The sequence below is a fragment of the Excalfactoria chinensis genome, chromosome 1 (assembly GCF_039878825.1).
Source record: "Excalfactoria chinensis isolate bCotChi1 chromosome 1, bCotChi1.hap2, whole genome shotgun sequence".
Taxonomy (NCBI): domain Eukaryota; kingdom Metazoa; phylum Chordata; class Aves; order Galliformes; family Phasianidae; genus Excalfactoria; species Excalfactoria chinensis.
Genome location: NC_092825.1, coordinates 126,626,552 through 126,746,453, shown reverse-complemented (window position 1 = coordinate 126,746,453; position 119,902 = coordinate 126,626,552). Strand labels below are relative to the sequence as shown.

The window sequence follows — 119,902 nt, the reverse complement described above, 5'->3', positions numbered from 1 at the left end:
TTAATCCTGCTTTAGCTATGTGGTAGGGAAAAAAAACAAAACTGTCTTTACTGTGATCATCAAAACTGCTTTCATCATGACAAAAAAACAATGATTTGACAAAATGAGAATTATCACTGCATCAGAAATTAACTCCATTTTTAGGGATGTAGTCTGAATCACAGAAGAGTTTGAGTTGGAAGGGATGCTTAAAGGCCATCTAGTCCAGTCCCCTGCAATGAACAGGGATACCTGCAGATTGATCATGTTGCTTAGAATCCCATCCAGCCTGACCTTCGATGTCTCCAGGGACTCCATCCACCACCTCCGTGGGCAACCTATGCCCGTGCCTTACCACCCTTATAGGAAAAAGACTTATTCCTTATGTCCAATCTAAATCTCTTTTAACTGAACACTGTTTCCCCATGTCCTGTCACAGCAGACCCTACTAGAGTCTGTCCCCTTCCTTCTTACAGTCCCCCTTTAGACACTGACAGACCACTGTCAGGGTTCCCCAGTGCCTTCTCTGCTCCAGACTGAACAGCCCCAGCTCTCTCAAGATTTTGTTCTTTATTTTCTGACCTTTCTTTGGTATCAAGAAAAGGTTTCTAGAAAAAGCTACTCTGACTATCTCAAAAAGTGGATCTCCTGGGTGCTCTCTAGTAAGTATGATAACAAAATAAATAAAAATGAGTGGGGTGAAGTCATAAACTTATTAATAAATGCTTGTCCATCATTTTAATTCTTGCTTTATACAGACGTATTCAGCAGATTGAAATAACAAACAAACAAAAAAACACCAAAAAGAAGACAATGTTTTGCTGGCCCTCTCTAGAAACATTAAAATGAATTCTGTTTAGAGGATCTTTGAGATCACTTACTGCTAAGACTTCTCTGTCCATCCACATAACAGGACTGCAGATCTTATAGAATCATAGCATTGAGTTGGAAGGGACCTTTAAAGGCCATCTAGACCAACTCCCTTGCAGCGAACAGGGACACCTATAGCTCTAAGAGGGTGCTCAGAGCCTTGTCCAGCTTGACCTTGAATATCTGTTTTCCTGGTTCAGAAGAAATGAATGAATTTCATCCTTTTTAGCCACTTCTCTAAAACAGACAGAAAAAAATCTGTTTTCTCCTGAAGTACAGCACAAGAGACTTAAACACAGGACATCTTGCTACAGTGCCTTAGTGCATTACTAAACCAAATTTGTTTAAAATTATGGTATCTCTATGTGAACAAAGAAGGGGCTTTTCATGTTAGGTAAAAGGGGGTCTTTTCGACATCTTCAGCTGCATGGGAAGGGCAGTACTGCACAGAAGAGATATAGCTGTGACATATGTAACCAAGATGCTCCAAGTTATGGGAAAACAAACACCAAAGGGGTGAGAGAGACTTCTTTACTTATATAGAAATAGCTTCAGGGGAAATCTGAGAATTATAAAACACAAATCTTGAAATCTCTCTCCCAGTAGAGGCGAGGTTCTTTTTCCTAGTGCTGTGCCATCACGGCCTTGACCACGTAACTCTGTCTCTAAATGCATTAATTAGCAGATGTGTATCTCCGCTATTAAGTGATTTATTTTATGAAATCAATAGATCATTGAGGTTGTGTTTTTTTTCCACAGCCCTTTCCAGATCTGCTTTACAACTGTCCCCATAAATCAGTTCTACCAAGGTGCTGTGCCTTCCAGAGATAGTCACTTTAATGGCAGCAATTTAGTAGTGCAGGCCTGAACTTTGGTAAGCCGATTTAATGCCTTTATGACATTAATGGTAGTGTCTCCACAACCTTGAATTTAGATTGAAAGAGACTGAGAAAGGGCATGGATACCTCATTTGCTAGAGGTTGGGGAGTGCACGCAGGAGCAGCCTGTAGAGCTGCTCCGTTTGTGGGTTCAGGGCAGAGCTAAGCTAGTGTCAGGGCAATTGCATTGCATGTGAGTGCTCTCCTAAATAGTCCTTCCCAGGCCTTCCCCAGCCAGGATCTTCATGCTTGTGGTTTCTGGTCCCTGTGAGTAAGCACCTCTGGCAGGTTCAGCCCTGGGAGGGCACTTCTTGCTTTGTGACAAATAATGGAGAGGGTTTTGTGGTGCTGCAAGGCATCAGAGTTAAACCTCATATGAAAGAACAACACATGTCACCATCCATCAGCTACTGCAGGACAGATTAGTGGTATTTCTAGAGGGGTGTTATAAACCAAGAGGGATAGTAATCTGTGAAGTTAGTTTTTTGCTGGTTCCTTGTAAGAAAAGTGTACTCATTCTGCTCATAACAGAGGCAAAAGTGAGGGGATTTTTATGCAGTTTTTCCTTTCTTTCATTACTTATGCTGTAGGTGACCTTGATATTGCTGGAAAACTACATTGTTGGGTATTATTTGCTGGAAACCCAGAACCAGAGATGACAGGCTGGTCTCCATCCCTTAGGGATTAGAACAACCTCATTGTTTAATAGCTAAGCGACAGGTTTAATGTTTAAATGGTAAAGTCCCTCTTTAGCTCATTCTGCACTGGGACACTTGGTTGTTAAATGATTTCTGAGGCTGTGTCCCCACATCAGGTGTCAGAAATAGTCACTGCTCTCTAGCCTGGAATTGTCACTGCCATGAATACAGAAATACCAGTTTAAATGTTTAACTTCTTGGGAAACATAATTCTAAATGCTTCCCTGTGAGTTCAAGCATTGGATTTGGTGACTTGGCAAAGCAAAGGGCTGCCCCTACTCTGGAGTCTGAGGAGGCTTTCTGCTAAGCTACATTTCATGCTTGCTTATTGTTAGTAGATGGATGGTGCAAGCATGTAGTGCAAATGCTTCCTTCCAGAATGCTGTGGGTTTTAGATATTTTGTTGGGTTTTTTTACCTGAAAAATAATAATAATGATTATAAATGTTGCCTTGTTTATTAAGCAGTTATGGAGTAAGTAAAACTATGTCCAAGGTGTGGTCTGTCTTGAATGAAACCAACTGCGCCTTATTCCCAGGCTCACCCATAATGACCAGTTCCCCTGCCCCAGGAGCTTTCTTTTGTGTGCTTGTGCACAACTCATCAGCACAGCCTGAGATTGGCCTCCACCCCTACTGACATGAGCTCTTCCATATGGGCATGGTGGGTTAGATGTAGGCCCTTGATAAGTGCTTTTATTAAAGGACTGAGATCTTCAGGAAGAGTTTAGAAACTACCAAAACACCACCCTGTAGTCAGTGTTGCAGGTTACTCTATAACCAAGCTAATTTCTTACCTGCCCCTTGTTTCTCCCACCCCCTTGTCTCACCCCTTTTTGCCAAAAGCCTACATATGAAACACGCATACGCTCACCCTGTGCTGGCTCAGGGTGAGTCATCACTGGGAACTGGGGGAATCACGCTTTAGCAAGAATACATACACACACATGCACAAAATTGCTTAGATCCTCCACAGCCCTCATAGAATTAACTGTCTGTATACAATACTGTATTTACAGAGGTAAGAAGTGAGTGTACGTTATCCAGGACAAGCAGAAAGAGGCGATATTTTGCTTATATAATCTACAATTTTCTGGGTTCAGAAATACACATTTCAAGAGTTGATGAAACTTACTTCTTTTTTGCAATTTAAGTTTATGCCCCTTGATTTTCTGTCACTGAAGTTCGTTGGTCATTGCTGGCAACTCTTATGTCACTGTTTTCATTGTAGAGAGTTAATAAATCCTTGCAGGATATTTCCCTGTTGATCTCAGCTGATTGGTTTTATGAGCAGCAGACAGCTGTTGTTAACATAGATTTTCCACATGACTAGGTGGAAGTCTGGCTTTAAATTTTACACAGAATGTTATAGATGCCTTGTTTTCAAAAGAAATTAGTGTAGCTTAGCGTTGTTCTTAGGTCATGTGTAAAACTAAAACCTTCTTCACCTCCTCACACAGCCTTGTCCTTGGGGAAGTTAGCACAGAACACTTGGGTCAGAAATGAATGAAAAAGCATTTCTTTGCATTAGAATGTTGGCTTAATGTTGACGATCACCCAAAGAAGAAGAGGAGTTTTGAGTTTCACTGTAGTTACCATAAACATATGTTAAATGACGTTAAGCAGAGCCTCTATCTAAAATACTCAATTGCAGTTGCTATCAAGCAGCAAAATCTTTTTTAATAGAAAGACCTTTTGCTTGAACTCAGAGATGATAAGGCTGGACACAATGCCTTGTAGCTTTTCAAAAGAGTGCAGAGAAGATGTAAAATATTGCCTTTATCAGCGTTCTCTAAATAAAAAAAAAAAAAAAAAAATCAATAGTAATAGGAAAATTTAGCAATATTAAGAAGCTTTTCAAATAAATTGGATGATGTTTTAGGGGGGAAGAGGCACACTAAAACCAACAGGAATATAAAACATGGGAACTTGATTGGAAATCTTTCAGATGAGTGAAAATTTAGTTAACTAATGGCTGCTGGATATTGTGGAAAGGAACAGTGCATACTCACACCATGAGGAAGATGGCAAATTTTCTTTATATCAGTGAAATGACTTCAGTTAATCTCAATGGCACTTGATAAGCCTGTGAAATGCAATTTTTGTAGCATATCACTGGAAAGATAGATCAGCCTTTTCTTAGAACAAGTTTTCATTGTGCCTTCAGAGGTTTATCATCAGTATCACTCAGCTCTCATACCCCCTGTACCTACCTACACTATGCATTTGTATATAGTGGTGTGTTGGCTATAATCGGGTAGAGAACAAGTTCATTGTTTCTGCATGGCCTAACACTCAGCCTCTTTTCTTTTTATATGTAGGTATTTTATATAAATACTATAAATTTCCATGCACATATGTGCATGGAAAATTTTATTTATGTCTTACATAATATCCATGTAATTAGCTTTGATTGACACACCTACAATTTAAAGGATTCCTCCCTTTCTTCATGAACGCTGATACAGCAATTGGAACCTGCTCCTGTACTTTTAAACCATTCAGCTCAGCGTTGAAACTGAAATGTCAAAGTTCCTCTTAATCTTGTGCATTTGCAAGATGTATTAAAAAATTTTAAAAGAGCAGAATTTGATCCCACAATTATATATGGAGATCAAAATGCCAGTATACCTTTTAATCAGAGAAAAAACTGTACAGCAAAAGAAAAACAAATTCTAACCACAGGCAAGAGTGGCCCCATTCTGATAGGTTGTACTTGACCAAAAAAGGAGAAGCACTTTGCCACCTACGTACTTGATAATATTAGACTTCAACATGAATGATTGTACTTTGGAATAATTATTTGTTTTATATATAGCTCTTAAAATATGTTTGTATAGGTAATTAGGTAAAGAAAAATATTGATTTCTGTCAGGTTTCCTGGCTGTCCTAAAGGTAATGGCAAGGGTGTGGTGGAATCTCTTGTGTTTTCATAGAAATCTCAGTTCTAGTCGTTGTTACAGAAAGTAAAAGAGAAGAGCTGGGAGGAATGGTAGAGTGCATCTCAACGTTTAGAACAAAAGATTGTACTCAGTGTCAAGACATGTTGCTTTATTGAGGAGATTGTATCCATTTCCTTGTATTTGTCCCTGGTTCTTTGCTTTCTTGTGCAACAGTCTTCCTTGGAAAAGCTGCACCCAGTACTGACTCTTACAGCTGATCATGAAAGGAGCTCGGGGCTGGCGTTTGAAGCTAGATGGATTTTAAACCCTTATTTTCTCCTGCTGCTGTTATTACAGTCACAGCCCTAGATGAATAAGGTGCCTCATGCCTCATCATTCACTGCACATACCACTTTATAACCATTCATAACTTTTTCTTACAGTGCTGGGAAGAAATTTGAGTTTTGACTGTTGCTAAGAAGAGATCTGGCAGTGTACATTGCCCAGGTCCTCTCCAAGTGACAACTCACAGGAAGAGGAAAAAAGACATCATTTAAGAGCTGGACTAGATGACATCCAGAGGTCTGTTCCAACCTCAACCATTCCACATTTCTGTGATTAGAAGAGATTTTATCTATCTCCTTTGCTGTGGTTCTTACTCTGGTGGCTTTTGAGGAAGCCTTCTCTCCAGGTTTGTCCCACCTGGAACATGTTGAAACAGCACAAGAAGAGAGATGCAAGTTGCCAGAATCCCAATGGTCAAAAAAAATGGCAGGTTCAGCTGCAGTTTATGGAAACAGGCATAATTGTTAGGGTTCAGAGCTGGCACTGAACAGAGGAGCTGGCTTCCAACTCAGGAGGTCACTCAAACTCTGGGTTTGGACTGTCCAGTTTTCTCTGAGAAATCATGCCCAAATGTTTCTGTGCGGTGCCAAAACCAGAAAGTATGTAAGTCTCCTCACTGTAAAAAATCAAGCAATTATTACAGGATCTTCATAATCTCCACATGCACACAATGGGAGAAGCTTTGTTGAAAAGAGGGAATTTTGTCTCATTAAATTTGGTAGTAAAAAATTCCAAATTCAAGCATGATTTCACCCTATATTACACTCTTGCCATTGTGGAGATTTTTGGTTATAGATAAGGATCAGCCAGGGTTTATAACAAAGTTTATTTTGTAGTAAGTCTGTAGCAGCAATTAAAGTTCCAAAACAGTTTTCACATACTAGTAATTTAAAGAAAAGTACATCTCTGAAGATGTAATTTTCCATTTTAATCTCCATCCAAATATATTCTTTAACTTTGGGCAAATTCCTGTCAAACAGTTTGAGTTATAATTGTATGAAAAAAGATACTTGCCAGATGTAAGAAAAAGATGACTGCTGACTTTTTTATTTCTTTTCTACAAGATAAGCCATGAGAACTGAACTCTGAAGAACAGTATATAAGTAACCACTCAGAAACTTGTTCATAAATGGACTGGAAAAGTAAAATGGAAAAAAAAAAAAAAGGCTTAAATTATTAAGCCTGAATGTTGGGCAATAAGAATGAACAGTAAAAAAATGGCAATGAGATATTTAAATTCTTTTTGATTCTCAACCTTCTGCCTAAACCATACTTGCAACTGTAAAGATAGTACATATGGAACTGAGGCACAGGTATCAGAGCATAGGTTATTTCCACTTCCAGTGCAAAAATTGTGGCTATATTCAATATCACAAATGTTCTTCTTGGAATTGCATCGATCATCTTAAAAATATATATTTGAATTATCCTTGGAAGAAAGTAATTATTCTTTATATAGAATTGTTCTAAATAAAGAATTAATTTACTCATTTACTATTAAAAAATTGGTTTACTTAATATTTGGAATACTTAATTCTCCCACGAATAGAGTCCTGAGGCATCCTGAGAAGAGTGACTGAGTAACTGGAGACCTTAACATGCAGAGGTCTTCATAGGATGCTCAGTGTATTGAGTGAAAGAAATCACTGATCCAAGGTCCATCCAGCTGTATCTTTCAGCCTGACTACTGACCACAAAATTTTGTCAGACTTACACAGAGCAAAAAGTACAGACCTAATTCCCCATGAGTCCCCAGAGAACACCTGTTTCAGTAGGGTTAGTTATATATGGAAGATACATCAACACATGCTTGATGCCCGACAGCACAAAATCCTCAAATAAGTAGCAACAATATTTAGTCTTATTGGGAAATTTTCATAATATGCTATAAAATTTTCAATATCTACAACATATGCAAACTAGGATCAATTTTCTCACACTAGCACAGCAAGTATGCCCCTAAGATCCAGTTAATGATATCAAGGCGCACTGATATATTATTTCATTTTCTGATTTTATCTATAATAAAAACAAAATAAACTGAGATTTTTATTCCTCCTTACATTTGTAGAACTAATTCTTTATGAAGCCTGAATGAAGATATGATAATGGATCATCTTACCAGTAATGTGTCATTATCAATACACATTTGTTTTGCACGAGAAGGAAATTTCAGGATTGGGGGATAGCACTAGTTCTGAAAAGTAGACTAAAATTAAAGCTTCTGAAGCCCAGGTGGAGGCATTAAGAAACTAAATACCTGAATTCAGGAAAACCCCAGCTTTATGATCATGGTTAGACCTTCCATCCCTAACACTAGATATAGAAGGAAAAATACAACAGTCTGTATTGCTGTGGCTCCTTGAAAAGCCAAAAGCGTGGGTACCAGTTATTTACTGGACAGCATAAAACCACAAAATAAATTTAACAGTTTGGAGCCCTGATACTTCTCATTTATGTTTCTGTTTTGCTCTGCTCTCAGAAAAAGCACAAGTCTGAAAAAAGCCAAGGATACAGTACCCTGATTTCCACTATATATGTAACCTTTGATTGAAGTTTTCTTATTGATTGCAATAACCTGAGCTGTATAGAATCAATCCTTATATGCTTTGCTTTATTGAGACTACTCCCAACCTTGAAGTTAAGCATTAAGGCTGAGATTCTTGTGGGTATCTATGTGTTTAATTATTTTCCCACATCAAAACTAGCAGATAAAGACGTGTTCCAAATTCTTGGCCATAAGGGCATGACAGTTCCTAGACACTTGTCTCTGAACCAGGCAGCCTGCCAAGTGGAAGGCTTAGTTGCCTCAAAACTTCAAGAATCCAGTGTGTCAGGCTGGCACAATGAACCGGTCACTAAATTCAGATCACGTAATACATACAAACACGTTGTTTTCCTTTTGGCTATGAAAACTACTTTAATGTAATACAACACTTGAAGAAACATCTCTGCTAGTGTGCTACATCCTCTCTTTATGCCAATAGTGAGAATTCCACACCAAAGTGAATTAATTCTCTAAAACAAACAGCAAAAAAAAAGAAGCATCCATCCTCTTGAAGAGTCTGTCTTCAGAGAATGGTGGGAAATACTCTTTTTCATGTGCGACCTGAAAGCCACTTCTCTTTGCACAGTTTGCTTTTGGCCTTCTTCAGTCCTAGTAAAGGATTTAAATGTGTCGCCTTCCCTTTTCGGCTCTTTACATTCGTTGCTTAATTCCATCAACAGAGGTCACTGCCGCTCTTTTCCTCTTTGGTGAAAGCACGCCTTTTCCAGAGATAAAGCAGAACAACTAATGCCCTCTTCTAGCAGAGTTTTGGTTTACCCTTTTGAGACTGGTTTGAGAAAATTCATGCATAATTTTCTAATGTTGAAGACCAAATAAAAGAAACGATAATAAGAACTGATAGGAAAATCTTGAAAAGAGTCTCTTTTGATCCTCGGAACTTAACATGATTTATGCAGTTTTTATTACAGTGATATTTTGAGCTTTGTCACTACATTTCTTTTTCTTTTTGTTTCCTACAAGCAAGATCTGCAAATCTGGTCTTGGCACCAGCAGTCATATCTGCTTTGCAGCTCTTGGTAATTCAGGATCGAACATTTTTGCACCAGGTAAAAATAAGAGAAAAATTTATGAAAGAGTACCTTCAAATTGCAAAGGTTGGGTTAACAAATTTGTCAGCAGTCATCACTTTCATCTAAATCCACTTTTGCATAATTAAGAAAATGATGAAGAAATATTTGGCAATATCTATCATTAAGAGGAATTCAAGCCAAAGGGTCCATTTGAGCTAGCAGTAATGTGAGCCTTGCAGTTTTCTATTGCAAAATCCACCGCAGTAGATTAAGCCAAAAATGCCTGCAGACAAAGCTCCTTCAAAACTAAAGAGAATATAAGAATTGTGCACAGCGAGACACTGTTAAAAATATACATTACCTTTTTATGCCTACAAGGAGAAATACCTCTGTTTATTGAACAGGAAAATAAAACTCATCTCAGAACCAAAGCAGTCATTATGTCTACTTTTGAAAAGCTGATTTTCATTCATGGTTGTCAGAATTGCTTAAAGGATCAGAACAGTGGATTTCCACTTCGAAAGGATGTAGTTAGATGTTTACCATGAAGATGTCTACCAGTGGGGTAGATGTCTGATCTCCAATCAGAGTTGATCAAGTCTAAATTGCTTGCCAGACCATTGCAAAGCAGCCATCCACATTTGTTCAAGGGATGTGAGCCACTGGCTGCCTCAACCTGATGCCCATGGACTCCAGCCCCAGGGGGGCATTCCAACTGCCATAAGGCTGCCCCAAGTCCATCTCTGTCCTCCAGCTGCTAATCCAATGAGCAGAAGGCTCCTGGAGTTCCCATTCCAAATCTAGCATCTCTCATAGCTTGCGTCACATCTATACGACATAGCCCTGAGTGCCTTTATCTCCATTTTACATGTGATAAAACTGAATCATAGAAAGCTGGAGAGATTTGTCCCAGTTCTAACACAAACCAAATACCTACAGCTTCAGTTCCTTACTCAACAAAAGTACAGAAGATGAAACAAATTCCCAGAGTTTCTGATTCAGCTTCAAAGGAAAAAGAGTATTTCCCATAATATAATTACCTCTTACAAGTCCCATCAGTGTTTGGCTTTTTTTTTGTTGCTCTGGAAAACATGCTTAGTTTTTGAAAAAGATCAACCGTGGAAAAAAAATGTGAAGAATTTTATTTTCTTTACATTACATGTATTTTAAATATAACAAAGTTTTATGGGTTTTTTTGTTTGTTTTTTGTTTTTTAGGACAGGTGTTTTTAAACAGTAGATCTTGACGCCTGTCTTCAGGCAGTGCACAAAGTCACTTTCTGTGCAGATTGTTTCTCTTTTGTGTGTGTGTGTGGAAAGAGCTGAAGGAACAGTTCCAGCTTGTTCTTTTGTTCTGTTCCTTTCTGCCAATTTCAGTCACCTGAAGCCTAAGGGAAGTAAAGGCAGACATAGGGTCAAGGGAGCAGAGTCTCATGTTTGGTTCCTGGCACTGTTCCTGTATGAGATACACCCACAGCTCATTTGTTTTGTGTAAGTTTCTCTTTCTCCACCTTTTGCATGGGCTTTTAACACTGGCACAATTCTCAGGATGCCGTCCCTCTGAGCTATCTGTGGTTTCTGTGCACACCGACCTGGAAGACACTGTGCAAGTATTCTCAGTATTCAGTGTATAAAATTGAGGCTGAATATATTTGGGCAGCTGGTTTCTGTTTGTACTTTTTTCCTCACTCAGTGCAAGTTTCTGTTATGAAAAAAATATCCTTAAGAAAGGCATGAATAAAGTTAGCTAGAGGACTAGAAGTTCTATTCTAAGTCTAAGACCCTAAGGAAAAAGAAAAAAAGAAAAAAAAAAAAAAAAAAGAGCTCTTTTATTTAATATTTGCGTATAACTTGCTATTTTCACTCCTTATCTCTGCTGATAATACAGTAAAGTAAGGAACAAACGGTGTTCAACCCAGTATCTACTAGTAAGTCGAAAATAGTACTTAAGGTACATGCTAGCAAAAAAAACCAACAAGTTTGATTTCAGGCTTCTTGAGGCACTGGCACAGCTGCCCAGAGAAGCTGTGGTGCCCCATCCCTGAAGGCGTTCAAGGCCAGGTTGGATAGGGCCCTGGGCAGCCTGAGATGGTAGGGGGCACCCCTGCCTATGACAGGGGTTGGGGCTAGGTGGGCTGTGAGATCCCTTCCAACCTAAACCATTCTGTGATTCTACAATTCTTGACAATTTTGTAGTTAACAGAATAAGTTTTTGATGGGAAAGCCTTGCGCAGATGTCTAGTAACCCAACCATGTTTGCAGATGTGGATGACTGATACCTAGCGCCATCAACTCAGTGTGGCTCACTTCTTTTCAGCTCTCTTGCTCCCACAAAGACAGTGTGAAAGAAGTCATGGCTGACATTCAGTTTGAATATCTACTACTGACCAGTTGTCCTCTAGTGGCACAATTGCTGTTTGACAAAGAAAGGGTAGCCTGAAAATCTGAGCTTGGCACTGTTGTATTCAGACTGTCTCATTTCTTATGATTGAAGGGTAGCAGAAAATCCCATTGTTCCAGGAGGAAGGATGGGCTAGAAATAGACAAGAACTATTGTTAATCATGCAAGTTCACTCATGAAACCAAAGCAGGAAAGAAAAAAAAAAAAGAGTTTCACTTGTGGGTAACATTAGGAGAGATTATCAAAAGGAAATAAATTAGGTAACTTAGTCCAGTATATTTCCAGTTGTCCTAACTGATTCAGAGTATTACTCATGTTACTGTGACACCTTAAATTTTAAGGTGAGTTTGATAAAACAATAAACGTAATTGTCCTACCTAAAAAGCAAACAAAACATAAAGATAGGGTAATCTGTTTTTCCACTCTTAATGTTTGAGTTTGATTCATATACGTAGACAGAAAATTAGAAAAGGAGACTATGAAGAAAGGAAGCTTAGAAACATTTAACTGACTTTCCAGAGTCTCACACAGGCATTTAAATAGCAGTTTCTATTCAGATATGACAATTAAAGGGTTTTAAAGGTTACAGGAAAACCCCTGATAATGTTGACATTCAAAACTCACATAGCAGCAAGAAAATAAATATCACAATTATTTTCATCATCTGTTTCTTCTGTTACTTAAAAGTCATTATCAATAGCAATATTATGATTTAAAATAAGATTTCACTTGTCCTCCAAACTCTAACTGCCTCACTTATAAATATGGATTAAGCTATCGTTTGCATGTGGAAAATGATCACAGCTACTTCTTCTCTACAAGTATCCAGCCTGAAACCTTGGCGAATTTTTCTGAATCCCATCAAATCTTGATTGCTCTGAGTACATCCTAACTTAGTTTGTCTTTCAGTTTGCTTCATTAGGTTGATATGCACAGCACTTTTCTGCTCTGCCTGTCCCACAAATCGCTGAATGCAAAGCTCTTGCTCTTGTCTAGGCCCTTGTTATTTTCCATCTATTACTGTTTTCCTTCTCTGTCCTTGATGGAAACATTCCTACTTTACATACTTCTACTTCAGCTTCAAGCCATGCTGTGAGGTGAACTGTTACACCTCCTTCTGTGTTCTTCCACTGATGTCTACCCCTAGTGTGAAGCCTGAATCTTGTGTGAGTCCTTCCATAGTATCCTTCTCACTCCTGCTGGTTGGCATTACTTTTCAGACAGCACTTTGCTTCCATGGTTGCTGTACAGACAATGGCAGCCTGGATTTCACAAGTGCAGAAATTTCCAGTGGGCACTGCTTTCCATGGAAGAGAGACCATAGTGATGTCTTCTTGTAGTGCACGCTGTCAAACAGTAGCTCTGAAAATTGAGAGGTCCTTACATTACCTGCTGTCATACCTTGATTACCCATGCTCCCCTTGCAGTTGTTTCTTTAGTTGTAGGCTCTCTAAGGGAGATTTTCTCCTTTTACTGCAAATTCCTATTTGCCTAGGATATTAATTGAGGAGTGAGAGCTACGGGAGAAATAAGAGCATCCAACAGTAATCATGCCATGTAGTAAATACGAAAGTATTGCCAGTTCCTGGAGTTTGTGGATGCTGCATCCCTGGAGGCATTCAAGGCCTGGCTGGATGTGGATCTGGGCAGCCTGGTCTGGTGGCTGGCAATCCGGTTCATAGCAAGGGGGTTGAAACCAGATGATGACTGTGGTTCTTTTTCAACCCAGGCCATTCTATGATTCTATGATTCTTCGTAACATAGTAGTGACCTTGGAAACTCACTCTCTCACTCACTCACTCCTTCTCTAGTATTCTGTTGGACTGTTGTTGCTTTCACGATTAAAACATTTTCCCACTATCTTTTTGTTGTTGGTGGTGGTGGTGATTAGCAACTTCTATTCCAGTGCATCTTATGTTTTCCATCTTATGTTAAAGGCGTGAGGCTCACTCTTATTAGTATTATCCTTCTGCCCCAAGGAAACAGTCTTAACTCCTGAGTTTGTTTCTTCTGTGGATTTTTAATACCAATTCTTCACCTTCTGGGCATGAGTTTCCTGTGCCAATTCACCTTAAATCACAGTGCAATTTAAATTCCTGGGTAAACAGTAGCTCTGTACCTGTCTGAAATGGAGACCTTGAAGTGCCTTACACATTTCCAGGATGTGGCTCAGGCTGGTGTTTAGGAATGTCCCCATACATGAGGACTTACAAACCAGCTGAGGGTCTAAACTCCTGCCCTTAAGCACTTCTGTTTTCTCTACAGACCAGGCCTGAGAGTCTACAGATACAGTATAAGTTACCTGTAATGAAATATTACTGCAGCTATTTCCATTTAAAACATAAGCAATATGACTCTTCAAGGAGAATTCCTTTTCCACAAATATGAAATAACCGTGAAAACAAATAAACAGTGCAACTTTATACATTGGAACATATTTTGTATAGGTATCTGCAGCATGGTTTCTTGGCTAATGACCAGAAGGCCCATTATCTGCAACTAATGGCGCATAAAGAATTTTCTTCCAGAACTACTTTCTCATTGCTAGGAAAGCAAATTAAAAATAGACTTTACATGTCTGGGGACCAGACAGCAAAAGCTGGGAGAGCTCTGTTAACTGCTGGGCGCTCTAAGGCTTTACACTCTCTGAAGATCTGGCTCACTGATTTCCTATGAGGAAAGATTAGGAAATGAACCAGAAGTGGGAGATATGGCTCCTGCTATGTGCTTTATTTATATTTTAGAAAGACTTGATTATTTTTCTCCAGTTCTGGTATAAATGGTCACTGGAAATTGAATGCTTTGCTCCCTACTTATAATGGGTAACTATAAAAATGCTCCAAAACTTTTATTACATTCAATAAAAAATCTGGGAGTCAGTTTTAAGCATGTCTTCCAAAAATACCCTGACAAAATTGCACATATTTTCTCATGATCCATGTCCAGTTCTATTCCATGCTACGGTCCCATTCACCTTCCTCATTTCACATAGACTTTGTACCTCTCCAGTTTCCCCAGACAAACTATTCATTATATCTTCTTAAGAGGAAATGCTGAATTTGCAGAACACAGTAATTCCTATTTAATCTCTCTCCTAAGCCTTGAACTCTCCTGATCCTTTGAAGACAGGATAAAATCCTCTCTTCACTGTTCTCTCAGAGTGCCACTTTCTGTCCATCACTATCCTCAGTGTTTGCCTCTGATCCACATCACTCACTGCTGGTTTTGGAGATTCGACCTCCTTCAGACCTCATGATGCAGAAGCAGATCCCACCTTTCCATTCCCCCTTCCATACACCTACATCAGCTGTGCAACCACTCAACTGATTTTGCCCTCAGTTAAATTTCATATTGCAACTGGGTATCCCACAGAAAATCAAGTCTTAAATTGCACTACGATTACAGTTTTTCTTCCTTAAAATAATGTTTCCATTGAGATTCATTATATGCCGGTATAATTTGCAGTAGTATTGACATCTGGCATAAAGTTTTTGTTAAGGACCTCATGGAACACATATTTAGTGAGCAGGGTTTATTTGTTGATTTTCAGATACAGAATGGTGTTTGTTTGCTCATTGTCAGAACAAAAGACAAAGCTTACCCTTTCATAAAAGGAAGTTAGATAATCTATCTATCTGGCACAATGAAGAAATGCAAACAGAACTTAAGATTCAGAAAACTGAGTGAAGTTTCAGTACAGATGATTCATTATGGTCTATAAATATTAAAAAAACAAAAAACAAAAAACCTTCAAATATGAGGAAAAAGAGAAAGCTTTTGTGTTTTCTTTCTCTATTAATGCCTTCCAGTTTGTTAGTTTAGATGCTACCTCTGCTGAATCAGAAATCCATTGTAAGAAATGTGACGAAGTCATAACTTGCTCTTCAAAGATCATTTGGGCAAGTGCTTAACAGTAAAATCTTCCCCCAGAATCAGAAAGGCGTCACTGTCATCACTGTCTCTTATCTTTCTGCTTCCTGCAGTACATTTACAGATCTCATGTTGGATAGCTAAGCAAGCTTTGAGTAGAAGAGAAAAACCTGAAGAAAGTGACCAAACTTGGTGTATTTCTCAGCTGCAAATTTCAGTACAGCTGTAAGGGCAAGTTTATGGACTTCTGGACTCAAATTATTCCTTTGTTTTAAAATCTGCTCACCTACAGTTTAACAACACTGGTGATGCCTCTTCCATTTTGCAGAAAGAAGCTCAGTCAGAGTCACTAGGTGACCAGTGTTTCTGATTTGGCAGTTTAGACTTCAACTAATATGTCCCAGGCCCACAGCTTCTCGCTTCCTTTGTCCTTACCATTAGGGAGATTTGCTGTTGAAATTAGTGCATGAGTGCATGAAGTCAGTTGAAAAGGATGCTCAGCAGCAGAGCTGAGAGGCCAGGGGCTCAAGTGAAGGTCGCTGGTCATTTCTGCCTTTTTAGCAAACACTTCTCTGTGCAACATACACGCAATCATCCTTTCTATTGAGAATTAGAAAAAATTCTACCCTTTCCTAAAGGGGAGCTACAGGAAAGAAGGGGACAGATGCTTTAGCAGGGTCTGTTGTGACAGGAAAAGGGGGAATGGTTTCAAACTTAAAGAGGGGAGATTTAGGTTGATATAAGGAAAAAGTCTCTTACAGTGACAGTGGTAAGGCACTGGAACAGGTTGCCCAGAGAGGTGGTGGATGCCCCATCCATTGAGGCATCAAGGCCAGAACAGACCAGGCTTTGAGCAGCGTTATCTACTTGTAGATATATCCCTGTTCATTGCAGGAGAGTTGGACTAGATGACTTTTACAGTCATCTTTCAATTCTGAGGATTCTGTGTGTCTACAGTCCTAAAACCCTGGTAGCACAATACAGAGCCTTTATTTCCTGCTAGCCAGAAGGATACAAAGTCAGACTAGACTCTCTTTTCCTTTTTGTCAAACTCTTATTTCCCACCTAAGCTGCAGATCCAGTTTCAGTGAGAAGAATAACCTAGTGATTTGGGCACCCTCAGCAAAGTGGGAGTAAGAGATGGAGGTTAGCATCTCCATGACAAAAACGTCTGCCTCACTAAACTAGTGCTATAATCACATGTCTATCTTGCACATCCTTGCTGTCTCATATTTGAAAAATATGAGCTTCATGTTAGTCTCCAAACAGCACCCCTTCCAGAAGAGTTCCTCTGGATTTTTTAGTACTAGAATATCTCCTTTCTTCATCTAAAAATAATTGTAGGTGGGTTATGCCTCCGCGCTGAAGTTGCAGGAATCCTAGACCATCCTATAACTCACTTCAGGCACTTTTCCAAAGCCAAAACCTGAGATGCTTGTGGATATACAAGAGCTTAGAATGACCACTAAATAATTATTTTCATTTATGTACCCTTCCAGGCATCTTCAGTGGTATTTAGGTGTCCTAAAAATGCCTTTTCCCCCAGTCTTACTTGGAACATCTCAGCTACTCTAAGGTTCAACTTGCTTAGACCTTTAAAGTTACCAATCTGGGCACCTGTGTCTTAACCACATCCTTATCACCTATGATTCGTTCTCCTGGATTTAATCCATAGTTTAGAAGAGAAGATGGCAATATTAGTTCCCAACTAGAATGCCCAACTGTTGTTATCTAAACCCGTGCCCAAATCCCTACAAAGATCATGTTCCTCTCTTTCCTGCACTGTTTTGCCAAAAAGCCAGCTTAATATAAACATATAAGAATTTGAGTCTAAGTACCGCTAAGTACCTTGATACAGTACTTAAAAGTGATATGAGAACGACTGCACTGGTCCCAAAGGAAAAATTGTGGTTTGGTTCATATAAGAGCTTTGTTATTTTCTCTGTAACAGTGCACAAAGGACCCTAGAGATGCAAACATTGCTCTTCTCTGCTCCTCATATATCTAATGGCCTAGCTGGTGCCATCATTTCTGTCTCTTCTTCTGACTCATACCCCTGTAGTTTTCTCACAGTGCCTCGAGGCTTTGGCATTGCAGCTCGACTGTGTGCTCTGGTGAAATGACGACGATTGATCGTATTTCCTCTTCGACCTGAGAAATGGGGTGAACGGTCGCACCTATCCAAGTGTGCCATTGGAACCAGCTCCTCCTGGTAGTGCTTTGCTTCTAGTGGGCGTAGTCGGGGCTGGGGTTTGAACTTTACTGGGATTCCAGACTCAGAACTACTTCTGGGGTGATCTGAAAGAAGATACAGAATTCTTATGATGAAGGGAAAAAAAAGAGAGAGAAACATCATGGTGTTGACAAAGGCGGTTAAATGGTATTCAGTATTGTACAACATTACGGTTTTAAATCTTGAAATGGAAAGATTTTGAGTAATTGCTACAGAATAAGAGAACAGTCAAGATCTAAAAATAACCCTAAATCTTTATTTTCATCCCAATGCTGACATTTAAAAGATCTTATTGATCTTACTGCTACTCTGAAACCCTACTGAGAAAACACATTCAGATATCTTTCCATATTCACTGAAGCAACTCGTACTTTCTCAGACAAGAGTATTCCTTCATGTATCTTTCAACTTTCTACTGATTTAATGAACATATCTAGTGCAGTGGTTGAAAAATGTTGCAAAAATCACAGCAGAAGTCAAACAGTGACTACAAAGACCCTAGCACCACTGAAAATCAAGATAACCAGTCACCTGTTATTAACAACTGGGAAGAAAACAGTTTCACTTGAAACTAGGAGTTTGACTTTATGGTGCTCTGATTACTTTGGGTGTGTCAGACCTACTCCTACCAGCTTGCCGTGCTGTAAGTACACAATAAAAATGTGACTGCAATAGGCCCCAACTGTCTCTTTTATCCTGAAGAGTTTACAAAATGTATTTTTTTTACCCTTTTTAAGACCTTGTGTAGTCTAACAACACACTAGCAAATTAGTTAATTTAAGAAACACTCCTAAAAATCTAGGAAGTTTTGGGAGATAAAGATATAGCTACATGAAGGATAAAACTGGACCATATCCTGTAAAGCTTGCAGGCATTAGATATAGTCACACAGTCAGAACCTACAAAACATATTACAATTTAACAACTATTAAGTTATTTACATTTAATACTGACTAGATTGTTGTCATAAAATAAGAGGACATGCACCTGCACTTAATTCCACTGAGTAAGAGCACAAATCTTTAACAGAAGAGCCTTCTTCTGTTAACCATGTGGGCATACCACAAACACCCATAAGAAATAAGACAGGATAGATATTTTCAGATTTGAAGGGTTTCTGTTTTGTTCTTTGAGGACATCAGTGGCATAAGCTATGATTGATATATACCGCCAAATAAATTATTTCTTTAATGAATGACAGGAAGAGCTGCTAGTCTAAGGATCTATATATTTGCAGTCAATTCAGTCCTCCCATTTACTAAAATTTTTGCTCGTGCTATGTATGAGTTAAACTAAGCTTGCTGGAAGGTGCTTACAGCAGAAAGACCTCTAGAATGTCCCGTTGTAGACATTTCAAGTTGTATGAATACTAAAGTCTCTTGCAAGCCAAGCAGTTCTATACTAGATCAGAGAATGATAGAATGCTAACTGAACATTCATTTCAAAGTAAATATGACTCTAAACTATTTGAACTATTTGATTTCTATACCTTTACTACTCCCCACCCTGTTTTCCCTTCCATCTGATAATTCTAAAAAAGCCCCCTTTAACTGCAAGAAAACCTTTATGCTCTAGTAGAAACAAGAAGTAATAAGACTATATTGAAATGAGTTCATTTTGAATTATTTGTTGGACAGAGACTATAGCATAATGTGTTCAGCCTTGAATTTCATACGTAACTGATTTTCATAAGAGCATTACAGAATACTTTGTGGAGTTTTATGAAGTCAGAAACCATATCAAGAAATCTAACCATTGAGATACATCACAAGACAGGTCTCAAATGCAGGCCTATCTACTACTAAAAACATATCTATGTTAAATGCTTCAGGATTTACTCATCACTCTACTAATATAATGTACCTATCTGTGCTAGCAAGACTTGGACCTTTGAAAGTCTGAAAGGCTTCTAGGTCTGAGACTCATGTATAGAATAATTGAGTCTTTTAGACTCAATTTAGGGCATCACCATGATGTCCTGACAAGCCAAACGGGAAAGAATTTGTTCTTCAAGAAAAATTAAAATTAAAATTAAACACCCGCCCTAGAATAACTTTGATCATTGCTTCTAAACAGATGGGTTTCTGTTCTGCTTCCACCACACATGTATGTGCCTAGCACCAGGGGGATGGTTTACCTACGGGAATATCTTCTGATTTAATTTATTTCAGAGCAAAACAGAAAGAAAAGGAAGAAAATAATTTTGCATCTGCATGGAATATCTTTGTCATCCAATTTTTGATATAAAGATGGTGATTAAAAATATGGTTTTAATAACTTCCAGTTAATTTGTCCAGAAACAAAGAGTCATTTTCAGAGGTAGTTGATTAAATTTCAGAATCACAATGAAAGCTCAGAAAGGAGTCAGAGACATTAGGAGATACTGATGACTATTCAAGTGTCCTAAATTCCATGTTTTCTCTGACACTACTGTTGTATTTCATTGGGCAATTCAATGTTGCTCCACCCCTGAGCACCTCAAAAAATAATATGACTAGCTGGTTAGTTTGTCCAATAATTACTACAGAAATGTTCACAGAGAGCAAGCTGGGAAAAAGGGAAGAAGATACCAGGTAATTGCTGGAACACCACAGGAGAGTATTTCAGGATCATACACTACTTAGAACAGGATGTTTAAGGAAGGAACCATAAGTGGGTGACAGAAGGGATCAGGGTGGTTTGAGGAGGAACAAGTGCAGAAAACAAATGGAGGAAAAATGGGATACAGAGGAGGCTGTTGCATGTAAACATAGGCTGATCAGTATGTGTGTGCAGCTATGCCATATGCCTGAATAAGATTGTCTGGCCAGTATTCTTGTTAAATTCTGTTTCTGTATGAAAGTCTGAGTAGAGCAGTCAGAAAAACTGGGGTTCATACATAATGTGTAGATGCATGTCAATGCAAAATTGCTAGATATCATCAAGGCAGTAAGATAAGAGGCTTGGGAAGTAAGTGTTGGAGCAACCATAGCAGACACTGAAGAGATCAGGACTGTGAGTTAGCTACTGGGTGGACCAGGAGGTCCAGATCAGTGATTAGAGAGAGCATGGAGTCTGGCTGGCTGCTGGTAGAGCCATAGCCTGGACAAGGTATCAGCAAGACTGGTTTGTACACATGTATCCCTGAATGCAAAGCAAGGGGATACTAGGGGAACCAGGAGCCAGCTAGGGGCAAGACTGAGTGTCCAGTTCCAGTTATAGAGGGATCTACTGTGCATGTCTGTGTTGGGGAGTTTGTGTGCACATGTGTGCACGTGTATGCAGTTTTCCACTACCAAGCTCTCATCATGTTCAAACAGTGAAGGAAATAGGAAGAGGCTGTTGGTGCTGTGTGATTGTGTGAGTGCTGTGCTACTTGGGGTGGCTGGCCGTGTGTGTGTGTATGCTGAATTATAGCATGTGGGTGTGCTACTGGGAACTCCTTCTCAGCCTCAGTGTCCTGGGACATAGAGATGTGGGTATGAAAGTGTGTCATCCTCAACCCTATGAGGCTAGTGACATAAGCATTTCCTAACAATTCTGCTTACAGTTTTGTCTATGGGGCCATAGGAAACAGTTTCCTTTCTTGGGCTTACACGGAAGTCATCATGCACATGTTAAACTGCAGGGATCAAAGAAGTATTTGTGCAAGAGGAAATTAGAGAAAAGTAGGCGGCGCTGGATCAAGACAGAAACTGCAACAGTCATAACCATATAAACAGTGGAGATAAAAAGATAGGAGAGAAGGGTGTAGCTTATTTAAAGAGACCAGTGACTTCCTTGCGAGTATTCACCATCAAACAACTGGCCACTTATCTCACTGCCAGATCAGAATACAGCATGAAACATTTCCATTACCTGTAAAAGTAACATGCCTGGCTTTCCGCCTAGTGGGCTGGCCACTATGGTCCTGTGGCAAGGAGAGGTAGCGCACACTTGTGGTATTAACCTGTGTACAGAGAAAAATGAGTTTAACTCAGCTTTACCTCCAGCGAAAGTCAGTGTTTAGCCAAAGGATAGGCACATGCTCTTCTGAGATTTACCTGTCCTATTTCAGGTAACAACTAAGAATTAAACAGGACTTTGTCCAGCAAGAACTTACTTTTCTTCTTTAACTAACTGTGATTATCTCAGCTGTAAATGTCTATACTATCCAGTGTCCACATTTGGTCAGAAAAATCTTACTTTTATTTTGTACATGTGAAAACAATGCAAGTTATATTACTTCTTACAGCCACAGTAGGTGATTTCTGACCAAGGTATAGAGACGTAGGGCATAAGAAATGCTGCTGTCCGCATGCTAAGCAAAGGCCTTTCTTCTAAGGTGCTGCATGACCACGTTGAAGAAAGTATCCATTTTAACTGTTGCAAGAAGCATATACAGTTGGGCATCTCCTTCCCTGTTTACAGAGAAGCAGAGGCATTTTTCTGTGTTTTGATTACAGGAATAGCAGTTTGCATAACAGGTACCGATCTTCCCCAAGGTAAACTATTCCCCTTCCTGCAACTCTGCCTCAGGCTGTGTTGCCGACGGATGAGGATTTCCTGGGCCTGTTTCTCACTGGTGTTGGAAGGCAGGTTGTGGCGGTTGTATGACAGTGCCTGTAACAGAAAGCACACTCTGTTAGTTCCCTTTGCAATTGTGATGTTAATAAGGCAAAGCTGCAAAGACCAATAGATAGCATGGCCAAGGGCACACTACCAACTTCTGTACCTTGTGCAAAAAAGCAGCCTCACACTAACCTTGCTCCTGCTCAGCAAGGCTGCATTTCAGGTTGGATATCAGGAAAATTTCCTTCTCAGAAAGAGCAGTGACACAAGCTTCCCAGGGAGCTGGTAGAGTCACTATCACTGGGAGTCTTTAGAAACATGTGGATGTAGCACTGTGGAACATAGTTAAGTGGGCATGGTGGGAGTAGATTGGTGGTTGGATGAGGTGATCTTAGTGGTTTGTTTTTTTTTCCAACCTTAATGATTCTGTGGTATCAATGCCCTTTTTGGTAGACTCACATCAGATCAAAGTGCACCATAAAACATATCTACCTGCACAAGCCTCTCAACACCTCTGTCCATGCCTCCTTTTCTCAGTCCTCTTCTGGTCATGGAATCAGGAGTTACAAATCGGAGGCAGATCCCAGGAGACAGAAAGTTCACTAACCCATCTCTGAACTTTGGTACTAATATTACCGAGCCAGAGCAAGTTGCAGATATGTTGAGAGGCAAAGATAATGCTAAGAGTGTATCTCCTGAAGGCAATGCACAGCTCAGTTTGCTTTCCGTATTTGGAACTTAATCCCTTAGTATTATACCTCAATATCACCCTAACACTGAACTTGTTTTCTATTTTTTTTTTTTTAGGATAAGCTTCTTAATTTATTGCTAACATCTTGGGAAACAGAGGAGAAGAGAATAATTCTCTGCCTTTAAAAAATAAAAATAAAAAAAGTTTGACAGAAGGAGTTCAAGTTAAGAGAAACTTAAGTGCAGAATCTAGTCTAAATCTCACTTGAGTGGTTGAGTGGTTCCTTCTAAAATTGGTCTGGTAGGGCAAAGTGTGCCCATGCCTTCAAAGTTTTATTAGAAGCAGTATTACTTTACTTCCAATCTTTCATTTCCAAAGCAGAGTTTTCAGTGCCACATAGGAAGTGACTGGCACTAATGGTCATTATTGTAATTGATTTTGAAGAGAGAGTTCATTTCTGCTATCTAAATGGAGGCAGCCATATATGCAAATTGTTACTGGCAAGATAAGAAATTAATATTATAAGGATAATTGACCATGGCAAATCAAACAAAATTGAGAATGAATATAATACTAATAGTGATATATTTAAATGAGTAGGGCCTAGCATTTTCTAGCTAATGTGTGTTATGTGAGTTAGCTTAGTTTATCTGCATAATTTCAAGGTTACTGTAATATATCCTCTCCAACTCATTGCTGTGTGAGATCACTCAGTTGTTCAGTTGTATATTCTGGGCTCAAGATTGAATTAAGTAGATAGGATGTCTTGAGCTGCATCAGAATCTGTACAAATTTCTGTGAAACAAATCCCCACTAAGGTATTATTCTTGGGGGGAACAACAAAAGCCTGTGAGACAAAGCTCCAGAGGATGTGGAATTTTTCTTTTTTCCTCCTTTGGAGAGGGGAAATTGTATCTCCCACGCAGAGGGAGGATGCAGCAGCCTGCCTCCCAAGTGACTTTGAGTTACGCGATGTTTACCACCTCCGCACTGCAGTTTCATGGCTGCTGGCGACCCGCCATCCTGTTGTCCTCAAAAAGGAGCAGGGTTCCTCAGCAGCTGCCAGCCCCACCTGCCACCATCCACTGTCCTGACATGCAAGGCACCTGCCCAACTTCCCAGACCTGGGCAGCATGCTGGGTCCCTGAGGGGCTGTGCTATGCCTTTCTGGTGTGACACATAAAACACACCTGTGCCTGTTGCTGCAAATACACAGGCTGAACTACAGGGTGAGGTAGGTGGCCCATGTGGCTGTAGGGGCTGGTGGACTTCAGCAGGAGCAGGCTACAGGCCATGGGTGCCTGTAAGGACAGGGTTGGAAGGTCAGCCTGAAAGGCTGTTTCTGAGCTGCAGGTAGAGTGAGGGAAGTCTGACCTCTACAGCTCACTCCTGGATGTTCTTGGATTTTCCCACTGCTGTCAGAGTGAAAAGCTGGTGGAAAACCCTGCTTTCCATTTTTCCACCCAGGCAGGACTCCTTGCCTTTCCCAACACATCCGTTGCTGGTACCACCACTACCAACACCCTTGCCACGAGGTGGGGAGGGCAAACAAAAGCCTTCAGTCAGTAAATACTGCATGAAAGCAGGTTGCTCACGCACCCTTTGTCTCACTTGGTACAGGTTATGGGTCAGGACATCCCTCATGGACTCCACCTCTGCAGGGGAGAGCCTGTGATCACGCCGCTTTCTACAGCGCCTGTAAATAAAAAAGTTTAAATTCAATATTAAGGTGATTAAATACTCTTTTCATCAAATGGAGCATGATCTGCTTTCAGCATTAAGGAAGAAGACTGTGAAGAGCCTTTCAGTGAGCAGTGTTGCCACAAAATCATTTGAAGATGAATGAATTACAACAGGCTTGACTCCCTTCTTGAGCTTTATCAATACACAAGGGTGGTCAGAGATGGCCCAAAACCCTGACAGCAGAAACTTTGCATATCTTGGATTGATCAAGCAACAGGAAGACACTCCAGTTTCCTCCTCTGTTTGAATCTGTTCTTCATTAATATCTCACAGTCTGGGCCTTGCTATCCTGCTGGCCTTAACTCCTCTTCAGCATATCCTTAAGAAATAAAGCACATCTCAACTAAAAAGTCCGAGAGATCTGCTCTGTGACTACGATAACATGTAGGGTTTCCTTGGTGTTGTGCCCATTCCTCTATTTAAAATGAAAAAACTATCTAAAAGATAGTAATCTTTGCACTTTTAGCAAACTGGGACAAGAAGTGCATAGTCATTTGTAACTGCCTGGCTTTTTCACTAGCAAAACAATAGATGAGGGCTCATGTGAAAGGTTAACTAGATTTGCTAAATCAGTCAATCTATGTGATAGATAGTGTTTGGTTCAATTCCCAAGAAAAGAAAGGAGAGAGAAGAAAGTCATTATCCAGGATGAATCAGTCAAGTTCATCTTTTTGTTTCTGTGTTTTTGTTTTGTTTTGTTTTGTTGTTTTTTTTTTCCGTTCTCCATTTTCCTTCTTTTTTCTTATTAAAACTTTTATCATTAGTCTTTGCTCTCAACTAAGTGATGAGATAAAGCTCTGCCTGCAAATTGTGCAAGTAAAGAATGAGTTATTATCAATGTACACTATTACCAGAGTTTTGTGTACCTGATTTTTACTCATTCTATAATAAATTTTAACAGCAAAGAAAGGTATATTGAAACTTAATTAAGAATATGCTGTAATTGTCTGAAAAAAATTATATATGTTTTAATTCTGCAATGACACCTAGTTTAACAATATTACCACATTTTGAACTATAATCTAAAAAGACAGAGGGAGAGAAAAGTACTCTTTTTCTGAATTTGACCATAAATCTTATCTCAGCTTCAAGAAATCCCTACAAACAAATGTATGATTGACACTGATCAATTCCCAGCACTAGCAACAACAAACCTAGATATTTACCAGCAGGGAAAACAGACCAACATCAACAACTAATTCCAACACCTAATTCCAATCCAGTTAGTGTTTTTGTTTTGATTGGTTGGTTGGTTGATTGCTTGGATAGGTTTTACTTGCTTCTGGCTCTCAAGGATAACACTGAGAAGATCCAGTTATGCTTCCAAATTCCCAGGCTTAGGTGAGCTTTTTCAATGCACCTTTCTCCCATATTGAGTCTGGTATATTCCAGGCTGTAGTACAGCCCATGTCTGCTACTTTACACTGCAAGGAAACCAGTCTCTCAACGGCCCCTATTTGTAGTCTCTTTGGACAAGACAGGGACTGAGAAGCTAGGGCACAACTGTGAAAGCAAACATTAGCACAGCCCCAGGGGACTAATGGCAATCAGCCTGTTAACTCATACGGCGCTCTAAAACACAGCCTTGGGTCGTTTTTTGTACATCAAATTGAATAATCATAGCTGATACAAACGATGTTGATGTCACACGGAATAACCTTTCTGATCCTCATTTCACTGGTTGCCTTCACTAGGCCTTTGCACCTCGAAGGTGAGAACAAACAGGAGGAAATAATGAGCAGAACTCCAGCAGAAGACATCAGATTACCTCTTTACATTTCTAGTTGCATACCTGCCCACGTGCCAGTACAGAAAAAGTGACCAGTCCTACGTCATTTGAAGGCTTATAGCCTGTCCCTTGAAGTGAGTTAAATAAGTAAAATGTCAGAGGTGAAACATCTCTTTAATGGGTATTTACAAGAAGTATTTCCCCAAAATGCAACCATACAAAAACAGTTTTAATTGTATTTGCTTGGCTATGTTTTTCTCTTTAAAATCCTTACTTCTAAGACTGACATTCTCCAAGCCATTACAACATAATGTTCTATTTTCATTTCTCCAGTTCACACTGAAAATGCTTAGTGCATACAGAATGCTAACTCTACCTACAGGACCCCCATCCACATGAATTCAATATCTGAGCACAGAGCTAATCCACAGCATTGGACAGCCACCTTGATTGTTATAGAGTATTTCCAATTGTGTCTCTAACATGATGAAAGTGACCAGAAGTACTGATCATTTTTCTCACTACCGTCAGCTTTATATGTTATAGAGTGCAATTTGGATTCAAATTGCTACTGGCTCATGGACAGATTTTTGTATCCCAACTAAGGACAGACACAGTATTTAATCAAACAATTTACACACGCTTTCATTCAGAAACATTTCAGTCTTAGGCAAGTTTACTTAATTACTCAGGAGAATGGAGGTATAAGAACTGCTGCATTGGCTCAGACCATAGATCCAATTAGCTCAGTATCCTGTCTTCTCTAGGGCTCAACACCAGACACCTTGTGAAGAACAGAGTTGGGAAAACTTGTATTTTCCTGAAACACTCTCATAGCACCCAACGACCAGAAAGTTTCCAAGTTACAGGAAACCTGCACCTTTTTAAAAGGTAACATTTTATTTTTAAAAAGGCTATCTCAGTAGGAAAAACTGTATATCATGAATTGACGCACAGTAAAATTCAATTGCAGCTAAAATCTTAGTAAATCTTAGTCTATCATATCAGCTGTTTATTGTAGAATATTTTTCAATCTAGATGCCTATCCCAGGAGAGAATTTCTGAATTAATCTGAAGCAATTTGTCTTATTTTCTCTTTCTGTCAAGAAAAGAGAGGAAAATGGTTTGTTTGCCATAGACAGCCTACCAACCTTGCACATTTACTCTAGACTCAGAGCAGTTAAGGGAATACAGCAGACAGAAAGGAGCCTGACAGACACACAATCTCTTTTAATATGATACATTTGGCAAAGAATGACTTAGAAAGAAAAGGGCTAGGTCTTACACTGCAGGCTGACTTCGGTTTCAAGAAAGTAGATGAACCTTGGCACGATTATGTCAGTTTCAAGAGAGATTTTAGTTTGAACTCCAGTTGTTACTTGAACTTTTTGAGGGTGATGTGAGAAGAGCATAAAGTAAAGTAGATACACTGGGCCATGCCAGAGGCTGCTGCAAAGTTAGAGGACATATGCCTTGGGAGAACTAGCATTCATGTAGTAAATTTCTTATTTTCCCCATTGAAAATCCAGAGTAAGATTCAGAAAGTGTTCTCTGTATCCTCTCCCGCCTTTTTTTTTTTTTCCATTTTCTTGTCTTTGCTGCAACCATGTTCTGGCTAAAGCTGGGTACAGAAGTACCAAAATATAAGAAAATCTGATAGATTGAAATCTGAAGTTAAAAAGACCCTGCAAATGCTAGAAGGAAATTTGTTCTCTTCTGCTTGAGATACTGGAATCAAGACCTTTCCTCTATAATTCACTTCTCTCAGCAGCTGGCAGTGATGAGCAAAACCCTTCCACACCTGACTCATGATGTTTCTTCCAAATTACCCATCGCTAAAAACAAGTGTACGAAAAAAAATAAAATAATAATAATAATAATAATAATAATAATAATAATAATAATAATAATAATAAAGGTCATTATTATTAATTTTCACTCTATGAACAAAGAATCAATGTGCAAATGAGTGCCAAAGTTCTGGCCCAAAACTCCTCACTACTGTCTTTATCTTACTTCTCTGTTAAAGTCATATTATTGCTTGGGTGGTTCCTCATTTTTCTCTCCTTCCCTCCTGCCCTTACTCTGTAAAGGATGAAGAATCCGATACTCACTGTAAAGAAGCTGTGGATGATTCTGAAATTTTCATGGCATTTTCAGCCATCTCGATGGCCAGTTTTATCTCCATCTTTTTATACAATGTGACAATACTGGATTTGGGTTGGTGTTCCCGAATTAAGATTTTCTTCAAATACTTATTATCAAACTTCTTAAATCTGTAAAAGAGATGCTAAAATAAAATGTAGGAAAATGATTTTGTTGTTGTTGTTGTTATTTCTGTGGAAATAAGCTGATGTTCATTCAAATGTGCACATACACAAATCAGCAGTAGAAACTGAATCCAAATTGGAGGCACCTGTGGACTCCTGAAAGACAAGTGAACAGAGACCTTTAGGGGGATGTTTGATGTGGTTTGCTGGTCCACAGAGATTGTGAAACCCGCTGGACAAATGGAAGAATAAAGCTGCAATCAAAGCAAAAAAAAAAAAAGGGGGGGGTGAGGGGCGGGAAGGGGAAAGGGGGCATGTGGTTGCATATAACCCTGCCACATTTGTGAGAAAAGAATGTGGCCAGTTTCCATGCTTTCATATAAACGTTGTACTCTAATAGTGTATAGCAGCAGCAGCTGGTCTTACAGTAATCCTGGCCTATTCAGCCAGCCACCAATAATGCTCCAAATGCCCCTGTAGTTACAGTATTTTGGGCCCATTATGTTGCTGACAATTTTGAAACCTGACAATTAGAGTGGAGAAAATATATTTCTTTGTATTTTGAAGGTCAGAGGAACTGAATGGACCACAAAGTGTTATGTGCACTCATGCTGCGGACTGTAAAATATCTCTAATGTATGGCAGAATTTAAATGTGAATGCATGTCTGTGGTTTGAAACAGGTATGTCCTTTCAGGCAGATGCTTATCAGCACAGTAGCGGATTCTCTTACAGCTCTCTCTCAAAGGAACAGATTACCACAGCAAAGTAAAGCATTCAACAATGCTAAGAAAAAGCAATAGAGTTTGCACGCTTTCTTTTCTTAAAATCTGGTCTTTATACTTTAATAGAAAAGAGAGGTATATAAAGGTTTCCACTGGAAATGGAGCTCTTTATGTTTTTGTGTGTACCAGATTGCTACTTGGAGTGTCATCTCTTAGGTAATTAATTCTGATATGCATATGCTAGGCATCTTTAAAGCTATAGATAGAAATATAGTGAATGCAAGTATCTTACATTAAATGTCTTCACATGCAATGTGCCATTTGAATCTGCTTCGAAACTGAAACATTACATTTATGAAAAAAAAAAAAAGACAAAATTATCATAGTTGTATAGATGTGGATTCTAGAGGAAATAATATTTTTTTTCTCACTGAAATGTGGAAATGCAGTTATTTCAATGGAATTACTGTTTCAAGAGTGATTTGTTCAGCCTGTTGGCTGCACAGGCATTGATGTGGCCTAGCCTAAGGCTATCTCTACTTTGAGAACCAAAAAGACATTTTAGCATCCAGATCCAGGTATGTGCCCTATCTGCTTCCTCATACCCTGATGAGACAAGAACTGTATGTAAACCAGCCTTCTCCTTCACACTCCCATAGGGAAAGATACAATTATAATGGGAGCTGCCACTTGTCCCAGCAGACACCAACTTGGATTACCAGATTCCAGTACTGAAAGGTAAGCCAAAGGACTCAGGCACAGAAATCTAAGCACAGCCTAAAAGATAACATTTAGCCCATGCCTTCTGAGAAAAAGGAAGATGAGTATGTCTCTACACCTCTACTCACATGCTGAGGTGTTGGCCAGCACGACCACTACACTCACTTGGGAAGAAGGCAGCTCAGAATGTTGGGCTGGTCTCTTCTGAGCAGTGCCTGGAAGCACAGAGCTTCAAAAAATCACCTTATATTGCTCATAGAAGACCTAACACAGGTTCTGTGGTTTCTGAGTAAAGAATAGCTTGAAACAATCTACTTGTGCTAATAGATACTTATATTCCACTATTTCCCTCAGTGTTGTGTATGTTATATGTTATGTGTGTAAACATGACTGAGTACAAAGACCTGTAAGACCAAATGGGTACTTATTATTGAATCTGTACTCACCTACAAGGGATAATATTTGCCAAAGGGGCTTAAAGAGAGAGGCAGTGAAACACCACTCCCTATTCTAAATCCAGTCTAAATCCTAAAGAAGCACTGCCGCCACATACACAGGCTGATGCCTTCAGCATAAGTTTATCTACTGTTTTTCTTTAAGAAGGGTGTGGTTTCTCCCTGTTTGTGCAGAAGCAATTTAGCAGACAGCATATAGGCACTGCATTCCCAAGAGACAGTGGTTACTCAGGAGCTCACCTTTAAAAAGAGATATTGCATGTCTCAAATATTTTCATGCTATTTTAGCCTCATGGGCAATAATATGGATTTCCTATTCTATTTACTGTTTTTATTTTACATCACAGATGATAAGCTATTTTACTGTAACAGTCTAAGACATGCTTACTTATCTCTCAGCTGGTAATGACTCCAATGTCCACATATGTCTTCAATACCAGCCTTCAAGTGATCCATCAACTAGAGAAAAAATAATAATAATAAAATAAAAAAGTGGCCATTATGAGAAAATAATGACACCACAAATATGCAACTGTTGACAAGATTTTGAGATTTTTAAATGGGGGGGCGAGGGGGAATGAGTTAATTCTGAAAACATCTAAAAATCAAGGCCAATATCCCATTGTGCCACTGTGACAGGTGCTGTGCTTGGTTGCTGAGTCAATATTTTGATTGAAATGGCAATTTTGTAAGTATACCATCATCTCACCATAACCTAGCAAAACACAGACCCATGTAAAGGACTGTTCCCGGTAGAAAGCAATATTGAGCATCCAAGCAGCATTCTCTTTTTTGTCTACTATGACCAAAGCCTAAATTATTAGGTTTGTCACTCAAGTCTCTCAGCATATGTGACATCCTTCCACATGCAGGGGGAAAGATACTCCACACCATAATTTTTACCCTGCGACTGCAAATCCTCTGATGATTTTGCATTTTGTCACGAGAACGGCATCACTACAGTCAGAATTTTCAACAATCTTATCTTTTGTGTTTCCAGAATTACAGAAATAGACAGAAAATGACCAATTCTTGCATACAAATAGCCAAACATTTTGCTTTTAAACATTAGTTTTGTTAAATGTTAAGTGTAAAGGCTGAAGTAGCAAGAATTAAGTTCATCTCCAGCTCAAGTCAGTTGAGATTTTGATTTTGCCTGCGTCTTTCAATGCATTAAGGCACAAATTTGTTAATTTTTTTATATACTCCCTACTGTGAAAAGGAAAACATGTACTTATATTTTGTTTAGTGCTAGTGTCAGTTTGAGTAGCTTTTTGTTATTTTGTATATTGGTAAACTGAGAGTTAAAGCAAATGTTTGAAAGGGAAAATGACTGTTATTCATAATAACTCGGTGAAATTTGCAGACCAATGGTTCAACACATTTCAGTTCAGTAAAACTTTATTAAAGACGTTTAAGGTGTCAACGTGTTTATAATCAATCAATAGATGACAACAAAGATATGTGATAAATCTCACTGAAAAGGGTAAGGGCATTTTATAAACTCTACTTTCATTTTGTCTTTCCTACTACAGTTGCAATTATCCAGGTGTGAGAGACCTGTTATGCTGTGACTGTTATGGTACAAACCTGGCAGTTACTATGGGTTCAAATGAACAATTATATTTTAGATATTATGCCTAGGATTTCCTCCAAATGTTCCAAAATTCATCCAATATTAAAACACCCCTTTTTCTTCTTCTTTTTAGGGTACCAGCTATTGATATCAAAAACTTACTCGCATGTGAATTTCTTCATTGATGGACTCCTTTTTGTTGGTCTTTTTAACATCCAAATATCTAACCAATGGTCCGATTGTGATTCCCTGCATTTGGGTAAAATGAGTTGAAATGTTAATGTTAAAATGTTAATAAACTTAAAAAAAAGAGAGAAAGAGAGAGAGAGAGAGAGAGAGAGAGAGAAAACAAGCATATGGATTTCATTTTAATCAGTCAGAAAATTTGTCTCTTAGAGTCATTAGGGGTTAAGCCAGGAGAGGATTAAAACTTATAAACTTTATATATGCATATATGGCTATTTTTTAAAATCAAGTTCATATTTATCAAGGCATTTTAACTACGTAAGGTTCTTAAATATTTGACCCTTTGTCAATTTTCACAAAAAAACATTTCACATGAACAAAAACCTTGTAAGGCCCCTACAATCCTGAAACTTTTTACTTCAGTATTTTCAAAACTATATATATTTTTTAATGCTGAAACCATTTTCTGCTGCTCCCAGTTCCCTATTGCACTACTAGAGAATCTGGCATTTCAAAAAGGGGATACAGAAGCAAAACTGGTTTACTGAAACATTCTGATGGGATCTAATTGCCTAACCACAAGTATGCAGAGTCTCATGAACACCCTAATCTATCTGATATCTTTGTAGGGGGAAATAAAGAGCATGAGACATCCAGAAGTTCCAGTTTCTTCTTGCTGGGCACTGTAAACCAAGTGGAATAACCTAGTCAACTCGGTTGTGTGAAAGAAAATTATTAAGAATTATAGTTACCTGGATGAACACAGTAAAATATATAACTACAAGTGTAGCAGTAATGAACAATTTTTTTCTTGGGAAGAGTTTCACTGGAAGCAAGAACGCAAGAGAAAAGCTGCTGGCTCCTCGAAGACCACTGTAGGAAATAATGAGTTGGTCTTTGAAGGTGAAGGGATATGTTCGCAACTTGTTACTAACATAGAAGAGGGCAAATACACCTAAAAAAGCCAAAAAACAAACAAAAAGCATTATTCTTAGGTAAGCAGGAAAAGACAATATTTAAAGCAAAACAGCATCTTGCTCCAGGCAGCCATTGACAGATATTTCTTTTGATTTTTGGTTTTTGTAAGTTCTCTTTGACCAACTGCTGAATCTGCCTTATGTGAAAAAACTAATTTAGAAAAGGAGTATATTTGCTACCTGCTTCAAGTTTTAAATATATGTATGGGTTTTGACGTGAGATTAGAGGAAAAGATTTATGATGCATAGTTCTCTGAAATGTTCTGAAATAGAGGTAAACCACTAGAAAACATTTTTTCCTGTGCTTTCCTTTGCAATGTTTCCTGCTTTCTGCACATGATCTGCCCAAACTGTTTAAACAGTTATTTATTAACGTGTTCTGTGGACAGGTTTACTGAAAGGCAGAAAGTAATATCATTTTAATTTTGAATCCTCCAGTTTACTGCCTCTGTAATTCCATTTATTTCTTAGCTTTCATTTCCCTGCTAATAGAAAGTTAAACTTAATCAGACAGTCTGTGGCTGTGTAAGAACTGCAGTTTTTTCTTTATAGAGTACATTTAGTCAATTGCTTGAATTTCTCTTAATCTTCTTTATCATAAGGCACATGTATCTTACAATTCTGTGTAAACTGTTACACTGCAGAAATAAATGCTGGGCAGATAAACACTATGCTAGACATCAACTACTCAGACTGAAACTGTGTTAGGAGATGTCACCTTTGGACCAATTCTTTTTACTTTATTCAAGGTACAGAGAAAATGATGCAATCATTTAGCAGGCAAGTTCAAGATAAATGTTTTGGACTTTCTCAGGAAAACTTTAGCACTCACATAGGTGTCTGAGAGATAAACAAACGTGGCAGAAAAGTGACTTTTGTGTTACAAAAGCAACTTTTCTGTCTTTATCTGAAGGCTATTCCTAGACTGACTCCAAAATTAAGCCTTTAAAAACTTACAGACTATGCTTTGTCCAAAATTAACAAGAAAATACTTAATAGTTACTGCCTTCTTGCTGTTAACCCACAAGAGTCATATTACCTCTGTTGCTGAATACTTATGTCATCACTATATAACAGAGCAGTTCTCATGCATATTTTTGAATCTCCATAGGTCTTTCTTTTTTTTTCCTCTAGTTAAATGCCTTCCTCCAGGTCTTGAATTTCAAAGATCTTGAATTCTATCAACTTCGAGGGTCACACCAATATTTTTTCCTGCTTTGCTATTCTGTTTGACTTAGGAATGAACCACTTCAGAGTTATACAGAATGTCTTCTGAACATCAGTTCCACAATGCCAACATTTAGTTGGTCCCAGACTCAATGTAATGTAGGCTGGAAAGGAACTTTGAAAGTCATCTAGTTCAAACTCCTGCTCAAAGCAGATCTAATCAGATCAAGCTGTTCAGAGTTCCAGTCAAGTCTTGAATGCACTCAAGAACTGAGAGCTGTGCTGCATTTATAACAGAGCACTCTTACTTTAAGAAATTAGTTCCTACTCTCTTTAGAGTTTTCTGTGTTCCAGCTCTTGTCTGCGGCCTCTTATCCTATTGGGGTGCACCTCTATGAAGTCTGTCTTCATTGTCTCTCTATCCTCTGACCAAATACTTGTAGATATCAATAGGGTCTATCCCAAGCTACCTCTTTTTCAGGCTGAGCAGAACCAACTCTCTCAGATTCGTCTTGTATGTTCATTGCTCATGACTTTGGCAACCTCCACTGCACTTGCTCCATGACCTCTTTACCAGGAAGTCCAAAACTGAGCACAGCCCTCCAGACACAGCAGATACTCTTAAATTGCTGAATAGAGACCTAGAAAATCTTCCTTGAACCTACTGGCTACACACTTTCTAGTAAAGTGCAGGATGCAGTTGTCCCTCTTTAACAAAAAGGCACACTTCTAGATTTTGTTCAGCCTCCCATCTACCTAGTGAGGTCCTTCTCTGCAAAGCTGTTTCCAGTCAGCGTTAGTACATAGATAGAGGGACTGCAACCAAGATGCCAACCCCTACATTTGCTTTTTCTGAGCTTTGTGAACTCTCTTTCAGCCCCTTTTCCCAGTCTGTTCTGTTCTCACTGAATACTAGCCTTGCCATCCATTATATTTACTTCTCCCCTCAGCTTGATGTCAGCTGCAAAATTGCTGAGTGTGCTGAGAGGGGCAGAATCATCTTACTTGACCTACTTTGTCCATCTCCTTTTCTAGGTCAGAAGATCTGCAGTAGACAGCTGTTAAAACTTCAGTTGTACTGATCTTCTGAACTGCTGGTCCTCCAATCATTATGCACATACACGCTGTTGGCTCCTCACCTTTGCTAAGGGAATACTCCATACATTCAACCTGTACTTATATAAAGAGCACAGTTGATCCTCCTTGTCTTTCTATTCTGTCTTTCTCAACTTTTCAGTTTCTGCTGGCCCATCCTGGTCATCAGGAGAAGATGAGAAATGCTGTCCCACAGCTACTGTGACATCCTCTAGGAAATCCTCTGACCATGCTCAAGGAATCAGGCACATAGATGAGGAAGTAGGAGATGTCTGTAGGAACTCGAAAAGACTATGTGTAGAAATTGAATAATCTCATAGGCACTATTTTCTAGCGGTTTAAAACCTCAGTGTCCAAACTGACTTGTGAGGATCATTATTATACAGTGGATCACAAGGTTGTGCAGTGGTATTGGTTTGAGGAAGTGTGGCTGGAAATCAGCCTGGCAGAAAAGGACCTGGGGGTGATGGTTGGTAGCTGGCTGAACGCAAGCCAGCTGTGTGCTCAGGTGGCCTCTTATCTAGCGTAAGAAAGAAATTAGAGATAGTCCAGTCATTTATCAGTGCTTGCTTTCAACTTTTGTCTTTTTAAATTCCTCAGGCATTCTTGGCTCTGGTCCTTTAGTGTTATGGACGCAGGACCAGAATTATGCTGATGTACATTGTATTAATTCTGTATTAGTAAGTTGATTACAGAATGTGGTGAAAATATTATGAAGCCCACTTACCCATGAGAATATAGTTAACTAAGCTGTCTGCTTCTATATAGATGGAATCATGGCAATGTTTCAGTTTTGCTTAACATTTTCTGCTCTTACCTAACCATATAGTTTGTGCTTGAAAACTGTCAGTAGAATCTGTTTGATGTTTTTCCTTCTTTTTCTGCATGTGTGGATTTGTGAAAGGAAGTTGTCTGTAATGCATGCCTAGTGAATTCATTATTAAACTGGTTATACCAGTCTGCACGGGTTTTTCTAACATACCTTTGAACCAAAAGTTTTCTCTCAGAGATGCAGACCAGATTGTCTGCAAAAGCTGACTTACTCAGTGTCCGCCAAATGAGGCAGAAAAGCAGAGTGAAGCAAATGAAGGCCCAGTTCCACTCATGATTTTTCCCCACTGTAGAAACTCCCATGAAAACGAAGATCAAGGTCTCGCTGACACTGCTCAACATCTTCATGAAGTATTTTATTGTTGTGTAGGAATTCTGGGAAACATTCTCTTCCACATATTTTTTCATAGTCACTGCACATGCTGTCATCCTGTGGGAGGTAGAACATCAGAGATCAGCCACAGACTGATTTTGTTGTTGTTTGTTTGTTTGTTTTTAATAACTGAGACTTCATTTATACTCTTCAGCATCAAACTTTAACCTTCCTAGTATAATGTAGCATACTTACTTACTTCTTCACTAAAGCTAGCTATTTCAGTTAAGTAGAATAACTTAATTCAGCTTTATGAATCCATTTTGTATACAGGAAAAAAGGAAGCAAATCAGTCAGTCTCCCTTGAGGGGAAATGAGGATATCACATTCCCGTTCAAAGTCCTTTTTATTCTGAATGCGTAACACACAACCACCAAGCATCAAATATTTGAGTCTCAAACAAAGGGCAGTCAATTTTGTACCAGGCTGTGGATGTATTAATTAGAGGGACATAACCTGCTTCGGGGTGATCTTTGCCTTGAGGTGCTGGTGGGAGAACATGGTTGTACTTCTACGCAGGGATCAAAGACTCCAGTGGGTCCTTGCCAGCTGCTTGGCAGATCAGCAGGACCAGGACAAGCTTCAGAAATTCTCCTCCCATAAAAGTCCACTGCTGCACAGCAGGGGAAAATTTAATTACCCTTCAGATATGTCCTTCACTCTTTCTAGTTAACCAGGGTGTGGGTAATGCTCTTAAGGAAGGAAAGGAATTTTTTTCCACTACTTTAGTCCTTGTTAATCAAGCTAGAGCCAGCTTCAGAGGAATTAGCCATGACCCAACACAGATATATTGTCATATTCATTTTGAGCAGTAGTCTTCAAGCAGGACTATTGAACACTTTACTCCTATCCACTGAACAGTTTATCTATCTCCTTCATGTTTCACAGCTGTAGATAATTAGATAGATTCAGTGCTAGGCTAATAATATATTTCATCATCTACTGAGTTTCTGTTGATGTTACTAAGAATTTGTATGCTTGTGATAATATTTTTCCAGACTTGTAAATTCGGAGAACATTGACTGCTCATTAAATAAGCCTTCATCCAGTTTCTGTTCTTTTAATTTTTGTTGAAGAAATCTCAAGGGTATTCTGGTAGAACTGAACAGGTCCAAGGACATTCTAAGACAATGCCATTAGGCATTAAATTTTAATACTGTTGACTTTCAGAGACACATGCATAATCGACTTTTGTGATACAAGTAAAAAATGAATGAATTTCTCAATAATTTAGGAGGGTGACAATAAGTTCCCATCTCTAAAACAAGCAGTAATTTCCTTAATGAAGCAGTAAGAATAATAAATCCCAATTATATTAACTTTTTTTTATTACTAATAATTTCAGTGTCTTAATGAAAATAAGAAATAGGAGAATATAGAGCAGTGTAGAGTAGTGCAATGAATAGGCAAGGAAACAGTATTCTGGGCAGTGCAGACAGGAAAGAGCCCACGTTGGTATTAATGCTCACTACGGGTAGGTCTAATCCCTCTCATCTGAAGTCACCAGATACTTAAGAGCAAAGATGTTGGAGACACAAAACAGAGCCCAAGACTTAATTCCTTTGCCTAATAACTCAGAGAAACTCATTTGCTATCTAAAAACTTGTTTAATATGGACAATATTCTAATCTGGTTTCCCAGAGTTAGAACAAAGCCAGTCATTCTCTGAAGCTAACCAAACCTGAGTTTGACAGGTAGAAATGAATAGATGTAACTGTCTCAACATCCACTTACTTTTATTTATTGTCTTTGTCAACTGGTTTATTCCCAACAAAGGGAGCATCTTTCTGGAGATACCTCTCCTCCAGAAGCACCAAAATCCACAGACTCTACTGGCACATGAGCTCAAAGCCACCCACTAGCCAATCACTGAGCTCCATAGCATCTCACAGCACTAGCTACAGGTTTTGCCACCTTGCCAAGTGACCTTTTCTTTACTTGTCCCTCTTCTGAAGAGTTGTTAGGTTCAGAATCTTTCAAACCTCTATATCAGAAGTTTTACCCTAACGTCTCTCACTTTTCCCTCTATTCCTTACTCTTCTTCCAGTAGTGCTACTCAAACCTAGTGTAATTCCAATAAATCACAACAGAAGTGATTTTCACAACTGTACACAAGAGCCGTAACCCTGGCCTTCCTAAGTTTTAAATTTCCACATTTACTTCTCATCTCTCTTGTTATCCAGTGTTGAATGCTTAGCAGTAAAGGCACATACACAAGTCTATTACCAAACCATTCTCTCACTAAACTGATTCTACCAGAGGTAGACTGTTTCCTCATGCTATGTGTAACAGAAAACTGTCAAATGGTGGCAACACCAGATATTATACTCAGTTTGCAAGGCTTTTTATTCCAGTGGGAGAAAATAATAATAATAACAAATGTCAGCACAGATATCTACTCCCCAGTAGTACATCTCTGCTTAAACTGAGTGTAGGCTTGCTTCTCCTAATTATCACTGTACTTATAGACCGCTTAGCAGCTGTTTACTGACAATTTGTAGGCCACAGGCTGAAAATACTGATATTGCTATCACCTCAATCTCAAGTAAACCATCTCCTTGAAACATTGCCCCTTTCCCCGAGAGAGTACCTGAAAAGGCATAGGGGATACTCACGCCAAGATGCCTGAGATGTAAAGGATTTCAGCACACAAGTATGACAGGTAACTGAACATGAAGACCAACAGGGGTTCAATAGCAGAGATGTTGTGGGTGAATCGAGTCATGAGGGCTGAAACAAATCCAAAGACAATGCCGAACAGCATGCCACCCAGCCCCACAACGAAGAAGCGAGCAAAGCCAGCAAGGATATCAATGGATTCAATCTCTTCATACTTGTGCATCTGGGTGAAGGCAATGAAGATGTTGTATAACACCTGTGTGCAAAATGAGGAGATAGCAGTCAGGCATCTTTTTGAAGCTTGTAGACTTACTCATTTGATACATGAATATATGTACATATGTGTGCCAGATACTGCTTTAGGCAGATCACCACAGCAATATTTGAAATCTCAGATGGCTCATAACAGATCCCAAATTAAGTGTTTTCCAAGTGTTCTGAAAATGGCATAATAATAATAATAGTAATAATAATAAAGTGGAGAGTAGGTCAATGGTTATATAAAAAAAGTAAAACTCAGGGATCAAATGTAATTAATGTAGCTGAAAAATACTCCTGCTATTTTGGCTTTTGTAGCAGGTGTTCAAAGCCCAGCTGGGTACCTTAACAAGCCCACATGCACTCTCAGATTCTCTTTCTGACTCATGGTGGGGCAGGGCAGAAACTGCAAAATGTACTTACATAAATCCTGTTCAGCTGGTCTGTATGATCTGTAAATTGAACACAGTTCATTGGGTGGACTCTGAAATATCAAATGTCCTTCAGTAGTGCTTGATGCATAAAAATAATTTAACATCACATCTCCAATGGGAAAGGACACAGGAGGAAGGGGAAGGGGAAGCGGAAGGAATGGAAATGGCAACCTCAGATTCAGATTGCCTCTAGCTAGACAGGTACAATTATTACAGTTCTGATATTGGTGTTAAAGTAGAACACTTAGTTAATCAAAGTTTTAATGAATTGCCTTCTTAAAACAATAATTATAGCCCACGCTGTTTGACCATGAATTATCCAGAGTAAATGGCTGTCACAAGTACACCTACACAAAGAAATATCCAAAAGACACTTTCCCAGCCTGACTGAAACAGGCACTGGTCAGACCCCAAACCTCTTAACATTTAATATTCTTTTTCAGAGCTACACTCAGTTGTCCCACCCACACCGATCCCTACCTACACATTTTGTGTTCAGGTAGCTTTGGTCTGGGGAGAGGAAGTTCACAGTCTCTCTCCGGTCTTTTGTATTTAATGCCACTTAACCTCCTTCACAACCTCAAAGTAGGAAGTAAAAGATAATTCCATTTACGTAGTTTAGATCAGATAAGTTTACCATGCTCATATTATTAATAATTCTCTCCTACAAGAATTCATGGTGAAAAATCTCAATTATCTGCTTTCATCCATCTTTTAAAAACTAATTGAAAGAATGGGGTGGTAATAAAAAGTTCTTAGAAGCTGCTGACAGTTGGCTACCATTAAGTCTTGTCAGATCTGTTTACAGGGAATGTCTAGTATATGGGAGTCATCTTTCAGTTTTCAAGAGAATTTTGGGAACATCTAAAGACACCAATTCTCTGTTGTACCAGAGCATTAGTTCCATAACCCAAAACAGAGGAAAATCATTGATCTTATCTGTTCTTCTTTCTCCTTTCTTCTTCATACAGTTAATTTCAGGAGACTATTAAGAAGATTAAAGCAGATATTTTCAGATAGAAGAATCAAGCTCATTAGGATAATAATTATTCCCCAGCTACTATCCAATCTTAAATTGCTGCTGGGAATGTATGACCTTGAGATGTCAAACAGGCTGTTCTCCAGGAGTCTCACCAATAATATTTCTGGGGGACAGACAAAGCTCAAAAAATATTTCATGAGAGCAGCTCAAATGAAGTACTGAGAGCCTCACTTTTCCTAGTGACTCTGTATGAAAGTAGGCTCTTCAGTGATATGCAAAGAAAAGGGGGTTGTGCCCCACAACAAGTAAAATGTCCTGTACTTATTGTGCAGTGTCTAATTACAAAGTCTATTCTCTTTCTATTCCCTCTTTCTTCCTGACTTCAATCTCTTCCTAAGACTTGAAATTCTTTACAAGTGATACCAAGGTAGTGACACGTGTAGTCTTTTGAATAACATAAATTATCAACAAATGACTTTGTAAGTTTGTCTCTCCCTTCGTGCTTCCTAATGGATCTGTATAAGTGAATTGGCATAAAAATGAAAATTATTGAAATATGACATAATTTCCTTTTAATTTTTTTTATTATTATTACTGTTTTGTGTGTGTGTGTGTGTGTGTGTGTGTGTTTTGTTTATTTGTTTGTTTTTGGTAGTGTGTTTTATGAGAATAAACTGTTCTGCACAACAGTTTACTTTGGGCATCACAAAAGTAAGCCTCCATATAAAAGTTGCTTGACGAAGTTAACTTGGGATGTTTCTACTAGCAGAAGAAATACCGTATTTCTTTTTATGGCAGGAAAGCCTGGAACAGCTCAGGATGCCTTGGTTCACTCATAAAAAAGAAGGCATGGATTGATAGCTGTCCTCACTTAACAACTTTGTGAATGTCATGCTTTGAGTTTTTGCAAGGGACACTACCACGCAGCATTGTTCCACTGGATGACTTAAAGAGCCAGGGAGAAGAAGAGCAAGCATTATCTTTTCACGCATGTCTCCTGATGCTGGGCGCTCTGCTCCAGCTGCTGCTTCAGTGGTGGACATGACTTAAACACTACACACAGTGCTCACATCAGGAGCTCTGGAAGCACAGATTTCCGGGTGACTGCCTTAACTACTAACATAGGCAGCCTTGAAAACACTTTATTCCCTCTTTAAGATCACATGAATTTTATTTTATTCTAAGCACAATGTGTCAGCTTCAGTGAGGTAGAGTATCTCCATTCTCCTCCCTAACATCCACACATCTAATGGTCATAGCTTTCCTAGAGACATCAGAGAGATAAACTCAAATTCATTCAAAAAGAGAAATTACTTTTATTGGATCTCCATCGTTCTTGAGAATGTTTTTTAACAGCTCTGTGACTGTACACAAAAAGAGGACACTTAGAGATAATAGTCTCTGCAGCCTCATTTTCAGTATGTCATGGTAGAATCATAGAATCATAGAAGGTTGGAAAGGACCTATAAGATCATCTAGTCCAACTGTCCTCCCTTTACCATACCTACAGAAAACCCCTAAACCATATCTCCTATCTCCCTATCCAGACGCTTCTTGAACAGTGCCAGGGATGGCAACTCCACCACTTCCCTGGGCAGGCTATTCCAGTGCCTGACCACTCTCTGAGAAAAAAGTTCCTTTGTAAAGGTACATAGGGGTTCTCAGGGCTTTTGAAATCAAGCCTCAGAAATGAAGTGGACAGGAGAAATATCAAGTTTTCTGATGCACACATGCTTAGCTCCTGTCAAAACAAAATAGACTGGGCACATACAGGAGTAGAGTTACAGAAACTTGGAACTCTTTGCAGCAAAATCAGGGTCCTTCATTTCAAGCTTGGATGACATTTGAGATGTATTTACCAATATTACTGTTTCATTTGGGGCTTTGAAACTCCCACACTGGGACGAATTCAGTTGCTGCTTACACTATTCTGAGGCTACAAGTCTGCCGAGAAGATACTGGGAAAAGAAATTATTAGCAGGACCTGGTGCCTTCTTGTTCCACTGGCATACAGCTCTAGTGAAGAGAAGGAAAAAGGGTACAAATAAGTTCAAAGGGTACGATTATTGCAGCCTTTTGTTCCAGTCTCTTCAATCAGTGTTCTAATTCTGCAGTTTAGGAATTTTGTGCACTAAGGTATTAAACTCAATACGGGAAAGGGAGAGCCATTGTTGCCTCAGATTATAATAGTTCAGCAAAAATCATACCTGCTTATCTTGCCAGTGAGAAAATAGCTGATAAGCAGGCTAGACAGAACCAAGGGATATTTGTATTTAGATAATTGAAAAGAAAGAAAGAAAAGAAAAAAAAAAAAAAAAAAAAAAGAATATTTAGTGTATCTAGGTGCTACTGCCTTTTAGACACACTGAGATAACTCAAAGGAAGCTGGTAAGAGAGAAACAAGGAGGAAATGGCCAGGCAAGAACAGTTTTAAAGTATCAAAGAGGAAGAAGCAATCTACTTGGGCTCCATCAACATGATAAATAGTCTAGTAAATAGACTAGTAGAGATTTTGGAAATGTGAATGCCCAGAAAATGTCATGAGAGGTGACTGATACAGAGATGTAACAGAGAAGTCAACAACTGGCTTGCACTGTAGGTGTCTGAGAAGATATCCAGTGAGGAGGTGCATGGGGCAAAGGGATCTCACAGCCATGTAGAGAGACCTTCCTTTTGTTTTTTTCTGTCAACACACTTTGTACTGTGTAAGAATACCTAAACACCTCTCTTTTTTAAGACTTTCTGACGGTATAGATTTACACCGTAACAGGATCCTGACTGAAAGCTCACATAAATGCTCACATCATGAGTTGGACCCACATCATAAACACAGATGGGAACAAGGGAAGACAGTGTAGAAAGCCAGGCAGACAACAGACCAAACAAGTTATTCCAGAATGAAGAACAGATACTACTTTCTGAAGTCTACACTGGCAGGAACCAAAAGACAGGTGGCAGTGATAGATGAATTGTGCATTGTATGTTACAGCTATAACATCTAAGTAGTATGTCTGTAAGGTTAAGTAACATTTGTCCCTTAATTCTACTTTTGCCCTATATCTCTGATTTACCAAGATGAAGGATTTATGATCGCTGGGCTTTGGCTGCAATAAATTATTTCATTCCTTTTCCATTAAACATTACTCATGAACTGTATTTCTCCCATGAAGTATTTGAGCAGTGACCTCCGTACAGCTTTTACAAGTCCACATCCTGCTGTACCTAATGTATAACAGTATCTCAATAGTTTTTATGTGTTTTAGATTCCTGTGATTTAAATTCTGTAAAGATCATATCTAGCAAATCTCCTTAACCTACGCTTAACTTTCAGCACATGAACACTCCTGTTGGTTTCTGTCTAATGAATTTCCTGCTTGAAATGTCTTGTTTGAAAAACATGCAGGCTCTACTAGTCTGCAGCTAGAATTTCAAGTTGCTCCACTTTTCCGTAAAAGCACAGGGGAAATGGGGAAAGTAATAGAGAAAGGAACTCTGTCAAAAAAACAAACAAACCACAAAGAAAAACCTTCTTCTTTAAAAATGAAAAGCAAAGCCTTGTTTTAGGTACTTGGGACAAGATTTTCAAAAAAGGTGAATGCTTACTTGATGCCAATTATTTTATCAATAAAAACAGAGTTATGCAAAGTCATTCATTGTTCCCGAAATTCCTTTTTAAGGTCTCTGGAGAATATCCTGGGAGGGATCAAGGCTACCAGAGACTGTCCATTATTTTGCTGAGTGCTCTCTAAGGCATAAGATGCAGGAGGGTCCCCTGCATTGCTACCCCTGCTGCTCTCAGTCCATAAGGAGTACAGTATTCTGTTTCTTTCCTTGCACAACACTGAGTGTGTTCCTATCAGCAAAATCTGCTTTCGTTTATCCATTCACTTTAGTGAACACAAGAGTAGGGCGTGTTGTCTTAATGTCTAACTAGAAGCAAAATCACTTCCAGCAGCTTGAAATCAAGGTATGTTTGAAAGAATTAATACAAGATGTAGTTTTTATATACATCAAAATTAATTGTGAGTTGCCAGTAGGATATGCATAAAATATTGTATCAAAGATCTCCACAAAGTTGCCCATGCCCTGCATCCAATAACCCTACAAGCAGTAAGAGCCCAAAGAGAAGAAGATGAAGAATGGAAAGAAACTCACCACAGTTATGCCATCATTTAGCAATGATTCTCCAAAAATCATCATGTGAAGCTGCTCATTAACAGAAGCTTCTTCAAAAACTGCCAGAGCTGCCACAGGATCCACAGCTGAGATCATGCTGCCAAAGAGCAGGTTCTGCAGCAAGTTCAGGTCAGTCAGACCAAAGGCTTCAATCTGGCAGATGCCATAGAGGGAGAGGCCAATCCCAAATGAGTTCAGCAGAGATCCTAGTACAGACCACCACAAGATGGACCCAAGGTTTTCAAAGAATGGACGAGTTGGCATGAAATAACCCTCTTCCAGCACAATGGGTGGAAGGAGATACAAGAAGTAAATACTTGTGTTCATCACTGGTGGGGATTTGTGGTCAGTACCAAAGATGATCACTCCAACTAGTGCTCCAATGGCAATCAGGATGCAGCTTTCAGGCATGAGTCTTGGTAATCGGTGATAGAGATGGAAACCTTTAATAAAACATTTAAATTAGCCTGAAGTCAGACTTGTTTAGCCTGGCTTTAAAACTTTGTCTTCAGATTGTCAGGTTCTGGTCTTAGGATTACAAAAGCATATGCACAACTAGCACCATTCCCTTCAAACTGAAACAGTCCTGGATTTGGACTGACCAGGAACCTAGAGAAGCCCAAGGGAGCAGGGAGCAAGCAGCTCAGATGCTAAGGTCAGCTCATCTCCTTCCACTTCCAGAAATCCCCTGAAAAATTTTCCCAACTACAAATGACCCACAGGCTGAGAAGGTGTATACCCATAAACACCACAAAATACAAAGCAGCTTGGTTATCACCAGGAATCAAAGCATGGCCACATGATGCTTTCTACAAGCTGACTAACTTTGCTTTTCTGGGAGTTCTAGTTTCTACAAAAGGTAAACAGTGCTCTGTAAAGAACTTCGAGTGAGTTTAGCGGGGAAAAAACAAACAAACAAACAAACAAAACCTAACAGCAGTTTCAACAGAGTTGAAAGAACTACTGACATCAAATAACAGAAAACAATGGATCCTGAGAAGGATTTTTCCTTGCAAAAAATAAAGGTTCAGTCTACTCTACCAAATGAAGCAGTGCAAAGAGTTTTCCGGTCAGAAAGGTTCAGCTTACATCCAGACAGCCAGATGCTATACTCTGCCCTAGAAAACATGCATATCCAATCTGCCCACAAGAACAGACCCAGACCCATAGGTTGCATGGACACTCTGTGGGAGAAATCTGTTGGACATGGGCAGAGGTTCAGAAAGAGCTCACCCACATTGACACAGTATGCATAGTTGGATACAGCTTGTTGCCATAGTGTGCCTTTACTTTAAAATATAGATGCAGCCAGGACATTTTAGAGAGAAAGGGCTACATTTAACCTATAAGTGTTATCATTATGAATCTCTTCCAACCTACTCTGATGCCCTGCTACTGTGTGTTTATGTAATTCTTCACATTTGACATGAATATTGATACCAGCACTGAGACAGCTTCTAATAATGGCTCATCCAGTTGCTGTATCAGGGATTGTATAATGAGTCATATTGTAAATGGGAGATGCCTTATCTTAAAATTGAGGAGTTGTTCAGAGTTTACAAGAATGAGAATGAGACAAAGACAGTCATAAATGGTCATCAAACTCTAGGTATCCCTGCTGAATGGGGATTGGACCAGATAGCCTTCAGAGGCACCTTCCAACCTCAGCTTCTGTGCTTCTGTGTGCAATCCAACGGGTCTGTATTCATACCTAAAGCAAGATCAAATTTCATCCTATAACATTAGCAGCCAGTGACACGGTTGCGTTTTTGTGATGTGTGAATGATTCATGTTCAAAAGTAAAGGATAACTAACATTATTTTCTGAAATTTCCTATTTTTTATTTAGGAAACGTACCTATTTTTACCAAAAAGTATGCTATGATCATAACACTACGTTGTCATTTTAATTATTTTAATTAAAAATGAATTCAATTCATTTTAATTTCATTTTTAAATCACGTTCAAGACTTTAATCAGTTTTATCAAACAAAGGGATTCTTTTGCCTTCCAATGTCCAAAAAAAGTTTCCTACTCTGAAACTGGGAAATCCAAAAGAAATATTAGAATTGAAGGTAATAGTAAGTAAATGTAACAGCTTGGAACTCTTCTTCACTGGAAGGCCAGATTATTCAAACTAATCATTTCTTCCAACTAGATTTGAAGTCAATAGCTCTGCACTTTTCAACTTATATACTTTCGCTGGAAAATTCCCAGCAGAGAAATATGTTTATCTGGGAGTCATCACACAGTTAATCTGAAGTGTGTTATTTCTTGCTCAAGAACAAAATACAGAGTAGGTATGCGTTATGGCACTTCGGTGTTTTTATGGAGGATAAATGAAGAAATTATTCAGCACACTCGCTGCTAACACACTCTGCTGGTGTGATAACAACAAATTTGATTTGTGAAAAAAGAATTATTACTGTTTTAACAGTGAAGGAATCCATTTGTAGGAGTTGCACTGAGATCAGTAGCAACTATGAAACTAGAAAATCAGTCAGTGGCTTCATCTTCCTCCTCTGATGTTTGTTACTTTCTGAGCAACTTGAAAGAATAAACATTTAAAACATAAGTTTATTGAAAATAGTTTCCTATTATTCATGTGACAGAAGAGTTCTTATTTTCTTCCTTCCCTAAGTAAGTACAGCTGAAGTTTCAGTCAGCTGTTCTGATTTCTACGGCTGTGTCAGATTGTATAGTCTTGCGATATTCAATATTCATCACAAGATATTCAAATATTAGAACAAAGGATGGACAGCACTGTGAGGAGGACATTCATTGCTAATTATTAGCATAGACAGCCCAAGAGAAATCAGAGTTAGAAGTCATATACTTATTTCAATACTTCGTAAGCATTGCAAGGTGAAAGTTTGTCATTGTCATAATAATGACCTGTTCATTCCAGGATAGGACAGAAAAACAGTCCCTGGCACAAAAGCATATGCAAGATACTTGGTTACATGATGTTTTTAAATTCTTACCAATAAAGGAGGATCCAAAAAACCATTTCCACTTACCTATTTTTGCAAGAGAGGCAAGGAGTATCCAAAGAGTGACTTCATATGGAATTTGCACATTGTTGTAGTCCACCGTGAATATTTGCAGCCTCTTATCTTGTGAAGAACCAACAGCATCAGCATGGTCATGTCCATAGTGAGGCAACAAACTACTACCCAGGCTAGGCTCATCCAAATAAGCAGCAGCAGAAGGGCATACCAGAGTCAACAGTGACAGCAAGCAACTCAACATCTTCATATGTTCAAAGGCAGGAGAGCCCATGTCTAGGGCTGTATCTGTTATTACAGATAGAGCGCACAGTGCAAGAAAGCACACAGCATTCACACCTGTTGATTCCTACTGCCCATAGCTACAGTCACTTTTTCCTCACCGTTCCTTCAGTTGCCTATTAGAGGTCGTTATAAAAGCCCTAACATACCTGCACTGCTCCTTTTGCTACAGATGGACCTGGAGTTTATATGAAGATACCAGTTCTGAAGGCTCCTTAGACCCAGATAAATTGCAGACCCAGCATCACTCTGTTGAAGACTAACAATCTTTCCAGACACATTATTTTTCCAACCACTCTGATATTTTTCCCAATAATAATTACAAAAATCACCAATGTGTACCACTCAGGCAGTAAGAGCAGCATAAGTAAATATTATCAGATGGGCAGGACAAGATCCATGCCTTCTTCTCCTTCCTTCAGTCCCTGTCTGCCTCCCCAGAGCAGCTGCACCGCAGGTACCACATTTGGCACTGCTCCCTGCTTCTGTCTCACCTTGTAACAAAACCAATCCGTGTGCAAATAAATGTGATCTGCAGGGTTTGCAGTTGGGACATCTGGTGGAGGGTCACGCAAATTACATTCTCCTTCAGAAACGTTATCTCTTTTAAAGGCATGTAATTAACTTGGCACATTACAAACTTTAAAATAAATAAATAAATAAATAAATGTGTTTATCTGAGTCAGTTACTTGCTTAAAACTGGATACTGAGTACTCTTGCATTTAACATTATTATTTTTTTTAACCACCTTAGCAATATGTTTAGTTGGCAACCATGTTATCCTCCCCCAGCAAGACATTCATAGAATCATAGGATCATTAGGGCTGGAAAGACCTATCAGATCATCTAGTCCTACTGCTGGCCCACTGGCCATGTCCCTCAGTGCCGCATCCACACGGCTCTTGAAAACATCCAGGTACGGTGACTGCACAACCTCAGTGGGCAGCCTGTGCCACTGCAGCACTGCTCTTTGTGAGAAGTAATTACAATCAGTGTAGTAAGCACAGTCAGTGAGAAGGACCCTTCATCCACACCATATGCACCACCATCTTCTGCTTCTGCCCCAAAGTAGCACCAGGAGCCATCCCACAGAAGGCTTTGAACCCAACACAGAATTTGGCAGCTAACACTAAATTATTCTTTTATTTTAATGACATAGTGGTTCTGTTAACATCAGTATTTCCAGGAAGGAAACATGTGGACCAACTACTCAGCATTATAAAAGAAGGATTTGATCACTTGGAGTCCAAAAGAAGCCAGCAAAACAAGATCAGTGACTCTCCTGTTCACATTTTCTTCTTAACATGAACCACATTTTGCTTCGTTATCGCCATACACACAGACTGGGAGCTACCTTAAGAGTAAGTGTTATGAATCCTGGCAGAGGTCTGCAAGAAAAAAGGAAATGTTTCAGAGCCCTCAGAAGCCCACTAGCTGTAGTAACCGGGGGATTTACAGCCATGATGTTCAACAGTTTCAGTGGGACCTACGAGTGACCCTTGCCATGTGGGATCAGCAGTGCGCAGAATGTTTCTGAGTGTGAAAATATTTCAGGGCTGGTAGAAATGCCTTCTTCCACTGCAGGAAGGATGGTGGTTCATGGGATCAGCCCTGACACAGCATTCCTCCTTATTTTGACCCCTTCAGCATTCCTAGATGTGGGAGCCTCCCAGAGCTTTCATTGAGGCCCCGAAACATGTTCAAAGGAGGGCAACAAAGTTGGTGAGGGGTTTGGAGCACAAACCATATGAGGAGAGGCTGAAGGAGCTGGGAATGTTCAGCCTGGAGAAGAGGAGGCTCAGGTGAGACCTTATTGTTCTCTATAACTTCCTGAAAGGAGGTTGTAGTGAGCTGGGGGTTGGCCTCTTCTCTCATGTCATTAGTGATAGGACCAGAGGGAATGGTTTCAAGCTATGGCAGGGGAGATTCAGGATGGACATTAGGAAATATTGCTTCTCAGAAAGGGTTGTCAGGCACACTGGAATGGACTGCCCAGGGACGTGGTGGAGTCACCGACCATGGGGGTATTCAATGAATGGATGTTGTGTTGAGGGACATGGTTTAGTGGGAGCTATTGGTAATAGGTGAACGGTTGGACTGGATGATCTTTAGGTCTTTTCCAACCTCGGTGATTCTATGATTCTATGATACTTGGTATTCTCCAAGGAACAGGTAACTCATATATAGGTCTTGGATTTGTCCCGCTGTTTGAACTGCACAAAAAGTTAAACTACAAGATTTCTCAGGAGTTCCTTTTTTTAATCTTTTTTTTTTTTTTTTTTTTTTTTTTTTTCCCTAGGAAAAAAGTATAAAATTGCATCAACAGAAAAGCAGCGCAAAGAGAAAAACATTCACATCTCAACATCATCGCAAAACAACGTAATAAATATCCTAATAATAATTTACTAAAGATAGTTTACATGTACACTTGTGTGAAGTGCCACATAGTTTTGCTGTGTGCACGTTTGCTCTGCAGCCCTTCTCACTGTTCTAGAGTGAGCCATTGCTGGCTCAAGTGACAGTCCAGAGTACTCTGATGATGTAATACATGGTGCTTAACTTCATTAACTCTTGAGATAGCAGTCATTCCTCTGTGAAATTTATGCTATCGATGTACCAGGCTGAATAACCTTTGGAAAAAGCCTTTTAGGTTGCAATTTCCCAACACCTTTGTGGTATTCACAGGCATGTGGTAGTGCATGTATTTCCAGAACTTCTTGTTTGGAGCAGTAGAAAAAGAAGGCTTCCAGGTAATGACTGGTAAAATCCGAAGAGCCTTCTTAACTACTGGAGGCAAAGTCTCTGGCTCCTGGAAAGCCTGAAACTTTATTAAAACCAACTTGATCTTTTTGTCTTCCAATGCGCAGTTCACCGCTGCTTGCAGTTCAAAGATGTTTGGTCCACTGACATAGGCTGGGCTCAGAATAATTATTGTTCTTCTACTTTGTCTAATAGCTGTAACGACTTCATCTGTGTATGCTGGAGAAGAAATTACAATTGTTATTGCAAAGTGCATTCGACTTTTTATCATAATTAGTTCATTTAATGATGGATAATCACCAGAAATACAGAAAGCCGGAAATAAAAGTGCTAAGCAGCCACATCAATCTTAAAATCATTCATGATCAGAGGGTATCTCTGCCATTCTTACACAGCCTTCAGTACACAGCTGGATGCTCAAAAGGTGGAGGGCACAGCTGAGGTCATAATCACAGTACATTCAAGCAAGTTATCTAAGGACACTTGGATTTGTCTCTGTCTCTCCCAGAGAGAGGTACTGAGGACTTCCAATTACTGCCAGTGGCACTGACCAAGTTGAGTCAGAAAGTAACTACTGAAAATTCCAGGGTCTTCTTTTCATGGAATGGACCCTGCCTCTGAAGGATGAGAGGGATGAGAAGTTTTGTCTCAGCCATTTTCCTGGTTGCAAGGACCAGGTAAAAAGATCAAACATGGCAAGATATGAGCAGAAACTTTGATGCCAAAACATATCATTTGTTGAATTAATGCATAAGGGTTTTAGGAAAGAAGAAAAATTAATAAGGAACTGAAGACTTTCTACCAACCACAGGAATCTTACCTCCTCCTGGAAGAATATCTCTTTCAAGAATGCATAACTTGTATCCATATTTGTTTTCAAGCATGTCTGGAAGGATCTCCAGGGCAAATTTTTCCTCACTAATAAAAGCAGAGTCACTTTCAGGAGAGTCTGTTTTTGCATAGGACACAAATGCATCGAACTCTTTGCCATCTAAAAGAAATAAATACATACATAAGTAACGCAGCATACATTAACAGATGTCCGAAGTATTCATCTTGTATGCCTCTTAATGCAGCATTTCCATTTGTGTTCTATACACTTGCTTCCTATTCAAGCAAACCCAACACAACTTGAAACTTATAAAGCAATCACGAGGCACAGCAATTCAGTTATGCAAAGCCAAGCCTGTCTCTCAATTGTCCTCTCTGTAGACATATGCTACCAAAGTAAGTGAGGATACTGCAGATGACCAATGCAGGAAGGTTTAAAATAGGCACCTTATTTTTTTGTATTTTTACACATATGTGCTGGTTTTAACCAGTGGGAAATCTGGCACCTCCCAGGCAAATTCCATGTTCCAGGGAATGATTTCCTACCTTTTCTGTTGTTCATCCAAATGCTGAGTCCAAAGATAGTCACAAATGCACAACCTACTGTATAAATATAGTGAATTTTATTTTAAAAAGCTGGGAGGAGCAATGTTCATGGACATTAGCTGTTGTGAAAGATACACTGTTTTCATACACTGCTATGATTCTAATCACAGAGAAAGGTGGAAGTGGCAAAGACTCAAAGACTAAATCTGATTCAAATACAAGCTCAGAAACAGTGTACCATCCAGCTTCTGAACTTTGCTCCAGTCTCGTTAAAAGAATGTTTGCAAAGTGCAGCTGTTGAATATATAACAAACTCTCAGCTCCGAAACATGCCGGTACCAATGACCCAAATTTTACCCATTCCTAACAACAAAACAAAAGAAATCTGTTTGCTAAACGAAATTTGTACTGCACTTGAAGGAAGGTGAAAGAGAACTTAAGAAGTTGCTTGTGATGCAAAAGGCACACTGATCTCAGTACAATATGAATAAGGATGCTCCTAATGCCATTCGAGATGCCCTAACATTGGTTGATGAGTAACAAATTTTACATGGGTGCTACTGGGGGCCCAAATATTTTGGAATAGTATATCCTCAGGTGAGTCAAATGACAGCAGATATCTTTTTATTTAATTAGTTGACTCATATTACATGTCAGTATAGTCAAGAGAAACCAGAAAGTAATTCAGCTGTTCAGCATAGGGTGTTTCTGCAGAGTGAGCCGAAAAGTTCTCTAGATTTCACCATATTAATCACATTCCACAGAATGGGAACTGAGACATCTAACTCCTGCACAGTCACCTAGGTAACAGTACTGAATCTTACCCTTCCATGCTAACATTCTGAATTCTACTCCTAGATGTTAGATTAGGATCATAAGGATTAGAAGAAATCATACGGAACCCAGGGAGCAAATGAATTGCATGTGGAAAATTAATGACCTGCATGAGCTGGGGTTGAATAACTACATTCATAACTAGCAGATAGCAGAAAGTATATTATCAAAAGAAAACGTGGGTGTGAAAATTCGGCTTAGAGGCTGAGACTATCCCCACTGCTCCTGGACTTAGACTTCTGCTATTTCCTTGTAGGAGTGTTGAAACTCTTGTAACAGAAGAAGTTGTTACCACGGAAGTAGCTCTCTAGTTACCCATTACCTTCTGCCAGGCTATTTTACTGCTATGCTGAGCCAATGCAGGCCCAAAAGAGCAAATCAACAACAGCAAACACTCATGGCTTGGAGGTGAGGCAGTGGGTCACTAGACTGGTTTAGCTGAAATGTCCAGCTACATCCTGATCTGAAGATCCTCTGAACACTACTTTTAAATGACGATGAATTCTTCACAAAACCAGCCAGATATTCCTCATTTCACCCATAGAGGGCACTGCAATCTTACTAGACAACCACCATTGATAAATGCATCACGGTTGGTTTTTGCTTTTTTTTCTTTTTAGCATCACTGCTGTAATAACAAGTTAAAAATGCATACATAGTAAGCACAATTGGAATTTCTTCCCCCCAGAACAGTAAAGGAGAATAGCTGCACCCTGAGAAACTTCTGAGACATATGTTTCAGATGCTCACAATGTTGGAAATGATGTTAGTTAAGCAAAATTACTGTAAAACTTGTCTATAAATGTTAATTCCCCACCTTCTTCACTGCTTCTTTCTCCCTGTGGGAGAGGCAAGATTTTTAAGAAGTTTATCTTAATTATCTATGGAGGAAGCCCAAGGGTTAGAAAGGTGTGAGATAAAGGATGAGCTCACTCCTGTTTTTAGCTAACTAATGAAAGGGTACAGAGATGATAGAGAGATTTCTCTGAGGAGCACAGTGATAGCAGAGAAGGCTACAGACACAAGCTACAATAAAGAAAATCCTCATTAGAAATTGGTAAAAAAAAAACCTTTTCACTGAAAAAATGGTCAAGAACTGAAGCAGGTTGTTCTGAGAGGCTGTGAATTCTCTACCCTTGGAGGTATGTAAAACTTGGTTGAATGAGGTCTTGAGCCATTCAGCCTACAGCCTAGGCTGCTTCTGCTTCTGGCATTATCTTGAATCAAATGACTTCCAGGGTCCCTACCAGCTTATGCGGTTCTGCAATTTCCTGATGCTATGCTAAGAGGAGTGGTAGAGAAGGTATGATGGAAAGGAAGAAATGGCAAAATGTCATCAAATTTTTGCTTTGTTGCTTTATGAGCAAGCCATTTCAAATCTCAAGTAAATCGGTACGCATCCACACAAAGTGAGAAGGACATAATCCTACATCTGGGAACACCTTTGAGGAGAGTCATCTTCGGGTGTAAAACTTGCTGGATAGGCATAGCTAGTCTGCACACTTCATGCCCCCCATGCTGTAAATGGGGCTGTGTGCATGTATGCAGTACACAGGAGTTAAGAAGTAAGAAAAACAAGGCACAAGAGATCCAAAGGTGTCTTAAACTTCAATGTACAAATCTTGACAGGTCTGCCTTTGTCCTACTGACAAATGTTATCAGGTCTACGGGGACTTTCCAGAGGTTCTTAAATCAATCAACTACCAAGCAGAGGGGAAATTTTAAGTGATTTCCCAAATCACTTTTGATGGTTGTCCTAGAGCTTACAACAATACTTTCCGAAAAGGCAGTCAATTGTTTCACCGTGTATGTATTTATAGATACATAGATAAATATTTCATACATAATTGAAATACATCTATGGAAACACAAAAGAAAACTCGCATAGTGTATGTCTCAACATGCATCAAGACTCAAGGATTTCTAGAAAAATTTCCTTGGGTAATTTCTATCAGATTTATTTAAATCCACTTAAGAAAATCAAATGCTGAATTCATTGAAGTAGGCACTGTGATTTCTGATACATTTTCCACTGCTTAATATGTTGGAGGCTCATTTTAGCTGAGATGACGTGGCAATGCTACTACAGACACTTGAAATTTGAAAAAGATGATCACTGATGTAAAATCATGATAGACAACCTATCTTTCAGAAAGGAAAAACTGCCCCAAAGTGCACTAAGTTTGTGTTCCTCATTATCTTATTTCACAGAACCATAGAATGGCTGAGACTGGCAGGGCCCTCTGTGTCCGTCTGGCCCAACCCCTCTCCAGCAGGGCAACCCAGAGCTGAGTCCCCAGGGCCATGGGCAGGCAACTTCTGGCTCCATCTGCAAGAAGCAGATCCCCTGGGCAGCCTGTGCCAGTGCTCTGTTATCTGCACGGCACAGAAGTGCTGCCCTGTATTCATAGGGAATTTCCTGTGCTTCAGTTTGTGGCTATGGCCTCTTGTCCTGGCACTGATCACCACTGAAAAGAGACTACCTTCAACCTCCCTGCACCCCACTCTCAAGTATTTGTACACATTGATGAGATCTCCCTGAGTTGCCTCTTCTCCAGACTGAACAGGTCCAGATCTCCCAGCCTCTCCTCAGAGGATAATCTACTCCTTTGATCATCTTTGTGACACTCCATTGGACTCTCTCCAGTACTTCCATGTCTCTCTCATACTGTGCCAGAACTGGACACGGTGCTCCAGGTAAGGCTTCACCAAAGCTGAGTGAAGCAGAAAGATCAACTCTTGACAAGCTGGAATGATTTGCTGACTGCAGCCAAGAATACTGTTAGAATTCTTAACATCTACAGCACGTAGCTGACTTGTGTTCAACCTGGTGTCCACCAGGACCCTCAGGTCCTTTTCCGCAGAGCTGCAGAAAAGGGTCAATAAGAGAACTGAATTAAGGAATTAGTCCACACCAGATTAACTCAAAGAACAAAAGGCAATAGAAAAGGAGATGTTATACTGTTTCTTACCTCCTGTAGTTTCATTGTGGACCATATAGCTTCGGTAAATTAGCACTATTTCGATCCAGTGCTGGTAAATAAAGGCAGTGCTCAAAAGGAATGCAAAGAGAATAGAAATGGCGCTGCACAGTACATACAAGAAAAACACTGTAGAAAGAAAAGGGTTTATCATAAGTCAGACTTTCCAACTTAGATAAAAAGCTCAGTTCACAAAAGGAGACAAACTAGCTCACCATCTTCATTCCTTCCCTTTTAGCAAAGTTTACAGAAGTCAAGAATGCATTTAGCTGCAAATTTCAGTACAGTGTTTTAATCTACTACCAGGGATCATGCTTGAACTGTATCTCCCTGTTTGTATGAGCTGTACAGAGAAAAATGTACAGAGAAAATGGTCTACTATACTCTCAGTAGGGCTGAAAATAATAATTACTTAAGATGGAAACTATACACATAGCTGCATGCAGAATCCTGCTGGAGACTTCCCGTGCCACCCTGGTGATGAATGTCCACTGTGAGCTATGGTTCAAATGAGAGAGTGGCTTAATTTCCACACTGGTTCGCTTTTTGGCCTTTTCTTGAAAAGCTGCCACATTCGTATCAGGTACAGCATAAAAATGCATGCTAAGGATTGGGAAAACAGAAACAGGGCAAGCAGTCCTCCATCTTCTCTCACCTCTCTGCTTTTTTTTCAGTTGGATCACAGCAGTAGCATTCCCCACAGAATTTTGAGCAAAGCAGATGAAGTTGCTTCTTAGGTCCCGCTCAGTAACTTCTTCCAGTTTAACAACATGATGAAGTACATGTCCTTTTAAACATCTTGGACAAACATCAAAGAGAAAAAGTATATATTTGCATGACACCTTTGCAGTTCATTCATACAATCACCAAACATCTCAAATACAGAGAAAGAAGATCTTAGAAACATCTGAACATTTTATTTGAAGTTTTAACAGAGATGCAAATCTCTGGTTTGTAGACCCCATTTGTGTTTTACTTGCATCATAAGAAGATAATGACATCAAAGGTCTGCAGACTGAAAAGTTTATTCTTATTTCATCAGCTCAGCAAAATAATTAATATCTTGCTTAGTTTTAAATATGTAGGTCTTTTTGACTTCCATAAGAATTTGAAATTTCCTAAGATTTTGAATACTCCCCCAGGATAAATGTAGAGAAATTAAGCTTCAAAAAAGAGCCCTAAGAGACTACAAGCTGAGCAAAAAGATGGAAAAGCACCATCTCTTTACAAGGGATAAAAGTCACAAGGACAGGACAGACAAATAGAATAAAACAAAAATGAGGAATTGGAGAACAGAAAATGAAATAGGAACAGAAGAGTGCCTTTGGGGCACTCTTAGAACACCCAGTGTTTCTGAGTCTCGGTGTTTCTCTTTGGAAACCACAGTACATGTGTCTATGGGTCATCTCGTATAGGCTTCATGTTATACCACTGCTAGCCAGTGTGCCAGTATGACAATATGAACTACCTCCACTAACCCAAGAGTCATGGGCATGATTATGGACACTTAATTTGAGGATTCAACATGTACTAAAGATCTGTCGAGAATGGTTTATAGCAGGATGGTTGGAAATAGATGATCTTAAAGGTCTTTTCTAACCCAAACCATTCTGTGATTCTATTATTCTATGACTCAGAACTGACTAGTAAAAGATATGCTTGTATTGCCTCCACTAGATTTCTTGCCCAAGTTGGACACTGTATAACTGAATGAAACAGGAAAATACAGGAGGGAAAGGGAGGCACGGAGACAATTTGAGTTGTCCCAGTTGACAGTAGGCTCAATGTGAGTCAGCAACCTTCACTGGTAGCCAAGAAGGTAACAGTATTTTAGCATATATTAGGTGCAGTATAGCCAGCCAGTCATAAGAAGTGACTCTCCTGTTACATATTAGGGTTGGTGCAGACTCATCTTGTGTATTGTATGCCATTCTAGTTAACATCTTTGAAAGTGCCCAGAGGAGGACACTAAAGCTGGTAGCAGGGCTGAAGGTATGTCCTGTGAGGAGAGGCTGAGGGCACTGGGCTGTCCAGTTTGGAGAGAAGGATGCCAAGTAGTGGCCTCACTGCTCCCTGCAGCACCCTGAGGAGAGGAAGGAGACAGAGACGCTGGGCTCTGCTCCTGACAACTGACAGAATAAGGGAAATGGCACAAAGCTGCACCAGGGGTTGTCAGGCTAGGCATTAGGAACAATTTCTTTACTGTAAGAGAGCTCAAACACTGGAACAGACTTCCTAGAGAGGTAGTTCATGCCTCTTGGCTGTTAGTGTTCAAGAGGCATTTGGATAATGCTCTCAATAACATCCTTTCATTTTCAGTTAATCCTGATGTGGTCAGGCAGTTGGATTCACTGGTCTTCGAAAGTTCCTTCTAATTATTCTATTCTATTCTATTCTATTCTATTCTATTCTATTCTATTCTATTCTATTCTATTCTATTCTATTCTATTCTATTCTATTCTATTCTATTCTATTCCATTCCATTCCATTCCATTCCATTCCATTCCATTCCATTCCATTCCATTCCATTCCATTCCTTAAGGTCACAGGAAACCTTTCCCCTGGATGTCACCTCTCTGTGGAGTCTGGTTAATTCTTGCAAAGCAAGATTTGCAGAGCTCTGAAATTCATTTCTGCACACCCTCAGGCTGACCTAATGCACATAGCTCAATAAAAACAGCCCAACTTTTGAGGCACACAAACTTATTTCTATGTCATAGAGGACTAGTCTACAGTACTATTTCACTGGATCTGGTTTATTCCCTGCTTGGAGACAGCTTTCAGAGAGACGGAATGAATTGTCAACAAGGCCCAACAGAGGGAGCACACAGCTGATGCAGGCACAGGGGGACAAGCACAATTCATGCTGAAATTCCCTGTGAGATAAAGCCTTAGGAAAAAGAGTTAATACTACACAGAAAACACTGAGTTCTTGAATTTGTTGCCATATCATATTTTGAATGTGTGCTTCTGTATGTAAACGTGGTCATGGACAGACATAGTAACATGTTAAAGGATAGTTCTGAGCACCCTTCAGTAAAATTATATATTCAGTAAAGCTCTTGTGGAAGGATTTTTACAGTTGCCAACAGCATAACACTACTATTGTATTTCTTTCTTACCCTGTTTCCTGGTTCAGTTTCTCATTCATATTTTCTTTGTTGTCTCTTTTCCATATTACTTTCTGATGAGGATCTCTTTCGAACCCAAACTGTACACGGCATTCCAGTTCAAGGGGCTTTCCTGAGACAAATTAATATAGGAAAAGCATGCATGCAGGTCACTGGAATATTTTTCTCTTTAATAATCTGGGATATGTATAATATATAAAAATTATAGAAAACTCTCATACTCCAAGAGAGCAAAGCTATTTTGTTTTATCAAGGTCTATCACCATCTACAATTAGCTCATCTGAACATTTTCTTTCACTGTCTGAGAAAGAATAAACTTACCAAGCTCTGCTTCAAGGATCGCCACACCACTGGGATACAAGATGTTTGGCGGATGGACAGTGTTTTTTGCTGCAATTAACAGGACTGCTATTAATAACTAGTGCTATAGTCAATGGCAAAGATCAGAGAAAACATTTCAAAGGTTTATCTTTTTCTGATGTTAGGTGGAATTCTGACATCACAGTCCAAGAGTATGATTTATGGTTGTTAAGCTGTCTGAGAGCTCACAGTATGAAAGCTTTGTCTACAAAACTTATATAGCTACTTAAACTGCTATGTCATTAGTTGAACATGGGAGCTCAGCATTGCACTGCACCTGAGGTTATTTAGGATTCAGAAACAAGGACCCCTTTTACAAACCCCCCCCTGTGGGACCCAATCCCCACATGAGTTCCCTGTCAAGTTCCATTCCACATCCACTAAGCATGCATACAGCACACTAACTCCTTATTTACACTTTACATAGCACAGGTACTTGCATTAAAATACCATGTTGTCAGGTCTTTTTTCTAAGAGTTGATGAAGAGCATGGATAACGACACCCAGTTTGTGCAATGCGATAAACAACTACCCAGGCTGTGAGAAAGTGGCACGAAGGGCCTAAAACTCACAGCTCTGATATTCTAGGGAAGTCCCATACTACAGGAAATGTTGAAATGTTGCCACATAAACAATTTCTTTTTTCTTTTTTTTTTTAAACTCGTAACTACACTGAAGCACAGAAAGCTACAACCCATCTACTTCTGGATACAAAATAGATGCAGCTATGCCACATCGTTGGACAGTAGTGCTCCAGACTAAAACACAAGGACTGAAAGAACAGCTCATAGTGACAGAGATGCTGTCCCCAGAGAGCATGCAAAAACAAGGAGCATTGTTGTCTTTGTTGTTAGTTAGATTGCTCTCAGGTCCCATATTTCCTCAGACACTAAATGCCACATCACCATTTTTAAGTGAAAAAAATGAAGATCTCATGCACTGCAGAAGAAAACACCATGTCATCCCAATAGAGGATTCTCTAATTCGTACTTTAACTCAAGCCAGCACTTCAGGAACATGTGTAGGACTGAGATACAGTGTTATACTCCACAGCTGACAAGCAAAATTAGCACTTTTCCCTCTTGGTATTCAAATATCTTTCTAACATTGCACATACAGTGCATGGAGAACATTGGTACTGGTAGTGTTTTCATGAATTCTACTCTCTGATTAAGTGATTTAAATCCTTGGGTAGATTCAAATACCACTGTTAGGAATCAAGGCAGAATAAGATCTTGACATCTATGGTATTACTAAATTTATTACTAAACGGTCAAGGTCCTAGTCTCTGTCCAGAGATGTCCTCAGAATACTTGGAAGTGATTTTTAAAAAAAGGGTAGCTAGTCTAGCTTGTAATTTGTCAGAACAAGATCCTGAACAAAATATGAAGGAAAGAGAAAACATACTTTTGAAGTATTTTATACATAGTTACAATTACTCACCAATGACTTCTACTGTAACTGCTGTTCTCATTATCCACTGAGTAGTGTTGTCAAACATGGTATAATCACATACGTATATTCCAGCGTCTTGAACATAAGTTGTTTTCAAGTAGATTTCATTATCCACAAGCTTTAGGCTTTTCCTGGTTTTCTTGTATTCAACCTGACGGCCACCCTAACAATAAAATAATATCAAAGAAATATATGTCTTCTTATTGTTGTTGTCACTGTTGCTGTCCAACTATATTATAAGGTATTTGGATGGAATTGCCACGACAGTAGGGTTAAGCCATACTCTTTTCATCGAAAACAAAAACATTTTGCTATTTACATTTTAAAAAAAAATTGTGGGCTGTAATATGTGAATATCAGTACCTGTAAAACAAACCAACCAACAAACAAAGAAAACCCTAACATTTGTGGCTGCTGAGAGAGATGCAAAACAGTGAACTTAAGTATAAATTAAATTCACATTATCAAAGGTCAAAGAAAAGGATCACTGTTTTGTACATTTATGGAATAGGTGTTTTTATTTCTGTAAATAAATGGCTTTGAAACCAGTTCCATGACCTTTTATAGGTAAAAAAAAAAATATGGTTTTGGATTATATGGGATTGATAGCATTGTCACTATTTCCAAAAGGATGAATGCTGTTTTTTGGAAAGTGCCCCTGGTTATCACAGTTTAGTTTAGGTAAGATCTCTAGGGTTACAAGGAAATTTCCTTAGGACAAATGCAAAATGAGGTAAAGACATACCTCATATAAAGCTTGGAAGTAAATGAAGAGTAGCTTTGACTGGACAATCATTTTGTTTGATGAATAAATACTGTAAATAGTACCAGGTAGTAAAATGAACAACTGAATTTTCAGTCTTTTTTTTTTTTTTTTTTTTTTTTTTTTTTTTTTTTTTTTTTTTTTTTGCTTATATAGTTCGAGTTTAGATAGAACTATTTACAAATATAGTATATAATTATTAGTGACTATAATATTATCTCACTTTAGTGAGAGCTATTGGTGACAGGTGGATGGTTGGACTGGATGATCTTGTAGGTCTTTTCCAACCTTGGTGATTTATGACTCTATGATTCTATAGTATATTACAATTATTACAGACAAAGTAGGAGTAAATTTTAGCTTGCAGGTAATTTAGAAGTCATTTGAAAAAGACTAAGTCAGTAATTTCTCTGTGGGATGGTGTTTTATTAGAAATAGGTGTCTGAAAGAACAATTTGCAATATTAATATTAAAATAAATTTGTTTCTAACAAAGCCAATTATTTTTCTTTCATACATTTAATATTTTTAGAATTTAAAATCAAAACAAAACTTTAACATTTTATATTTCAGCAGTCAATTTTGTAAATAACCAATTTTGATTCTCAGTTACTACAATTAGTTGAAAGGAAACTATGCCAAATTCTGTACCTCCACTGCACTTCTGAATACTTAAAAGACTGACTCTTACCTTGTACCATCTTACATCTGCTTTCTTTATATGGTTGTAGCAGTTTGTCCCAGGACAAGCTATCGTATTTCCATTGTCAGCAAGAAGATATAGTGTGTTTGTACCATAGCCTGAACATTTTGCCTCTGCCTTTGTTTGAACCTCCAGAACAATTTTGAGACACGGAATTTTTTTTCTGAGTGATACAGAAAAAAGTTAAACTTTTAATATAAAAGCAAAAATAAAAAATAAAATAAAATAAAATAAAATAAAATAAAATAAAATAAAATAAAATAAAAATCTTACCTAGAAATATTATGCCTTTGCCCCATTACATACCGTATCATACAGATGTAGATTCCAGAAGCATTCTCCCTCACTGGTTTAAACCAAAGTGCATCCCCTTGCAGAGTAACATTAGGGCTTTCCTTGACAGCTTTAAGATATCCTTTGTCTTTCTGATGCCAGAACCATTTCACCTCATGTTGCTTTAAAACTGAGTTGTTATAAATGGTGGTAGTATAATTATCTGGCAAAGCACATTGTAAAACAAACTCTTCATCACTAATTGCACGATAACGTACTTGAGGCTCAACATGGAAACAACCTGAAAAGTAGGAAAATATAATATTAGTACCACCTGAAAAGAGCACATATCAGTCAGGTCTAAAAAAACCACCAACAACAACAACAACAAAAACAACAAGAAAAAAGAAAAATAAGAATATTAAAAAAAAAATAAAACACAGTTTTCTCTTTCTTCATGCTAATAATTTTTTTCATGTGGCCAATTGTCCAAATAATGGAATTGGTCAAAGTTCTCAAAGCTTGTCCAAAAGCTGCCAAATGTTTGTAAGACCTTTTTCAAAAGCTTAATAGGAAAATAGCTTATAATTTTTAGTGAACCAAAGATTTTCATGTGGATGCCAATCTGTAAAACCTCCACTCTGTTTGAAAAAACAAAAAACAAAAAACAGTGTAGATCTCTCAGCTTCCCCCAGATTAGTGGAGAAGGGAGTGAGATAAACCTGATTAAGTAGAGCCTGCCTGCTTCACTCCCTAGTCAAGGTAAGACTGACAAACATTTCATTGTCATCTCATTGCTTTCAAATCTTTTCCCTCATACATTTCAGTTACTATGTCTAAATCAGATGAATTTTCAGATTCTGAATGCTGTGGTCACACATCCTAACCCCAAATTCTCAGAAGGCTGACCGACCTCCTAGCAGAGAGGATGTAGTAGCCCCTGAAAGATGGGTGGCAGTATTTCATATCAGTAGAAGGGAACACATGAACTCTTTGGTTCGTCCCATGCCCCCATGGGAAATCCTTTGCAGTTTTTATTTCTCTCTGCATGTGGAACTGACTAAGCTCTTCCAGACAGATAGATGGTATGGGTGGTAGGCTCTGATATATTGATCTCACCCTGTCTTTGTTTTCCACCTCCCCCATGACTGTACCTGCTGCTGAAGATTTCAAGGAGTAACAAATAAATAAATGAATAAATAAATAATGTGTTCCATTAGGTTACCAGAAATTCTCCTTTATTTTTGTTCTTTCCTTTTCATTGGGGAACTGAATTTAGAACCCAAACACAGAGCCAACTATACTACCAATAACTAAAAAGCCTTCAGAAAGGTTAGAAACATCCATATGCCTGATACAGGCACAAACTCAGGAAGAAGATTTTCTTCTTTAAGTTCTCAGCAAGCACTATGACCACCAAAAATCACCAAAGCAGATTTCTTACCTGGAAAATTAATCCCTCTAGCTTCCGTTCCAATGATAAACAATGCTAGAATCCAGTAAAAAGTAAGCAACACTTTCTTTATTAATTTTGGTTGGTATTCTGAGATGTCTGGAGATTCTTTAAGAATCATATTGCTCTCTGTAAAAGAGAAAAACATACTTTTTTTGTTAATAATAAAATAATAAGTCAGGAAGTTAAATATGTGTCTCATTGTGTAGCTCTATGAACATTAGCAGACAATACAGCATAGATACAGATTGTTTTAAAAATGAGGTTTGCAGTGCTCTTCCTGCTCATATCATTTCACACAAATGTAAGATAAATAGTATGCAAGAATACACAAAACCTCTTTAAAATATCATGCAATGATATATTTATCATATATCTTACATATAATACAGATATGCATACATATATCTTCTACATCACAGTTCTTGAATGACCTTAGAGAGCTGCAGAACAGGGCAACATCCACACCATCATTAGGTACCATCTCTGTTCTGTTCCGTTTGCAAGCAGAGAGTGGGGAGCTTCTAAAATCCAGAGGATCTGGGAGCAGGCCCACAAAGCACTCCGAGTCTTACGTTACAACCTCCAAATCAAAGTGAAACCCCAAATCCTGTTGTAGAAATTATTCTGCCTCTACTACACAGAGGCTTGAGCTGTGTCCCACAGCCTTACCAGCTGTGGAGCTAGAGAGAAAGCACGCAGTCCATCGTTTGTCTTTAACAGCCCTGGCTGAATCTGGGTATTTAGTTAGAACATCTCCAACACCTGTGACTGATGTGCCTCATTCAGGATCTCAGCAAGTAAAGATGCACCCTTTGCTGATTCTCATGTTGTGCAATTGAGACCTCAAGGATTTTTCTTTGATCTCTGGGCTGTAAAGTTACTCTGCATTTGCACAGTAGCTAGAAAGACACTGAGTCATCCTGAGGGAAAAAAATGTCAGGCAAGGGCTAGTCCCTAATCTGTGAGCATCTCATGCAAATCAGACACAACTCAAACACATCAAGGGATTATCCAGGGCACCTTGAGTTGGCAGCCTTGATGAGGAGAACTCACACTGCATTTTTTCAGGAAGCTACCCCATAGAGGAACACTTTAGTCACTATTCTGTTCAACACATATCTATTCCTTACAAGTGAGTGGAACAATCTATTTTTACACTCAGTGGTCATAAAGGATAGGTTCACTTGTTTGCCTTAACCCATCCTGGTTCTTTCTTATAGACTGTCAACCATCAAATGTCATTACCCAGTATACATCTTAAAAACATAATGAAATTCCAAGTCAGTAAGTGAATCTGAATAAAGAGATAGAGTTTCACTGGGTGAAAGCTCTCCTAAACTTTAGAAAGACTGTCTTATCAACTGCATAAGGGTGAATGGATCCCAACTCTCTTGGATCTGGTTTCAAGGCAGTCATAAGAGGCTCTCTCAAAGCATCCATTACTGCTGCATCTCTGTATAAAGCAAGGGTGATGTTCCGAGTTATATCACTCACCAGTGGTGGCAAAACCATGAAATGACTGTTCACTAAGCATTTAATGATGCTAATGACATATAATGTCTGTGCTCTCCAGTTTGATTCCATGCTACAAACCCTCTTGTCATGTTCAAAAGGTTATCATGACTGCTGATCGCATGATTCCATGATCCCGTGATCCCATGACTGGGAAAGGGAGGGTTAACAAATGAATTTAATAGCTTTGGTCAGCAATTTGCATAGCTCCCCGTTCTATTCTGCTAGACCCACTAAGGCACATCACTAACAAGCATATGAGCTAACTTAGCACTTATTAGAGAATTGCAGAGCCATATGACAGCATGTGAGGTTAAGAAGTGTGATCTTGTATATGTGCTGGATAGGAAGGGGGAAATTCATAGATGAAGCAAATAACAGTTACCTAAAGAAGAGGGTCTTTGAAAAAGAATAATCTTAAATGACCATCTACATTTGTTTACATTTTGGGTGGACCAAGGGTGATTTAGGGACTTAAAATATTCAGTGACTTGCTTTTATCTTGTCAGTATTTGCTAGGAAAATCAAAGCAGTCTTTCCCTGGATAACATTATCTGGCTCCCTGTCTTCTCCAGCCATGTGTTTGTCCCTATTATCTTATACTTCGTTCAGCAATTTAGGATGCCATTTCACTGGAAATCAACATATATCAGGAGGCTAATGTGGTTTTAAAGTAATTTCCTGTGGTGAAACAATGTGAAAGAGAAGAATAAGAGCTGTATGCTTTTTCCTATGTTTTAACTCCTATAAGACTCTCAGAAAAAAATAAAACTGATGAAAGACACTTCAGCCTTAGAGTTATCAATTTCTATTTCAGATTTACATGAGAAAGGCAAAGATAATTTGATTCTAAATGTAAGATTACAAATAGTCACACGGGAGAAGGAAAAACTTCACCAAGCTTATAAAGTAAAATATAGTCTAGTAAAGCTGCTTACTAATGCTTCTTATTTTAAGTTTTGTTTTATTTATGTATCTATTTATTTATTTTGCTCAAGTAATTAAAAACGCTTTACTTTAAAATGTCTATCAAAAGACAATAAAACAAACTCAGCTGTAAGTGGGGACAGGGGCAGAAGAGGGGAATGGACTAAAATCTAGAATTAAAAAAGAGATTATCTTACCTGCACATCTTACTCTACGTGGTACGAATTGTGGTAAGGTTTAGCTGAACGCTGTTGAGTCTCTGTTTCCTTTACAGGAATTTCCTCTACTTCAGTGTCATCATCCCTTCCTTTTTCGGTTTAATTGCTTTAGGTTCAAAGTTTCCGGGTAATTTTCTTGTAAAAAGACAGGGGAAAAAAGAGTTGCCTCTACTAAAAAAAAAAATCAAAGCTTTCTGAGCTTTAAATCATTTATTTGCACTGTGTTCAAAAACGCATTGGACTTTTTAGTTTGTTTCATTTAAGAGGAGAAATGGTGGAATATTCTTTTTTTCTTTGTCTTTTTTCTTTTTCTTCTTTCTTTTTCTTTTCTCTTTTTCTTCTTTCTTTTTTCTTTTTTCTTTTTTTTTTTAATTTTTTTTTTTAACCTAAATGCTGCTACTGGATGGGTGAAAATAGTACATAATTTCCAAAATCTACAAGCCAGCCATATATCTGCGTAGTACAGAATAATATTCAATATACCAGGCAAAATCCTACAGTCCTTAGAATCACAGAATCATAGAATTGCTCTGGCTGGAAAAGACCTTCAAGATTACCAAGCCCTTAGTCACTTTCTGCATGATGCAAAGAGGCACTGTATGAGGGCTGTGACATATTATCACTATCTTTCTGTGCCCTCACATTTCTCCCTTGTTGGCAACCCTAGCAGGGCTTTGCAGAATGAGAAAAATGTAGCCCTGATGAATACAAGCTGTTTGTAACATCCCCACTGGACCTTCCAGGCAGGCAGAGCATTTCAGCATATACAGCCCCACATGGTCCAGCTCCTCTTCCAAGGTTCCTTTTAGGATGTGAAATCCTTAAAAGACAAGCTGCGTACTGACTTGAGCTACATAAAAGCATTTCAATAGATGTCATTGGGATATAAAGGTCTCTGTGCTTTCACCAGACATTTCAAGAGCAGCAGGACTTGTTTGCTTTTCCCCTGTGTGAGACTCAGTCTTTACTGCAGTTAAGGATATTTACTCTATTGCATTTGTGTTCCACAAGAAACTTCAAAGGCAGTCTAGTCCAGCTCCCCTGCAATGAACATATACAGCTCAGTTCAGGCTGTTCAGAGCCCCATCCAGCCTAAAAATAGGCACATTCTTTTAGGCAATAGCCAGTACTAATGTTTGGTTATGTTAGGTCCTGAGCATTTGGAAATATAAGACAGGTATTCTCAGATTCCACAGCTGGTGATTAAGCTTGGTGGTTTTGTTCTTTGTTATCTTCGGTGTTCTGCCCCAGTACAAAATATATGTCAGATTTGTAAGTTACAAGAGGCTCCAATGATTATAGGTTTCAGTCTAAAGAGAAGAGCCTTTTGATGGTGTCCTTTCTGACAACGTGGGGGGGAAAGCAGTTTACTTTCCCCTTTAAGGAATGGAGTACAATACAGATGAAGTAAAGCCCATGCAACCTTTGCAGAATCACAGAATCATAGAATCATTAAGACTGGACATCTAAGATCTTCTAGTGCAATTGTAGATCCATCACCACCATGCTCACTATGTCCCTAAAGCCATTGCTCGGATAATCAGGAAGAGGGCTGTTTTCCAAATACAAATCTTCCAGACATAAAATACACATCAAACTTTTCAAGTACTAACAGGCTTATTAAAATAAATAGTAATAAAAATAAAGTAGATCAGTCCAATCACTTGACAAAACACCAGTCACCCAGAGTTTTGAATTCTGCCAGTTGGATGAAAATCTTCTCAAATAGTACCATCAGTCTGGCTTAGCCTCTGCCCAAACTCACCAACCCTCTTCTGTGAAAGTAATATATATGCTAAAAAACAGCCTCACACACTATAATTATCAGGCTCCTTTTTTTTTCCTTTGCTGATAGAACATGTTTACAAAGGAACCGATCCAGAATTCCCTCTCTGCCTTCTCTCCACTCATTCACTCACTCAGCATATTTTAGGCTATGGCCATAGGAAACTTTAAGCTCCACTTTCAATCATACATTCCTGTCCCTGTGGAAAGTCAAGGCAGAAGTTCATATCCTACCTTGTTCATCTCACTTCTGCTTAAGCATTCTGTCAGCAAAGAAGCGGAGGGGAAAATGCACCTCTCATCATCATCTCACCATCTCGGCATGTAATCTTATGCTAGTGGGAAGAATTAAGTCTCTTTACTATTCTTATACTATTCTGGCTTGACACGTTCACGTACCACGGCCTCGCCTCCCTAGCTATGGTTAACACTGACTGGGTAAGAAATTTTCCACTCCAGTTATTTTCTACACTGTGTCAGTGGTGTTGGTTCTGCAGTCACAGGTGTCTGAACAATGTCTAAACGTGAACTTCAGTTCACCTTGTACTGGATTATATGGCCAGTGGAGTGGCATACAGTCAAGAGTGGCTCATGGGGCAGTGGGGTAACTCACCAGTTTCTCCCTTGTGAAATAAGAGAAAGTCTTGTTAGCCACTATAGATCTATTGCACTACAGTACAGTCTGCCTTAATCAGTAGAGTGCAGTAAGACTAGTGTCACATGGATGCAATGGCAACTGAACAGATCACCTGAACACAAAGAAAAATGCAAAGGATATACTTATGAATCAGGACTTTAAAATCTTTTTTTTTTCTCATAAGCTTTCACACTGTTACTCAGAAAGGACTGCAAAACTTTTTTGGTAGCAACATCTTTCTTGACAGTGTATCCCACGTATTGGAAGCCAAGAAATGTAAACCCGGCACAGATGGTCACCACTGTATTAAGAGTTTTCATGCAGAAATTCATTGTGCTTTAGCACTGTGATAGGTAGGTGATGGGTTTGTGGTTGGACTAGCTGATCTTCGAGGTCTTCTTCAACCTTAATGATTCTATGATCTATCTTCATATCCATCAGTCTCTACTTTTCCTCCAGTTAATTACATGAGGCATGAATCTACTGTTTTCCAGATGTGATACTCAGAATAGTGGACCATAATGCACAAATCAGCTGCATATTGATTCTAGATTGACAAGACAAGCATAAAATAACCTTGTTCTGCACACACAAATGGCACATGCCCAAGCATTCCCATGCAGGAGATCTCAATTTTGGGCTGACTGCAAAATTCCAATTTAACTTCTTTTTCAACATTTTCATCAACGACTTTGATGAGGGAATAGTGGCCACTCTCAGCAAATCTGCTGATGATATGAATTTGGGAGGATTGGCTGACACACCTGAAGGATGTGCTGCCATTCAGTGAGACCTGGACAGGCTGGAGAGCTGAATAGTAAGAATCTGGATGAGGTTTAACAAAAGCAAGTGTAGAGTCTTGCACCTAGGAAGAAATAATTGCATGCACCAGTACAGGCTGGGGGATGACCTGCTGGAGAGGAGCTCTGCTGAGAGGGACCTGGGCGTCCTGGTGGACGACAGGTTGGCCATGAGCCAGCAGTGTGCCCTTGTAGCCAAAAAGGCCAATGGCATTCTGGGGTGCATTAAAAAGAGCGAGGCCAGCAGGTCAAGGGAGGTGATCCTCCCCCTCTACTCTGCCCTGGTCAGGCCTCACATGGAGTACTGTGTCCAGTTCTGGGCTCCCCAGTACAAAAAAAGACAGGGATCTCTTGGAAAGAGTCCAGCAGAGGGCCACAAAGATGGTGAAGGGCCTGGAGCATCTCCCCTATGAAGAAAGGCTAAGTGAACTGGGTCTGTTTAGCCTTGAGAAAAGAAGACTGAGGGGGGAACCTGATCCAGGTCTAGAAATATCTGAGGTGTGGGGGACAAAGTGGTGATACCAGACTCTTTTCAGCAGTGTGTGGAGACAGGACAAGGGGAAATGGACAGAAACTGGAGCATAGGAAGTTCTGCACGAATGTGCTCAAGAACTTCTTTAAGGTGAGGGTGACGGAGCACTGGAACAGGCTGCCCAGGGGGGTTGTGGAGTCTCCTTCTCTGGAGATATTCAAGACCCGCCTGGACGCCTACCTGTGTGACCTGGTGTAGGGAACCTGCTTTGGCAGGGGGTTTGGACTCGATGATCTCTGGAGGTCCCTTCCAACTCCTACGATTCTGTGATTCTGTGATACTTGTTTTGTAAACATGCTACTGACAGCTTGCTTCTGTACATATCTTCAGTTGATCTTCAACATAACCTGCAAGTCTTCCTTCTGCCCTCCAGTCCTTTAATCTGAGACTGTTGGAAGAGACAGTATTTGCACGGAAGCTTGGATACAGACTCACATGCCTCCTTCACCAGTTCTACTTCTCCTCCTGTCTCTGTAACGAATGCAGATGGCAATGGAAGAACAGAAATGCTTACAGGAAAGAATTATTCACGGACATGGGAACAGATGTGTTGCCTTTCTCTGCAGACTCAAATTTCTACAGATTTGGTGCAGACATTGATGGTAGCCACACAGGGTAGAATTGAGGGACAACAAACATTCATAAATCTTCTACATTTCCAGGCCTTACACACTGTAATACTTGTACTACTTAGAATAGTCCCAGCTCTTCCCAACAGTTAAGTTCAGTAGACAAGAAGACTTCTTTGCCACCTTTTTTTTTCTTCCTACATTATGAATAGCAGTAGTTAGGTAAAGGAAGGAATGATAAGAAATGCAGAGACTATGCTTTCACTATGCTTTCACAGTCAGTACTGATGAGACAAGAATCTTGAAGGCTGCTGTCTTGTAACAGCTGTCTCCTCACTGATCCCATCTGCATTCTCCTCTAGAAAATTATTTATTCCAGAAGCTTGTTTGAATTCAGCTTGGTTTATTTATTTCTATATTTTACAGCACAAAAGAGACACTTACTGCTTGTGGAGAGTGGGTCTAACAACACTCCTGCTTATTCTTGCATTATTATTTTTTTCCTTTCTCAAAATCTGATTTTTGCTACTCACTGCTGAGTAACTGCAGCAAAAACAGAAGCCACTGTTATACAGAGTGGGAAATAAATTTTTATTAAGTGAAAAGAATGATACAAAAATGCTAAAGGAATTACTGGAATGATCTCAAAGCAACTATCATGTCAGTTCACATATAAATTGACACAGACATCATCAGGAAAACCAGTAGAACCACAGTCTATAAAAGCCTTACTAATAGCCTCATTTCTCTAGCGACTGGCAAACAGAAAGCAGGCAGTTTTAAGCCTTGGTTAAAATCAGCATTTTGGGACCTAAGAGCAATAAGAGTTGTTGTTAATTTATATATACATAGCCTTATTTTCCCTTGTCTCCTTTTACCATGGCACACTACTCAGCAGTGAATACAGTCAGCCTGATTAAATATGACTCCTCTGTTTCTGCCTTTCTGTTTTCACTTCTCAGTGCTGCTCAAAGCCTGTCTGCCAAGCTTTCTAGAGAAGGAGACATTCAGTCTTGCTTCCAAGCGTGATCCTTAGAAAATAACCATACAAAAAACCAAAAGCACCTAAATATCAGAAATATGCATACTTAACTAATGTCATTTTACAGGTAGGAAAATGCAATACCAAAAGGTTACACAATTAAGTTGTTGTGGAATAAGTGTTCAGCTCTTTGTACAGACTGCTGAGTAAACATCCTATGGAATATAATTTAGTAATGGAGTTAACATGGTTCTAGCAAATGTTATGATTCTAACATTCTTCTCAAATCTCAGGCTGTTATGAGCACTGTCTCTCAAAAGTGATTTCAGTTTGACTTTTCTATTTGAATTTATTGAAGCTGGCAGCTTTCTGCAGCATCTTCCACCTCTAGAATTCCTATATGACTGTATTAAAGTCACAGCCTCCAGTCCATGGTTGAGTCCCTTCTGAGCCTAGATCTAGATTCATACAGTGTTCTTTGGTGTTTGACCTGGTAGGTTTTGCTGGCATTAGGTATCGAAGGGTCTTCCAAAATCTGGAATTCACAGGGAGAGATTTATCTTTTTTCCACTGAACAACCCTCTTAGATGGCAAAAGAGACAGTGATTCTGGCAAGAAGTTGTAGTCACTTATAGGCATATATTCAATTAATATAATCTTCGTTTTCCTTTCTACTAGAGCTTTATGCAGTCCACTTTCAAGTTCATATATGGCTCTGTCAGAAATGTAGTTCTGACTCAGTATAATGATTAATCTTCGGCTTTTGTCAATGAATGAATGGATATCATCAACAACAGCTGCAAATTAAAAATAAATGTGTTATTAAACCAAATTAAAAGGGCAGGCACTGAACTGACTTTCCCTTTAACAGTGGCACATGTACAAAAATATTCTTCTTGTGAAGTGACAGCATGGAAATATCCTGTCCTTAAGTATGGATTAATATGCATTACAGATAATGAGTTTGTGAAAATAAGCTCTCCCATGGTCAAAGCTTAATCTCTGCAGCAGATAAGAATCTACATACAATTTCCAAGTTATCTATGTGTAATCATATGTACAGAAGGTGACAGTAATATTTATTCTTCATCCATAGATGCCATTAGAGTGATTCCACACCAAGTCATCAACAGCCACCTCTCTCTGGTTATTCAGTGAACACCAGCTCACTCCTCCTTTTGTGCCACTGAAATCCCAGATCTGCTGCCAGCAATCCAAGGCTGAGAAGACTATCATCAAATGACAAGTTCCAGCATTATCTCCACAACCATGAAATAACAAGGTCTACAGAGAATACAGAGGCAGAAAATGTGCTTTGTAGGGAAAAAGAAAGTAAACAGCAGAAGTAACCAAAAGAAAGGAAAACTGAAAGGAGAAGGAGACTGGCAAGGGTAATGAAAATAGAAGGTTCCTGTAAACAGAATGAAACAATATGTTTTCTGTATTCACAGTAGATCATGCCAGAGAAAATGAAATAAACTACAACACTTGAAGAATTAAGTTGAGCACATAGGAAAGCCTTTTTTGTAATACTCAGAACCAGTCAGGAAATTTGTGGTATTTCTAACAGATTTGCAAAATAGGTCAGGAAAGGATACATGGACAGAAGACCCTGCCTTGACAGGGAGGGTGACTGAGCTTACTGTTCTCAGATTTTAACATGAATCCTATTCCCCAAACAGGTCTTCAAATTAATGGAATTAAGTTCTTTTTGAACATAAAAGGCCATAGGTCACTTAAGGAAACAAAATGCCATATACTCATGTATATTTTCTTTCTCATTTGCCATCTATTGGATTAAAACAAACAAACAAATACTATTGACTGCCAAAACAAGGATACAAACATATGAGTTACCCGAGAATACTTAATACCAGAACCACCAATTTCTCTGTGCAGTAAATGTAAGTTAATTCACAGACACCTGCAGAGAAAGAGCTTTATGATGATGAAGCACCTTGCATTCTCTGCTTGCACCCTTTCTCCATGGCAGCTTTTCCATCTATTTATCTTGACTGCATAATTGAAGGTACGTATGTGTGTGTATACGAAGCCATAAAACTACATAAAATCTACAGTGTCTTTTCCTGCCTCTGTGAGCAAGCATGGCCTAGGTAAAATGAAAAGGTACCACTTCAACGTAAAGAACTTCTGATAGAATTCCTTTAGCTTTGCATGAAAATGATGTGTTTATTTAATTACAAGAATATTCAGTACACTTACCTCCTCCAGGAGATACATCTCTCTCAAATATACATAGCTTATACCCAAAGTTTTCTTCTAATATCATTGGTAATGTCTTCAAAGCAAATTCTCTCTCTTCATTACTAGTAGAAACACAGTCTTTCAGGTAAGATACAAAAGCATCATATTCTTTTCCATCTGGAAAAAAATCACCAATTTTTGTGTTGTTGACAATGATTAGAAATAAAATATCTGATCTACCATTCTGGTTTACAGAATTATTGTCTCAGCTGCAGAGCATCTAGAAGATTCTGCTCTTTTTTTTTTTTTTTTTTTTTTTTTTAAATATTATATCCTCTCTCAATCATATATTAAAATCATTTATTTTGCCACTTACTCAAACATGGCTGTTTTATAGAACCTATCAGAAGCTATTTTTTAATCAGTGCTCCACTTCAACGTCAGCATTAGCCAATTCATACCTCCAGCAGTGTCATCTCTTTGGCTTATGTTCCTGTAGAATAGAACTAAGTCTACTCTGAACATCACACAGACAGCTACCACAGCCAGAGCAACACATGGAAACAGTACAGAAAGGATCATTCCAGTTGTAAATACATGCATAGGCAGATCTCGAGTGTTTCCTGTAAAAGAGAAACCCAGAAAATTATAGCCATAACAGAGAGTATTATATAATAAAATTATGGTAGTAAATACTCATGACATTTTAAAATCACTAAAATTGAAATGTTGATGTGAATCCTTTCCTGATAATATTTCAGGCACACATATACGCCATTCATCCTGAGATGGAAAAGAACTACAGAACATAGATTACTATAAAAACTATTAATTAAATAATTAAATTAAATAATTAAATTATGTATGCCCATATACCCTGGATACACATAAATGAGTTTCACATGGGATCAATACTGAGATAAAACTCCTCAAAGATGTACAACATCCCAAACTGGAGAGATATTCTAGGTCAACTGCTTCCATGATAAGTTCTCTTCAGGATCTTTATTGTTTCCTCTTATTTGCTACTCCTTTCTCAGCTCATCAATAACAGCACTTCATGTCCTTTTTAATCTTTTTTTTTTTTGTTCTCTCTCTACTCTCTTTCAAGCTTTTTTTGCTTATTTATTCTGTTATCCTCTCAATTTAAATTCCAAATATGGATTTAAATTCCAAATATGGATTAAATGTTTGTGAAGTCCTTTGTGAAAGCACTGTCATGTCATGCTCATCGTAGTCTGTACTTCATTTGCTCTATTATCTGCTGCATATTTTAACATCAACTAGTCTATTGCACACTTAATGTCAAATATTTCCTCTAAATAAAGAATGGAAAGTCCTGAGATGGAAAAAAAAAGAAGGGAATGTCCATATGCCAGAAATCTCCAAGCTCTCTAAACAATAAATGTATAGTATTGCTGTCAGATAGAAGTCAGCTTTCCAATGCTAGAGAGATAGAGTCCCTGACAAGAGAGTGATCTTTGACCAGAAGTGTTTGAGGCATTAGTAGGAATATCAAAGATTACCCTTTCTAACAAACTACTACAAAGGGATTTGTCAGCCAGAGCTCAACTCAGCCTCCTCAAGATGTTCCCATGGCAGCAGTGGTTTATCCAGGAAGCCTCAGACAGCTGCTGCTATCTCCATTGCCCCAGCTCAATGCAGAAGGAATCATCTGGAGGAATGTTAAGCCCAGTATCAGAGAGGCAAAGACCTCTACAAGCATGCATGTGTGTTGGGACTGATATTCTGAAATCAGCACTGTGCCACCATTGCAAAGAGGGCTGGCATGAATAATAATAAAAAATGAGAAGAATGATCCATAGATGATACTGTACCTTTCTTCAGTTTCACTACTTTTTCGTCTGTTATATCATCAGCTTGCAGTCTGCAGGTGAAATTGTGATGGAAGTCCTCCTCTCTTACTTTTTTAATCCTTAGAAGCCTTGTGATATAAAACGTGTTTCCCAAACTGCAACAAGGAATGATGTTAGCAACACTACCTGCATAAAAATCTACAATGAATTGAGAAGCAGATTTTGAGGAAAAGTGTAGAAGAATCTCAGGCATTTTCATTAAGGTCCACAACATACAACTGAAGATCAGTATTTTCTGGAAACTTACCGTGAATTTATTAAATCTTCTTCACATATTGGAGGGTCAGCCTCAGGAATACCTGAACATTTCTTTGGAAACGTATCATTAAAACACCAGTAGAGGTTGGCATCTTCTTGTATGTAATAACCGAAGAAACCTGTGCAGTTGAGTGTCTCTTCTTTACCTAAACAGAGCATTACATAAGAAGATCTAATCAAAAGCAGCATTCACATTTATGGTGCAGCAAAATATCACAGAATCGCAGAATCACAGAATTGTAGGGGTTGGAAGGGACCTCTAGAGATCATCGAGTCCAACCCCCCTGCCAAAGCAGGCTCCCTACACCACATTGCACAGGTAGGTGTCCAGGCGGGTCTTGAATATCTCCAGAGGAGAGAAATATCTCCTGAGAAGGAGAGAAAATATGAGCTTTACAGGTCAGGTATCCAAGGTGCTGTCCTCCTTTCTGAACTTAGTAGCCCTTGCATGAAGTTTTATACATGTTCCATCTGCACAAGAGGTGCTTTGGTAGCCATGTACAAAGCACTGTTGCACTCCACTGCAGTGAGGATCTTACGTCAGATTAACTCTGTCACAATCAGAAAAGTTTAAATAGGCCAAAAACTATAGTGAATAAAAATGTGTGCTGCAGGAAACGAAAAGGACAACTCACCAGTACCCCAGGGCCAGGTAAGGGGAATTAAGCCAGCTGATGGGGATAACTAAACTGTATACAACAACACAAAGAAATAACAAAGCCTGCTATGGCTTGTGCTGACCTCTGTGTTGTGCTCCCTTGGCTGAGCAAATGAGGTTCACATATGAACAACAGAGGTGCTAAAGAACAGTTTGCAAAATGGTATAAGAGAACACTGGGTAATAGAATGGGAGAAGTCCTCAGACACAGGGCATGAAAAAGACAGGAAAATTTATGTTCTTAAGAATCATATACAATCTCAATAAGAAAACCTTGGACTGTTTCCAGTACTGTGCGATTCCTTCAGACCATGTTATCTAACACACAGCTAGGAACATAGTCAAGGATTAGGATTTTTACAATACAACAAATTCTTTGCAGCAGTAAGAGATCTACATCCTTTTATTGCCAGGACTGTCATCCCTCAGATTTCATAATGCACTTCAGAATAACATCTTTGACTGTAGCAGACGTGAAAAGGATCACTTATTACTGTTGACCACTGAAACAAAAAAACAGACATATTTCACACATTGTTCTGTGTTGTTTGCTGTCTAAAAATAAAGCCATGGAGGGCTGGTGTATCATTACCACCACTTTCTCTTGATGGTCATAACAACAACCTCCTCTTCTGCCTCTGCAAGAGTGAATTCAGTGTACTTGTAGATAGGTCATGGAACCCACTAGTGAAAACATAACCATTTGTGAGGACATTTTAGATCCAGCAGGGTATGTAGGCAACTATTTCAGTTATGCTTAACCGGACCATTAGCCAGAGATCGTGACTAAAACATATATACGAAGTAGCTACCATAAAAATACTCTTATTAATTTGATACCTATTTCTGTTTGAATTTCTTCATCGCGTCCAACTATCCCCAAAGTTACAGTCTCTGGTGCATCTAAAAAATATATATATAAAGAAGTTTTTCTGTTGAAATAACAGCTTTCTTACATTCTACAACAGTAAAAATGACACATTTCTGGAACTAATCACATAGATTTCATTTAATTTGAAGAGAAATACCTCGATCCATCATTATCATCAGTTAAAAAAGCAGTGTGTCCTGACATATTTTCTGCATCTCATTATATATAGGGCAGATGGTTTACAGTGGTTGGAAGGGCTCTTCCCCCCAAATTTGTATAACATACAGCAAGTAAACAAATAAATAAATAAGCCACCTAAAACTGCAGGGAAAACTTAGTAAATAAATTTTCCAAATTTGGTAATATATGAATTTCTGCTTTTTTATTTTTGAAATATTGCAAGATAGATCAGACTGCCAGATCTAATCTTGTCAAAATACTTATCAAGAAATGATGAACAACATCCAGTCACAAATAGATTTAGTAGGGAACATTTTCCACAGTAAGGTGAACAGAAAGCATGCTTCAGTATCAGAAGGTATTCTTACCTTCTTCTACTATCAGCCTAATTGTATTTGTGCTGTGGTATATCTTCCCTTGATGACTGATGGAAATTTTGCAGGTATATATTCCAGAGTGCTGAACTGATAAGGTTTTAAAGTCCAGTTCCCGTCCGCTTTCATTTTCATAGTTCTTACAGTCCTGCATCAATACAGCAAGAAAATATTATACTGTATGAAACAAAATCTTAAAAAAGACAAAATCAGCATCACTCTTTTACTATCTCAACAGCATTTATCTGATTCAAAGGAGGTGGGGCCCCAGTTTCCATTTACAGTTATTTAAAGGAAACACCTGAACATCCAACCCATTAAAAGTTGAGAGCACCGCCTGAACTACCTTACATTATGAATGGTTGAAGTGGAGAGCAGGGGTTGGCTGGATGAAACCTAGTCAGGGTGCTAAATGTAATGGCTGATTATACCAGTACTCAATAGTTTATAAGTGCTTCATCTGTTGTCTATGCACCAGCAAAACTGCTCCAAAGATCAGATCTGCCTAAAGTGAACAGAACTAGGTCTGTTACACATTCTGTAAAACATGTTCAGGAACAGTAAAATTTTAAAGTTTCTCAATAACTTCACAAGGACATGTCAGATGTTAAACAAATACCTTGGTAATTCATTTAGTGTCAGGATGACACCTATATTAGCAAAACCGATAAACAGGCTAACAGACATGCACATCAGATCCATTCTAAACTACCAGTAATTTCTGATTATAGATATTTTTTATAATGAACTTGAGAGAAGAGAGAAACTTTATTCTGTGTATCTCTCTAAAGGCTTTTTTTTTTCCCAATAGTTTGAAAAATTAAAGCACTTTAATTTTGATAGTAATTCACTTTTCCTGCAGTTGGATACTCTATCTGTAGATGTTCTATCTATAGCCAATGCTTTGATTTTCTTGATTACCTTATACCATGTTATGCTGTCATTTTCATTGACAGACAGATCACTGCATTTCAATGAATGACCAGTTCCAGCATTTTGAATTTCAGTTGTTAAATGATTTTGATTGAAACAGCTGCTTTTATTTCTTTCAAGTACATTCAAGGTCCACTTCTGAATTGTGAAATTTCGTTTCCCATTGCTGTGAAAAAAAGATTTGCAAAACCAGTTTTAAGAGTTTTTTAAAGGAATGCAGCTTAGCAAGCTACATAACAAAGTAAGTCCTCTAAGCTCTAACAGGTAAAAAATACAAGCACTGTGAACAGATGATTTACTTTTCCTTTATTACTCCTCTATACCAAATGTGTTATTTCCCACAGTAAAAGAAATTATCTAAATTAAATTACCTATCATAAAGAATTTGACAATAAAATATGTCTCTGAAATGTGGCAACACTGTTCTTGTTCTGGTAGATAAACTATACAAGCTATATCTACCAGAACAAGCATTCAAATATCTGTAGCATCATACATAGTTACACAAGGAAATAAAAGATTTCAAGTAGCTTGAATCAGCTATTGATCTTGCAAGTTTAACTTCCCATGCTTTGATAAGGTCTAAAGTAGTAACTGATAAATCTGTTTATTATAAAAATATTTAAAAAAAAATAGGCAACTCTGGTTTTGTTCACAAAGTCCTATTTTCTCATCATTTGATATTGTGCAGAAAATCACCCAAATTTTGGAAATGTTCCTAAACTCTGCAAGTTTCATGAACTACTGAATCACTTTTGAATTTAAGCATGTCTGTAAAAGAAAGCATTTTGGAAAGCATTCATCTCGTTTTCAGATAGCCTCCACTGAACAGAGCTCTACAGTTTGCTGGCCACCCCAGGTGGATAGAAGAGCAACTGTCTCTTCTAAAGTAATTGTCCTTCTTCTAAAGTAAAGTGCTTTTTCCCCTATCAGCTTTATTCACCCTCTTCACATGGAAGATATTTTTCAACATACAGATTTTCCTCCATTCTTTTTGTTATTCGTAGATTCAGACAGTCAGTTGCAACTAAGTGATTTAGTTTCTCAAACACTTAGCTATGGTTTCATAAGCAGGAAAAACCCTGTCACAGCATTTCCTTCAGAGACGTATTCAGAAAGGCTGAAAGAGTCCTCATCTATTCTTCAACATCACATCTACATATTTAAATCGGACCTCATCACAGTCAGCAGTGGGATCACAGACAGCACCCTTTCAGAGCTCAGTTTGCATGACCAATTTTACATGTTTACATTTTTACATGTTTGTTTTCAGACAAGATAATTTGCAACCCCAGGCAGCCTGGGGTCAGGGAAAGGGGCTGTACTACAGGGCGGTGGGCATGGAACAGGCTGCACAGGGCTGTGGGTACAGCCCTAAGCTGACAGAGTTCAAGGAGCATGTTGAAAGCACTGTCAGACATAGGGTTTGACTGTTGGATAGTCCTGCATGGGGATAGGAGTTGGACTCTATGGTCCTTGTGGTTCCCTTCCAACTCCACATGTTCAATGATTCTGTGATATTCTGATTGATGAGCCAAATTCTGACAAGGAAACACTCCCTGTAAGTTGCAAAAGCATACCTATAAAAAACTATAAATAAATTAGCTATTAACTAATATTTTAGCAATTTCTAGTTGTCTGCAACACACATGACTTTCAACAACAGAAATACATTAAGTTGCATTGGTTGAATTGTTAGTGTCTGAGCTGTTACATTTCTGTCACCTGTGATTCTTTTGTGATAGTTTTTGGCCTCACAAAACAGGTCCTGGTTTAACAAACTTTCCATCTCACTCACCAAGAAGGAACAAAAACCAACTTGACTTAGGAGAGCACAAAGGGAACTGAAAGCCCTTAAGGCATATATCCAAGTTTACCATAAAGACTGCATACATACACAGTTCTAAGCTATTTCAGATCAACAATCCAGTCTTATCTCAATATTTCAATCCACAAAAATAAACCCCGAAAACCTGACACTCAGCCTTCAATACAATATTATCTCCACATGTGTGTATTCCCATTGCATTCAGCAGTTCTAGTCACCTTAAAAAGTAAGCAATGTTAGGAACTTATATCTGGTGTCTGTCATGAATTGACACTCATTTTTCCAGGAACCCTTTATTTCAAGGTCACTAGTACAGAGCCACAAGATGACCTGCCTTGTTGTTGGTTTCTTTGTTGTTTGTTTTTTTTTTTTTTTCCTCTGATAACCACAGGATATAGGTACAAAAACCACACAAATTAGAAATCCTGCCAAAAATGTGTGAAACAGATTTCTTCTTACCACTCCCACACCCAGTGCCTATGAAATCTTTTATGTTCAAGAGATGTTGCTGAAGATGGACACACTCGGGCTTTCAGGTGATATCCATTAATTCCTGAAACTATGTTCTTAGTCTACTGTACTAATAAACGTGCAAAGACATCAGCATATACATCTTTGGCTACGTACACTACATCTCAGCAGAACAAACCTGTTGGGCTAAAAACCTTCTGATTATTCTTTAAGTCAAAAATAAGTGGATAACACAATGTACATACATTGTTACAACATTTTCACCTCTCTCTTCTTACACATCATCAGTTGCAACAGAGCAGGAAATAATTAATTAGCTTGCAAAAAATTTATACTGTACTGTCATATAGTTACTGAAAACCTGCAGTGAATTTGATTGACTCTTTGGTCAATAAAACTGTCTATGCAGCTAAAAAATAATACCCACTATACCTTACAATATGCCTAAATTAATTATAAATCAAACAGATAAGTGAAAATATGCATAGCTTGTTTAATTCTAAATCAAAATTTTAGCCTAGTATAAACATTCTGAAACAAACTTCGTTGTATCAATCTTATTAAATCTTAAACCAATTCAGTAGCCCACAATAACCCACAGGTTTTCCTTGTCAGTTAATTACTGAAAGCTGTCCTTCACAGCAGAAAACTGATTATGCAAAGTCTTCTACTGCTTTAACTGCTTAATATGCTTTCCAATACTGAGAACTACCAGAAAAACTGACCCCAAAATGCAATGAGAATCCCATTAAAAAAGCCAAACACTTTATTATTCTAATGACCTTCATTCTAATCCTAACAACAACAACAAACCCTGAATATCTGTTTGGGTCTAGCATGAAGAAATTCTAAGTAAATAACTAACTTTAAAATTGTTCCATGGTGGTCAAAGTATTTTCTTTTAATTCAGGAACTTTTTTTCTTAAATAAAAATGCTTCCTTTCAAATCACATTTTTCAAAAGTATACTTAGAAAACGAGAAAGGTTTTCATAACAAAATCAAAACTCAGTTGCAAGCGAATACTTTGATAAAATCAAAAACTTTCTTCTGAGTTTCTTTCTTAGATCAGTAAATCACAACATTTCATGAAGGATCCCTTTCATGTTTTTTTTTTTTTTTTTTTTTTAACAGATAATCATTTTAACAAACTCTATCCTAATAATTTTATTCAGGGTCTTTTCCCATCACCTCCATCTCTTACATGCATTCGTTTTATACAGCTGATGTAATGTACTGTTGGTTTATTATCACTACTCCAACTCAAAGCTTTTACAGCTGTGTTATCACAGATTTCCTCTCTAATACCCCTATTATGAAAATCTCCTTTGGTAGCACTGTGGTTCAGGTATGCTGCTCACTCCATGCCAAAATAAGCCAGAGCATGTATTTTACAGCATTATTTAGGTGCTGGCAGTAGAGTGAGCTGTTAGATTTAATAACACTTTAGTACCATATTTAGTTAAGTTACTGTATGAATGACTGCTCAAGGCCATTAATAAAGTAGTACAGTATGGCAAGTTCAGATTTGAAACAAAAAGTATAGGCCTATCAAGTCAAGTGCTATCTAATCTCTATATACCACACTGATCAGTTTGCTTTATACCTCTGTTAATTTAGACATATACCTGTACACAGTAATATGCTAAATCTGTACTACTTTGGAGAACAAAGTAGCTAGATTACCACTGTCATCATCCCTAAGGCCAGTGCTCTTCAGACTGGGTTCAACACATCCTAGGAAAATACTTATCAAACTTTATCTACTAGTTGGAGAAAGAAAAGCTTGCCATTAAAAGGAAATATATTAAAAGAAATATTCATGTGCATCTTTGCTCTACTTACATCTTCTCATTTACAATATTCAGCATTTCAGATAAAAAACCAGCCGTACATGGAAAAGTATAACATGAAGTTTTCATCCTCTGTGTTAACTTGAACTTTAACTAAATAACAAGTTAATAATTAAAATCTAATGATCTAGTATTATGTTATCAAATTTCTGTCTGAAGTGCTTCTGGAGAAATGTGGACAGCACTTCACAGTATTTGCAACTCTATCGTGACACATCAACCTTTATGAGCCAAGAAAGAATCTTAAAAAGATTACTTCAGCAACAGCACAGATCATTACATGCAAAATAATTTAAAATGAGTTATTCCTTCAACTGTAAATCCTGAAGTACAGTTGTAGTGCAGGTTTGTCTTAAAAACTCCTATAACAAATCTAGTCCTTTGGTCATTCCTCATGGTCTGATAAAGAATACCATGATCACCTGAGGCCCAACCTTACTTCCCCTTTTGACTTGTGACATTCTATGGTTGTAAGAAATTAAATCCAATTATTTTACTTGCTTCACGAACTGCTTCAGGTATGCAAGGCTTTGCACAGAAACCAGAGTTAAACTATGCCTCTGTTAACTGCATTCTACTTGATTTAATCAGCAGGCATCACAGCATGAGCTCCACTCAATACAGTAAGAACAGGTGTAGAGGACAAGCAAATTACAGAATAAAAGAATGCTTTGGGTTGGAAGGGACCATAAAGATCATCTATTTCCAATTACCCTACTATGGGCAAGGTTGCCATCTACTAGATCAGGTTGCTGAAAGCCCCAGCTGACCTGGCTTTAAACCACTTTCAAAGATGAGACAACCACCACTTCTCTGAGCAATCTGTTCCATTGCCTCACAACCCTCACAGTGAAGGATTACTTTGTAAAAATGTTTCATTTTACTTGGTAGTTGACAGGAGTGCCTCTCTCTTCTTATGCTTAGGGAATTAGCCACAGAACAGCAGAAATGCTACCTGTTTTATCCAGTCCTTGGAAGGCTGTATTTGCCTACAGCTATCTGTATGTACTATAGTTCCCTCTGGGTGGTTATTGAAAAATTGTGACATCACAGTTAATGTAGTTCTTCTCACATCTCTTATGTAGATACCACAAACAATACAAATTAAGACAAAGAAATTATCACATTAATAAGTAATGGTAAATGCAGGATGCTCATCCAGTTGCTGTGTACCCACCTTTGAGTGACAAAATAATTACCAGAGTCACCAAGTTCAGCTGGCCAAAACTCCAGAAAATTCATTTGGGATACAATTCTGCGTGTTTCCTTTATTTGCTTTTGCCTTCCAGCACTTTCTTTGTACCAGTTTATTGTGTATTCTTCTTTCCAAGAATGTTGTTGTTTTGACTCAGGGAAACAAAGGAAAAAGTACTCCCCTTCTAGTACATCAATGGAGGCACGAAGAGGACACAGCTTCTCTTCAGAGAAAGAGGAAAAAAGGCTCAATATTCTTTTAGAAAATAATGCCAACTTGACTTTAAAGTAGACTGACAGAATTTATTTGTTCCAGCAAAATCTATTTCAGACTATCTTACTCAACCAAAACTATTAGACATAGAAGGATTCAAAAAAAATTAGACATTTCCCTATAATTCTTTCATGTGGATCCAAAATGGGCAAAAACAGCAGAAATTGGCCTCACTCTATAATAAAGCAGCTGCGGAAAAAATACTCACATATGGTTGGACTTGACAGAGAAGGCTAATCCTCAGAACTGATCAACTGCCATAAAAGCAAAGAGTCTATGAATTAAGATGTACATTTTCTTCTTAGTTAATACCCACTCATTACATGATTAGATTTCTTTAAAACTTCATATCTTTGAAAAATTTCTCTTGAAACAAGATTGAGACTAAATTTTTCACACAGAAAGTCTACTTTTCTAATCAAATTTTCCAAATGTACGATTGCACATGAAAGTCACCTGAAATACAGAAAAGGAACCCTGGTCTGGCACAAATAGTCAAGAAAAAATAAGCTTTCAAGCCCTATATGTCCTAGAGATTGTCTCTCTCTAGCAGCTATTGAGGCAACACTTCTGAATGCCACAGTCAGGATCATTTTCCTCTTTGCTGTAGCTCTCCATACAGCCATGCTCCTACTCAATAGAATCAGGTGTGTCTAGCCATCTTCATCTCTAGCGTAATTACTTCATAATTCTTTTACTATAAGTGAAATTTCCAAAGTCTGAAGCTGGGCTGAAACTGAAAAAAATTTAAGATGTTATTCTTAAATGCAAAGTAAAAAACTTCAAAGTCTGAAAAACTGTCAAGATGTCCTATATTTGGCAAATATTTTGAAGGTTCTACTGTTGAAATGAGGATTTATACTTACCTGTGGCTGTTTCGGTGATAAAAATTAACAAAAAAAACATGAGAGTCATTTCTTTGAGTTACTTCTCACTTTTTCTCCAGAAAAAAAAAATGAAACTGAGTTCTTCTTATTCACACTGAAAGCCTAAGGAAAATAGACTAAGTTCATCACAAGTGCAATGAAACAGACCTGTTTGAGCATTGTGAGAACTAATGCCCATCATTGAAGAGTGCCTGTCAAATGAAAAGTTACTCATTTTTACCATAACAGGTATTTTGATGTATGAGGTAACGTGTCTAGGTTTTCCTTGGCAAGTTTCATTTCAAATTCAGAAAGCAATGATGGGGTTTTTTTCTCCACTTTCATGATCATTAAATGTCTTTTGTATTCCTGAGTAAACTGAAAGTCTTTGAGAAGCATCTACACTAGGATTCCAATTCAGTACAGTATTTTGTGGATTTTTTTTCCTACAAAGAGCATGGTATTTGCAAGACAGGACCTTACAAAAACACAGCTAATAAATTCCCTCATTTTCCAGGAGAACAGCACAACATTGATAGATCAGATATCCAAGTGTCTAATTTTAGACTGCTGGAAAACATTGAAGTCTACAATTTTGTCTTACATTTTAATCTATTGAGCAAGTAAGTACCAGCTGAGAATACTAATGTTTTCATCAGGGGGCAAACAAGGGCAGAGCCAGTCCTACAACCTATGCTTCACTTCTGCTAACAAGGCAGAAAGCATAGATGCTGAGTTCAATGAACACAAATGTCCTTAGTCATCAACTTAGTCATCAACCTGAACATGCATGTATAAATATGACATATACTCAAGAGAGATTTTTTACACGCAGCTGTCAAAAGTTACCTCTTTCAGCATTCTATTTATTTGTCTTTTCAACCTGAAACTTTTGCAGTTTGAGAAGGTACATACTTACTGTTGTAAGCCACCTGTCTGAAATTTACAGCCAGAAACTTCCCGTGGTAGAAACAAGCAGGTTGAAGTAGACTATTGCATTTCAAGTAATACTCCAGAATGACATCAAGATATAAAGCTGCTCTCCCCACAACTCATTGCAAGTATGCCATCATCCCATAAATAACTGTAAGAAAATGAAAGAACTATTTCATATCCCTTTTTTCAGACTGCCTGGTAGACAGATCCCAATTTAGAAAGTAGAAGAAAGTTGGGTGCTGAATACTGCAACAAGAAACTTTAAGGGGCCATGCAATCAGACCTGGTTTTGGTTCCCTTCTATACACGGAGATTCAAACTATTATATTTTATAGGAAATAAGAAGGGTCTCTCTGTCTTGAATTTTCTTTCCATTTCATCCTCTCGCATCTAGAACAAATGCAATTGTCACAGACAATGAAACCATGAACCACTCTATTAAGATAAAATTACATATCACCAGATTTTAATTCTAAATCCCATTCTTTATTGCCACATCACATTAGCACAAAATTGATGTTTTGATGAATGGAGAGTATAGCCCTTGATTCTTGCAACAGGGATTAAAGAACAAAGTCTGATCCAAGCTACTTAGTAATGACCAGATTTGAGATACCTGACTGCAAATAACAAATCAAATACACCACCTGTTTTTCAAATTTCCCACATGCTTAAAGCTACAGCTGGACTCCCAATTATAAAAACAGCTCTTAGAATCATTGTGTCATTTTTAATATGATAAAATCTTAACGTAAACTTGAGCATATGGAATTCTGCAAACTGCATTAACTCTATGTTATGAAGTATGAGGGCTGATACACTAAGATGTTTTGGTCATGTAACTCATTTTGATAAACACTTTTGGAAACCAGAATTTGTACCCAAAGGATTGTGGCATTCTTTAAAACAAGGCAAAACAAACAACAACAAAACAGATCCTTCTGAACCTCAGACTGTATGAACAAACATTCGGAGGTCCAGTGAGGAAGCCACTAACCTTACCTCTTCCAGGAAGGCTTTTTGGGGAATGTCAGTCTCTTCCATGTGTGACTACATAGTGCCACAATTCACACAGGATTCATGAAGAGAAAGGATCTAGCAAGCAGTTATCTGAACCTTGGTAGGTCTAAAAACCATTCTGTTAGGAAAACAAGATATCGGTTAAAACAAAAATCCACCTAAATTCCCAGAGAATATAAGTGTTTACTCACGACACAGGTTGACAGTGGATGCAAAGGTAACCTTCCAAACGGCAGGCAGTTACAGGCTGCACTCACAAACCTTCTGAATTCAGCACTGAAACACAGCAATCTTGCAGTGAGTCAATACGAAAACTGCCCAGACTGAGAAACCTCCAGAGAAAGCAAGAGTGGAATTATCACTTTTTTTTTTTTTTTTTCTGTTTTTGTTTTGTTGGTTTTTTGTTGTTTTTTTTTAACTGATGAGCAGAGGGAGGAGAATGGAAAAAGCAGAAGTGAGATTTTTACTTTTGCTTGTATCGCTGAGAAAAGTAACAGCAATTTCTGAACATGGACTTTTCTAAAGGAAGCATTTGAGAGACGCACCCTACGCACCAGGAGCCTGCGCAGCACCTCCCCTTCCTGCGTGGGGCGGTGGAGTACGGCAGGCGGCGGGTGCATCCCAGTTGGGTTAGAAGGCAGCAGCCTGGACAGGTGCTCTGGCTTGTAGGCTGGGGTTACCTGGCTTGGAGAGTGCTCTCAAGGCCCTGCCTGCAGATGGGGCGAGATGGGTTGTGTCTGAAGACAGGGGATTCTCTCTCACAGCTTTTACAGGAGGGGAGGGCTTGAGGTGATGTCTTTGTTTGTTTTGGATGGAAACACCTCTTCCTCTGCTCTTCTAATGAAGGTTTGTGGCAGAACTCTGTTCTGAGAAGCATGATGAAAGTAGGATGGAGCTTCAGGAGTGTGCACACTAGGCTAAGAATAGCAGCTTCTATCTCTGCTACAATTTCCGTCCCCCCTCGGTGGACCTTTGAGGATGAGTGTGCTAAGAGATAAACAATAAAGCTGATAGGCTGCAAAAAGATATAAAAAACCACAAAGCTTGACAAATTACAATCTGCAGGAAAAGGGAAAATCTGCTCCTGTACAAGACTGTCCTGATTTCAGAGCTGTTCTTTCTGTCCCAGTGTCCCCTCTGGGGTGGAATGATGCAAGGTTTCAAGACACAAAATATCTCACAGTTCCATTCCTCTGAAAGGAGCATTCACCCTTAAGCAAGCCTCACGCCAACAGCTGGCTGGTTTTAAGCTAAATGCTCACCTGTTGGAGCTGTGGTTACACAGGATTTCTGAGAGCTGTGTTTTCTGTTTAAGTTCCTGAATAATGAATGTCTGCCACTGTTTACTTCACACCAATATTTTATCTGATAGGTACTGAGTGATGACTTGATCTACTTCTAAATGAAGCCTTTTTGATGGCAACAGAAACAAATTCATACAGTTGGGATTTCCTTTGTTTCTCGTATTACTCTGTTCATCTTCAGAAACCTGTCTGGTGACAGGTGCCATATTTTTATTTTTATTTTTATTTCTTTTTACCCTTTTTACAGAATTTCCCAGTAATGACAGATAATGTAAAAGAGAGAGGGACATGTTACACTAAACAAGGAGGGATTCCACAAAGCTGGTGTTTTGCAGGTTTTGTTGTTGAGGTGAAGCTGAGAAACCCTGGACAGTTTTACTGTCTTACCTCATTTGTTTTCCTCATCAGAGATTAAGGCAATATAAACACAATCAGAATGTTAGGCAATGTAAATCAGAACTCTAGGAAAGTCAGCCGAGAATCTGACCCACTGTAACTACTTTTAAATGCGTAAACAATATTTCACAGTGTTTACTGTTCTTAAGGCTCAGTGCTCAATGTTAAAACTTAAAGCATATGCTGTAACAATTTTACATTTTACAGCATATACTGATAATGATTTTACGCAAGACTGAAGGCAGTTTAGAAGACAAAAAACTGGTAAAGTTAAATGTCATCAGCTATTTACTTTGACAGGATAAGACTTGACAGTGGCTGTTCAGTTGCTTCTGTTTTATTCACTATTTACAACAATATTTTCCATTAGTTGTTCTCATATTCATTTGCTTTTGAAATACTCTGAAGTTTCTGAACTTTCAGCTGCATTGTGGAAAGTTGTGCTTTTCAGCTAATGTTGTGTTTTGTGAACGTATGCAGAATCAGGTTTACAGTTTTTCAATACAGTTTTTAATGGAGAAGTAATAGGTTTGCAGTAGTGAAGTAGCCCAGCTGTGAAAATAACTACAGCTCAGTGTGGCATGGTGAAAATGCCATGATGAAAATGGAAGTTCACACTGATATTGAAAATGGATTTTTCTGTGAAGCTCCACCAATGAGTCAGCCCTTAGCTGATTACCCTTTTCCATCCACCACACATTATGAAGGTGCTAACTGAAACTGTGAATCCGGTTCTTTGATAAAGAGCAACACATTCAAGCTCTTGTAACCACAGACTAAGATTGTTCTTTTTTCTAACTGTTAGTATTTTTAAGTTTACTTCTGCCATCTCTGTACCTGAGTTACAATGATTCTTAGCTGAGCATTAGTTATATTCCAACATTTTTGTATCATTACCTATCCCTGATGTCAGAAAGCATGCTCCCAACTGATACCATTTCTGAAGGAGCCTCATAAGTTCTTCAGAAGTTCTAGAATATGAAGGCTGCATGTTTTTCAAGCTTCCACACCTTTTAGGGATAACATCTGACCACCTATCAGTGAAATCTTTCTCCGAATTTCTAATGGAAATTTCCCATATTCTAAGTTATCACTTGCTTTTTTTTTTTTTTTTTTTTTTTTATCCTATTCCTATGGTCCTTTGAAAAGATCTGGCTCCATCAGTTTTCTCTACTTTTCATACAGATTCCTGTAAACAGAAATATGAGATCTTGTCCTCTCCCTCAAATATCCTGTGCTGTTGGTGACCACAGTCTTTGTAGCAAAGCTGCTTTGTACTGAGTTGATCTCTAGGCTGTATTGTTGAATGGAAATTTTCCAGCTCAGATGCAGCACTTTGCACATGCATTGGGTTGAACCTTGTTGATATCACTGTTCTGTTGTAATGCAAAATAGCAGCCCTGCACTCCCATGGGTCAATAATCTCTTCTTGGATTTATGTCTGAAAATTTGTTTATATGATAATCTGTTCCATTTCCAAGGTCATACATAAGGATGCTCAAAAGTTTTAGTACCAACATTAGGTGCCAGAGGATGTCACTGGTAATTAATGTGAGCTGAAGTTTGTGTCCTGATCACAAGATCAGATCTCTTGATCTGTCATAAACTTTCATCCCACTGTTTTTCCGCTCACTGTCCACTTATCTGTATATCACAAACTGAGTATGTGTCAAAGGCCGTTCTCAGCTCAAGAGAGCAGCATCTGGTGTTCCCCCATTGCTCATAGTGTGGCTGGAGATGCATGTTATCTCCTAAATCTGTACTCTCTATTCCTTGACATCTTCTTTCTGTTTCACGTATTTTGAAAGGAATATTGCTTCATAACTTTCCAGAGACCAAGATCTGTAAAGACTAGGGAAAAAAATGTGAAATAGCTCTATTTCTGACACTCTCAAGGATCAGGAATGTGTGGTTGTACAAGTATAATTTTTCAACAGAATATATCAGTTTTACATATGCATAGAATCACAGAATGGCTTGGGTTGGAAGAGACCTCTACTTCCAGTCCCCCTCGGAGGGCAAGGTTGCCAGCCACTAAATGAGACACTAGATCAGGTTGCCCAGGACCTTATTCATCCTGGTCTTGAATATCTCCTGGGACAGAGCACCCACAACTTCTCTGGGCAGCCTGTGCCAGCACCTCACTGTTCTCTCAGTGAAAACTTTCCCAGTTTCACTCTCTCAGTAAAATATATACAAATATAAGTTTGTCTGAACACTTCACACAAAGGGCAAACGTGTATATGTATATGTGTATGTATATCTATATCTATATCTATATCTATATCTATATGTAACTACATTCTAATTGCTGTCTGCAGATCACAGAGTGGCAGAATCACAGAGTGGCTGAGGCTAGCAGGGACTTCCTAGTCTATCTTGTCCAACCCCTGCACAAGCTAGGCCATCCAGAACAGAAGGTCCACGACAATGTCCAAACTGAATTGCCTCCAAAAAGGGAATTTCCACAGCCTCTCAGGGCACCCTATGCCATTGCACAGTGTCATGGTTTTGTAATGTTGCTGTTAATATTCCACACCATAACATCATGTTCAGTATGGATCATTAAAAGGTTCATACTCCAGTTCAGCGGAATTACAGCGTCCCAAATACTCGGCTCTCAGAAGAAAGCTACGTATCCCAGAGGACTTCGCGGCCAGAGATAAGTCATGGGAGGAGGACATATATAATCTCGCTCCCAGGCTGAAGTTCTCTCTCTCTTGGACTCTCGGTGAGTGGGAAGCGTTCCAGCCGTGACACCTAGAGTTCACAGTAGGCCCCTCAGTTTTCGGGGACTCTCTGTTTTGTTCGATTTATTAGCCTCAATCATATTGTATTATACTGTGTTATCTTGTATTCTGAGATCATATTTAGTAATATAAGTTTTCCTCCTTAGATTGCTGCTGCTGTTCTTTTTTTCCCATTCCCCTTTCCTCTTCCTTTCCGGGCCAGGGGCCCTACGGGGTGGCTGCCCCCTGTCACGGGCACAGGTAAATCTAGGTAACCCGTGACACACAGACACCACATGGTTATCATAGTTTATATTGACAGGAGCTAGGTATCATACCATGGAAGTTACCAAGATCACCACTGACATCAAGTGAACAAAGTCAAAGCTCATTCCTGACTCTTACATGTCACATGCCAAAAAGACACTTCTGTTCCTTTAAAACATAAGAAGGTCAGCACTGAATTCTCAGTGTCAGATTCTGAGCTGATGTATGGTACCAGGAGATTATGTATGTACACCCCGAAAATTTCACTGTGGTTATTTCCAACAGCATTCATTAATTGATTTCTAGTTGTCCACAATTTTTTCGTAGTTGTTCAGCCACTAGATGTCATACTGACTCTTCTCTATTAATAAATAAAAGCAAATTGTTTTCTTGATGCCCTTTTTCAGTGGCACCAAGAATAGGGAAGCATAGAGCAGAAGTTAAAGGGCATTAAGCCTCTAGGTGAAAGTTCTAATTCTACAACAAATTTGTTTTTTTTTTTTTTTTGCTGTGTAGTTTATGTTTTGACCATCCGTAGGTCTGTGAGCTTTTAATGGAGACATAAGAGATTTTTACACAGAGCACACTTCCTTTTCATTATTCCAGATTGCCTGGTGTAGATTCTATGCATCCAAGACAATATGAAATATAAAAATGCCAATTTAGATACTCACTAAGTTGTGTGTATTGTAAAAGAATACCACAGCTTTACAGCTGTGATAATACTTGTAGAATGATATTGAGTGTGTATCTCTGATTTTTCCACTAACCACCAAGGAATATAAAAACAAGTGACAACTTCTGCATTCCACTGCCATTACTACAGTCACGTACTCATCCCTAGGCTCAGTATAAGGTCTTTGCTACTCTCAGCGTTTACCCCTTTTCTTTCTTTAAAGGCAGGCAAACCACATTTAGAGTTCTTGGGAACTTTTGGTATTATTTCCTTACATTTTCTCTTTATTAGCCATGAAATCTCATTCAAAAGAATTGCCACCACAAGAGCCAATTAGTGGGTTTATTTTTCACCATCCAACTCGCCTAGCTAGTATACACAAGTCAGTAAGATAACACCCGATTTCGGAATGGTCCAGTTCTTTGTTGTCACCCTGCATTTCCCCATTGTACCTTCTCTTCCACTTCTCCTTCTCAGCTTCAAAATTCAGTTATCATTGTTCCTTCCTTCCCACCACTTATCATCCTTCCTTCCTTGCAAGTGCTCAGAACACACATTCTATTAAAAATTGATCTTGTCTTCATCTTGAAAGGAAAAGATTTTCAGAGTGAAAGGCAATTGTCCATCCTGCCTTTATACATGCCTTAGTACTTCTATTTTTTCCATGGGAAGCAATGGTACTGTGACAACCATTCAAACCTTGACTAAGTCTGTAATAAACATAAACAAAACATTAACAAGAATAAAGAGTCTGGTCTCTTTTCAGTAGTGCGTGGGGACAGGACTAGGGGAAATGGACTGAAACTTCAGCATAGGAAGTTCCGCACGAATGTGCGCAAGAACTTCTTTACAGTGAGGGTGACGAAGCACTGGAACAGGCTGCCCAGGGGGGTGGTGGAGTCTCCTTCTCTGGAGATATTCAAGACCTGCCTGGATGCCTACCTGTGCAACGTGGTGTAGGGAGCCTGCTTTGGCAGGGGGGTTGGACTCGATGATCTCTAGAGGTCCCTTCCAACCCCTACAATTCTGTGATTCTGTGATTCTGTGAAACCAAATCTCTTTCGTGGGCACAAATCCATTCTGTGGAGGTTCCAAAGAGATGGAGACACGTATCTAGAGGGATCTTTAAGAATGAGTCCTAGTACTGAATATGATCTAACAAGAGAGTGATAAAATAGAGCATCAAATGTTTTACAGTTGTGGTGACATGAATAATCAGTGCATGAACACTTGAAAATATAGTAACTCAGAGAAAAGCTGTTTTGTTTCCCATCAACTTTTTAATGTCACGCTGAAAAAAATATCAAGATATATATTTCATATGTGGTCTTCCTAACTCCAATAGCCATCCATAAGTCTGAAATTCCATACTCAATAAAAATCTACACTGTACAATAAAAGAATGTGGTAGCATTAGAAATTCTGCATCTAATTTTCACTTTTCAAGTCCATCTCTATAGTTAACTGAAGCTCAAAACCAGGCCTTCTCTGACTAAATAAATAAATAAATAAATAAAGCTGTATTTAAGAAGCAAAAAAGATTAAATTTCCCAAGGATGTATGCACTAAAACATGCTTTGTTCATACAGTCCTGCACTCAGAAGAGATTTCATTCTGACCTTTGCATCTCAGGGTATTCTCTGTCAGAACAAAGTTTAACCAGGAAAAAGATCAAGGAATGGGGAAGAAGGGGGACATCGGCAATTATAAATTTCAAGTGAGTCTCTATCAGTAGCTTAAATGAATGCTAACAAAAAAAATATAAATACGTGAGTCTAGCACAGTCTACCATACTTGATAGGTCTAAAACACTACTACTTACATGAATTTAAATATATGCAGTAGCTACTTTCAAAACAAAATAACTTTCTGATAGCTCAGTGAAATAATTTCCCCTTTTGTGAGTTTCACTTTTGTGTATAAATATATTAAATATATATTTGTCGATCAGTATGTATACACTCTTCTTAACTGCATTTCTAGAAAATACTGTATTCACATTAGTTTCAGAAGAGCCTCTCTTGAAGCATCGCTGCTAAGAAAAAATTAAATTTCACGGTATTAGTAATACTACTGAATCAAAAAGGAACACATGGTGGATAAAGTGAAGAAGAGCACATGATACTTTCCAGTCAAATAGTACAGACGGCATTTATGCTTGATCAACTGTATTAGAAAGATAAAGTAAATTTATTCAGAACCAAAAAAATAAAAATAAAAATCTGTAATATGAACAAGTATATATAGGAAGAGCACAGGTAGATTCTGTTTCCTGTGACGTGCAAAATTCGGTACTTTGCATTTACAGAATTCTCAGACCTCACCAAAATTGCCTCAGCCCCTTGACCTGCTCCATCCATTTCCCTCATCATTACTCATCCAAGTGGCTGAAAGAAGTGGGGAAAAAAATGCAGACAGATGTCCAGACTGCAAAGTGCCTCTGATAGCAATAAGAGAATCATACACCGATGGTTCAACTTGATGAAGTACCAGCATTTTCTTGGGCAGACTGTTCACCCAGCATTAGCTGAGTCTGAGGACCTGAATGTCACTGGCATGTGGTACCTCACGTGTTTCCAGAACTTTGAATTGGATGACTGCGGGTGCACAGTGTGCTGCTCTTTCCATTTGACAGTACCTTGCCGCTTGATGATGTATCTAAGAGATTCCTGAAGATTCTCATAAGTCCCCATCTTCTCCATTTCCAGTAGAATCACCTTCGTATCATTTTGAATGAGGGCATTGTATAAAGCAACATGTTGATCGTAATTAATTTCTTGACAGTCAATCAGCTGCTGCGTGAGAAGGATGATCAGCCGTCTGCTCTTCTGTATCCTCTTCTCAATTGCATTTGCTTTATCTAGCAGTGCACACACACACACACACAAAAAAAAAAAAAAAAAAAAAAAAAAAAAAAAAAAAAAACAAGACTATGAAATTTCCTTCATAGACTCTTTTGTATAGGCACCTCATTTATTTTGTAATCAGAAATAACCTTTGTATCACTTCAGTCAGGGACAGTTTATTCATTAGAAAAAAAAAAAAAAAAAAAAAAAAAGGCTTAAAATCTCACAGTAATCAAAGCTTCCTTTCAGGTGTTTTCTTCAGTTGAAATCTTAATATTTGTGCTGCTCTTAATAACTGTGAGGAATTTCTAATTCAACAGGTCAAGCTCAGTAGATCTGGCTTGCACCATAATTGTGTTTGAACAATAATTTCCACATAAGAAAGTATATTCTTAAAGTTTAATGCTTTACAAATTAATCCTGCACTACTTACACATGAAAACTAGTCTTTGGAGACCTCATTGTGGCCTTCCAATATTTGAAGGGAGAGTATAAACAGGAAGGGGTATAGCTGTTTACGAGGGTGGATAGTGATAGGACAAGAGGGAATGGTTTTAAACTGAGACGGGAGGTTTAGGTTAGATATTAGGAGGAAGTTTTTTACACACAGGGCGGTGGTGCACTGGCACAGGTTGCCCAAGGAGGCTGTGGATACCCCACCCCTGGAGGCATTCAAGGTCAGGCTGGATGTGGCTCTGGGAAGCCTGGTCGGTGTTTGGCGACCCTGCACATAGCAGGGGTTGAAACAAGGTGATTGTTGTGGTCCTTTTCAACTCGGGCCATTCTATGATTGTATGATTCTGTGATTTCGGTAATTTACTTCTACGAAGCTTATTTTCCTGTAGAGTGAGTGCGTATATCCCTGAGCTATAGAATGACGATTTATATGCAAGCTTGTATAGTGGGCTGGCATCTGCTCAACACTGGTATCAATCACAATTAGAACTGTGGTGTTGGGGTGTTGTACTTAGAAACCTCAAGAGCTCTCATGCTGTGGGAGAAAGTTCTAGATAAGGAAGGGTAAGGAAGATAACCCCTTGAATAACTTCTCTGACGTATTTATTGATGATGAGAACATTCCCTGCTAACAATTCACCTTTCTGTGAGGTTCACTATTTTTAGTTCCTTTCATTTTCTTCTTTTTTTTTCATTAAATTTTCCTAATATTAGAACCCTAATAATAGGTCATTTGGGAGATGAGAAAAACTAAGATCAGCAGCTATTTTTATATATTTAGTTTCCATAAATGCAAGGGTTTAAAAAATATATGCTGGTTTTAAGGTACAGTCCACTGAGCTCAAAACTGAAAGATGATTGAACTTGGGGAGGTATTTAGTTCTGCATTTAAATTCCTGATACCACACTTATCGCAATGTTGAGGATGGGACTGCAAATGCTTCAACATTAGAAATCATTATAACATATTCTGTGGATTTCTGAAGTTCATATGAATTCAGAAAGCAGCAGAAAGCAGTGTGGAATTAAAAAGAAAGAAAGAAAAACCCAGAATGCTGCATAACTACACTAGGCAAAGTGCCATATAAACGTGCCCTGATCTTAAGGTCTTTTCCAGTCATTTGCTGATGGTAAGGCACTTGGTTGCATAAAACATTTGTCACAGAATCACAGAATCATAGAACTATCAAGGTTGGAAAAGACCTAAAAGATCATCCAGTCCAACCATCACCAATACTTCCCAGCTAAATCATATCCCTCAACACAACATCCAAATTTTTCTTGAACACCCCCATGGTTGGTGACTCCACCACCTCCCTGGGCAGTGCATTCCAGTGCCTGACTACCCTTTCCAAGAAATAATATTTCCTAATGTCCAGCCTGAATCTCCCCTGGCGCAGCTTGAAACCATTGCCTCTAGTTCTATCACTGTCTACACAAGAGAAAAGGCCAACCCCCAGCTCACTACAACCTCCCTTCAGGAAGTTATAGAGAGCTATAAGGTCTCCCCTGAGCCTCTTCTTCTCCAGGCTGAACAATCCCAGCTCCCTCAGCCGCTCCTCATATGGCCTGTGCTCCAGACCCCTCACCAGCTTTGTAGCCCTCCTCTGAATGCATTCCAGGGCTTCAATGTCTTTTTTGCAGTGAGGGGCCCAAAACTGAACACAGTACTAGAGGTGCGGCCGCACCAATGCCGAGTACAGGGGGACAATTACCTCCCTGTTCCTGCTAGTAACACTGTTTTTGATGCAAGCCAGGATGCCGTTGGCCTTCTTGGCCACCCAGGCACACTGTCGGCTCTTGTTCAGTCGAGCATCAATCAGTACCCTCAGGTCCATTTCCTCCACACAGTCCTCCAGCCACTCTGCCCCAAGCCTATAGCATTGCCTGGGGTTGTTGTGGCCAAAGTGCAGGACTCAACATTTCGTCTTGTTGAACCTCATCCCATTGGCTTCAGCCCAGCTCTCCAGCCTATCCAGATCCCTCTGTAGGGCCTCGCTACCCCCAGGCAGATCCACACTCCCAGCCAATTTGGTGTCATCTGCGAACTTACTGAGGGTGCACTCAATGCCCTCATCCAGGTCATCAATAAAGATATTGAGAAGAGGACAGGCCCCAGCACCGACCCCTGGGGAACACCACTGTTGACAGGTCACCAGCTGGATTTAACTCCATTTACCACCACTCTCTGAGCCTGGCCCTCCAGCCAGCTCCTTACCCAGCCAAGAGTGTACCCATCCAAGCCACGGGCTGACAGCCTCTGCACGAGGATAGCATGGGAGACAGTGTCAAAGGCTTTGCTGAAGTCTAGGTAGACCACATCAACAGCCTTTCCCTCATCCAGCAGATGGTCACTAGATCATAAAAGGAGATCAGGTTGGTCAAACAGGACCTGCCCTTCATGAACCCAAGTCCAGTGAAGTATGATCACTCTTACGTTATTTTCTCATGTCTCTGTCTATTGCTGATACAGCAGCTCTGGAAGTGTTTAGTCAGATTTTGTGTCAAGAAAAGTGGCTGATGAGACAACGAGACAATGAGACCATGAAAAGAGTGGAGCAGAAGGTAATGCTGGTGAAACCTCTTGGTTTTCTGCAAATTTGTGTTTGTACCTCCCTGGGCATCTGTTAAACTGTAAAAAATTCCCTTAATCTATAAGTCTAGAAAACAAAAATATTGTGAATCAAGGAAAACCAGTGAGAGTCCAACAGCTATACAGCATTCTGTCACTGGAATCATTTCCTTGTATTGGTCTTCATTACTGGAATAGCACAAAATTAAAGCTGTCCTCTGGAACCAGGAGTCATAAACAATTCTTGAAACAGTAATTCCATTTTATATCCTCACTGTATATTTTTATCTGGAAATGTGCATAGTTTTACTGGGAAAAACATGATTCACCAAATGGTAAGTTATATTTTCAGGAAGGATCATAGTAACTCCAAGTGGAATTTGTTGTAAATACTCCTGATTTACTCTGTGGTCGGCATATTTTAATTACAGGATTTGGAATTTGGAAATGTGGTAATAAAAGGCTCAAGATCAGAAGGTAATCTAAAGTGGGGAGTATTTGGTCAAGTAAATCTGTTTGAAATCAGGAGAACTTTTAAGTGCTCTCCATGACAGACTGATTTTCACTCTCCAGAAAATAACATCAGTGATCTTGGCTCAGCTTTGAGCAGACGAATCACACCTGGCCCAATGCAGATGATTTTGGATATGTTTAACTCAAAATGAGATATCTTTGGCTTCATGCCTGTTTTCTGATAAAAAGAGAGCATCTGGTCCGTGGAACCACAGCACAAGTCAGACAAGTCAGCTCCAGCAGAAAGTAGATAACACCTAGATTATAGCTGATAAGAGAAACAGCACAGAGATGTCCACATGAAAATTAACACTGACTAATGAACAAGATTTCCTTTCAGAAAACAAGGAACTGGATGTAAAGAACATAGAATGTCTCTTGAATTAGCGCTGGGAATTGTATGAAGTGAAAGTAGGTCACCTTAGTATACAGAAGCTGAACTTCCTGTAACTTTAGAACAATTGGCCCGGGTTGAAAAACAATGAGTGATAACAGCAAGGTTAATTACTCAACTTAATTTGTGGTTTTCTTCTCTTTGGTGTCTTGTAGACCTATTTGTGAGTGTGCTTTGTCCGGATAGCGACAATGCAGACTTGCACTATCTGAAGAGCAGGTGTACATTTGAAAGAGTCACTCTCTGGGTCACATTTCCTGCATCACCCAAGAAGGTGATAAACAACTCATGCCGCACCCTATGGCTTGTTTTTCTTAGAACTTCAACAAGCACCAAGTACCCTTATGTCACTCTGCCTAACACATCAGACACAGCTGCTGCTGAGATGAGTAACCCGCTCAGAAATGCAAAGGGACCTCCTTCCCTCATCCCCCACCTGGAGGGTCTAGAAACACAGCTTGCTTCGATGCAATAAATAATGCAGTGGATTATCTAACTTGAAACTTACCTTCTCCAGGATATGTATCTCTGCCGTAAATGCATAATTTATAGCCACATTTATTTTCCAGAATATCTGGCATAATTTGGTAAACAAAATATTCCACAAAAGTAGCTTCACTGGTGTGGCTCCGAGGGTAAATAACATAGGCATCATATATCTTCCCATCTGCAAGGCAGAGCAAGAGGAAAATATATTAAATTAACATGAATTAGAACTGTCCATTGCAAAAGCTAGAGAGAAAGAAGGAGGGGAAGAAGGAGGATAAAAAAATGTATTTGATATAGATCTGAGTAGATTTTACTGCTAGTCATAATGAGGTACATCACTGAATACATCTTTGGAAATTAGAGAGTGTGCACATATTTCCATGCTCAACTATTATGTCCTACGCACTCACCACTTTGGAGTATCTGACCGTGGCATTGTAAAAGATGTATTTTGAAGCACATAGAGTAAGGATTCAGTGAAGCAGAGATGAATATCAGCCTATCAGCCTTTGTTATTTCAGTGTCAGGCTCTTAAATCAGATTTTCAACATAACTCTGAAATTTTGTGTATATTTGTTTGTTTTTAAAAGTGAAAACAATATTGAATTGATTGAGTATGTAATACATCACTACAGAACCAAGGCATAAGGTGAATGCAAAGCACCACCAGAGATGCTTGTTCCTCCTTATATAATGATTGCAGAAGTCATGAAAAAGGAAGGATCAGGCTTAACTGGTGTGTGAGTTAGTAAATAGCTATCAGATTTATCTGTTTCCATATGATTTTGTTTTTTTCCTTTTGTTTGAACTTCTTTGTGCAATGCTTACTCACCATCCTTGACCGAATAGGCCTGAAACAAATCCCGATACAACAGGACGATATCAACTCGGAAGGACTGATACAGTACAACAGAGACTGCTACTGACATTAGCAGGACTAGAAATCCAGCAATCATGAGGACATTAGGACCTGCTGTAAAAAAAATACAAGAACAAAGACAAAAACACACACAAAAAAAAAAACAGAGAAATGAAGTGTTAGCTGCAGCCTTAGCTTCTCTTATCTTCTGCTGTGGCTTTGAGGAGCTCACCCTGATAAAACTTCTTCCTTCCTCAGCTGGTGCATCTAGCATAGAGGCCTGTTGAACCCCTGGAGTAGAAGCATACTAGACAATAAATACTGAATATCCATCTGTGTTGAACCTAAGCGCACTGAGTACCACAGCTGGCTGTGATGTTTGTACTTTGTAACATGATCAACTTTGATGTTAAACCATTTTGCAAGGCAGATGAGCCCAAGGCTGACAATAGGAAATGTCCACACAGGGGCAAGTGGGGGCTTGAGTGTAGTTGCACAAACAGGGTACAAAGAAACATGTGCAAATAATAAAATATTCAAGATAAGGCCAAAGTATGCAAAACAAGCAGGGAAGCAGAGTGAATCTGATCATAAAAATAAGATAAACTACAGCAGAGGTAGAGGAGGCTCCTCTCAGGGACAAGGAGCATAAAGCATCAATGACCAATAAAGAAAACTGGAAAGAAAGGAGTCACCTATTGCAGTTCCAGCTTCCCTCGTAGAAGAGCTCTTGAATCTGATTACCTCAGCCTCAGAGGTGAAGACTATCAGGGACAACCATCATCAGCTCTGTGCTATCACATGCTTACAGTTTAGGATAAGATTGTGATCATCACCCTTTGAGAAAGAGCTACATTTCTGTAGCAGCCCAGAGAGCTATATCCCTATTTTTGCACATTTGTTCTCTTGTTCTGTGGTACACGTAGCAGAAGTCAATTTAGATATGCAGAGACTCTAAATGTCATCTAGTTCTGCTGCAATAAGGTATGATGGGAGGTCATTTTGTACTCTCTCCAGCCTAGAAAACAGAAAGCTGTAATAATCCACTGATTGTTACAGCCACAGAGCTGAAAACATTTTTGACCTGTGTTCTGGACATAGTGAAAACACCCAGATTAAGTATTGAAAACACTAAGAATTCCAGAAGTTTGAAATTAATGTCTCAAAGAATTAAATAGCACTACACGTACAGGATGCATTATTCCTTTGGGTGGAAGATTAAAGTTCATTGCTTTACAGAAGAAATCTAACCCAAAGCAAATGAAAGAGACCTCATTTGATTCCTTGTGCTTTAAACCTGTAAATTCAGAGCAGTTCCATGTGCAGCTTTTCTCTGACTGATAAACCAGTTAAGAAAGTTCCTTTTGTAGCCCACCTTATTTATCTACTTATTCCAAATGTCTATCATGATAATTCATTGTCCTATAGTTGTAGTAACAAATGGTCTCGAGACTTTACTGTTATTCCAATCGCTGAATTAGCTTGGATTAAAAACATGGCCCCTGGAAAGTCAGAGTGGGTGAAGGAGTTTAATCCCAAAGAAATGAAAAAGAACAGGTTGTGCATCATATCTTTATAAAGGGACCCACCTATATATTTATTTTAGTTCAGTGTAGCAAACATAGCAATTGCCTGATGCGGTACCCTGCTTCTGAGCATTAGTAGAACCATGTATCCCTTCAGCATTACAATGGAGTTTTAGGCATGCTTCACAGCATCTCAGCTGATGGAGGATGCTTACATGTACCAGTAGAAGCTCAACCTAGACAAGCCTGATTTTTTTCAGATCTGGAATCAGATTTCCAGGTCTTTGCCTCCCTCTGTCTGTGAAATACACAGAAGCACACATGGCTGCTGCAGCAGCAGCAGGCCATTCACTGTCAGCTGAGGAGCTGCATGACAGAGCACTCCCAAGAGCAAGATGAACTAGAACTATTGGCAGACTATGTGCAGCCAGCAAGCTCCAGTGGAAGGAACTGATCTCTACAACCAAGAAGCAATTCTAGAGCTTCTCTTGGACTCATACTGATTGAATGAAATGAGATAAAGTATTTGACAGTGAAGAGCCTCTTGTATTGAAATTAACTGGTTCCTGAGTTTTGCAAGAAATCATAGAGTCATCAAGGTTGGAAAAGATCTCTAAGATCATCTTGTCCAACCATCCACCTTTCCACCAATGATGTTCACTAAAGCATGTCCCTACGTACCACATCTACTCGTTTCTTGATCATCTCCAGGGACAATAACAGGTAAGACTGTGCACTGAGGAGGAGATAACCTTAAAGCAACAGACTCTGAGAAATGATACTGAAAAGCTAGATAAATAAAAGGCTTACAAGTGTATTTACTACTTTACTTGGTAGGAAATGAGGCAACCTCAACAGTGTTTTCAGACTCTTTCTATTTCTTTCTTTTTCATTTAAAGGGAGAAAGAAACATCCAGCCATGAGGCATCTACCTGATGAATACTCTCACCAGAACTAAGAGATCAGGAAGATAGATATTCCAATGAAATCAAAATAGGCAAGAAACCCAACCAGTTTCCTTCATAGCAAAGTTGGTTATTTTGTAATTGTGACCACATCACATGATGCCTACAAAGGAACTTCATCTGTGTTCAATTGTATGATTTCATCCATAAACTCAGAAAACCTCTTCCACGACCTTGTGATGATTATCCAAGGGGCAGAGATAGTCATTTTTTTTCTTATTGTTGCAGTTGTTGACCCTGGGCTTGTCACAACCTTGCAAATACTGTTCTAACATGTCAAGCATTCAGAAAGCAAACAGGAAAGAGGTTCCAACAACAACTTCTGCAATAACAAACCTAAAAGGAGCTGTTTACATTTGGCTTTGCACTGATTAGACCAATTCTGAAGAAAAATAAATAAATAAAGGAGAAAAAAAAAAAGGGGGATAAAGTTCCTGTGCTTATATAACTTGTATTGCTTCAGAACAAAACCTCCACTGGGGTCTTCCTGGAAGAGCAGGTTCAGTTCCCAGTATGGCTGACTCAGCCTCTCATTTCTCTGGAATAAATCAGATATATTCAGCATAATGGGGGCAACGGTCAGAAGCAGCTTTTGGAGGCCTTGAACAAGGCTGATGATATCCTTCTGTTCCATTTAATTTCACTGCAATGTTTAGTGGCAGAGAGTTCACAAGCTGACTGTCACTTAGTACTGTTTGTTTAAATTCAAGTGGAATGAGAACACAGAACTATCAGCCCTCAGGACACAATATTTGAGACGCTAGGGAAAACAACCCAGAAAAGAGCATCTGAAAGCTTCTCCTGACAGACACAGTGGGAACTGCAACTTTTTGTAAGTTCTTTGGCTTCTATACTTCCAGACAACAGAAATACAGATCTGGGTGAGAAAATCCTGCCCACACCTGTCTACTGATTATGAGCTATAACATCAGCAAGAAATAACTTTGAGGAAGAAGAGATTTGCCGTGCTGGGCCGAACTGGTTTAGAATGACTGGAACTTGAGGCATTCTACAGGGCAGATTGTTCACTTCAGAAGTATTTGTGGCTCCCCAGGCACTTTTCAATTTCTTGCAAATGAGAACTGAAATAAGACAATGCTTGTAGGTCAGACCTATGAAACACAGTCATCAGCTATTTAACTAGCTCTTAGTGAAAATGAGGAACTAGAAGCTGGTGGTAATTTAGATATTAATAAAAAAAGTGGCACTTGGAAGATATCCTGACAGCCCTGTATCTCTGAGAAGGCAGATAAATGTAATGCTGAAGGGAGGTTCCTGTTCCTGTCTGCTCTGCTGCTAGGAGTTAACATTTCCAGTGTTTTTCCACTTGCCATGGACTCACTATCAGAGTCTCTGCCTGCTGCCTGGTGTTCAGCAAGACTTGCTACATCCTCACCAGGAAAAGAGGGAGAAAATGTAATGAAAAAACATCACAAATTCCTTATGCTGACCAGAGACTGACACCATGTAAGAAGTTATGCAGATGATCTCTGAGCTCATGAGATGATGCGTCTCGTGGCAGAGAGGGAATGTAAAACATGGGATGATCACCATCTCTGGAATTAAATTTGAGAGCATGGAACTGAAAGAGCTGGAGGAAGTACATCAGCCTGTTTCATTGGCTAATTCTTTAAGTTTGCCCCCAGAAGTATTAGGAAAGGTAAAAAATGTTTTTTTGAGAAAGTGTTGGCCCCTAGGAGTCAAAGGATACTAAGCAGCCATGGGCAAAGAGGAAAGGATAGGAAACAACATTTAAGGAAGGGTTTCATATTGACCAGCAATAGTCAAAGGCTATGCGGGGGCTGGATGAGAAAAAACAGAGAAAGCTTTTCCTCAGCAGGAGAAGCAGCAGTCTCTCAGTGTAGCATCAGCAGCTGAAACACACAGGGATGTCAGCACTGCCTAATGGAAGCAAGGATACAGTCGCATCAAAATTCATATCCAAATCCCCAGCAAAATTCTGTTGAAACAGAATGTGTGTGATTTCTCTGTGTCCAAAAGACACGGTGTCCATAGTTTGAATACCAGCAAATCACACCAGGCACTGTGTTACTTCTGATAATCATAGAATCAACAAGGCTGGAAAAGACCTAGAAGATCATCCACTCCAACCGTTTATCTATTACCAATAGCTCCCACTAAACCATGTCCCTCAACACAACATCCAATTGGGTCACTTTGCTCATTTCCACAGAATCATAAGAACACAGAAGAAAAAATCACCAAGATCTTCAAGAGCTCCTCTTAGCCACATTTATAACCTACTTAAAAATACAAGGGAGAAATAAAATAAAATAAAATAAAATAAAATAAAATAAAATAAAATAAAATAAAATAAAATAAAATAAAATAAAATAAAATAAAATAAAATAAAATAAAATAAAATAAAAACAACAAAGCAAACGTTGGGACATACTGTTTTTTCACCATGCTGCACTTCTCTTCACACACACATATGAACATATACATAAGTACACAGTGTACATCCTGAAATGGAACACGCAGATTTTCCCCTGTGCTTTGTCAGTGACATTCCTTCCTGGCAATATTAAGGAATGTTTTTGTTTGTCATAGAGACAAAAGCAAAAAGCTCTCACCACCCTTGGCTGTGACAGAAACTCTTCACTCCCCTCTGGCAACTTTTAGTTCTTATGTGGATGGCAATTTTTATTGAAGCAATCTAGCAAAGTCAGCCATAAAGATACTGCTAACAATGAGCTAGTACTTGAAGTACTTGATTATGACTCAGAATGTTATATTTAATTCCTGGCTTCCTTGGAAAGCCAAATCATTCATTCAGCATGTTTTTGATGTCTGTAAGACTAAAGAGATTCAGAGTAACTCTGATACAGTTGCTTACAGCATCTTTGCATCTTTGTTTAACCTGTCATCTCTGCTGCTATTTAACTAGTTCATCAAATGCCTCCAAAAGTGATTAACTGCAGTAGTAAATGGAACAACACATATGGATCTCTTACTTCCTATCACAGGCTTGTGCTACAAAGAATAACAATGCAATCCATACTAAATGCTTTGGAGAAAAAAATACCAGGACACAGAGTGTGAAAAGCACACTGATGGACAGCAGCTAGGAGATGCGAGTTACACTGTAGGAAAAACAAAGGAACAATTATAGACATATGTTTAAAAAAAGAAAAAAAAAGAAAAAAAGAAAAAAATCTGATATTTTTTTATCATTAAAAACAAAAAGAAGCAAAAAAAAAGAAGAGTACACATTTTTATTACACGATTACAAGATGTGAGGCACAAGGAATCCCTGAGGCATTTTTATTTTACTCAGAGGCAAGCTATCGTTGTTTTAGCACAAACATTGCTGGTCTGTGAGAGGAGCAAATAAAGACAACTAAAGCATAGCGCTGCCATTTCTGGATTTAGCCTTGCTCACACCAACAGTGACGAGTAGCAGAAGCAGGCATCTTGACAGTAGCAGCAACAGGGAGAAGGGGATAGACATCCACACAACACAGGCAGCAACAAAGAGCTTTCCTGAACATTTACTGAGGACCTATGGATAAAAACAAAATAAGGTTTGTCTGAAGCAGAAATCAGGTTTAATAAATCACTTCATGAACACAAAATATAAAGTAAACTCATTCCTTCATATAGACTTTCCCTCATCTAGGTTTCAATATGGGCCCAGTAAATGCTTTACAATGCGGGTCTGACAGCTGACAGGAAGTGTTACTTAGTTTCCTTCCCTTTCTGTGCAAGAAGATTCCCACAGATAATTCATCACAGTGCTGATGTACTCTCAGCTTCCTGAGAGGTGCTAAACTCTCACTTACCTGGTAACATGCAACCAAAAAACCTCTCACACTCCTCTGGGGAATTCTGGGATGTCCTCCTCAGTGATGCCCCTTCCTCTGCTATAATCCACCTACATCTCTTCTAATCTTGGCTATAAGGAAATGTGTCTCTGCTTGTAGGCAGAACAGTGAAAAATACTGCAAGACATGCAGCTATGCAAATCTTGTGATGAGAAAAAACTTTATTTTACTCTTTCCACCATGCCGTCATAGAAGACAAATCCCTCCTTGAAGGGCTTTGTGGTTTATTCTCAAGACCTTTGGTGGCTCAGTGCATTTAAAGGGATAACAAAGGAAACCACTGACCACTATTTCTGCCAGAAGATTCAAATGCTATGGTGCAGAAACATTGCTTTTTGGGGATCTGACCATCCCCATTAAAGAGTCCCATAACAGATAAAGACCATCTTCAGACCCCATCATCTACTGAACTTAAATTTTCTTTCTCTGGCAGAAATTTCTGGAACAAAGAATTTAAAAATGAATCTGAGAGAAAGCTTTCAAAGCATTACTCACACACCGTGTGGCACGCAGTGGGCACAGTGATGCTCACAGGGAATAAGCAGGAATATTCTAGAATCAGAGAATGCTTGTCACAGTGCACCATCCTGCTCTTCATATTTACTCTCCTGTTGAAACTTTGCTGTCACCCAGCAGGGTGCCACCCCCAAGGCTACATTCACCCCAAGGCCTTTCGCAGAGGAATGAAGCCACAAGACTTTTGCCATTGACTTCAATATGCACTGAGAAAGCAGAATGTTTTTTCCACCTTTCTGGAAGAAATTTTCTTACTATCAGAAAATAATAAATAAAATGATAGAAATAAAAGAAAAATAGGATGAAATAAGCGGGATAAAATAAAGTCACCAACACCTTTCTAACAACAGTGTGAAGTATGCAAGAGACAGAATAACACAAAATTTATCCTTACATTTTTCTTTGAGCCGTAACGTCACCGTGGTCCTCGTGTTTCCCATTTCATTCATCGCTACACATGAGAAACTGGACTGCAAATCCGTATGTTCTATGTTACTAATGGTCAAAGTTGCCTCTCCGTAGTACTCTTGGTGCTGTCCTTCAAAACTAACATCGAGAGAAAGAGATGGTACTGGTTGCTGTTATTAATAACTTGCATAGAAAGACAAGGTTATCGCATATTCCATGCACTTACTACTTAAATTCTGGATGAAATTTTTCTTCATCTGCATATTCTGCTGGCACCTCATTCACATCCCACGTGACAACAGCTATAGGCTGTTTCTTAATCCCCAGCCAGGCCCGACATTTCAGAGGAAGAGTAGCACCTAATCAAGATTGATGAAAAATAAGAATAAATTCATTTTCCCCATAACATTTTTTTTTCCTACAAATCTTCATATCACTTTTGAGTTTTGTCTCAGTAATTTTGGTATTTTCTGAGTTAAAGTGCAGGAAGTGATTCACAGGAGGGTCTTGACAAGAAATGCTAAAAGGGTATTTGGACAAAATATCTAATACATTAACAAAGACTATAAAATAAACCAATTGTATGTAATGCTCTGAAGGGAAAATAGACTTTACTTGTGATGCTTAACCCAGGTAATCAGCTATTGAGGAATGTGGAAAAGAAATTCTGTCTTTCATATAGACATATATGGAAATAGTGTAATATAATTTTCAATATACGGTATTTATCATAAATTTTATTTGCAGATTCTTCTATTGGGTTTTATTCAAGCTGGAAAAAAATAAAGAAAAACTAGGCAAATTAAAACAGAAAATTTCTTCTTATGCATTTGTTATCAGGAAATACTTATTCGAGAAATAAGAGTCACTGCTGCACTGAAGTAAAGGTAATTAAAACACCTTAAAGATTTCTACATTAATCTGCATCAAAATGGGTCTTAGGTAAGGTTAAAAATCTTATGATTTACATCCTGAATCGGTAATGGGGAGTGTGGAGAAATCCCTTCAATTCTGCAAGCAGAAGACAATAAAAATGATACAGTGTTTTCTAAACATTAAATACATTTGCACCATGCATTCTGAGATTAATTACTGTCCCAGGAGGCTAGCGCATTAAAGACTAGCTATCTTATTAAGGAGAAAGGTGCCTGGCACACCAGTTCTGAGTGATAAAGGAACTGGAGGAGGGGAAAAAAAAAGAACAAGAATGTGTTTCCATGTAGGAAGTGTTTGGACCCGGGATATGGTGCTACAAGAGTAGTGAATCTGAACCTTTGAGAACATCCGTAGACCTCAACAAAAGGAAGCTAGGTGTACATTCCAGAACACCAAGGGCTGGTCAGCCTTCTATTTGTTGCTTAATTCCCTACCCTTTCATTCCAGCAAGTATCTTCCAACCAGAGCAATCCACTCAGTGCCAGCCAGCACAGGCAGGACAAGCAACCAATCCCCTGCTCTCCTTCATTCATCAACAGAGATGCAGCTGCTTTGTCTGGACCAAAATCACAAGCATGATACTTGTAGTTGCAAAAATAGTCCGCTCTTCCCTCTTAAGGGTATCATCAGGCCATTTCAAAGGATTTAGTTACAGCCCTCTTTGAAGCAATGGAAGCTGTCACCCTTTCAGCTGATATGTGATAACTGACCAAATGAGTAATCCTAGTTTATCCCTGTCAAAGTAGAATAGGTTATTTAAACTTTTAAATTGCTGCTTAATTTCTAAATAGCCTGTCACATAACTTCATATTGCTATGCCTGGAATGAATTAAATCTGGTAAAAATTGCAGTGCAAAAATGTAATTAACCTTCTCCCTGAAGCTGCCGATGTTCGTTAGGTCACCACAAAGTGCTGGTTTAAAAACAATATAAAGTCTTTACTTACCAAGCTCCACTTCTATTACCTCTTCATCTTTTGGAAATAAAATTTGAACAGGTAGAGATGAGTGCTTTGCTTTAGAGATTAAGGAGAGAAAGGAAGAACGTATTAGAAAATTGTGAAAACACATTTTATGAAGTACTGAAATAACATCAGTTTGCTATGACAATGAACATCACTTGTTAGAGTTCAGAAGGAACTTCTCCCATATATTTATGTTTCATCTCTGGTAATTATTAATATGGATGGGTCCAAGCTACACTGAAACACTTGGTTTGACTTAAGGATCTGTTTCCCTTGTTGCATTTTTCCTTGCCATTCAGACTAACTCTCATTTCCCAGTAGAAAACCATTACTTGCAATCAAGTAATCATCAAGGCACTTGTGTAAATACTGTAACCACACTTTCCTGGAAAATATGCAGGAATTTATTTAACTCCCTTTTCCCAGGCTGCTATAAAACCCACTTTTTTTATCTGGCCTGGGTCTACTTTTCATTACAGAATGAATGACCCAGCTTGGAAGGGACCTCAAGGATCATGAAGCTCCAACCTCCCACTCATTAGCTGGATCTTAAGGAAAAAAAGCCAGAGAAAGGCAGTAATTTCCTAGCTAGCTGACAGCGCTATGATTTTAGCTTCCAGCATGCAGGCGCAGAATGTTCTCTAAATCAGTGTGGATTTTCAGACTAACAGGGACACACATAAGGGAATATAAACAATATGTAACAGTTAATTCATCCAGCAAACTTATTTTAAAGGCTAATGAAATCTCAAAGAAGTTGCTGTTAGGTATTCTGAGTGCTAAAAACTGTAGCAGACTCGACACCCAATTAAGATTTCACATGCTATGTTGCAATCTTTTCTTTCTGAAACGATTGAAAAATAATTAAATTAGCTTTGGAATGAACTAATCTGCCTGGATGCAACAAAGGTTTCTGTAATTTTGGATAGCTGTTTGCCAAGTAAATAAGAGCTATTTCCATTATAACCCAGAGAGAAAAGAATTCTAGACTAGTTAGGAAAGTTTTTATGAAAGTATATTAAAAGAAAAATGCAATGTGAAGAAGGGATTGCCATGTAGACCAACAGGGTATTTATTGGACAGAAACAGAGAAGGAAAGGTATGATATCTCCTAAGCTACTGTACTTGCTCCCCCCTCAAACGTCAGTTCTGATCAGCTCAGAATAATGAGAGCATGCTTTTTTACTGAGGATCAGGGCAAAAACTGTAATTGAGGCTCCACAGAGTTGGGCACATTTTCCCACAGCAAAATGCTCTGATGTCAGACCATGGATGAACTACTTCTATTTTTCAAAGAAAGCAAACAAACAAATGAACAAACTGTTTTTCTATTGACCTGATTGCACAACTGAAGTACATTTTGAAGTCTGGTAAGTTGATACAATCCAGAACTGACGATTTCTGGCATGTTCTTGTCCTGACTGACACCAAAAGAAAAGGCCTTTCTGAGGACACTGAATCCCAGAAGCAGCCCAATATCCAGATATCTCAGCTATGCTGGCCACTTTCAGATTAACAAAGGTTACAGTGATCAGTGAGCTCCAATCATCTATTGCCCATGTTCATAACTCATTTGTCTCAGTCAACAGAAAGCCAAAAGTTTTTTAACCAAGATGGACCAGCAGGTGCTGAGTTGTATGCCATCTGCACATCAGCAATCTAGTGATTACCAGAAAAACCTACAGGCCCTTCCCTCACCAAAAATAGAAAATGAATTTTTGAAGCATGCTTTAAAAGAACCCCTTCACCTCAAAAATACATGTTATCAGTCAGCCCTACCAATGACAACATGAAACCAGGGACATTGGAGACTATTACTAAAAGCCTGAGTGTCGCTGGTTCTGAATGTAGTGCCATCTTGCTCTATCTGGATCCCCACCAGTAAAATTCACCTAAAAAAATGTTGATCTAAAGTTTCATTGAAATACAACAGGCTAACAGAAAATATTTTTCTTTTAAGCATACAAAAGAAGTTTCATTTTCTTTAAGGAGACATAAACCTTTGTTATTTTAGCAAGTCTTACCTCCACTTATAAAGATCCTTGTTGCTGATACATTGAACACCTTTCCTCTGTGAGTATAAGTAAATTGACAAGTATAATAACCATCGTCCTCCTTATTCAGGTTTTTAATAAAAATATTAGGGCCATTCATGAAATATCTCTCTCCCTGTAGAGGTCTGCAGTCCTGTAAAATAAAGCTCTCTTTGTCTGGTTGCAAATAGCTCCCACAGTAATCTGATCTACAGCTGGCACCGCCATTGTTTTGTTTACCTTGTACCACTGGGTGATAGTAGCATTCTCATAATTCCTAAATGTAGGACAAGAAATTTTTCCTTTTCTGCTTTCATTTGCATAAAGTATCCGGCTTGGGAAACATGATCCTTGCTTGTATGGATGCACCTGTACATTCATTTTGCGCTCTTTTTTGCTCCCATCTGGACTTTAAAAATTGAATAGAGATGGCTCAATGACAGCATTATTATATGAACTAAAAGAAATACTTGCAGCAAATGTGAGTCTTGTTTAAAAAACATCTGGATTGTTTAAAAAACATCTGCTATATTCCAGTTACAAGTTGTTTTAAAAAAAACAGCAGTTGCAGAATGGAAGTTAAATATGTTGGTGTACACCAAGTGACATCATTTCCATAGAAAACAATTAAAATGTTTTTTAAAACATGCATGATCCTTTTTTCCCAACTCTTAACTGCTTCACTTTCCAGTATTGCACTTACTAAGTTGTAACACAAGTGTAGTTCCCGGAATCCTCTAAAGAAGTTGGCAAAAACCAAAGAAATATTCCTTTTGAAAATACTTCTGACCCCTCTTCTTCTCCAGGAATTCTTTCCCTTGTGTCTGTGTGATACCAGGTAATATTTGCAGATAAATCATTTTCGGGACATCTGACAACTAAAGCCTCACCTTCGATTGTATCATCTGCAAAAGACCAGAAGATAAAAATCTCAGGTGAGTTAAGCCTTAGACTCACTGAGGACAGAAAAGAACTTGGCATTTCTAGATCAGTAGGCCATGCGCCTCTATGTACCATCCTCAAGCTTTCAGAGATAATGTAAAGCAAACTGATTCCTGGTATATTTGGTTTGTTTTGTTTAGTTTTCCAAGAAGATTTTGCTCTGTTTTCAATGCAGAAAAAGGGAATACCAAGATTTTTTATTTATTTATTTTTAATGGAAGAAAAGAACTGGCAGAAGGAATAGTGTAGATAAGATTGTTATAAAGGAAATCCAGACGTTCTTGCCTCTAGTATTCAGTGATCTGGAGAAACTTGAAAAAGGCAATTTTGACAGATATTTAAGTGCTGTGGTGCCTGAGCAGTAAACTGGATGCTGAAAATAGAAACTTCAGTCTGAAACACAAATTCCATCTCGTAGAAGATTAAAAAGAGAAAACTAATCACAGAATCACAGAATTGTAGGGGTTGGAAGGGACCTCGAGAGATCATCAAGTCCAACCCCCCTGCCAAAGCAGGCTCCCTACACCACATTGCACAAGTAGGAGTCCAGGCAGGTCTTGAATATCTCCAGAGAAGGAGACTCCACCACCTCCCTGGGCAGCCTGTTCCAGTGCTCCGTCACCCTCAACGTAAAGAAGTTCTTGCGCACATTCGTGCGGAACTTCCTATGCTCCAGTTTCTGGCCATTTCCCCTTGTCCTGTCTCCACACATTTCTGAAAAAAGCCTGGCCTCCCCACTTTGCCCCCCACACCTCAGATATTTATAGACCTGGATCAGGTCCCCCTCAGACCTCTTTTCTCAAGGCTAAACAGACCCAGTTCACTTAGCCTTTCTTCATAGGGGAGATGCTCCAGGCCCTTCACCATCTTTGTGGCCCTCCGCTGGACTCTTTCCAAGAGATCCCTGTCTTTTTTGTTCTGGGGAGCCCAGAACTGGACACAGTATTCCAGATGAGGCCTGACCAGGGCAGAGTAGAGGGGGAAGTTCACCTCCCTCGATCTGCTGGCCACGCTCTTTTTAATGCACCCCAGAATGCCATTAGCCTTTTTGGCTACAAGGGCACACTGCTGGCTCATGGCCAACCTGTCGTCCACCAGGACACCCAGGTCCCTCTCAGCAGAGCTCCTCTCCAGCAGGTCTTCCCCCAGCCTGTACTGGTGCATGCAATTATTTCTACCTAGGTGCAAGACTCTACACTTGCTTTTGTTAAACCTCATCTGGACAGATCAGCACAGGAGTTACAAAAGATAAGGGAATCAGTAAATGAGACCAGGTAACCAAATAGCCAATTGAAGCAGAGAATCTTCATCGAAAAATGACATTTTGGGGGCATATTGCCACCACCTGTCTTCAGACATGTAGCATGCAGATGAGGTGTTGAGTATCTCTGCATGGTTAATGCTTGTCTCATGGTTCTTTCTGAAGAGATCCTTCTCCACTGACGTGACAAATAGCCTTAAAGACCCATCTACATTACCCACATCAGGTACAAGTATGCATGAACTCATCATTCTAACAGAATTCCCACCCATGAGTCCCGCACTGCCCCTCCAAAGGAGCAATGCAATGAAAATACAGTACTCTTCAGGAAAAAAAAAAAAAAAAGTGAAGAGGAGGAGGAACACAGAGAAAGTGAGAGGCCTCAGCTAAACATAGCAACGTCAGTGAAAATTATCTTGGTAAATTCTTCAGCAGAATTTATCCTCTCAGTAACTCAATTTTGTTTGTAAATATTAGCATTCATTCTGTAAAACTGAGAATGCGAGGAAATATTTAAATATATAACATTGTTTTATATTTCTCAGACATCACATCTCATCTGGAAACTAGTACAACATGAGTGCTGTATAATGCAGTGCCACCAGTAGGAAACGACTGCATGGTCAGCAGAGCTGCTGCAACAAAGTGCACATATGAACTGCTCAGTGCAATTTAAGTATGCTCACTCTTGGGCTGGAGCCAGGAACAGAAGATACTCCCAAATCCTCCCAAAGAGACTTTTATTTCTGCCTGCAGAGATGTGAAGAGCAGGAGTAGAGCCTGGATTTGATGTAGGAGAAATGGACAGCGCTCAATGCACTTTAACACAAGGAGAAACAGAAACACAGAGCAAACTTCTAAGCTGTGATTTACAGCTTGAGATAAGCGAGCCAGTTTTAGTTAAAAATAAAAGAATAAAAATATAAATCAGGAATAGTTTGCTGAATAAAATTAATCAGAAAGAATATTTTAAGTCACGTCTTACTTACATGATTCTGATATCACAGAAACAGGGAGGAAGATGGATAGGAAGATCAAATGTGCATACACCATCGTATTTCTAAGCAAAAAACAAAACAAAACAAAAGACTATCAGAGTATACTACTGATGAACATCCATGGGCAGATAACAGCATCATGCAGAGATAAGCTGAGTCATGTGAGCTACTCTGTGCAGAAGTGTGTGTGAGTATGTGGCAGCCCTTCTGCAGGTTTGAGATAATGTTCAATGTAGTAACTGATGCATCATTAAAACTAGTCCTGTGACTTCATTTGATTTAAGGGGGAGGGATATTGCTCTGCCATGGTGGGTTGCAGATAGAAGCCTCTTCTTTCTTGGTTGTTTCTGTTTGTTTTGTTTTTAAGGAAGGTAAATGTATTATGACATTCTCTTCACTATCAAGAGTGCAAAATTATACCTTAATCTAGAAAAGGACATATCCTGGATTTGAAAATACATACCTTGACTGAGAATTAAGCTTTCATCCAGTCTAGTGTGTGGGTGCATACCACCTTCTTTCTTTTGGAAAGTGGAGGTACCTCCAGTGACAGCTCTTCACAGATTTGTGCTTAGAGGCAAGAATGGAAGCAGATGAGCACCATCAACAGTGCAAACCCAAAGGGGAAAGTGAAGAAACAGACTGGAAAGGTAGGTAAAGGAATATACACTGCCCTCATACAACAGTAGTAGGACAGATTCTAGGCCCCACTGATGTTTTCATTTGTGTTTACTTGACACGCACCTGCTGTACCTTTAACTTGGGAGTGTGGCTCAGGCATGCTCCAGCAAACCACTGTATCAAAGATACCCATTGATTTGCAGACATTAGTTTGGATGTACTCTGTGACCATCTCAAGAAACAGCAGATACACTATCCAAATAGATTAAGGAGTCCTAAACACTTTATTTACTATCAATAAAGCCTTCTCCTGAATGCTGTCTGTAAAAAAACAGGCAGATTGCAGAGCAGTGCCTGTTGATATCAGAAGAGGAAGGAGTGATCTCACAGATAACAGCAGATAAGTTGTCAAAAGAAAGCAAGTTAGAAGTGAACTGTTATTTGTACTGCAGATAGCAAGCACAGGAGGAGTGAAAAATAGGCAAAAAATGTGCAGGCAGGATAAGTATTGCCGTCACACTTACTGTAAGGAATTTTTATTTCGGTGCCAAAGATTTCCAGACTAAACAAACATCGACAGGTCTACGTCTGTGCCAAGTCTGAAATTCAGAACAAACTCAAATTTGATCTTTTGGAAACATAATTCGCTTTGTACTGGCTTGGAAAGCTTCTTCTTTTAGAAGGTTTAATAAACACCCTGGGTTTTCTTCTTAACTCTAATAAAACTTGGTGTTGGAAGAGAAAAGCAGGAGTATTTCGGTGTCAGTATTTGAAGGGTTCATGGAAAATGTGAAGTTCAGACCTGAAAAATCAGGCATCCCCGCAAGGCTGTTGACATGGGAAATGAGTGACCATCCAGGACCTCCAATAAACAATCTGTGTGAGTATCTGCTCATTTCCATTACAGCTGGAGTACAGCACTGCATCCAAACATGTGCAGGCTACTGACTTCTTTAATCTTAAGGAACTCTTAGGCCAGCTTCATTGATATTTGGAATTACTTTTCAACATAACAAACATCAGCAGCTTTGTCCTGGAAGGAATTAATGAGTTGGCACAGGAGAGGGTTCAGCATGGGCTCAGCTTTTGTATGACCCAGGATACAGAGAAAATTACCACACAGAAAAGCTCACAAGAGGAGCACAGTAAAACATTTAGAGCAAGCAGAAGTTTTGTTTTGAAAACTTATTTCTCACAGTACCAAGGAGCAGACAAGACTGGCAAGTGGGAACAGGAAGCTTGAGTTTCATGTATCCTGATTACGATAAGCCAGAATCAGGATAGTTCTGTTGATCCCATGTGTAACCAAATAGCCCCCAAAAGACACAGTTTTAAAGGAGGATGAAGAATCATCTTGTTGTGTTAGAGGTAGCAGTCTGTCAGGCTTAGTTCCTTGCTTCTCCAGAGGGAACTGCTCTAGAAGCATTTCATGACATTTTTTTCCAAAGGTGGATTTGCCAACAGTTTGTAATGCTGTTCATGTAAGTCAATGGACATTACAGAAGTATCATGTCTTGCATATCAAGAAAAAAATGAAAATGCTTCTGTAATCTCTAATTTAGAAAGTTTGACATGCTTTGCAATATAAAAATACCAGCAAATAACGACTATGTGAGATGAATCACTCACAGAGACTTCCCTCCTTCATTCTTTGAGAGATATTTCAGCTGTCATCAAGCCAGAGAACACATTCTGACTGAAAATGTGCAAGTAAAATAGTAACAGTAACTCTGATGTGATCCAGAACAGTCACAACAGTTGACACCTATAATTAAAGCTATGAGCATCAAATTTAGGAAATTTGCTATTAAAACACAGCAATGGTTGAATTCATATATTAATTATTTTTTACAAAATATTTTGAAGGAAGAAAGTACATAAATACACTAAATTGCATAGCAACTACTTTCTGTTTTTGAATAACTGATAAAATTATCTGCCAGAAAACTGAAGATAAACCCATTTCTAGATAGACTTCATTATGGATAAGTCTTTATGTTGGTCCCAGAACTGTATGTCTATCACATCAGCTCCCATACTTGACTCTAATAATATTTCTTGAGATAAAGAGGCACGTAGGTGAAATGAAATAAAGTTTCTTACAAAATTCTAGACACAGTTTCCAGCAGCATCAGTTATCATTGGTTGAGTAATAAAATATTTGACCTACCCTCTGGAAATTCACGCAGTACAGATGTGCTTTGCTCTGGGCTGAGTCCTTTCCTTGTACCAGACTACTGGGAATGCTCTTTAACTGGCTTCTGCAATGCATAATCTGGAGGAACAGAATTTATAGCAGCATTTGAGACACCTCCCACTGAGCAGAACAGAATATGCAAATGACTGTAGTAGCTTTCAGTGCATATCAGAGAGGGGATCTCCTAGTTCCTATCAACCAGATGTCATTTGCCAAAGGCATCAGTTTTCCATTAATCATGAATTATGCCATTTTATCTTGACTGTACTGCATTAAGCCTGCTGACTAATTCCTGGCTTCCTCACATGCCTGGGGAGAGCCACGCAGGAGCCCTCAGCCAGCAGAGGGTGCTTTGGAACAGGTTTTGCCTAAAAACAATTGTCGGCTTTGCTGGGCAGCGCTCCTGTATAACAGCTGTGTGTACATTGCTGGGGCACTGGGAATGTTTTTTAGTGATGGACACTGCTTCACTGAAGCTAAACTGATAAAAGAAGGCCCCTGAGAAAGCAGATGTGTGCCCCAGCAGATAGATTAGGTCTCTGAGGGAAAGAAGGCTCAAAGAGCAGAGATGTTTCACTGGAAATCCAGGAGAAGCTCTGGAAAAGGATGCAGGAGTGGGAGAAGTCTCTGCAGGGATGACAGTGCACTGTGCCTGCCACAAGCAGGTGTACAGAGGCTGTATGGGCCACCAAATATTGGAGGGACATTTTAAGAGCACTGTGAAGGACTCCTCAGCAGCCTTCCAAACATCAGCACCAAACCTGTGCCAATCACAGA

At 38.9% G+C, this 119,902-nt stretch overlaps 4 protein-coding genes across 5 annotated transcripts; all 4 read right to left on the bottom strand.

Annotated features, from left to right (window-relative positions):
- Window positions 1-17,495: 17,495 nt before the first annotated feature.
- Window positions 17,496-48,564, bottom strand: SLC9A4 (solute carrier family 9 member A4). Its single transcript, XM_072345717.1, has 12 exons — window positions 48,288-48,564; window positions 45,248-45,711; window positions 39,415-39,674; window positions 36,639-36,856; window positions 33,109-33,311; window positions 32,333-32,419; window positions 30,983-31,053; window positions 28,540-28,701; window positions 24,553-24,649; window positions 22,182-22,313; window positions 21,570-21,660; window positions 17,496-17,797 (listed from the first exon to the last, which is right to left on the bottom strand). The coding sequence occupies exons 1-12, from the start codon at window positions 48,547-48,549 to the stop codon at window positions 17,496-17,498; spliced, it is 2,349 nt and encodes a 782-aa protein (XP_072201818.1). The 5' UTR covers window positions 48,550-48,564.
- Window positions 48,565-51,163: 2,599 nt separating this feature from the next.
- On the bottom strand, window positions 51,164-67,398 carry IL18RAP (interleukin 18 receptor accessory protein). The gene is given in 11 exon segments (XM_072326726.1): window positions 51,164-51,537; window positions 52,139-52,309; window positions 56,502-56,639; window positions 57,166-57,321; window positions 59,616-59,753; window positions 59,964-60,032; window positions 61,446-61,620; window positions 62,911-63,085; window positions 63,229-63,496; window positions 64,640-64,777; window positions 67,288-67,398. Coding segments are annotated over 10 exon segments (1,794 nt in total). The 5' UTR covers window positions 64,770-64,777; window positions 67,288-67,398.
- Window positions 67,399-73,009: 5,611 nt separating this feature from the next.
- Window positions 73,010-86,502, bottom strand: IL18R1 (interleukin 18 receptor 1). The gene is made up of 10 exons (XM_072357499.1): window positions 86,454-86,502; window positions 85,297-85,537; window positions 79,958-80,135; window positions 79,031-79,184; window positions 78,452-78,514; window positions 76,943-77,099; window positions 76,657-76,790; window positions 75,280-75,441; window positions 74,837-74,995; window positions 73,010-73,410 (listed from the first exon to the last, which is right to left on the bottom strand). Exons 1-10 carry the CDS (start codon window positions 86,500-86,502, stop codon window positions 73,010-73,012), a joined length of 1,698 nt encoding a protein of 565 aa, XP_072213600.1.
- Window positions 86,503-95,049: 8,547 nt separating this feature from the next.
- LOC140261423 (interleukin-1 receptor-like 1) lies at window positions 95,050-119,205 on the bottom strand. Of its 2 annotated transcripts, XM_072354842.1 has the most exons (12): window positions 119,099-119,176; window positions 117,453-117,527; window positions 116,299-116,369; window positions 113,810-114,011; window positions 113,347-113,515; window positions 113,098-113,260; window positions 111,056-111,124; window positions 109,400-109,532; window positions 109,160-109,311; window positions 101,884-102,024; window positions 101,071-101,229; window positions 96,211-96,641 (listed from the first exon to the last, which is right to left on the bottom strand). In XM_072354842.1, the coding sequence occupies exons 3-12, from the start codon at window positions 116,360-116,362 to the stop codon at window positions 96,295-96,297; spliced, it is 1,599 nt and encodes a 532-aa protein (XP_072210943.1). In that variant the 5' UTR covers window positions 116,363-116,369; window positions 117,453-117,527; window positions 119,099-119,176; the 3' UTR covers window positions 96,211-96,294. The 2 variants fall into 2 exon arrangements, with proteins under 2 accessions (XP_072210934.1, XP_072210943.1); XM_072354833.1 differs by lacking the exon at window positions 117,453-117,527 and having other exon boundaries at window positions 95,050-96,641; window positions 119,099-119,205.
- Between the last annotated feature and the right edge of the window lie 697 nt (window positions 119,206-119,902).

Coding starts and splice junctions, on each gene's coding strand:
- LOC140261423 (XM_072354833.1), bottom strand. CDS start 116,362: ATGGTGTATGCACATTTGATCTTCCTATCCATCTTCCTCCCTGTTTCT. Junction 113,261..113,346: donor CTATCACCCAGTGGTACAAG/GTAAACAAAACA, acceptor TTTATTTTACAG/GACTGCAGACCTCTACAGGG. Junction 109,533..111,055: donor GGTAATAGAAGTGGAGCTTG/GTAAGTAAAGAC, acceptor AATCTTGATTAG/GTGCTACTCTTCCTCTGAAA.
- SLC9A4 (XM_072345717.1), bottom strand. CDS start 48,549: ATGGGCTCTCCTGCCTTTGAACATATGAAGATGTTGAGTTGCTTGCTG. Junction 39,675..45,247: donor TAAATGATGGCATAACTGTG/GTGAGTTTCTTT, acceptor TTTTGCACACAG/GTGTTATACAACATCTTCAT. Junction 24,650..28,539: donor TCATCCACAGCTTCTTTACA/GTGAGTATCGGA, acceptor TTTTATTTACAG/GCGCTGTAGAAAGCGGCGTG.
- IL18R1 (XM_072357499.1), bottom strand. CDS start 86,502: ATGACTCTCATGTTTTTTTTGTTAATTTTTATCACCGAAACAGCCACA. Junction 79,185..79,957: donor ACAGCATAACATGGTATAAG/GTAATCAAGAAA, acceptor GTATTGATGCAG/GACTGTAAGAACTATGAAAA. Junction 78,515..79,030: donor TAGGCTGATAGTAGAAGAAG/GTAAGAATACCT, acceptor TATATTTTTTAG/ATGCACCAGAGACTGTAACT.